We start from the raw sequence: 124611 nt of genomic DNA, 5'->3' as shown, positions 1-124611 counted from the left end.
ACTTGATCCCATGGTTAATTTGATCTCTCTTGGAAAATTACTCATAACTCTGTCAAAAATTAATTTTGACGATTGATGTTTCATTTTAAAGTGGAAAGACGGATCGTTCAAACCATAACTATATTATATATGTTGGTTACACATTCTACGTCTTGCATTCAGTTATATTTTGTTTGCTTTTTTTGATACACACTGTGTAGCGCCCTCAAACGTGTCTATCTGTTCGTTGTGTCGATCCCCATTGGGTGTGGCGGCCATGCCGTGCCGCGCTGCCACAAGGTCATAACATGTAATATAAAGTTCCACATAGCAACATTGTCGAATTCAGGCACTTACTCTTTTCAAATCTTCAAATCGTAGCACCAGAACGTTGGGTTGGTGCCTTCTCTTCCAAAAGTACAAGTAGTGGTCCCACCAAGATCCGTAGCTTGCTTCAAACAACCAAACAAGGATCGGACTCGTTAAAGGTGATTAGTGGACCCCATTTGAAAACGCTGAGAAATAAAACTATTAAAAATCACAAAATATCTTACTTGATTGTATTACAAAGTAAATAATGATGTCAAGTGAAATCATTGCGCCATAATAAGCTGTCATTTTCGGGAGTAGTTGCATTACCATCATTTCCACGTGGTGGCTAGGACCAACCCTGGCGCTGTCTGCGGAAACCTATGCTTTGCGTCGAGAAAAATGATGCATTTTTGCAGTTTTCTCAAAAAGTATATCTATACTGATCTGAACATTCGACAGGCTATGTTTTGACAAGTTGCTTAAGATTTATGGGTTACAATGATCTAGACAAATGTCATTTCTGACCCGGAAAAGTCCAGACAAATGTCATTTCTGACCCGGAAAGGTGTCAAAGTGTAGATTCAGATTTTTGGTCAATCTGACCCAGGAGTTTTTAGAGTGTCTCCTCTCTACAGGTTTCTAACGGCCTTATAGAGCTACCAACGATTGGAAAGGCCTTCTTTTTGATTTCTTCAAAATGACGAATATTTTCACAGGGAGGTAAGTCCCATTGCTATCTTTAAATCAGGTTAGCTTTATTCACAATAGATGCAAATGATGTGCTGTACCTAAAATGCAGGCTGTCAACTGAAATGTCTTCTCATTGTCTCCTCTCTACAGGTTTCTGTCTGCCTTAGAGTTACCGCGTCTATAACTCACTTGTTAGGAATCCTTGGTTTCATTGCCATAAAGAAAACAAAATATCTAAATCAAATAAACACTATAAAGAATTACCTTTCTTTGAGTTTCTGTACCCTAAATACTCCTCAAACGATAGTCCTGCGCCCTTCAAATTCAACATCTGTTCGAAGTGGAAAAAAGATACCATCAAGTCCTTTGGGTTGCGGATGACGTAGACGATCTTGGCTTTCTTGGTCCAGATTTGTGGAGGCAGGAGCTGGCCGGGAAGGTGGGACTTGATGACCCGAGGGGAAGGCATCTCGTCCGCTATTCTGTGCGTCGTTGGAAGCTGTGAAGAATAATGGACATATGAAAGTCTTTCTGGCAAGTGCATGGGTTACTGCACCATGTTGAGGTTATAACTGTTTTCGTTTAGAAAGTTGCACAATAGCTACACATTCTTAATTTCGTATTCAGAGCACGAATTACAATCTGACACTATATCACCAGCATGTTATGCAGACACAGGGATACACATTCGTGCTCGCGTCATGTATTTTATAAACAATACTTTTATAAATCAACGCATTAAAACATTAACCAACAATCCAAATTAGCGGTAAAACGTATATTCATACACTTACGTTTTTGAGCCGCCTTACTTCTTCGGGGAAAGTCTGCTCAAAATATGGCACGCGGAGCATAGAGTGGCTTTTGTTGACCTCTTCAAGGTTCCCATCATGCATCACGGCCGACATGATCTCCTGAACCCACGTTGTGCCTGTGAAAAAAAAAAGAAAATTGATCACGGTCAAAGTCGCTCAAAACGAACACTTAAAACAACCTTCATTCCGTTCATTACCTGAGCAGCACAATTTCATCATTTGTTTTCAAGTGCCTAAATAGAATCCGTGGTTAACTTTTTGCACACAACCACGGCTCAAAATGTATGTTCTTGTGACAGCCTTAACAAATGGCGTTTGCTGTTTACAAACAAAAGAAAAGGTCTTTACTTATAGGCTGTTAAACAAATAGAATAGCTACACGCCGTCCAAATAACGTGCCACGTGGAGTGCGCATTAACTGTATTCTTACCTGCTTTTGGATAGGTGACGATCCAACAGTCGTCGGCTCTGACCTCAAATGATCTCAGCTCGTCCATGATTTCGCAAACCTCTGAGGCAAGTGGGATTCCTTCGTACTCGCCCAGCGTGTACGGTTGCTGATCCGTGTACATTACCCTCATCATCTCTCGAACTGCGCAGGCCAATACCATAATAGTTTGCGCAAATTAAACCCGTTAAAAGTCACAAGCAACAGCAGAGCATGGGCAGAACAGGCAAACACTGTGTAAACTACTTCATGGGCCAATTTATCTTCTTAAGTTACAAATAGAGCGACCAACCATACTGGAACATATAAGTTGAGTATCATATTCCTTCCAACAAATTTCCACATGGTATCAAAAACGACTGGCGCTCTAAAATCTAAATAATTAGGAGGTTTAATACTGCACTGGTAACTTTAATGATGATTCAATGTAATTATGACACGTACATGGACTAATTATTAGATAGTCACTTGCCTATGGCTATCAAAGAATTGCCGATGAGAATCAAAACACACACACTGGATATAATATGCCATGATGCTGACTATAAAAACTTGTGGCGAAGAAAAACTTTATTAATAAACTGACATGTCATGATGGCAGCACTTACAGTCCCAGCATGCATACTTACAATCTTCGGTGGTTAGGTACATGTCCATATTGTGATGCGAACGTGTGGGTCAGGCTACATGCATAATACTCCAGCAAATAAAACATGAATAGATTGAACACAACTCTCTGCTCAACAACAATACGTGTACATGTACATGTACATTGTACTGTGACTTGAACTGTACACATGTACAGTAACTGAGAGTGTGCAGTGATGGCTCTGACCTCACATGGCGTTACGGTGCAATACCCGACCTTTATCACTTAGCGACCTTGATATCCCGTTCTGATTGCCATTTCAACGGGCCTAATCAATACGGTGTGTAGACTAGCCTTTAGTCAAGTCCCACGCGATTACCCGGACACGTGACGCACCCCGGATGCTGACACGTACATGGCTAGCCTAGGACGAGCGGCGTAGCGCTCGTGCTAGTCTTTTACGTGCCAGCATCCAGGGTGCGTTACGTGTCCGGATGGTCCGGGTATAGGCGCGTGGGACTTGATTAAAGGCTATGCGTAGACCTACACCGTGGCAGGAGAGCCAGCGAACTACTAGGTTAAACCACGGAGCTATTAAACACATAGCGTTTAATAGCTGCACGGTTAAAACCTATATGGGATGCATATACATGCATTTGCAAAGGGGGTGGACAATGATTCTGTACAACACGCGTCAGGGTCGGCCGAACAAAACCGTGACCCCGGTCAATTACCGACTATAGTACGTGTTGTAGAGTCGGGGGGGGGGGGGGGGGAATCCCGGGACATACCGTTATTTCGTTTTACCGTTTTGCATTTCCTCAAAACAAAAACAGTGAACAAACCATTGACCGTTTTGTCGTTTTACAGTTTTGTAAAACGGTCAAACGGTATTAAGATAAATACGGTTTCTCTGTTTTATAAGTTTAATAAAATTTATTACAGATCAATGATTTTTGTTTTACAGTTTTACACAAATAACTTTGAAAAGCAGCAAAACGGTCAGTATTGAATACAGACTGTTTTTTATTTCAGTGTCATAGTGACAGTCCGTGGTGCATTTTGTGGTGCTGGGTAAGGGGGATGGAGGGGGACCATGCTTTACATGAAAAAGTGTTACCTCGGCATAATGCGTGGTGTGATTACTGGCGTGACCATATGGTCATATGACCCCCTTCTCAGTCACGCGATTCAGTTGGGCTTAAGAGTTGCAAGCAACTTAAAAATGGCGCTGGAAAACTTCAAGGGGGGACATTACTTTTTACAATGGATACAGAGTGGTAATACGTTTGAAGAAGTTGCAGATATTTGAAGGAAATTGGAGTTCGGCGCGGCTCTTTAATAGCCAGTTCGAAAACTATGTCGTGAGAACGAAATGTGAGGAGGGTAATTTGGGTCCCAGGCAATGACTCGATCCCATGAGGACGCATTAATATTCCGAGGTGCATTGCTTAATTGCCTAACCTAAATCAAAAAAATGGTCGACAGTACCGTTTGACCGTTTTTCATTGTCATGTTCTTGTAAAACAAAACTCTGTGAAATGAAGCAACTAACCGTTTATCGCTTTCAACAATTAAGAAAAACAACTAAAAGGTCATTGTTTTTTGTGACCTAATACCGTTTGACCGTTTTACAAAACTGTAAAACGAAAAAAACGGTCAACGGTGCGTTTACTGTTTTTGTTTTTGAGGAAATCCAAAACGGTAAAACGAAATAACGGTATGTCCCGGGATTGGGGGGACACTTTGCCTCCGGAAATCAATAGGTTGGGGGGGGGGGAAATCCCGGTATATACCGTTATTTCGTTTTACTGTTTTGGATTTCATTAAAAACAAAAACAGTAAACGAACCATTGACCGTTTTACGGTTTCTGCTTTTTATCAGTTTAATAAAACCCATTACAGCATCATACGCGATCAATGATTTGAAAAACGAAATAACGGTATGTACCGGAATTGAGGGGGCGCTCGTACCATACGTTCAATTGGGGGGGGGGGGGGGGTCGCTGATAAAATCCTAGATGAGGGTGTGACAAAATTAAGGCCACCCTCTTGGAATCCGCGCATGGCCGGCTATATCAAAATATTGTAAGCAGGATACACCGTTCGCATGTCACGTCAGTGTACGTGATGTCACGTACCATCTAACATTTTGGGGTTTTTTTTTGGGGGGGGGGCTAATTAAAGGTAAAGCCCCCCCCCCCCCCCCCAGCCCCTTGAGTGAAATCTTGATCCACCGTGATATGAATTAGCATATTTCACATAATTTCTTTGAAAGTGAGGGTATCTGTGGTGTCAATGGTGTAAATGGTAAATGATGTGGATGGCTCCCTCATAATGTCGCAAGATTCGTTCCCGCATGACAAAAATAAGTGTATAATCACAACATATTACTAATTGTCGTGAAATTTGGTACCTTGATCCTTTTTTCTTTAAATTACGGGGCTTGCGGTCGCTGCCGAAGTTATTTGAACGTGATGGGCGTTAATAAATAACCGTCTATTTTCTACACGAACCGGCCCCCGGTGTAGGGGGTTTTGCATAGAAAGTTTCGGATACCTACTTTTACAACAATATGTTAGCAATAAACGAGGGGCCAGTGGTTTTTTTAGTTTAAAAAAACCAATATGCACGTCGCTCGTGACAACTTTTATACTGTATCTTCATATAGTCATCTACATAATAATAATCGGCATTTAAAAACGCCCTTTATAGTAAACTAAATCACGGCGCTTACATTATTATTATTAATACTCCTGATCATTGGGCCAATTAAACATTCCAAATACCATCTCAGCTCCCTGGGGAGTATACAGCTCGATGCTGCCTGTTAGGCGCAAGCAAGCTAAATCAATCACATAACCATCTCCCCTTACAGGTACCCATTTACTCCTGGGTGGAGAGAAGCAATGAGTGACAAAGCGCCTTGCCCAAGGGAGCACGCACCATGACCCCGCCAGGACTCGAACCAACAACCTGCAGCTTTACCCGCAGACCATGAATCAGTGCCCTTAACCAAGTAGCCTTGACCAAGGCTATCAGCTTGTTCCCATATGAGCTTGTTCCCGCTACCGCACACCGCGCGCGCAGCGACACAATGTTGTACTATACCTTTAGCCCCAACGACCCTTGCGTGTGCTTTGTGTGCATGTACATGTACATGTACGTACGCCCCATGCACACTCACTTCCGCACACAGCCGTACAGTAAGTCGAGGCGGAAGATAGCCTTGACGCAACCGTGTATGCTGAATATGATAATTAGTACGCGCTATGGTAAATAGTCTTCTCTCATTGGATAACGGCTGACAAAAAAAATGAATATTTATTAAATTGCATAATACGACCAAAGGTTTATAAACCAGACGGCCTGTGGAAACAATAATTATTGTAAAACACCCCCTTAAAATCTTAAATAATAGTAGAATAATATTTATAAAGTTACACATAGTTTGGGTCGAAAATGAAATGAAAAGGATGAAAAATTAGACCCTCAAAAAACGGCAAACGGTACAAAACCGCACGCCGGCAAAAACGATGTCACCATGCACAGAGGCCACGTTGGGGCCGTCCACTGTAGGCACCGGCCCGGCTGGCGCCATGCAGTGAGACACGCTGCGCTTTCACGTTCAGCGGCAAAAAAAAGCGCTCACACTATTGAGTATATCTACCGTTGACTTTGGGGGGCGGGGCTGGGGGTATTTCTTCTAAGCTGTCAAGGGGATATGGGAAAAAATTTCTCTCCTTCAGCAAACTTATTCTGTTAGACTGATTTTAACTTGTATGAACAACTTATAAGTTGACATATTTCGACAGGGTACGACTAATATCATCGACAGGGTACGACATATATGTCGACAGGGTATGACATATCAAACATATGACATCATGTCGACAGGAGCCGGTACGACATATATGTCGTGCATAAGTCGAGTCGACAGGGTACGATATATGTCGCATACGACAAAGTCGTATGTAAGTACGACTTAATATCTCGTGTGTACAAAATATGAATTGTAACTCGTATGTTCGACTTGTTTGTCGATTATGTCGTACATACAGCATATCTTGTGAGAACGACTTGTATCTCGTGCGATTTACATCTACGACTTACATGTCGTACGTATTTCGTAGGTACGACATACGATTCATACGTACGCGTTAAAATACATGTGTCGTACGTATGAGATGTATGTTGCACATGGTACGAATTCAGGGAGAGTTTTTTTTCACCATGTACCTGACAGTTTCGTATATTTCCATCCCAAAGTCAATAGCTCGTTTCTTGCAGTTAATTCATACGGGTGCTTATAGATACGAGTTAACCTGCATACGATTAAATGGGTACGATTTGAACTGGGTCCGAGTTGACCTGTTCCCTACATTCGCTGTCAGAATAGCACGGGCAGGTAGCGGCGTGATAATGTACGCTGTTGCACCGACAAAACGTCGGCGGACTGTCTTGAACTGTCCAATTCGCAATACATTGGAAATAGTATCATTTTGAACAATTGTTCACTCATATCGTCGCTTTGCTCACGAAGTGACAAAAACCTAAAAATTTGACAAAAGTTCATTCTGAGATAATCGCATTTGAAGTTATTCATTTTTTCAAAAGACATTTTCGACCACTTTGCAGTAACAGAATTCGGAAATTTTTGCATTGTCCGATAGGATATGATTTGCTCTTTGTTAATTCATAGTTGTTTGTTAAAAATAGTTCGTAATTAAACAGTAATTCATTAATGAAACTTTTTTGCACTTCGTGAGAACATCAAAACTTTGGGTCCCATATTTTGCTAATTACTTTGTACACAGTTTTTGTCACTTCGTGGGATTTTTTTCGACGCAACAAACTTGTTACTTTTGCGCGTCACGACAGTTGCGCGCGCGCGCGTCTGTTCTTTTTCAACATCGTTCGCCGCGCGCGTGTATGCTCCCATCCTTCCGCGTGTAGACCATTGTATAATTTCTGGCCCTGCTCACGAAGTGACTTTTTGTCACTTCGTGAGAACATTTTACACATTTTTACACTTGGTGAAAATGAAAATCACCGATTTCAGGCTTTTTGTCAATTGTTTGTTTACAATAATTAAGAAAGTAAACAATATTTTGCCTTGAAACTTGGTCAAATTGTTCATTGACACAACTATAATAAAATGGCTAGTAAAACTCAAAATCGAATAATTATCGATTTTCGAGGTTTTTGTCACTTCGTGAGCAAAGCGACGATATAGCGGCATATTTCATTTGTTTGTAATAAAACTGGAGAAATGGTTTAAAATGAGATTGAAATACCTGGGCATACCATGGTTTGAGTGAACATACAATGCATGTACACCGTACATGTACATGTACATGTGCGTGGTGTATACAGTAATTTGCGGGATCATGAATATGTATGTAGCTGGTCAAAGTTTACGGGCTTTGATTGGATATCGTGTAATATATGCGCATCAGAAATTTTCGGCCGATTTCGGTCGAAACTATAAGGAAACACATAAGAATTCGCCACGGTTGCGTCAAGGCTATCTTCCGCCTCGAGTTACTGTACATACGGCTGTTTGCGTAAGTGTGTGTGGGGCGTACGTACATGCACACAAAGCACACGCAAGGGTCGTTGAGGCTAACGGTATAGTACAACTAGTGATTGTGTCGCGGCGCGCGTGGTGTGCGGTAGCGGGAACAAGCTCGTACGGGAACAAGCTGATAGCCTTGGTCAAGGCTATTAACCAAGAGGCCACAGCACTCCTACATATATATAAACTTTCCAGTATGGTAACAGTTGCTGCTGACACAATGATAAACTTAATTAAATTGTGATGGCCTCCCATTACTAAGGAAGCGTAGAAGGGCCAAAAGAAATTAAGAAAAGTTGGTTCATATCTCGGCGCGGCGAATTACTATCTCGCCGCGGCAAATTATTATCTCGCCGCGGCAAATTATTATCTCGCCGCGGCGAATTACTATCTCGCCGCGACGAGTTACTATTTCGCCGCGGCGAAATACTATCTTGCCGCGGCATGTTACTATTTCGCTGCGGCGAATTACCTTCTCGCCGCGGCGAGTTACTATCTCGCTCAATGACTTACTATCTCGCCGCGGCGACTTACTATTTTGCATCGGCGAGCGTCAGGCACGACGAATAGCGATACTCCTTGGGTCCTATGGAACGCCAAAGAAGCATTTATTGTGATCAACGAATTGGCGATGCACTTTATCGTGGGGTTTTGCAATCGATGATAGACTGTCACAATCGGTGATGGATTTTTGCGATCTTTGAACAACATTGGCAAAATTAACACCCTAATCACCCATACAGGGCTGGATTCTATATAATAACTCCTCTAGAACGTCCGATAAATGAAAAAAATTATGTAATAAAGTTGTCCTTTCTTGTTTGTTAAGAATAACTTAAGAAAGAAAACGAAGTTCAGTGGGCGGCAACAGGTGATTTATCCACTTGCATTGCCAGGTCCATTAGCGTACGGGATGAGGATGACCCAGCCAACTATTCAACATTATAATTGCATCACTCAGAGGGCGGAAAAGTAATTACTGTAACGTTCCGCCTTGCGATAGTTACGACCGATTTTGAATAAAACAAGCTCAAATAACCGTTACACAGACATTTTGATGTTCGCGGGCTAAAATCTTTTAACATCAATTTCTCCCGTTTTGAAGGTCGTATCTCAGAGACACTTTTGGAGTTTCAATCCCTATCATGATCATACTATTCAGTATTTTTCATTACAATAGAAAAATAGGCTTTGAATTCGTCATTTTTAGCGTCACGAATATTAATAAGGTTCTATCCATATGGAATGCAGTTACAAAGTTTACGACTTCCTCCTTCACGAGTTCTCTACCAATACAGTATTAACTTTTTTGGTTGGTTTACATTGGTCTATACAGAGCAGTGGCGTAGCCAGGAATTGTTCAGTGGGGGGGGGAGGGGGGGGGCGGCGCTGGGGGGGGGCTGGAACATTTCATGGGGGGCGTCATGGAGATCAATGATATTTTTTTTAGAAACTCAAAATCTCAGTGGGGGGGGGGGGGCGACTGGGGGGGCGACAAGTTTTCGGGGGCTGTCGCCCCCCCACGCCCCCCCCCCCCCGTTAATTAATATGCTAATAACGCGCATATCATGATACGTCAACGTTGCGGCAAAACCGGCCACTGACCATGTTTTTTTGCTCGGCAAAATCCGAGCTTGACCTCGGTGAAAGGAGATGTAACACAAGCGTCTGTAACATATTAAGCTTAAATTCGGAATATTATAATTGTTCAACTACTCGTAAAATAACAAGTTGTGAGGATTCCTAAAAAAAAACAGATTGGGGAATTACCTTTAGAACGATTTTCCCCACGTGCGCCTTTTAGGTCAGCTTAATCGGTGACCAGTATTGACGTTCTTGCATCGTGAAAGTTCATCAACGATTGGAAAGTTCATCACCGATCGCGAAAATCCATGACCGATTGCGATATTTCAACACCGATTTCAAAAGTCTATCACGCCCCGCCCCATAAAAAGTTCGCACGCCCAGTCGCCCCCGCCCCCCCCACTGAAAATTTGGCATCCGTAGAAAAACACCTCAATGTGAGTTACCATGACTACCTGGAAAAAATATAGGCCTAAGTCATTTTTTTTCCGGCGATTATCTGCAATTTTTTTTGCGAGTGGCTGTTTATTACGGTCCCTTGGAAATTGAATAGTGGTAGTTAGTTATCCCGCGAGCGCGAGTGGAACACGGATTAATGTAGTGCATCTATAGTGGCCCGGCCGAGTGGTATGTGGGACACTAGACTAGGGCGGGTATTGGGCGGATATCCGGTGAAGGAACCCTGTCTCACGGCCTTTCAGCTCGGATGAAATTTTGGGGCGCCCCTCCATTGTAACCTCAAGCCCCCCCCCCTCCAAGTCCCCTAGGATGAAAACCCTGGCTACGCCGATGCCTCTTGGGCGTTCCATAGGACCCGGAGGGATCGCCATTGTTGTGCCCGACGCTCACCGATACTAAATAGTAATTTGCCGCGGCGACATAGTAACTCGCCGCGGCGAGATAGTAACTCGCCGCGGCGAGATAGTAACTCGCCGCGGCGAGATAGGAGCTAATTGTTTTCTTAATTTCTTTTGGCCCTTCTATGCTTCCGTACATTACTTAGGGTCAACCTGTCTAAAGTCCGTGGAGGGCAACGTGCAACTTAATATTGCGAATGGAGCGAACTTGTCCAAGCTGGCAACAGTACTCTCCACTGTCCCATCGTTAATACTGCACTATAGTAACATGCACTCCGAAACGGGTTGACGTCAGTTGTCAATATTAAGATAGTAATCTCTTAAAGGCGAGGCCTCACCTATTGTAGGACACGTTAATGTGTAACTAATTAACTAACTAACTAACTATAACGTTTGTGGGTGTAGGCCTGAGACGGCTCGAGGAGACTCACACGTAAACCAGCAGGAATTAATCAACTTTCCAGGACGTTGTAACCCAGGTAGGTTTTACTTAACAAACAAATGCAACTAATGTTGAGTTGAAGGGAGGCTATAAATGTCATAACTTGCACATAACAGAACTTCACTTAATAATAATTAATCGTGATTGTGTTTAATTATAGCGCTTTCCAACGTACCAACAATCTCAAAGCGCTTTACAATTACTCATTAGGCCATGGCATGGGACCACGCGGCAGCCGATATCAGCGCTTAATCGGTCACCGACCCTCACAGGTATCCATTTATACTCCTGGGTGGAGAGAGGCAATTGTAGTTAAGTGTCTTGCCCAAGGGCACAAACACAATGTTCCTGGCAGGGTTCAAACCCACGCACCTTCGTACATGAGTCAAACACCTTCACCATTATGAGGGAGCTATCCACATCATTTACCATTACACCATTAAATTGTGATGGCCTCCTGTCACTTAGGGTCACGCCGTATAAAGTCCGTGGAGGGCAACGTGCAACTTCAATGGAGCGAACTTGTTCAAGCTGGCACCAGCACCACTCTTCACTGTCCCGTACTGCATAGCCATAGTAACATGTACACCGATGTCAATATAAAGATAGCAATTAAAGGCGAGGCCTCACCTATTGTAGGACACATTAATGTGTAACTAATTAACTAACTAACTAACTATAACGTTTGTGGGTGTAAGCCTGAGACGGCTCGAGGAGACTCACCCGTAAACCAGCAGGAATTAATCAACTTTCCAGGACGTTGTAACCCAGGTAGGTTTTACTTAACAAACAAATGCAACTAATGTTGAGTTGAAGGGAGGCTATAAATGTCATAACTTGCACATAACAGAACTTCACTTAATAATATTTAATAATGATTGTGCTTATAGCGGTTTCCAACGTATCAACAATCTCAAAGCGCTTTACAATTACTCATTAGGCCATGGGACCACGCGGCAGCCGATATCAGCGCTCAATCGGTCCTCGACCCTCACAGGTACCCATTTATACTCCTGGATGGAGAGAGATAATTGTAGTTAAGTGTCTTGCCCAAGGGCACAAACACCATGTTCCTGGCAGGGTTCAAACCCACGCACCTTCGTACATGAGTCAAACACCTTTACCACTGGACCATGGCGTTCTACGGACCATGGCGTTCTATGGACCATGGCGTTCTACACTTGACAATACTGCATGAAAAGTAAGGCCGACTATCATGACAAATAGTTCCATCGTGCGCGGTTGAACATTGTATTCAAATTACACTACATTTGGACCACTAAGGGTTGGTGCAGTAGATCATAATATAATGCCAAATTGTGTGATAGCCCTAAAATGTATTTAATGGTCCATGCAATGTAATTGTTTTAATGTTATTCTTGAAAATGTCCCATTTAACCTTATATTCAAATTTCATTTTGCCATCGACGGGTTCCTTGCTTTTTTCCTTTTATGATAATACAAATGTCCATATTCATGTGCAAAACTGTGATATCGTTCCGGGCAGAAAAACTCAATGTCACAGCTATTTCAGCACAAGAGGTTGCTAGAAATTTTGGATATTTTGTTGCCGTAAATTTTCTGTTCTTTGGTGATTCGTTGTTAGCTCTGTATGTGGCAGAAAGCCAATGAACAAAGATTTCTCACAAATATTTTTAATAAGCCAATTGTTTTGGTTCGCAATTTGAACACAAAACCCTTAAACTGAACAGTGTTTTCCTGAAGTGACATCACAGCAACATCGCCCTCGGTTGTCCGGAAAAGCATGGACTTTTAAAAGGTAGTTTTAAGAAGTGCACTTTTTAATCATATAAACCAAAAAGGATGTCAAATATTGTTCGTACTTAAAGAAGAGTAGAAAGTTGCACAAACTGTGTTCCTAAGAAAACGTCACTTCATGCACCCATTTAACCCGGGCGAACAGATCATTTAGTAAAACGTGCATAACCCTGGCAAGTTCAGTGAACTCATCAACATGCCGTGTGTTTTCATTTCTGCTCAGGTGCTCAGTGTTCCGACGTAGTCATGGACAAGGTGATACCAGCTGATCTGTGTAAGTTGTATTATAACTCCAACCACTATGACAAAAATATAACGCCATGATTACTAGATACGATGAGATGTTTGCTCGAATAGACTCGAGTATAAGAACGTGATCCAACTCTGTTTTCCAATTTTGTGATCCAATTTTGTTATTCGACCTGCATCGATGCGACTATCAAACCTTGTTGACTCTGTGACGCTACTCGAGTATATGCCTCAGAATGACCCAACTTGACTCGAGTAAATGACTATAAGGGGCCATTCAGAATTTTCAATGTTTTAAAATTTCGACTTTTTTTCCAAATTATTTTGACCCACCCACCCACCCCTAATTTCGATTAATAAAAAACTGAACATGTACATGTACATGCACTTGCATGTACATGTACTTGAACACCATGTACATGTGTGTCTAGTTCAGTGACGGCGTGAAGTTGTCGGTCTTCCTCTTTTATGTGATAAAATATGTGATACCTCACCAACAAGTATCTTTTAACGAAATTCAATCAGAATATTTATCAATTTTTAAAAAAATGTTTAGTTGTGTTACTTGTTGGTGTCCCTGCCACACTGTACGATGGTGTAGCCGTGCGTTATGCACGTGGATTGTTTACTTTCGTTTACTTGTTACTTTCGTGGATTGTTTACTTTCTGGTGACTGTACATAGAAATTTCTTTGAATAAAAGTCGAATCGTTCATTCATGTGCACTTGTTATGCAAAGCAGGGGCAGTGGTTCAAGGATATCTATGTCGACTTGCAAAAAGTGTGCAAGAACGCGACTTGAATGCTTTTATGTGTTCACAATACAACGACGCTGTTTAGATATTTCACTGTGTGACACAGTGAGAAATTTGGAATCATAATGGCGTCAGCGATACTTGCTGGGGAGCTCTTGCGTGCGACTTTCTGTACTTTGGTACTGTTGTTTCCAGGACAATTGTGTGTACGGTAACCCGACGTACCCAGATTTTTAAAGACGAAATTGCCGACCTCAAACTTGTTAGTGCCATATTTGGCAACTATATGTGCGTTATTAGTTTGATTAAACAAATGAACAGGTTAATTAAACATAGTACCATTGAAGGTACCTAAAAGTAAACATAACAGCATAACGTATAGAAGACCGACAGACGAACATAAAATGTTACAAAATAAACATATTTGTCTGGATAATTTTTTAGGGCGTTACCAGCAAGTTAACACAAACTTGGTGTCAAATAGATCATGGGAGTTACTTTTCTTTGACTTTTCATACAAGTGTACATAAACTTTAACTGTATGACATGCAGTGGCGTAGCCACAGGGGGGGGGGGGGGAGGGGGCGTGGGGGGGGGGGCGACAGCCCCCCCCCCCCCATGAAACCTTGTCGCCCCCCCCAGTCGCCTCCCCCACTGAGATTTTGAGTTTCTAAAAAAGTTATCATTGATCTACATGACGCCCCCCCATGAAATGTTCCAGCCCCCCCCCCCACCGCCCCCCCCCCCCCCCCCCCCACTGAAAAATTCCTGGCTACGCCACTGACAGTACATACAGGGGACGAAGTTGGAAAAGAAACACGCATCGCGATATCGGAACGTTTGCGCGTAGTTCAGGCAAGTCAAAAGATCTATCTTTTTTTGTTTTTTTTTCTTTTTTCTATGGAAAGTGAATTTCGATTTTCAATTATTTAGCTTGACCCACCCACCCACAATTTGGAAAAAAGATCGAAATTTTAAAACATTGAAAATTCTGAATGGCCCCTAAGAACATCAATTCGACTAGAGTTACTGCCTTTATAGTTGGAAAGACTCGATTTGACTACTATAAGAGCGACGTTCTAGTTACTCGCGAAAAAGTGGGCCGACTCTACTTGCCTCGAGTCGAAAATTCAATGACTCGTTAAACGTAGCACACATAAGCTACAAAATTGTGGCCTGACCCCGCGACCTTCGACCTGATCCCGTGAACTGAAACGTGTTTCTTCTTTAATTAAGATTCTTTTGGATAGGAAACTCAAACCTTTTTTACCCTTGCCCCGAAAAGTACAGCTTTCGAAAATGGCTGCAAAAAGAAGAAGTATCACTTACAATGAGCAGATGGACATTTACTTTGGTTCAGTCTGAAAATTAAAGATTGTAAAAAGTTGCATTCTAGCAATTTAAACGTGTGTCAAAACGTGAAATAGTATTTATATCAAGCTTTCAGTGAAAAAAAGAAATCGGCGTATTGCATGCTTTCATAAAAAAGGTACCCGGATGACAGCAATATTGTCGGTAAAAGTACCTGGATTGCGGACAATATTACTTTTGATATTGCCCGGCACCCCCTCATCCAGGCATTTTTGCTGGTTCCCGCACGATCAAGAGCGTCATCCAGTCAGAGCGCAAAGCGCGAGGTACCTTCGAGCGCGCAGCAGGCCAGGTGTACGCGCACTGTTGTCAACATCACAATGACAGCGTCGCTTGTACCCGGGCCCCCCAGCGCAACAATTTGAAGCTGTCATTTTCGCTCGTACCCCCAGGGTACGAGCGAAAATGACAGCTTCAAATTGTTTGACGAAATGGACCTGAGACGTAATGACGTAACGGCTTTGCTTACATAAGCGTTTTCCTACGGGCGCGAAGTGGGGACCGTCTACTGGAATGCGCACATGTTAATAAAGCGTGACGTCATTACGTCTCAGGCTTATTGGAGAAATGAAGACTGCAGTGTCTTGAAATGTATTTCTTGCGAATCAAGTCAGCATGACATGAATAATAATAATATAACTAATGTCGTAGCTCTCGCAATATTCTTGTATTCACCTCAAAGCCATCCATTAGTATATAATTGTTAATAACTTTTTTGCTCCCCAAAATGGCTACGTCTTACTTATTGATTGCTGGAAAAAATGGCCCCTTCCAGAATCCACCGCGTGTGCTTTGGTGGCATATACTACGGTATCCCGTATTGAACCGCAACAATATTGAAGGCAGTAGTGCATGCATAACATTGAGACAAAGTGACGTCAGGCTTTGTTTACATGTACGCTTACCTATGACGGGCAGGTGGAAACGTGCTCGCATAATGTAAACAAAGATGTCATTACGTCTCAGGTCTTCTATCTATTCCCTATAGACCAGAAACTGTTGTCGCAGCCCCTCCATTTTGGTTACGTGGAGCATGAAGGCATCATACTTTACGAGGAAGGAGATGATGTGGTCAAGGCACTGAAGACATTTGAAGTCAGAGATGACGATAGCTGGATCGTGACCTATCCCAAAGCAGGTAGAGTACGAAAAGAGCACTATTCATGGAGCTTGCTAAGCACGTTAAAGGGCTCCCGCTGCCCGGAATGAGCCCAATTGGGCTACAAAACGCACTTTGAACGAATAATCAGAACGAACATTTAATAGTAGGATATCACATCCACACAACTATACTTTAAAAATTCGGCGTTTTTCTTTTATTCTTGTGTTAGGCCAAAAGTCTTTGGTTTCCGGTATGGAGCTCGCCTCCGCCTCAAAAATGGTGCAAAAAAGGCCGAATTTCAGCAATAACCACTTAACTTCCGGTTCAATTTTAATAATAATAATTAGTATAGGCATTTATAACGCGTACTTTCTCTGGAATGTATTCAAAGGCAAACTTTTCTTTAGGACCAGGGGTCGAGAAACCAGCCATCATTTCGAATACCACAGCTGGTGCGAGACAGTAACTGGCACATAATGGCAGACATGAGTACTTTATTCGGTTTGGATAAATTTGAGAGTTTACCCACTACAATAGCGCCCTCCCATTGTGTCCATCATCAAACAAAGTTACCAGGATCAAATGTGTGTTTCCAGGAACCACTTGGGTGCAGGAGATCATGTCGTGCGTGATGCATGACGGGAAGCTGGAGGAAGTCAACAAGCGACATACCGCGTTCCGGGTGCCGTTCATAGAGTTTAACTTACCAAAGACTATTCGGCAAGAAAATAAGGTAAGCCTGATTGGTCATTTTTATCGAGAAAATTGTCTTCTTTTCCAGACAAATCGTGTCACTGTCGCCAATGTCACCATTTTTTGGCACCGCTGCCAACAATTTCTTGACTGGTTTATTGTAGCTTCCCTGTCTTAAGTACTAGCCTTTTGCGGTCATAGTTTTGTCCTCAAAAGAATTCGTGACAAAAGTTAATTCTTTTTGCATAATAATCACCGAGAATGCGACATTCTCATAGATTTGTGCACAAGTAAATAAAATCTCTCCCATAACCACTGCGTTTCTAAATACTCTCCCATCCCCAGATTTTTTAACTATTATATATACTTTTTCGACCCAATGAATAATGTTGAATAAATTGTGGGGTGCTGTGGTCCAATGATTATGGTGTTCGACCCGTATGCCGCGATACATGGGTTCGAATCCTGACCGTGGGAACATATGGTGCTTGTGCTCTTGAGCAAGGCACTTTACCATTATTGCTTCGTCCTTCTGATGGGACGTGAAGCCGTAGGTCCCGTGTGTTGTGTCATGCACGTTAAATAACCCAGTAACACTTTTCGCTAAGAGAAGGGGTTTGCCCCGGTGTTTCTGGCAGTGGCAGCAATATGCACCGCAGCACCTTGTAACACTTATTGGTGCTACGTAATTGGTCTCGTGTTTCTCATATTAACCCTAAAAGGGCCGGGGGCAGAATCCGCCCCCCCCCCCCGACTTTTTCGCGATAGCCTTTAAAAAAAGTTTTTCGCGACCCGAGCTTTTATGACTTTTTAGCCTCGAGCCTTGCGCATCTTTTGACACCAGAAACATAAAAATCGGACTAGGGGTTGTCGCGCAGCGAAAATTTTCCGGCACTATGCGCCGTGAAAACTGAATTTTCCTATATACGTCGTGTACACAGACCAGAATTGCCATTCATATATATGAATAATTAATTAGCCGTAATTCCAAAACCCTTTGACCTTTGGTCATGAAATTTCTTGGGTGTGTTTATGAAGAGTTGCTCGATGCACGTACCGAGTTTCAAAATTTTTTCGTCGCTCGATGGCCGAGACTCCCCCCCCCCGGCTGACAGATGGTCAAAATAACCCGGCCCCTTTAGGGTTAAGGGCCTCCATGGAAAGCAGTGCCTTGCATTGATCGGAGTTTACCCTCATTAAAGATGTCGTATAAATAAAACTTTGGATAAGAAACATCCCTCAAGAATTGGTATTTCTGCATTACGCAGACTCTTGAAGTAATATCAATACTACTCCTTGATGACCAGTGTCTCCCTTATGTCAAATAATTTACTCCTTCAACAACGTGTCTCCTATAAGGTGGTTTCCTTGTATGGGCGGGGGGATCGACTCAGTGGATTTAACTTAAACAATCACTATGTGTATAGACCTTGATCATGCTGCCACCATTTGAGTCATGTTCCCTGTATCTAATATAGTACTGAATGATAAGGGGGTTTGGTGCAAAAAGGAACCAGACTATTTTCCTTCCAGCATCGCTTTGGTTACGTTGATTTGAATGGGAAAAACTCAAGATGGCCGCAACATGATAATGTTCTATAATTGGTCCTTTGTGGGGTGACACCATTATGACTCTAATTGTTTCTTTTTGTTAGCTGCCTCTGACCTACCAGGCGGTTGAGCAGATTCCATCTCCCCGCGTCATCAAGTCCCATCTCCCCGGTCAGTTGCTGCCCCCTAACATCTGGGACAAGTCCAAGGTCGTCTACGTCATCCGTAACCCAAAAGACGTGGTGGTGTCGTACTTCTACTTCCTCAAGCTAATCAATCCTAACGACAGGAGCGGCCAGACATTCAGCGAGTTTTTCGACGAGATGATGTCAGGAAAAAGTGAGGAACATTGTCTTCTCCAATCTCATCCTCATGGCTAGGCTTAGCACTTTATTTTCAATCCCACTTCCAATGGTAACCCGCCCCTTGGTGGGAAACCTGCTTCCTGTATCCTGATAAGTAATGTCACGTACTTCCAGTGTAGTAATCAAGTCCCTGCAAGTCCCTGCAAGTTCATCACAATTCCATCTCAAGTTAAATCACTAGCTATTCAAAGGAACTTACAAAAACATTTCTTTGTTCAGCCCATTAATTAAACCCCAACAAACAAACAGACAAACAAACAAACACGATCCTCCCTTTCCATTTTCCTTACAATTATGTTTTAAGCTTACTGAATATAAAAAGTCATCGTGTTTTCCGATTTTACGCCAAAACGGATAGATTCTGTCTTTACCCATTAACAGTCAATGCCAATAATGCATGAAACACTAATTTAAAGCACGGCCACTGCAGACACCTGACCACTCCGTTAACTAATTTGCATGTGCAAGAGCACAGAGGCACATACAAGATCTTGCACACTGGTCTCCTCAAACTACGGTCCTGTAGGTCTTATTTTTGTGTAAATGAGGGCGCTACAACCACTTGGTCTTACAAATAAATATGAATCCGAATGTCATACCAACCTACATTAACAGAATTAGTTCACATTCAGAAATAGACATCATTTGCCGACTGAGATAACAATGGCTAAATTGGTTCAATAAACTGATTGTGCCTTTTTTGATACCCAGGGAAAGGCGTTGAGAATGACATCGAAGTCAGCACCTTCATGGCTCAGAAATATGTCTTAAATCCCAAATTATAAGATTAGGCCTACGTATGGGTTCCGATTGTGGCCTATTTGTTTCCGATCCCTGTTCCATCCGCAGCCCACTACCATCTATAGCGTTTGAGTAAACACATTTGTAGATACTTATGTAATAATGAGTTCAGCTACTTCTTTCTGGACCTATATAAATTTAGTAACGACTTGGTCTCTTTTTTATTCGCAAAGTTCTTTACGGTCCATGGTGGGATCACTACCTGTCCTTCTGGAAAATGAGACACCATCCAAACGTCCTCCTGCTGAGATTTGAAGACCTGAAAAGGGTAAGTGATCATTTTTGACTGAAGGCAAGCACTATGCATGCATGCGATATTTACATGTGAGCTTTACAATAAGCAACAATTCAAGAGTAGGCTTTGCCCTTCACCGATGTATAGTTACTGTATGCTCGGTGTGTAACCTCCGGAGTGAATTTTAGAAAAAAATCACTGAGTGGGACTCCAACCCACGACCTCATGCTTGTTATAGAATAGAGTGTGTTGTTTCAAGATGTAGCCAAGTAGTTGGGACACAGCCCAGTATAGTTTCCTTATCCTCCTCACTTCAGGATCTGAGGGGCAATGTTGAAAAGGTCAGCAAGTTCCTAGGCAAGGACATGCCCGCCGAGACACTGGACGCCATCACCGACCACTGCACCTTCGCCAACATGAAGAAGAACCCCATGGCCAACCCGGACTCCATCTTAGCCGACACCGCCCCGCGAGAAGGGTCCTTCATGAGAAAAGGTAGACATCCTCATCGGTTGACGGAATCTGAATAATTAGAGCAGGTTTCTTTTCCCACTTGATGCACTTTGTTCTTCCTAGGGATTTATTTGACTGATAGTGCATTTTGGTTTGCTACAATATGTCTCAGCAGCTTTATTGTACAAGCATTACATTCACTATGTGGACTTCCGAACAAAAGATGTCCACATAAACCAGTTTCCAGATACGTTGTGTGGACTTGCCAACGTCCACACAAGGTTTCCCTTTCTCTTGAAAACAGGTTTAGAGGCATTTTGGGGCTAGGTTTATCAGTGGAAAAATGGAGAAAAAAACACTAAAGGGATCATAGAAAAAAATGTTTTTGAAAATTATTTTCACAGTTTGAGTAAAACTGAGTTTTTTTTTCACGTTTTTTCTTAACTACACGAAAACAAAGAATGTCCACATTAGGTATGTATAAAAACAAAAGTGTGGAGGTGCGTGTGCTTTCGTTCAACAGAGTAGGCATTATGTTAGCCTTAACACCAGTCATAGACAATTAAAGTCCTTGAAGTTATTCGCTCAGTTGTGTTTGTCCTATTTCAGGCAAAGTTGGCGATTGGAAGTCTCACTTCACTGTGGCTCAGAACGAGGCTATGGACGCCCTCATTCGAGACAAGTGTTACGGGACCGGATTGACGTTCGACCAATAGCCATCCGCAAGTTGTGGAATGGAGAGCTTGTCCAAGCGATTCAAATATTATGTATCAGATACATTTTTAAGACATAAACATTCTGATTACTATGCAAGCATCTTAATTTAATTACAAAGTTGTTGTAAATTTCATAGTAGAGGAGTTTATGTGTACCGTAGTGACGATAGAGGGCGCTACCGGTACGTCTCCTGTATAGTCATTTGCGATTATATGCACCTACCGATTTAACGAAAGAACCCTAGTTCAAAAATGAAGATTGCAGCTCTATTGCAAACAGCTTTATTTCAGACTTGTTGCAAATTTCATTGTAGAGGACTTTATGTATACCGTAGTGACGATAGAGGGCGCTACGTCTCCTGTGTAGCTATTTGCTAATAACTGCTATAACCAGGAAATGCACCGATTTAACGAGATAATCCTCGCTCAAAGTGAAGAGAGAACTGGTACAAAATACGCAGTGACATTTAATACGCCTGAATTGATATCATAGGCATAATGACCTTTAAACATTTAAAACGAGGGGCTGAGTGCTGTCATCGGCGATTAAAACAGGAAAAGGTCCAAATGTCTTTTATTGGTTTAAGTATCAATGAGAGTCTCTGCATGGCAGTTAACTTGAAGTGCGAACATTTTTGACAAATTCGTGGGAGTCAATGGGCCATCTTTTCCAGCGAATGGGGCGCTTTAATCTTTTAATCACCGTAGCGCCCGAAACCACTGAGCATTTTCAATGATGCCATTTTGAGTGATAATTAACAGACTAGAACAATCAAACTTGACGATGCAAATTTGCAATCCGAAAATTTTACCATATGTTTTATTTAGATTTAAGTAGAGATACTAAAGTGCTACAATAATTGGGATTTTTCCACGGCTTTTTTTTATATTCATAGTTAAATTACGGCCAAAATTTAGCGACAACCTTCCTTTTCGAAGGCAAAACCCACTGAACGTTTACAGCATGTTCAAATAAAAGTACGAGGTAGGCCTACTTTGATGAAACAGTTGTCTTTTTTTTTTTCGTTTTCAATGTCTAAGTTTGGTAAATTTAATCATAACGTGAGATGAAGCTCAATGGTTGTGCAGTGACAAAGGTCAAGGATATCAACCGATTATTCCGTCAGGAATTGTTCCCAATTGTTGGTCAGAATTTATCCCAACCACAGTTATTCCAATTTAGTGGAAGGCAATTGATCCAAATGAAATATGAAATGTGTAACTTTCAAAGGAACGTAGCAATGAATTATTATCTGGACCCACTCCATAACCCCCGTAGATCCGCCACTATTACACAAGCGCCGGACCTGAACGCATATCATTGGTGTTCGTTTATGTCTATATTTTAAAAAGGATGTCTACAGAGACATATACATTTTTTGCGTCTTCCAACGAAGTACACGACAGTTGTTCTTTCAACATACAAATGCAAACACTCACTCTTTTCAGATCTTCAAATCGTAGCACCATAACGTTAGGTTCATGCCTCCTCTTCCAAAAGTACAAGTAGTGGTCCCACAAAGATCCGTAACAACCAAACAAGGCACACGATCTCAGTAAAGGTAATGGACCCGATTTGCAAACATTCACAAATGAATTTGTCAAAACATCATGAAATGAGACCAAGCATCCTGTGAATCATTGCGATGCAGCAGGCTGTCATTCTCGAGAAACGAGGCATGAATATCGTGGTGGTTAGGACCAACCCATCGCGCTGCCAACGGAAACCCATGCTTTGTGATGAGCAGAAAGAGGCACTTTGGCAAAACGTACCTCTAACAAGCAGAAAGTTCAGATTTACTGTATTGTTCCCTGAATTGGTAAAAACACAGCAAATGATATCCATTACTTTTAAGATATATCTGTCAATTGGCGTGATGGTGATAATTTCCTCACGTCCTAACATTGCGACCTGGGTTCAAATCCCACCGTGGCAATCTGGGACGAGTCTCTAAATCGTATCAGCAATACGTACACCAAGCAGCCCTCTCCCTCCGCTAAGACGTAGCTTGTCTGTTCAATTCTCAGTTCCTTTCTTTCATTATGAATGGTTGCATCAAACCTTGAATAGGCATAAATAATAACTACCTGAAAGCAATCATTGATTTGTCAAATAATCGAGAGAATACCTTTCTTTGAGTTTCTGTATCCTAAATACTCCTCAAATGGCAGCCCTGCGCTCTTTAAATTCATCATGTTCTCGAAGTGGAAATAAGACACCATCAAGTCCTTTGGATTACGGATGACGTAGACGATCTTGGCTTTCTTGGTCCAGATTTGTGGAGGCAGGAGCTGGCCGGGAAGGTGGGACTTGATGACCCGAGGGGAAGGCATCTCGTCCGCTATTCTGTGAGTTGAAGGGAGCTGTAGAGAATGAAATAATGGACATATGAAAGTCTTTCTGGCAATGGGAGGCTTTTGAGACGTTGGTGGCAGTAAACAAACCGGCCCTTTTCAATTGTTTACGTCCATGTTTAAAGATATAGTCCATCATTTGCAGCTATCCGAAAAGTAACTGGCGTAATTATTGTTGAAAAACATTCTTGAAAGATAGTAAGGGGACTAAACTCCCTGTGAAATTATTCTTTCTGGCAAGCTCTCATTTTGAAGAAATCAACAAAAGAAAGCCTTTCCAACGGTGCTTCTTAAGACGCACCGTAAGAAATTTAAATAAGTAGTTCGTTTTGTTATTCGGCGAAGCGCACGCAAGGATTGGCACGACGCACACGCGCGCGCGGTTGCTGTAATTAGTCGGATCCGTGCACGAAAATTCATACAAGTGTTAAAATAGCCGGGAAAACCTATACTATGTAGATATACAGTACAAACGTTGTCACGAGCGACGTGCATATTGGTTCAAACTTAAAAAAGAAAAGAAAAAACGCTGGCCCCTCGTTCATTACTAACACATTAAAGTAGTGTTAAGTCAGAATGCTCTTTTATTGATAAACTAATTATTTGTTATATTTCATCAATAGAGGGCGCTGTTAAATTGGACCGTAATCTAGAACTTTCCGCAGTCACGCTTTTGCAGTCGCCATATTTCATGTTTAGTTAGCACGTCATCCCAAAGTCGTAAGTGAAATATACATAACTCATCATTTATAATCCCTTTATTTGGTTATTATGGACATGCTTTGGGTTCTGGGATAAGTTTAAGGTATTTAATTTGGGGAAAATCACACACAAGTATAAAATAGAGACAGTTTTTAATGTACATGTATGTTCATTGTTGTTAATTACATGTGACAATAGGGTTTTTGCGTGTAATGGTACAAAATGTACATGTAGACCCACAGACAAGGCTGGTGTCATCGATCATGTTAATTGCCTGATATTATGTGATTAGTTATGATTGCTTAACTTCAATTATAAACACATTTTTTGTTGATTCATACTAACAATTTACAACTGTTTAAAGTAAATTTTGTATTTGTTATGGACAGATTAAATCGTGTTCACCCGATTACAAGCCTGTCAAGTCTGAAGTTGAGATTTAATACCCGACACCCCGTCACAAGTAGGTATCTGAAACTTTCTATCCAAAACCCCCTACACCGGGGGTTCGAGTAGAAAATATCACACGGTTACTTATTAACTCCCATCACTTTCAAATAACTTCGGCAGCGACCGAATTTAAAGAAAACATTACTACAGGATCAAGGCAATGTTGTAGGCAAGTACGTTTTTTTCGAATACCGAGTACTTAGTTGCCGAGTACAGGTACGAGTACGAGTACTTCAGAGTACGAGTACGAGTACGAGTACCGTACTTCCGAGTACGAGTACGAGTACTTGTATTTCCGAACACGGCCATACGGCAAATTGTTCATTATGTGTAATTGGCCCAGGCCCCGTCATACCGATAAACAGACCCAATCACGGCTAGCTGTTAAATGTATTTGTCCGGACTTGCCCAGAAGAAAATCGGGAAACTTCGACTTCTCCACAAAGCCAATCAACCATTTCAAACTGAAAGTATCGATAAAATAAGGCTCTGGTGTAAAGTCAAGCTATACCACCCCCCCCCCTCCCAGTACTGTTATTCGAGTACGAGTACTTTGCTGCCCGAGTACGTACGAGTACCGTCATTTCGGGTACGAGTACTTTGACGTTCGAGTACGAGTACGAGTATAACCAAAAAGTACTCGAGTAGTACTTGAGTACTAGTACCGAGTACGAGTACTACAACACTGGATCAAGGTACCAAATTTCACGACAATTAGTATATAATATGTTGTGATTATACACTTATTTTTGTCATGCGGGAACGAATCTGGCGACACTATGAGGGAGCTATCCACATCATTTACCATTACACCATTAAATTGTGATGGCCTCCTGTCACTTAGGGTCACGCCGTATAAAGTCCGTGGAGGGCAACGTGCAACTTCAATGGAGCGAACTTGTTCAAGCTGGCACCAGCACCACTCTTCACTGTCCCGTACTGCATAGCCATAGTAACATGAACACCGATGTCAATATAAAGATAGCAATTAAAGGCGAGGCCTCACCTATTGTAGGACACATTAATGTGTAACTAATTAACTAACTAACTAACTATAACGTTTGTGGGTGTAGGCCTGAGACGGCTCGAGGAGACTCACCCGTAAACCAGCAGGAATTAATCAACTTTCCAGGACGTTGTAACCCAGGTAGGTTTTACTTAATCAACAAATGCAACTAATGTTGAGTTGAAGGGAGGCTATAAATGTCATAACTTGCACATAACAGAACTTCACTTAATAATATTTAATAATGATTGTGCTTATAGCGCTTTCCAACGTATCAACAATCTCAAAGCGCTTTACAATTACTCATTAGGCCATGGGACCACGCGGCAGCCGATATCATCGCTCAATCGGTCCTCGACTCTCACAGGTACCCATTTATACTCCTGGGTGGAGAGAGATAATTGTAGTTAAGTGTCTTGCCCAAGGGCACAAACACAATGTTTCTGGCAGGGTTCGAACCCACGCACCTTCGTACATGAGTCAAACACCGTAACCACTGGACCATGGCGTTCTACACTTGACAATACTGCATGAAAAAGTAAGGCCGACTATCATGACAAATAGTTTCATTGTGCTTGGTTGAACATTGTATTCAAATTACACTACATTTGGACCACTGAGGGTTGGTGCAGTAGATCATAAAATAATGCCAAATTGTGTGATAGCCCTTTAATGGCCCATGCAATGTAACTGTTTTTAATGTTATTCTTGAAAGTGTCCCATTTCAAATTTCATTTTGCCATCGACGGGTATTTTGGTGTTTTTTTCCTTGTATGCTAATACAAATTTCCATATTCATGAGCAAAACTGTGATGTCGTTCCGGGCAGAAAAAACTCAATGTCACAGCTATTTCAGCACAAGAGGTTGCTAGAAATTTTGGATATTTTGCTGTCGTAAATTTTCTGTTCTTTGGTGATTCGTTGTTGTGTCATTTTGGCAGAAAGCCAATGAATAAACATTTCTCACAAACATTTTCAATAAGCCAATTTGAAAACAAAAACCCTAAACTAACAGTGTTTTCCTGAAGTGACATCACAGCAACATCGGTTGTCAGGAAAAGCATGGACTTTTAAAAGGTAGTTTAAAGAAGTGCACTTTTCAATCATATCAACCAAAAAGGGTGTCAAGTATTGTTCGTAAATTAAAGAAGAGTAGAAAGTTGCACAAACTGTGTTCCTAAGAAAACGTCACTTCATGAACCCATTAAACCCGGGCGAACAGATCATTTAGTAAAACGTGCATCACCCTGGCAAGTGCAGTGAACTCATCAACATGCCGTGTGTTTTCATTTCTGCACAGGTTCTCAGTGTTCTGACGTAGTCATGGACAAGTTGATACCAGATGAAGTGTGTAAGTTGTATTATAACTCCAACCACTATGACAAAAATATAACGCCATGATTACTAGATACATTGACGTTGAGATGTTTACTCGAATAGACTCGAGTAAGAACGTGATCCAACTCGGTTTTGAACGCTACTCGAGTATCTGCAGCAGAATGACCCAACTTGACTCGAGTAAATGACCATAAGAACATCGATTCGACTAGAGTTACTGCCTTAGTTGGAAAGACTCGATTTGACTACTATAAGAGCGACGTTCTAGTTACTCGCGAAAAAGGGGGTCGACTCTACTTGCCTCGAGTCGAAAATTCAATGACTCGTTAAACGTAGCACACATAAGCTACAAAATTGTGGCCTGATCCCGCGACCTTCGACCTGATCCCGTGAGCTGAAACGTGTTTCTTCTTTAATTAAGATGCTTTCGGATAGAAACCTCAAACCTTTTTTACCCTTCCCCGAAAAGTACAGCTTTCGAAAATGGCTGCAAAAAGAAGAAACATCACTTATAATGAGCAGTTGGACATTTACTTCGGTTCAGTCTGGAAATTAAAGTTTGTAAAAAGTTGAATTCTGGCAATTTAAACGTGCGTCAAAACATAAGATATTATTATTTATATCAAGCTAATTCCAGTGAAAAAAATAATAAAAAAATCAGCGTATTACATGCTTTCGTAAAAAGTACCCGGATGACAGCAATATTGTCAGTAAAAGTACCCGGATTGCGGACAATATTACTCTTGATATTGCCCGGCGCACCCTCATCCATGCATTTTCGCTGGTTCCCGCACGATCAAGAGCGTCAACCAGTCAACAGATCGCAATTAAAGCGCAAGGTACCTTCGAACACGGACGCCCACAACAGTGCGCGTACACCTTGCGCGCAGCGCGCAGCAGGCAAGGTGTACGCGCACTGTTGTCAACAATCACAATGACAGCTTCAAATAGTTTGATGAAATTGGAGAAATGCAGACTGCAGTGTCTTGAAATGTATTTCTTGCGAATCAAGTCAGCGTGATATATATGATAAAAATATTGGGTTTTTTTTCGGCGGATACAAGAATATATATTGCACTCGCTATAACAATATTGCACTCGTCTTCGACTCGCGCACTAATGTCGTAGCCCGCGCAATATTCTTGTATTCACCTCAAAGCCATCCATTAGTATTTAATTGTTAAAGACTTTTTTTGCTCCCCAAAGTGGCACCATTTTACGCTGTCATTGATTGCTGGGGAAAAATGGTCCCTTCCAGGATCCACTGCGTGTGCTTTGGACTAGCTAGTGGCATATACTACAATATATCTCGTATTGAACCGCAACAATATTGCAGACCAGACAGTAATGCATGCCATAACATCGAGACAAAATGACGTCAGGCTTTGTTTACATGTACGCTTATACCTATGACAGGTAGGTGAAAACGAGCTCGCATAATGTAAACAAAGATGTCATTACGTCTCAGGTCTTCTATCTATTCCCTATAGACCAGAAACTGACGACGAAGCCCCTCCCGTTTGGCTACGTGGAGCATGAAGGCATCACACTTTACGAGGAAGGAGATGATGTGGTCAAGGCACTGAAGACATTTAAAGTCAGAGATGACGATAGCTGGATCGTGACCTATCCCAAAGCAGGTAGAGTACGAGAAGAGCACTATTCATGGAGCTTGCTAAGCACGTTAAAGGGCTCCCGCTGCCCGGAATGAGCCCAATTGGGCTATAAAACGCACTTTGAACGAATAATCAGAACGAACATCTAATAGTAGGATATAAACATCCACACGACTTTACTCAAAAAACTTGGCGTTTTCTTTTATTCTTGTGTTAGGCCAAAAAAGTCTTCAGTTTATGGTATGGAGCTCGCTTAAAAATGGTGCGGCGACGCCATTTGTTTTGTTTGTTTACTTTTTCCCCATCAAATGTCTGCTGCTGACTGCCAATGGTGCCCAACTAAATTTAGTGCAATATATATCGGAGCCCAGAGAGGCCACATAGTATAAGAGGCCGCTATAATTAGTATAAGTATTTATAACGCGTATTTTCTCTGGAATCTATTCAAGGGCAAACTTTTCGTTATGACCAGAGAAACTAGCCATCATTTCGAATGCTACAGCAGTGCGAGAGAGTAACTGGCCTATAATGGCAGACATGAGTACTTTATTCGGTTTGGATAAATTTGAGAGTTTACCCACTACAATAGCGCCCTCCCATTGTGTCCATCATCAAACAAAGTTACCAGGATCAAATGTATGTTTCCAGGAACAACTTGGGTGCAGGAGATCATGTCGTGCGTGATGCATGACGGGAACTTGGAGGAAGTCAACAAGCGACATACTGCGTCCCCGATGCCGTTCATAGAGTTTAATTTGCCAAAGACTATTCGGCAACTAAATAGGGTAAGCCCGATTAGTCATTTTTATCGGGGAAATCGTCTTCTTTTCCAGACAAATCGTGTCACTTTCGCCAAATATCACCATATTTTGGCACCGTTGCCAACAATTCCTTGACTGGTGTATTCTAGCTTCCCTTTCTTAAGTACTAGCCTTTTGCGGTCATTGTTTTGTCTTCAAAAGAATTCGTGACAAAAGTTAATTATTTTTGCATAATAATCACCGAGAATGCGACTTTCTCATAGATTTGTGCACAAGTAAAAGCAAATAAAATCTCTCCCATAACCACTGCGTTTCTAAATACTCTCCCATCCCCAGACTTTTTAATTATTATACTTTTCTCGATCCAATGAATCATGTTGAATACATTTTGGGGTACTGTGGTCCAATGGTTACGGTGTTCGACCCGTGTGCCGCGATACCTGGGAACATATGGTGCTTATGGTCTTGAGCAAGGCACTTTACCATTATTGTTTTGTCCTTCTGAAGGGACGTAAAGCCTAGGTCCCGTGTGTTGTGTAAAGCACGTTAAAGAACCCATTTACTTTTATCGCTAGGAGAAGGGGTTTGCCACAGTGTTTCTGGCAGTGGCAGCAATATGCGCCGCAGCACCTTGTAACCCTTAAAGGTGTTACATAATGGGTCTCGTGTTTCTCATATTGAGGGCCTCCATGGAAAGCAGTGCCTTGCATTGATCGGAGTTTACCCTCATTAAAGATGTCGTAAAATAAAACTTTGGACAAGAAACTTCCCTCAAGAATTGGTAGTTTCCACATTACCCAGACTCTTGAAGTAATATCGATATTACTCCTTGATGACCAGTGTCTCCCTAATATCAAATAATTTACTCCTTCAACAACGTGTCTCCTATAAGGTGGTGTCCTTGTATGGGCGGGGGATCGACTCAGTGGATTTAACTTAAACAATCACTATGTTTATAGACCTTGATCATGCTGCCACCATTTGAGTCATGTTCCCTGTATCTAATATAGTACTGAATGATAAGGGGGTTTGGTGCAAAAAGGAACCAGACTATTTTTCCTTCCAGCATCGCCTTGGTTACGTTGATTTGAATGGGAAAAACTCAAGAGGGCCGCAACATGATAATGTTCTATAGTTGGTCCTTTGTGTGGTGACACCATTATGACTCTAATTGTTTCTTTTTGTTAGCTACCACTGACCTACCAGGTGGTTGAGCTGATTCAATCTCCCCGCGTCATCAAGTCCCATCTCCCCGGTCAGTTGCTGCCCCCTAACATCTGGGACAAGTCCAAGGTCGTCTACGTCATCCGTAACCCAAAAGACGTGATGGTGTCGTACTTCTACTTCCTCAAGCGAGTCAGTCCTACCGGCAGGAGCGGCCAGACATTCAGCGAGTATTTCGACGAAATGATGTCAGGAAAAAGTGAGGAACATTGTCTCCTCCAATCTCATCCTCATGGCTAGGCTTAGCACTTTATTTTCAACCCCACTTCCAATAGTTACCCCTTGGTGGGAAACTTGTATCCTGATAAGTGATGTTGTGTACTTCCAGTGTAGTATTCAAGTCAATCACAAGTCCCTGCAAGTTCATTGCAAGTTCATTGCAAGTTCATCACAAGTCCGTCTCAAGTCAAATAGCTAGCTATTCAATCAAATGAACTATTGCAAAAAACATTTCTCTTTGTCACATTGTTCAGCCCGTTACTTGGAACTGAACTCATGAAAGGACATGTGATTCAACTTGTAGCACTTGTGATAGGACTTGACTACACCACTGGTACCTGGCGATTCCTGTTACGGCTACTAAAAAAACCCCACAATCCTCCTTTTCCATTTTCCTTGTTATGTAACTTTCTGCATAAAAAGTCATCATGTTTTCAGATTTCACACCAAAACGGATAGATAACGCCCGTACCATAAACAGTCACCGCAGATAAACATAAACACTATTTTAAAACATGTGCACTGCAGACACCAGACCATTCCGTGAACTAATTTGCATGTGCAAGAGGCACAAGATCTTGCACACGGGTCTCCTCTAACAACGGCCCTGTACGTCTCATTTTCGTGCAAATGAGGGCGCTGCAACCACTTTGGTGCTACAAATAGATATGAATCCGAAGTTAATACTATAAATCTACATTAACGTAATTAGTTTACATTCAGAAATAGATTTACAATCATCAAGTTCAGACTGAGATATTATTGCTAAATTACTTAAATAAACGCATTGTGCCGTTGTTGATACCCAGGGAATGGCATTGAGAATGACAACGAAGTCAGCGCCTTCATTGCTCAGAAACATGTCTTATAATCCCAAATCATAAGATACAGGCCTACATATGGGTTCCAATTGTAGCCTATTTGTTTCCGTTTAGAACCACGAATCCCTGTTCCATCCGCAACCCACTACCATCTATAGCATTAGAGTAAACACATATGTAGATACTTATGTAATAATGAGTTCAGCTACTTCGTTCTGGACCTATAGATCTAGTAAAGACATGGTCTTTTTTATTCGCAAAGTTCTTTACGGTCCATGGTGGGATCACTACCTGTTCTTCTGGAAATTGAGACACCATCCAAACGTCCTCCTGCTGAGATTTGAAGACCTGAAAAGGGTAAGTGATCATTTTTGACAGGCAAGCATAATGCACTCGCACCTGTTTTTACAACTTTGACTCTGGGAGGTTACGCACTGAGCATACAGTGTTAAATACATCGGTGAGGGGCAAAACTAATTTACATCACCACGACGAAAATTCCATCAGTCTGAATGTGCAAGAAGGAGGTATATTTTGCGGACATCGTCAAACACAGGGCCATGGGCTACTACTACTCTCCCCCCCCCCCAAAAAAAGGGGGGGGGGGTAATTAGACGCAAGTTCAAGAGGAAGAAGTCTGTTGATGTTTCGCTCGAACTGTGATAAGGTACAAGGAGCAAAGCAGGAACCTGGCAAGAGTTCCACTGTAAGGCCGTACAAAGAAAGAACTCGATGATTACATCACCGCACTGACCATTTGAACACAAAAGGTATATGGGAGAGAGGAGGCAGCAAACATGTCATCGATCGCATACAAACAATAATCGTAGTCTTTTCCGTATTGAATGACTGTTAACAGTCACTTTCTTAGAATTAGAGAAATCAATGGAATTGGTTGTCAATTGTAGTCAATTGTATTGGCAATCTTTACTTTTTTCGATTCAATCAATCTACTAAATTGTTTCAATTGAGGTGATATTTTGTTTACTGTTCATATCCGGAAAATGGCGTCGTTGTGAACAGCGCTCAAGGCATACGCTCATCATAGAAATGGCATGTTAGCCGTGTCAGAACTTAGCTGCGGCTGCAAATGAAAACCTTTGGAAGCGACCAAATCAGTAGCGTATCCAGCTTGGATGTCGGGGGGGGGGGGGCAACCGGACATCCGCGCCGAAATGTACACATTTTTTCTCCGGAATTTTTGCCTCTGTACAGTCAAAAAGCGCGGGGGGGGGGGGGGCTGGTCCCCACCTTCCTAATAGGGGCGCTCTTCTAAACTGCCATTATTATCCAAACTGCAAAGTATATACCCATTTTCACGGCTCATTGTAATGGATTTTGAGCGGGCTTTGTTTTGGTGGATGGATGATAAAACTCTCTTAATACCATTTATTGAAGTAATTGCTGGGGGAGGGCAGAGTGCCCCTCTGCCTCCCCCCCCCCCCCCCCCCCGCTACGCCACTCAGCCACATCCACTTCCCAAGTGCATGTAGCCAAGTTGTTGAGACACGGCCTTTAGTTTCCATCTATATCCTCCTCGCTTCAGGATCTAAGGGGCAATGTTGAAAGGGTCAGCAAGTTCCTGGGCAAGGACCTGCCCGCCGAGACACTGGACGCCATCACCGACCACTGCACCTTCGCCAACATGAAGAAGAACCCCATGGCCAACCCGGACTCCATCTTAGCACCACCGGAACAGGCCGCCGACACCGCTCCGCGGGAAGGGTCCTTCATGGGAAAAGGTAGACATCCTCATCGGTTGAAGCAGGCCGCCGACACCGCCCCGCAGGAAGGGTCCTTCATGAGAAAAGGTAGACATCCTCATCGGTTGACGGAATCAAAATAATTAGAGCAGGTTTCTTTTCCCACTTGATTCCCAGGGATTTATTTGACTCATAGTGCATTTTGGTATGCTACAATATGTCTCAGCAGCTTTATTGTACAAGCATTACATTCACTATGAGGACTTCCGAACAAAAGATGTCCACATAAACCAGTTCCAAGATACGTTGTGTGGACTTGCCCACGTACGTCCACACAAGGTTTCCCTTTCTCTTGAAAACAGGTTTAGAGGCATTTTGGGGCTAGGTTTATCAGTGGCAAAATGAAGAGAAACACTAAAGAGATCATAGAAAAAAATGTGGTTGAAAAAAATGTCATAGTTTGAGTAAAAATGAGTTTTTTTCACTGACAAAGAATGTCCACATTAGGTATGTATAAAAACAAACGTGTGGAGGTGCGTGTGCTTTCGTTTAACAGAGTCGGCGTTATGTTAGCCTTTACACCAGTCATAGACAATTCAAGTCCTTGAGATTATTCGCTCGGTTGTGTTTGTCCTATTTCAGGCAAAGTTGGAGATTGGAAGTCTCACTTCACTGTGGCTCAGAACGAGGCTATGGACGCCCTCATTCGAGACAAGTGTTACGGGACCGGATTGACGTTCGACCAATAGCCATCCGCAAGTTGTGGAATGGAGAGCTTGTCCAGGCGATTCAGATACTATGTATCAGATACGTTTTTAAGACATAAACATTCTGATTACTATGCAAGCATCTTAATTACAAAGTTGTTGTAAATTTCATAGTAGAGGAGTTGATGTGTACCGTAGTGACGATAGAGGGCGCTACCGGTACGTCTCCTGTATAGTCATTTGCGATTGTATGCACCTACCGATTTAACGAAAGAGCCCTTGTTCAAAAGTAAAGATTGCAGCTTTATTGCAAACAGCTTTATTTCATACTTGTTGCAAATTTCATTGTAGAGGACTTTATGTGTACTGTAGTAACGATAGAGGGCGCTACGTCTCCTGTGTAGTTATTTGCTAATAATTGCTATTACCAGGAAATGCACCGATTTAACGAGATAATCGTCGCTCAAAGTGAAGATAGAACTGGTACAAAATACGCAGTGACATTTAATACGCCTGAATTGATATCATAGGCATAATGACCTTCAAACATTTGATACGAGGGGCTGGGTGCTGTCATCGGCGATTAAAACAGGAAAAGGTCCAAATGTCTTTTATTGGTTTAGGTATCAATGAGAGTCTCTGCATGGCAGTTATTTGAAGTGCGGTAATTTTTGACAAACTCGTGGGAGTCAATGGGCCATCTTTTCCAGCGAATGGGGCGCTTTAAACTTTTAATCACTGTAGCGCCCGAAACCACTGTGCCTTTTCAATGACGCCATTGTGGGTGATAATTAACAGACTAGAATAATCAAACTTGAGGATGCAAATTTGCAATCCGAACATTTTACCATCTGTTATATTTAGATTTAAGTAAAGATACTACAGTGCTTCAATAATTGAGATTTTTCTACGGCTTTTTTTTTTATCTTCATAGTTAAATTACAGCCAAAATTTAGCAACAACCTTCCTTTTCGAAGGCAAAACGCACTGTACGTTTACAGCATGTTCAAATAAAAGTACGCGGTAGGCCTACTTTGGTGAAACAGTTGTCTTTTTTTCGTTTACAATGTCAACATTTGGTAAATTTATTCATAACGTGAGATGAAGCTCAATGGTTGGGCAGTGACAAAGGTCAAGGATATCAACCGATTATTCCGTCGGAATTGTTCCCAATTGTTGGTCAGAATATATCCCAACCACAGCTATTCCAATTTAGTGGAAGGCAATTGATCCCAATGCAATATGAAATGTGTAACTTTCAAAGGAACGTAGCCATAAATAATTATCTGTTTCATCTCTTTACTGTTTCAATGCCTGATTGGCTAGCTCTAACAAAGTTGCTGCAATCTGATTGGTCAGTGATCGAAGGTGAGTCCGGTACCGTGCAGCTTCTCCTTAATGAGGGCGTCCATGGATTCATTCTGCGCCACAGTGAAGTGGGTCTTCCAATTCCCACTTTTACCTGAAATGGAAAAAGAAAATTACAAATGAAAAACAAAAATAAAAAAATAAACACAGTTTATTGTAATTCGGACGAATGGGAAGTTCTGATTAACGTTAATGTTCGAAGGGAGGTGGGTGCGTCCTTCCTGTCTAGCCTTGACTACTTCATTTTAAATTGGAATTTTTTTTAAGTAAACATTTTTTTTTCATCATGTGTACATTAATCGTCTAAATATACTATTTTTTAGATAAGATAAGATTTTACACTAATTTTAATTGAGATAAGGACATGTTGTTTGTGATTGATGTATTTATTTTTACTCGACTTGGAATTTATTAAGTGTCTTTAATGAGCTGTCCAACCATATGTAATTGCCTTTTTTTAAGGATAAATAAAGTATTTTGAATTGAATTGAATTGAATTGTGTGCCCGTCTGGTTCGCTTTTTTTAAGTGAGAAATAATCTTTAAAAAAACATCATATTTACCTTTCCGCATAAAGGAATAGCCTGGTCTCTCGTCGGATGCATATAAGTAGTCAGGGTTGGTCATGGGGTTGCTCTTCATGTTGTAGAATGAGCAGTGCTTCGTGATGTCATCCAGTGTCTTGGCAGACAGGGCTTTGCCCAGAAACCGACTGATTATCTCCACGTTTCGTCTCAGATCCTGGATTAAAAATGGACATTACACGTCCGTTGATCGGTCGCAATGTGGATGTCGAGTGGTGGTAGTCTAGCGAAGGGCTGGATCCTAGTCGAATCAGGAGGGAGGGTGCGTAGTTTTCAATCGACCTATCGCCGTATGCGAGTTAGCCACGCCCCTTAGACAACATATTGAGTTTTTGTACACTAAGTTTTGTTTGTCTCAGATTTTGCGCGTTCGGCGTCCACTCGTTTATCATGTAATTGGACAATTTTTCACAAACTGCGTTGATGCGATTCTAACGCGATTCTACCGCGATAGGTCAATATGAGAGGGAAGCATGGGCAGCGACCCCCGGGGAAGGGAGAAAGGTCCCTCTGTACTTTTCTGTTTTTTTTTTTTTTTGAGGGGACGCCAATGGTGAAGTCCCAGCAATATTTTCCCATGCCAATAGATTGTAACCCAATGTATCTTAACTGCAATGTATCTCCTATTTTTGGCTGCAAGGGTTATGGATAGGGTGAGGGGGTGGGGGGGGGGGGAGGTAGGGATGGACCCACTCCACAACCTCCCCGTAGATCCGCCACTTTTATACAAGCGCCGGACCTGAACGCATATCATTGGTGTTCGTTTATGTCTATATTTTAAAAAGGATGTCTACAGGGACATATACATTTTTTGCGTCTACCAACGAAGTACACGACAGTTGTTATTTCAACATATAAATGCAAACACTCACTCTTTTCAGATCTTCAAATCGTAGCACCATAACATTAGGTTCATGCCTCCTCTTCCAAAAGTACAAGTAGTGGTCCCACCAAGATCCGTAACTTGCTTAAAACAACCAAACAAGGCACACGATCTCAGTAAAGGTAATGGACCCGATTTGCAAACATTCACAAATGAATTTGTCAAAACATCATGAAATGAGATCAATCATCCTGTGAAATCATTGCGATGCAGCAGGCTGTCATTCTCGAGAAACGAGGCATGACTATCGTGGTGGTTTGGACCAACCCATCGCGCTGCCAACGGAAACCCATGCTATGTGCTGAGCAGAAAGAGGCACTTTGGCAAAACGTACCTCTAACAAGCAGAAAGTTCAGATTTACTGTATTGTTCCCTGAATCGTTAAAAATACCTTTTTTTTCTGACAAACACTTTTTTTTCAGCAAATGAGATCCATTACTTTTAAGGCGGATATATCTGTCAATTGGCGTGGTGGTAACTTCTTTACCTCCTAACATTGCGACCTGGGTTCAAATCCCACCGTGCCAATCTGGGATGAGTCTCTAAGTCATATCACCAACACTCCATTCAATTCTCATTTCCTTTCTTTCATTATAAATGGTTGCATCAAAACTTGTATAGGCATAAATAATAACCACCTGAAAGCATTAATTGATTTGTCAAATAATCGAGAGAATACCTTTCTTTGAGTTTCTGTACCCTAAATACTCCTCAAATGGCAGCCCTGCGCTCTTTAAATTCATCATGTTCTCGAAGTGGAAATAAGACACCATCAAGTCCTTTGGATTACGGATGACGTAGACGATCTTGGCTTTCTTGGTCCAGATTTGTGGAGGCAGGAGCTGGCCGGGGAGGTGGGACTTGATGACACGAGGGGAAGGCATCTCGTCCGCTATTCTGTGAGTTGAAGGGAGCTGTAGAGAATGAAATAATGGACATATGAATGTCTTTCTGGCAATGGGAGGCTTTTGAGACGTTGGTGACAGTGAACAGACCGGCCCTTTTCAATTGTTTACGTCCATGTTTAAAGATATAGTCCATCATTTGCAGCTATCCGAAAAGTAACTGGCGTAATTATTGTTGAAAAACATTCTTGAAAGATAGTAAGGGGACTAAACTCCCTGTGAAATTATTCTTTCTGGCAAGCTCTCATTTTGAAGAAATCAACACAAGAAAGCCTTTCCAACGGTGCTTCTTAAGACGCACAGTAAGAAATTTGAATAGGTAGTTCGTTTTGTTATTTGGCGAAGCGCGCGCAAGGATTGGCACGACGCACACGCGCGCGCGGTTGCCGTAATTCGTCAGATCCGTGCACGAATCGCGTAGCTGCAATCGGCTCAGTGAGGACGCTGAATTTAGGCCCCATTCAAAACATGATTCAGCAACTTTTGATTTGAAATCGAGATCCTAGAATGCTGGTTTTCCCGGAATATCCAGCTGAAGCTGAGCTGAAACTTCATCAGGTTAGTTGTACAGTACCCTTCTTTAGGTTTTGAGCACTTTTGTTGCTTCAAAGTAACAAAATGCACAAATTACAAATGATGGACTCTACCTTTAAGCTAAAGGACGCATGTTCAATATGACGCAAACAATGGAGAAAGGACTGGTATGTTTGCTGCCACCAACGTCTCAAAAGTCTCCAATTGCATAGGTTGTTGCAGCATGCATTCTTCGTAGATTAACTACTGTCAGTTAGTTTCAATTAGAACGTTGCACTAACTGCACATTCGTATGCAGAACACACTAATTTGAAGAAATGTGACCAGCATGTTGTCAAGAGAAACATAGATGGAAATTCGTGCTCGCGTCCTGCATTTTATAAACAATACATCAACGCATTAAAACAGTAACCAACAATCTCCTATTGCGGTGAAACGCACGCTCCTAAAATTGTGTTGGCATAAATACAATTCTACTATCATTTTGTAATTATGTTTAGAAGCTAAACATTGCGAATCCAATTCTTAAATATCAATGTTCTATTTTTAAACACTATCCATCAATACTCTAATCACGTTTTGTATTTAAACATGTTTACAAACTAAGTGCACGAAATGTGTGTTTAAACAAGTGTTCAATTGCTAAACACAGTTTTTGCAGGTACAATCATACACTTACGTTTTTGAGCCGCCTTACTTCCTCGGGGAAAGTCTGCTCAAAATATGGCACACGGAGCATAAAGTGGCTTTTGTTGACCTCTTCAAGGTTCCCATCATGCATCACGGCCGACATGATCTCCTGAAGCCAAGTTGTGCCTGTGAAAAGGAAAACAAAATCATGTCAATAGTTGCAGGTTAAGATACCTTTCTTTTGTCCCTTCCCTAGAATCATTTGATAGCCAGTGTTCCGTTATTTCTGCCTTTAATTGTACTGTTTTTAGCAGAATCTTGAAAAAGATACTAGCTGAGCTTTCAAAAAGTCATTTGAAATCGCTTGCTCAGCACGTAGCTCACAAAATATCCCTGCGCAGTCTAGTGGCTGCGAAGGGTTACGGTGTCCAAAGTATAACTCTCTTCATTTTATTATGTTCAATGAAACCCAACTTTTCAATGAAGAAACCGGAATTCATCTTTTCTTTCCCTGGCTCTTGGTGTTCTAAAGGAAGTCAATCGTCCCTTCACTCCGTTTTACAACTGTCGGACACATTTCATTGACCGTTTGCTTGCTTACCCGTGGTTGGCTAACTATTGAAGATGAACATTGCAAAAGAATATTCTTGTTTCCAATGATATCATTGGATTGCTGGAAGTACGAGATATTCGACAATCGCTGTGTACCAAAAATGCAACGTAAAACTGTTGGTATTATCTGTTAATTGCCAACCACGGCATAAAAGTTTGCCCTTATGGGCAGCCCTACAAAATGCCGCTCATGGTATACATATAAATATATGTCTACGCTACTTAAATATACGAAAAATATGTAGGCCTAATAGCTGCACCCTGCCCAAATAGCATGTCCGAAAAATGTGCAGCCATAGTGTTCTCACCTGCTTTTGGGTAGGTAACGATCCAACAGTCGTCGGCTCTGACCTCAAATGACCTCAGCTCGTCCATGATTTTGCAAATGTTTGAATTAAGCGGGACTCCTTCGTACTCGCCCAGCGTGTACGGTTTCTGAGCCGTGTACATTTCCCTCCTCATATCTCGAACTGCAAGCCAAAACAAACGTGCTAGACTTATTAAAAATACGTTCAAAAAGTAACAGGTCCGTCTTTGATTCGCAAGGATTAACAAGGAACATGCAGCACTCTTATTCTTCATGTAGCAAAAACACGGATGTGCATTCAAAATATATCAAAATCTTCTTACTTAGGCAACAGGCAGAACAAGTAAGTGAAGTATATCATTAACGATATTGTTTATAATAGGGTTTTTGACACATGTCAATGGGAAATTATTAAACATATGATTTCATTAATTATAACACGTATACGTGGAGTCTGGGGTAAATTATGAGACAGTAAATGGGCCAAGATTCTCAGGGTATTGACAATTGAGATACTGCTGACGAAACAAACTTTAATCGTCCGTTGATGTATACACAATTAAAGTGTACTTACAATCTTCGACGGTTAGGTACATGTCCATGGCGATGGAAGCGTATACGTCAGGTTAAAGACCTATGCATAGAGCAAGGTATATATGTACCATAGAAGAATATTATTCCTGTGGCAAAACATGAACATGATGAATACAACCCTCAACTCAACAATATGTATGCACATGTAAGCCTACATCATGCACATATTCGAATGTGCATGCAGTAACAAGGTACGTTCCGTGATAGCTTGTACACAGCAACACTGCCGGCGGTACAATGCTCGACCTTAATAAATATGTGACCTAATTGTGGTGTGCTCCGACATAATGTTAGAGTTGTCGGTTTGTACGGACATCTAGCTCTGGAGTTGCCATAATTTACTCTGAAAAAGTCTCTTGTCAGATTCACCCGCAATCTGGTGCCACGTACGGTCTCAGGTATTCCGAAAGGCAAGCATGAGCATCGGTCTTGCGCAGTGTGACGTTATCATGACTCCCATGAGCTGTGCCCATGCTGAGTTCCTGTGTTGCCATGTACACTACACGTAGGCGTGTTATTGTATACAAGATCAGAGCGAAACACAGACTTGGCCAGGTCTAATATCCTACTCTGTTTACGGACGCGATACGGCAAGGCTACACAGTGCGATCGTGCATGGTTCAAGGTCGAGTTCAGCGATTTGCTGGGTACTTATTCCTATTCCAGTATTCGACATACATTTAAACAGCTTCAATGCCTCTTGTGTTTGGTATTATTACGGAAGTGTATTTTAGGACATGACCAAAATTTCCGGCCCTCTATTTCGCCCGGGGCGGATTACTATTTCGCCCGGGCGGATTACTAATTCGCCCGGGCAAATAAGTAGTCTGCCCGGCCGGGAGAATTAGTAATTAATCTGCCCGGGCGAATTAGTAATCGATCCGCCCGGGCGGAATAGTAATCCGCCCGGGCGAAATGCTAATCCGCCCGGGCGAAATAGTAATCCGCCCTGGCGAAATAGTAATCCGCCCGGGCGAAATAGTAATCCGCCCGGGCGAAATAGTAATCCACGTACCCGGGCGAAGCAGTGGGCCTAAACAATATTTTCGGTCATGTCTTAAATACGCTTCCGTATATTATTGAGTATAGGCCGTGATCGACGATCGTTAGGCATGGGAGCATTTGCTCACTTGCCACTAGTGCAGCTCTGTTTACATGGGAAGACTGGCTCAAGTCTAGGCGCTCTGAGCAAACTTTTGTCAATATGCGGAACGTGTGTTGGTTAATTACTCCCTCGCATCGCATCACAAAATATAGATATTCCTCTTTCACAATGAATATAATTTCTTCATGATTAAAGGCGAATAATTATGTGCACTTTTCCATTGAAAAAGCGGGCAACTAAGTGATGTTTTCTATGGAGGTCACGGCACATTTCCCCGATTTTTGAGGGTGAGGGTTTACTTCTTCGAACGGCACACGTGTGAACGTGGTCGCATACAATTACCTCGCACAGTTTCTGAAAGGGAACACAATAAGCTTTCCTTTCATGTTACAACCGTTTTGATTGGTAGAGAAGAAAAAGGGGCACTTTTCTTGTCAAATCAGACATCGCCTTTGTTCTGAGGATCGACCTGCTGTTTATGTATAGTCCGGTCTACGCAGTGGGGCTGTGAAGGTCGCCGGGTCAATGCACCGTACGTTGTGTGTGACAGCAGAGCATGCAGGGCTTTGATTTTCTGCAAAGGGTCAGTTGTATGGAACGCCAAAGAGGCATTTAATGTGATCCACCCATCAATCATCAGGTGCAAAAAACTTTTTACCATTTATTGGATAAAAACAAATTATTGTGTTTATGCCACATCCACAGAGGAGTGTTTTTATTCCGGATACCATCGATTGGGCATTTACCGGTTGCAATATGGGCAGCACCAAAGCCCAAAGCCACAGCGGCATACACTAACAAAAAACATCTTACGCACATAAATCTTTAAAAAAAATGCAGTTCACATATGAGGAAGACACTTTCAAACACAAAAACACCGTAAACAAATATCACCGTCAGGGGCAACACGAGAAACCCTAAGCCACAGCGGCATGCACGTTCAATAACTGATGCACTTTGGCGATCGATGATGGATTTTGCAATCGGTGATGGGTCGTTGATCATCGGTCGCAAAAGTCCATCACCGATTGCAAAGTTGATCACCGGTCGCGAAAGTCCATCACCGATCGTTAATTTGCATCACCAGTAAAAATCCATCACCGATTGCGAAAGTCCATCGCCACTCGTGAATATGCATCACCAGTAAAAGTCCATCACCGATTGCGAAAGTTCATCACCGATCGTGAAAATGCATCACCAGTAAAAGTCAATCACTGATCGCGTAAGTCCATCACCGATCGTGAATATGCATCACCAGTAAAAGTCCATCACCGATTGCGAAAGTCCATCACTGATCGTGATCGAATATACATCACCAGTAAAAGTCCATCACCGATTGCGAAAGTCCATCACCGATCGTGAATATGCATCACCAGTAAAAGTCCATCACCGATTGCGAAAGTCCATCACCGATCATGAATATGCATCACCAGTAAAAGTCCATCACCGATTGCGAAAGTCCATCACCGATCGTGAATATACATCACCAGTAAAAGTCCATCACCGATTGCGAAAGTCCATCACCGATCGTGAATATGCATCACCAGTAAAAGTCCATCACCGATTGCGAAAGTCCATCACCGAACATGAATATGCATCACCAGTAAAAGTCCATCACCGATCGCGAAAGTCCATCACCGATCGTGAATATGCATCACCGATTGCAAAAGTGTATCACCGATTCGATGATCACATTAAATGCCTCTTTGGCGTTCCATACAGTTGATCTGCTGGGTCATTCCTGATTGACATCAAAGCTTCAATGCTTTTTGTGCTCAGTATTATTATATTGGCCCCTATATTGGCATTAGCACTGAGCTCGTCTGAATGGGACCATCGGTCTGCATAATTGGCCATCGTTACACAAGCGCGGGCTGTTTTTAACGGATAGTGTACATCAGATTGTTTTCTTTCATCGCCAGACACACGTTTATTGAACCAACCATGGACAAGTACGTTACCATCGAAGAATGTAAGTGCATGCACGTCAGTATATAGACCCGTGAACGTGGCGTTGTAGTTTACAAGCCACGTTCACGGGTCTAGTCAGTATAAAGACCTTTAATAATTGTTCTGATATCGTAACAGCAATCTACACAGTTTTCTTCACACAGAAATCTCCATAATTTCTCTGCAGCACAGAAGTATTCATATTTATTTTCAATGATAATATTGTTGTGTTCCCAGAATTTGCGTAGTTTACTTCTTTCCCCACCCATCATTCAAATCCATGCACGCGCACACTTGCAGCGATCACACAGCGCGAACAGTGGCGAAGCTCACCACGATCAGTCTCAGACATACGCACAAGTGTGCAGCACATTGTACAGTACGCTATTGTATAGCGCGCAATGCATGTAGCACTCACTGCTATTCAACAGTACTGCCGGCCATGGGACATGCACTATAAGACTTCGCCATTTTCCCTCCACCTTTCCCGGGAGTCAATGCGAATTCAATCCCGGTACATACTGTTATTTCGTTTTACCGTTTTGGATTTCCTCAAAAACGAAAAACAGTAAACAAACCATTGACCGTTTTGTCGTTTTACAGTTTTGTAGTATGGTCAAACGGTATTAAGTCACAAAAAAACAATTACCTTTATGTTGTTTTGTTTAATTGTAAAAAGCGATAAACAGTTAGTTGCTTTAGAATGTTGTTTTACAAAAACATGACAAGGACAACACGGTCAATAGTCTTGTCGACCTTTTTTTCAGGTTTGGCAATTAAGCAATGCACCTTGGAATATTAATGTGTCCTTGGGATCGTGTCACTGCCTGGGAACATGCTGGGAATTTGCCCTCCTTACATTTATTTATGTTGTTCTCAGTCACGACAAAATTTGCGAATAGTGGCTATTGAAGAGCTGCGCGGAACTCCTATTTCCTTCAACATATCTGCAACTTCTACATACGTCTTACAATTTCCTCCTTGAAAGTTCCCAGCGCAAACATTTTTGCTTGCAATTCTGTAAGTCCCACCAACTGAATCGCAGTGAATGGGGCAGGGTCACTCCAAGAATCACGCATTACCTAAACCACTGTAACGCTTCTTCGTGCATGGCCGGTCCCCCTCCACCCCCCTGCCCACCGCCAAAAAATGCCCCACGGACTGTTAACTATGACTACACTGAAATAAATAAGACAGTCTGTATCTGACCGTTTTGCTGTTTTTCAAAGTTATTTGTGTAAAACTGTAAAACAAAAATCATTGAAACCCAAAGAATCAGGTAAGGACTGTTCCCAAATCCACGTGGTCTGGGCAGGAATCGAACCCGGGCCATATCGCTGGAAGGAGAGGAAAGCGTAACCACTGCGCCAACCTACATTATATTGTATCCGCGTCGCTAGTGTATGCCATGCAGCTTATCTATAGACCTCGATTAGTGTTGACATGAATCATTAGTCCAGTACGATGTGTTACCGTGCGGCGTATGGCTTCATAATAACAAGTAGTTGTCTTTGCTTTGTGATTTGCTTTATCATAGACAATTTATGAGGAAAAAACGCGGTAATCTTTAATGAAATCTTTTATTATCTGTTCATGCATTTTGTCTGTTATTTAATTAGTTGTTATTATCAGTCTGTCTGTCCTTCAGCTTTGTATTGATGCAAAACTATGGTGTGTTTAATGCCAGGCACGTAGCAAGGTGATTTTGATTGTGGGGTAGACGTAAAGGACACATTGAGCGTCAATGGGGGAGGGGGGGGGGGGATTATGCAGTCAGTCCGCAGCGCACTAAAAGCCGTTCATTTTATGTTCGCTGTATGCATGGCACTTCGGTGCGTGACCTCGTTTTGAAAAATGCGGACTGCGCTGGCGACGAGGCATGGAATTTGATCCGAAATATCCGTTTCATTCGTCAAATCTCAATATTATGTACATTTTCCTTTATACGGGTATTTTTCCACCAGTCACCAGGCCGCCGTAAAATCAAGGCGGGGGGGGGGGGGGCTAAAATTCATCTTAGTGGATTTTGTAATGTTGTTTCTGGCTTGTAGATCGAGAGTTGAGGAAGAACGAGTTCACGGACAAGTATCCGCACACGTTGGGCGAGTATGAAGGAGTGCAGCTAAACTTCAGTGTTTGTGAAATGATGGATGAACTCAGGTCATTTGAGGTCAGAGCCGACGACTGTTGGATCGTCACCTACCCAAAAGCAGGTGGGTTATCTAATTCTACCTCCATTTGCTATGAATAGTCTTGGTCCAAAACTGGTTGTGAACGTTATTCCCCAAATGCAGCCGACCCGGACCAATAGCAAGGCAAGCCGCCGAGGTGGAAGAGGACACTATCAAGAAGACGAATTAGGTCCATTTGGGGGAATGTATGCCCTCAGACCCACGAATTTCCGAGCATAGGCCTATGAGCTCCGTGCGCTACCAAAAGAGGGCGCCCTTTTACCTAACAACGACGTCCCATGGGCGGGACATTTCGCTGGTTGACGCGCACCGTTCCTTGTGTGTGACGTACGTACACCAGGGGATTTGTTCTATTTACACGCAGTGGCCGCGCTTCATGGCAAGTGAATTGCAGTCAGGCAAGATGGCGTCAGTTGGTCACCCCCAAGGGTGCACACCGATAAATCGATCCGCCAAGCTCATGAATAAAAGTTATACCCTCAAAATATTCTATATTAGAGAGTTCTGAGCGCCGTAAAATTGGGGAATTGAAGAGATATGGTAAAGAACCTTTGGCCCGGACTTGGGGCTTCCAATTCTGAGCATTTTGGATGCTATTTGGCTCGAAAGTGGTGCTATTTTGCCATGTTGTGGAGGGATCGTTTTTCAAGATGGCTACTTTTCCGCTTTGGGGAAAATAGGGGTCGTCTTCTTTGGGTGAAACCATCTCGAAAAGTCAATGGTCAACCCACCAAAAATTGGAAAGAAAACGAAAGATGACATGTTGATTATCATTTTTCTGTGCAGCTTGAATACCTGTGAGAGTTTTGAGTATTTTTAAAAGAATTTTGAAGTATGGGCATTTAGCACTAGTGTCTATGGGAGTTTATTTGCAGGTATGCATCCCATAAAGAATAACGAAGATGGCAGTTTCGCGCATGCGCTGTGCCGCGGCAGTGGTCTTTTCAGTGGGCGGAACCTACGGGGAGGGGGAAAAAGTGTTTTAAAGGTATCAACAAGGTTTTTTTTTTCCGTAACGGATGCTTTCAAATCATAAGGGAACAGTAGGCTATCAACCGATTACAACAATTGCTAGTTGAAAGGGGGGGGGGGGCATTTTGAGCTTTTAAGTAGCTGAAACTCAATCAACCGATTACAACAATTGCTAGTTGAAAGGGGGGGGGGCATTTTGAGCTTTTAAGTAGCTGAAACTCAATTTGTTGTCGCTGGGGGCGCTCTACAGCTTAGCAGGGGCAAACAAATCACTATTTTCGGGCTTAATATCGACCTCGGATAATATTTTTCTTTCATTTTTTTTCTTCAAAATATTGACTTTGGAGATATTCTGCTTGTCCTGAATGTGGTTTTGTGTTAAAATTTACAAGTTGCCTGCTATTATAGGGTGCACACCGGTAAATCCATCTGCCAAGCTCATGAATAAAAGTTATATCCTCAAAATATTCTATATTAGAGAGTTCTGAGCGCTAGCGCCGTAAAGTTGGGGAATTGAAGAGACATGGTAATGAACCTCTGGCCCGGACTTGGGGCTTCCAATTCTGAGCATTTTGGATGCTATTGGGCTCGAAAATGGCGCTATTTTGCCATGTTGTGGAGGGATCGTTTTTCAAGATGGCTACTTTTCCGCTTTGGGGAAAATAGGGGTCGTCTTCTTTGAGTGAAACTATCTCGAAAAGTCAATGGTCAACCCACCAAAAATTGGAAAGAAAACGAAAGATGACATGTTGATTATCATTTTTCTGTGCAGCTTGAATACCTGTGAGAGTTTTGAGTATTTTTAAAAGAATTTTGAAGTATGGGCATTTAGCACTAGTGTCTATGGGAGTTTATTTGCAGGTATGCATCCCATAAAGAATAACGAAGATGGCAGTTTCGCGCATGCGCTGTGCCGCGGCAGTGGTCTTTTCAGTGGGCGGAACCTACGGGGAGGGGGAAAAAGTGTTTTAAAGGTATCAACAAGGGTTTTTTTTTCCGTAACGGATGCTTTCAAATCATAAGGGAACAGTAGGCTATCAACCGATTACAACAATTGCTAGTTGAAAGGGGGGGGGGGCATTTTGAGCTTTTAAGTAGCTGAAACTCAATCAACCGATTACAACAATTGCTAGTTGAAAGGGGGGGGGCATTTTGAGCTTTTAAGTAGCTGAAACTCAATTTGTTGTCGCTGGGGGCGCTCTACAGCTTAGCAGGGGCAAACAAATCACTATTTTCGGGCTTAATATCGACCTCGGATAATATTTTTCTTTCATTTTTTTTCTTCAAAATATTGACTTTGGAGATATTCTGCTTGTCCTGAATGTGGTTTTGTGTTAAAATTTACAAGTTGCCTGCTATTATAGGGTGCACACCGGTAAATCCATCTGCCAAGCTCATGAATAAAAGTTATATCCTCAAAATATTCTATATTAGAGAGTTCTGAGCGCCGTATAAGTTGGGGAATTGAAGAGACATGGTAATGAACCTCTGGCCCGGACTTGGGGCTTCCAATTCTGAGCATTTTGGATGCTATTGGGCTCGAAAATGGCGCTATTTTGCCATGTTGTGGAGGGATCGTTTTTCAAGATGGCTACTTTTCCGCTTTGGGGAAAATAGGGGTCGTCTTCTTTGAGTGAAACTATCTCGAAAAGTCAATGGTCAACCCACCAAAAATTAAAAAGAAAACGAAAGATGACATGTTGATTATCATTTTTCTGTGCAGCTTGAATACCTGTGAGAGTTTTGAGTATTTTTAAAAGAATTTTGAAGTATGGGCATTTAGCACTAGTGTCTATGGGAGTTTATTTGCAGGTATGCATCCCCAACTGTACTTCCTTTGCCGGTGAGGGGTGCTTGTGAATGGAGCGGATACCACACCCAGCGTCACGCGCAATCCAAATGTATGGGCCTTATGGATGCACGCCTGTAAATAGGCCAAAAATCCGTCCGCCGAGCTCATGAATAAAAGTTATACCCTCAAAATATTCTATATTAGAGAGTTCTGAGAGCCATAAAATTGGGGAATTGAAGAGATATGGCAATGAACCTTTGTCCCGGACTTGGGGCTTCCAATCCTGAGCATTTTGGATGCGATTGGACTCGAAAGTGGCACTATTTTGCCATGTTGTGGAAGGATCATTTTTCAAGATGGCTACTTTTCCGCTTTGGGAAAAATGTGGGTTGTCTTCTTCGGGTGAGAATTCATCGAAAAGTCAAGGTCAACCCACCAAAAAATGAAAAGAAAATGAAAGATGACATGTTGATCATCAATTTTGTCTGTGCAGCTTAAATACCTGTGGGAGTTCTGAGTATGTTTAAAAGTATTTTGAAGTATGGGAATAGCACTAGCGTCCATGGGAATTTGAATACAGGGGTGCACCCTTATGCACGTGTCGGCCATATTGAATTGAAAGTGAGGTAAAATCTTAATTTTTGAACTTGCGAAGATGAAAGCAACTTAATTACTAATTCCAGTCTACTTCAATGAATAATTACAATGTTTAAAGCCAGATTTAAAAAAAATGACAGTGAAATAAGGCTCCATTTTGCCTGCGTAAATAGTCTGAGGCCATCCCATTCAACAGTTAACAATTAATGAAACCATTCAGGGAACTCGACAAAAAGGGCCAACTCGTGCATTAGGCCCATGGCGAATGGATTCATCGTATCACCATCCACCGCCGTGACGCGTGACAGCTTGGCCGGCTGGCAGTTACCCTTTCTGCAACCAAGTATCCGGTTCGGTCAGTGACTTCGGCATACGCGCGCGCGCACCACAGATTACTAGCACTGTGCCCATTGGATAAACACTAAAAGTGCGTTAATTTCCATTTCCAATGGTTCCCTTGCTACTTGTGGGCGTGGTTTAAACCGAATGGACGTCGCACTTACGAACCGGATAGTCAGTGAGCATAATGCGCTTGCGTCAATTATGGTAACGGAGTTGTTCTCGGACAATAACTTCCTTTGAAAGAAATAGTACAGAGCCATTAATAATGGAGACAAAAACACGTGAATTCTGTTCACTTTTGTAGAAAAAAAAATGAAAAGGTAAAATTTCTTGATTTGAACCCGCAACCTGCTGCACTTGCACCACTGGATTAGCGTTGCCACGGTAAAGTCACGCTATACCCCGTTCAATATAAACCATAACAACTTATTTCAAATCATGTCAAATATTCATTCTCGTGATAAATATTATGTTTCACGCATTTGCGACTGGCTGCGCACTTTTTAACAAGTGCGAGTGCACAATAAGCTCTGGCCGCCTTGCATGGAAGTCTTGCATGATAAATGGTTGTACGTACCACGCGAAAATCACGCGCTGATAATTGACCAAAATAAGCTCCCCTATAAGTTTCCCATAAAAATAGACATAGGTTTCCCATGAAAATATAATATTACTGCACATTATCTTGCCTCCATTTACAAAATGTTCAAAAACAACTTTTCGAATTGTTACAAACACTTTTTGTTTGGTATTCCGTTTCTTTTGTTTGCTTTTGTCTTTAAATTAAAATTTGGTAGTCATATTTAAAAGAAAACTTAGGGGGCTCGTTTTGGGTCAATTTCCGAGGACATTACGCAAAATAGACAAAACCCGTTTTCCAATAATTTTCGTCAAGAGTGCATTCACTGACGACGGCATGGAATTATGTCAATTTTTGATCAAATATTTTTGGTCAAATATTTTTTGGTCAGTTTTCGGGGACAGACGTCTGACCAACCGACCAACCACCAAGTGATAGAAGCTCCTGCCAGAGATTAAAAACCACCTTCGATCGATATCAATTCAGGCCAAATAAATCCACGATTTCCCAGGGCATTTAAAACCATCCTGAGGTTCAGTTTGAAAAAAAAAGTTTTCTTTAAATTGAATCAGTAGGCACGTTTCCATGTTCAGTTGGATTATTTTTGAAGTCATCCTTTAAGAGAAAAAGACAGGTAAATGAAAATCTATTATAAAAAAGGGTGCGTTCGTTTAGCTCATCCGACACGGGTGAGCCCATGCCGTTCGATTACCTCTGACGTAATTCTCGGGGCTCACCCGGGTCAGCCACAGACCCTGCTCGTGAGCAGAGTCACTGGTGGAAGTACTTCACGCATGCGTTGTTCATTCCCTAGAATCAAACAAATATGGCGGCCGGACAGCGGAAATCATTTATTGAGTTCATGGCGACTTTTGAGGCTATAATTTCAGCCCAATTTTTTTGAGTTTTGCAATTGACTAAAAAGCAGTAAATCTCAAACTAAGACCCAAACCGAAACGGGCGTTCGTCAGTGGCTACGGCCACTGCTTAGGGCGTCACATGCGGATCGTGATGGCCCGCGGTTGAGCGTTCGATTAGCTCGACTGTCGTGGCTGACCCGTCTGCCTTTACCCGTGTCTACCCGGGTGAGCTAAACGAACGCACCCAAAGAGAGGTAGCTTGGGATAACGAAAGATTTCAGAAAAGTGGAAGGACAAACAAAGGTATTGTTTTTCAAATGGGGATTCAGAAATAATTATCATGAAATAGTGCTCATTGGTGAACTGGTTACGATGTTCAGTTCCTTTTTCAGCTTTGGCAATGATATGGATTGTTTATTTGTCTCGTTTTATATTTCGCAGGCACAACGTGGGTCCAGGAGATCGTGTTGTGCGCAAAGCATGATGGGAACCTGCAGGAAGTCAACAAGACACACACTAAGTTCCAGGTGCCGTTTCTGGAGCAGAGTATGCCCCAGGAAATAAGGCGCCTCAAAAACGTAGGTGTATGGCTCCAACCCAATCCATAGATTGCTGCTTTCATAGTGTGTTGTTGTTTCGGGGCTTTGCATAACATTGACAAAATGCCAAATACTGACACTCTTATTATGTCCGATTTTAAGTTAACTTCGTTGCAAATGTTATTAGGTGCGAATAATGTAGGTTTCCCCGCAGATGAATTGCATGCCAATCAATATTATGTGAAGAATATTAAATTTGCCCTCATCCATTCATCCATCCTGCCACAGTAGCTTAATTAATGTGCCATCGACAGGAAGACTTTCAATGGATTTCTATTCTCCACAGCTTCCGCCGACTCACAGAATAGCGGCCGAGATACCTTCTCCCCGGGTTATCAAGTCCCACCTTCCCGGCCAGCTCCTGCCTCCACAAATCTGGACCAAGAAAGCCAAGATCGTCTACGTCATCCGTAATCCAAAGGACTTGATGGTGTCTTATTTCTACTTCGAGAACCTGTTAAATTTGAAGGGCGCAGGGCTACCGTTTGAGGAGTATTTAGAATACAGAAACTCAAACAAAGGTAAAATATTATCTCGGTCATTTGATGAAACAATGTTGCGTCCATAATATTTCATGGTTTACACGTAGCAGATGATTTTGTTGCCCTAAAATAACATCATTGATTGCTCCCGACACCTTACGTGTCATGATGTAATAACGATCCGAATAAACCTGCAGTATAGGTTGCACAGGGAACTGAATAAAACGCTCTCTTGGCAGATAAAAAAAAAACCTTTACGACATCGCATTGTTTGGTTGTTTGTTCAAAGCAAGTTACGGATCTTGGTGGGACCACTACTTGTACTTTTGGAAGAGAAGGCACCAACCCAACGTTCTGTTGCTACGGTTTGAAGATTTGAAAAGAGTGAGTGTTTGCTTTTACATGTTCAAGGAATAACTGACGTTTACTTTATTAGTGCACCATACGAGAAATTATTCGACGATGTTTTCACGAAGTGACAAAAACCAAAAAAATTTCGATTTTGAGTTTTGCCGGCCAATGTATTGCATTTGACAAAAGGAAGAATATAACTGAGTTTCAAAGTCAAATATTGTAATAATCGTAAACAAACATTTGACAAAATGCCTAAAATCTGTGTTTTTCTGTTTTTACGAAGTGACACAAACTTACCTCCTTAGCAGGGCCAGAGGCATAAAGCATTTTTCTACACACACGTTAGGATGGGATTGGTACCCTTCATTAATAGCATCTGGTTTGTAATATATCTATTCCATGATATGCGTTCAGACCTGGCGTTTGCACAACATTTGCGGATCTATACGGGGAAGAGGCAGCGGTGACCACTCCAGGCCCAGCAGCCAGAAACAAAATCTCCACATGAGCAAATCCTTAGTCTGCCACTTGTGCAAGACAACCACCTCTCGACGTCCAAACTGTGACTAATCAACGAACGTGTAATGTCCATTTTGAATGCAGGATCTGCGAGGAAACGTGGAGACAATCAGTCGGTTTCTGGGCAAGGCTCTGTCTGCCAAGACACTGGATGACATCACGGAGCATTGCTCATTCGACAACATGAAGAGCAACCCCATGATCAACCCTGACTACTTACTTTCAACCGACGAGAGACCTGGCCGTTCCTTTATGCGGAAAGGTGAATTTTCCAAAAGTTTTCCCTAGCCCCCCTAAAAAGCGATCAAAACAGTCACACAGAGTAGAAAGGTCCAAACAAAAACAACCAAGCCCCTCAGTCATGAACATTAATTTATTTAAAAACAGAGAGGTTGGGGTACCAACATGGTAATTTTTATTCTTCGCCAAAAATATCAAATACAATGTGTTAAAAATATAAGGTTTTCGAAAAGTGAAATTATTCAGGTTTCCTCAAACACTAAACAGGAACAAGAACATCTATTGATGCGATCGAAGGAACCGAATTTAATATTTTTTTCTTTTCAATTTGATACGACAAAACGTAAAAAGCAACCATTGGACAATAATTTAAAAGAATAATAACCTAGTGCATGCGTAACAAAAGAGGTTGTGTATCGCTAATGTTAACATGCCAGAACCAGTGAACACAGTGGTTTTGCTAAAGCTGTTGTGAATCCGTTTCAAAATTGGTTTGATTCTCCTCTGTGAATTGAAAATAAGCACCACTGTGGTTGTAAATGGTGTGGTGACAATCTGCTGAAAGGTATAGTGAACCATTTTCAGGTGCCAAGTTGTTCAAAGTAGGATGTGCACTACACCGTTCGTGTAATGTATCGTTTAGGAATGCACGTGAACTGATATAGGAAGTGAGCCTGACCCAGAAAGGATGTGACGTCACCGTTTCTCAGCATATAGCTCTACTTTTGTTGACCTTTTTTAATTTTAGGTAAAAGTGGGAGTTGGAAGACCCACTTCACTGTGGCGCAGAACGAAGCCATGGACGCCCTCATTAAGGAGAAGCTGCACGGTACCGGACTCACCTTCGATCACTGACCAATCAGATTGCATTGATTTGTTAGAGCTAGCCAATCAGGCATTGGAACAGTACAGCGATGAAACAGAAAAGGCGTTATGCCTACTTACTCTGAACGTTACTAATTTTACTGATAGAAGTGAAGCCAGATAACCTTTCATTTGAGTAAAAGTGTATAGGACCTACCCCATTAAATTATGACATAAATCGGCAACAATTCTCGAATAAATGGTTGATAATTATTTTACCTTTGACATATAAATTGTCCCCGGCTCAGAATTTGATCTTTTGGTCTTTGGAACCAATGGAGTGCCCGACTTCAAAACGAGACCTGCATTCTCTCCCCAATGCTGCAAAATGTTACCATACCTACGCCATTGTACGAGTCATGTAGTAGAACACTTGTAATTTGTTTCTCATATTTGCTCTTTCACGGGACAGTAAATAGTGTTTATATGTTTACATGTGACTTTTAGCCTTCGAAAGGTAAATACAATTTGCGAATTTCAATCACAATAATATGGAATTTAAAATCCAGTGCAACCTTTTTTTTCTCAACGTCCTCTAAGTGAGCTGCTGTTTATTGATGTTCAAATACAAGAAACTATTCCGGTAATTACAAGCTCGCTGACCTCAAATTCACATTCAAATGACTCTTTAATATTTTTTTTCGATTTACCCAAAAGTTTATTTACACCAGCAGCCCGTAACATAACAAAATATAACTTTCGTATTAACTTTTACCTATAGGCATGTACGTGATATAATTTACCAATATACAAATAATGAATGTTTATGAGTGCACTGGTAAGAATAATGTCATGAGGTGACAGATGGATGTTCCACACCACGAGGCTAAGAAGAGTGTAATGGAACATTCCATCTGTCACCGAATGAAATTATTCTTTCCATTGCACGAATGTGAAACATTATTTGTTTTATACAACACTTAAATAGATTTCGTCATCTGATTGGTCAGAGCCGCCACCAATAGTGTGAGCGTTTTATTTATCTTTTATTTATCGTTGAATAGAACTTCTATATTTGCAGTGAGGCCGGGTCGTGGGTTGGTACGAATAATCCAGTGACATGTGATCAAGGTCCTACCAATCAGATGACGGGGATTTATCAGGCATTGTACAGGTGGATAAAAAAACGAAACCGATATATTATTGCTAATTGGAATAGAAGTAGGGCACATGAGAACTAAAAGGAGATATCCTCTGTTAGGGTTGACTCTCCTCTTAAAAATGACACCCTGATCATGCCATTACATTCACGGTTGACTGAGCAGTGACCAATTTAATGAAAGGATCTATTTAGAGAATTGCGCCACCTGCCTTGATTGGCAACCATTGCCTAATTTCACTCTGTGACAAAGGACACCACAAAAACCACAATCGAAAAGTGATTTCACCAAGAAGAGTGGCGCAACTCTCTAAATAGACCCTTTCATAAAATTGATCACTGCTCAGTCAACCGTGAATGTAATAACATGATCTAGGTGTCATTTTAAAGAGGAGATTCAACCCTAACAGAGGACATCTCCCTTTGATTCACATATATGTCCTACTTCAGTTCTAATTAGCAATAACATCTCGGTTTCGCTTTTTTTATCCACCCTGTATAATAACATTAGTGTGAATGAATATACAGAACGATACAATACAATGCTGAGCCTAAACTGTATGACTGATAATACATCTAGCTCTTCAACAGGAAAGGGATAACACTTTATAAGCTACACGTATTTCTATACCAATCGGCTTAAATCGTATACAGTGAAATGTACAACGAAGGAATGCTACAGTTTACTGAGTTAATACAAATGACAATGGGAATTCCTGATATGTTCTGCATAGCATTAAAACCTATACTTATATCATTACCAAAAACTTGCAATTTTAGTGTTGTAATATGGTGTATAAGCTCAACTATACGAAGCTGTCTCATACCAGTTTAATACTTCAACGCATATGAGGTATCTGAAAACTAAAGTCAAACCAATAGCGAGTTGTAAGCGGATGGCTAATAGTTCCTCTTCAACCTCACAGAAAATAAATATTCATCCTTAAGATATTAATCAAATCGGCAAGGATAGACTTATATATTGAGGCATAGTATTAAATGGGCCTGATGAAGTTTTCCTATTTGTATTATTATTGTCGTTTTTTAAACATTTATTTCATCCACCATCCAACAGCGCAAGCATCAGAAACGGATGGATACAGTGATTAATTTACAATAAAATGACAACATTTCATTTAAACACAACCAATTACGTGACACCTATAGATTATTGCAAAGATGGATTTGGCATACAGCATTTGAAGAACTTTTCTTTGGGGTCTGAAGTAGCGTAGCTACAGGGTTAAAAATGCTGAAGGAAAATGGAGTGCACATTTTTTTTATCAGGGGGACACTTAAAAGCAAGTGATATATACTTTTTTGTTCAATTCAAGATTTCAATTGGGGGTGAGGGGGGGGGGGGGGCATCCGGGGGCACGGACATCCGCTGGCGGCACTTGCCCCGTGTGCCCCCCCCCCCAAAAAAGTGACGTCGCTGCTGCTCTGACGGTTCTTCTAATTTGCGATTAAGTAAAACAAATACAGCAATATATATCAATGAGCCGCCTTACTTCCTCGGGGAAATTCTGCTCAAAATATGGCACGCGAAGCATAGAGTGGCTTTTGCTGACCTCTTCAAGGTTCCCATCATGCATCACGGCCGACATGATCTCCTGAACCCAAGTTGTGCCTGTGAAAAGGAGAACAAAATCATGTCAATGTTAGAGCTCAAAATGTCACCGTCCTAATTAGTTTTCGAGTGCCTGGTTGCAAGTTAAGATACCTTTCTTTTGTCCCTTCTCATACCTTTCTTTTGTCCCTTCCTAGAATCATTTGATAGCAAGTGTACCGCTATTTCTGCCTTTAAATGTACTGTTTTTAGCAGAATCTTGAAAAAGATACGTGCTGCATGAGCATGCAAAAAGTCATCCGAGACCGTTTGCTCAGCACGTAGCTCACAAAATATCCCTGCGCAGTCTAGTGGTTGCGAAGGGCGATTTCTAAAGGTTACGTAACACTTTATTTTGAATTAAACTACATGTGCACATACACGTTCGCGTAGGCGGGTGAAATCTTTGAAAATGTATTTCTCCAGTTTGGAAGACCGTATCTTAATGCAACTTTCAGGATTGATTTCCCTACTAATGATCCAAGTATGTGCTGAAAATCGTTGTGATATGTTTTTACTTTTCGTTGAAATTGGAAAAATAGGCCTGGCTACGTGCATTTTTGAAAGTTTTGACACTGACGTTTGCCATATCTGTCAATCTTTTCAAGCCTCACGAATATTAATAAGTCCCTATCCATTATGGTGTCCAGTAAAACATTTGAAAAAAGCGCCTTCACGAGTTATTAATTGATAAATGTCACCCTTTTTGCCGGCTTCCATTGGTCGATACCGAGACCCACGCCAAAACACGCTGAGTGACACTAATGAATATGTTATTATACAATACGTTATTGTGTGGCTTGGCCGAAATCGGTCGACCATACCGCCTAAGACGCTTTGCTGAACAATGCATGTGGGTTGGGCCGGCAGAAATCGTCGTCGAAATTTTCCATGGAGACGGTTCAAAGTGTAACACTAGCGTTTGCAACAACTATATTTAGCTAAAATTCGAAATATACTTAGTATGATATAATTAAGTGTTCAACTACTCGTGAAATAACATTTTGAGAAATTCCTAGACACGATATATTACAGAGATTTGGGGAAGTTTTCGAACGATTTCCTCCAGACTTGAAGGTCAGCTATACCAGTAACCAGTACTGCCGTTTCGGAACGGATGACGGCGATTTTTTTTCACTGACATAAAGTTTAGAATTTCTTCGTTCGTTATAATTTAACATTTAAATCATTCTCTACATATTTTCTGAGAAACACAACGTTCAAAAGGCTATGTTTTTGTGGTGCATGAATTTCACTGCTCTGCTATAGCGTCTAAGTACGTAATTGGATAAGCTTTGCTTAACAATGGCAGACGCTTTGCCTTAGCAACCACATGACTGTGTGCACGGTGAATTTTTGCTGAGATTTCTGCTTTGTGTGGCCGTGAAGTAAATATCTATCCTGTTTGATTTCTTTCGCCTATAGCGAGGTGAAAAACCCACCATGTGCGGTCAACTCGAGCTACGTGCTGAGCAAACGGCCTCGAATAACGTTTTGCTCAGCACGTAGCTCTCATCATTTTATTGTGTTCAATGAAACCCAACTTTTCAATGAAGTAGACGGAATTCATCTTTTCTTTCCCTGGCTCTGGTTTTTTTCAAAGGAAGTAAATCCGACCATTCACTCCGTTTGACACATTTTATTGACTGTTTGCTTGCTTACCCGTGGTTGGCAAACTATTGAAGATCAACGTTGCCAAAACAAATAATATTCTTGTTTCCAATGATACCATTGGATTGCTGGAAGTACAAAATATTCAACAATCGCTGTGTAGCAAAGACGTAACGTAAAACTGCTGGTATTATCTGTTAATTGCCAACTACGGCATAAATGTTTGCCCTTGTGGCAGCCCTAGAAAATGTCGCTCATGGTATACAATATAAATAAATGTTTAAGCTACATAAGTAGTGTAGTCTAAGCATTTGACCCCGTTTTCTCAAGGAGGATCATGATCCTCATCGAGGATCATATCGGTAACCCCGACGAGGATCATAAAACGGGGTGTGTCTATGGCGAGGTGACGTCATGGATCGATGGACAAATCGATCGTGGGGATTAGAGCTGAATTAATATAATTGCTTGAAGATAATAGTACAACCAAAGGGGGAAAAGGCAAACGACGATGCAGACAACGCCAGCGTAAGTGAATAATTTTCTATATACATATTTATTCTTTTTTTTTCTTTTTTCTTTTTTTTCTTTAGTAACTTGAAGCGTCAGTAAAAAAACATCAACAATAGATTCACCCAAATTTTTGATGAAGGTGGTTATCGATGCCTAATAATGGGTACTCTCGTAAATAAAACTGTGTTTTCTTTTAGTTATTAATATTATAAAATTGTTAATTAAGCGCGCGACACGTAACCAGATGTTGATGGGACCAAATACATAAATATTTATATATATTTTTGTGGCAAAACATAACAAAAACATGGTAAGTCAGAACCTTACTTAACAATCACCCAACTGCAAACACAAAGGACTGAAACAAAAAAACATTAAAAGCCAAGTGCATTAATATTATATCCTTAAACAATAAAAACACACACAACTTAATAAAAGACGACTCGGGGTGCCTAAAACCAACCGGAACTCACCAGAACATTCCTTGAGTGGTCAACGGGCGATATACAGTTTTCAAGTATTTTATTCATAACCACATCAAACATACAATATAAAATTAAAAGCAAGCTAAACATACAATGTACATATTATTAAACAAAATAATACATGTAATAATAAAACATATGTAAAAATGAAATAATTGACCACACAATGCACTCGCCTTGGCAGATTAATTCGGTTCACAGTTCGCAGTATAACACATGATGAAAGATTTATTATTCAGTCTGCTCTCAGAAATTTACTTTTTTTCGTATATGAACGAACAAAGATATTAAATACAAATGTAACAAAAAAAGAAAAAAAAAAAAGAGGGTACTTTACCGTCCTGCCCGAACACATTTCAACGACTTGCATAAAAAGAATTATTCACAATATGTATTTTGACTTACCACATCCGATTTATAGTTTCGTATTTTTAACGATTCATTACAATTACATGTACATGTAGTGTAATAATTATTGTGCGGTCCTCCGTCCGTATTTTACCAATTTCAAGAAAATAATAATTCAAAAATTGTTTGAAAATGCGCACAAACGCGTGTTTATTATCTCCTTTTTTTTTTGAGCAACACAAGTTCCAGTTAACTTATTGTAATAACAGACAGGTAGCCCAAATGTATACACTTCCGGCATCACTTCAAATTAGACGTTTCGTAATAATATTGAGCGTTTCATATGAGCTTATCCTGAAATAATGGGACGCTTATACAATACTCATACTCAAAACATCCTCGTGTTTGTTCATTACATTACTTTAAAATACAAAATAGGCTACTTTAGTTCTTATAGATCTTCCGTGTAAGTTAGGACCATAGCATATATGGGGACGAAATAATACCGTCAAAATTCAAGTTGCCGATTGCCGTCGTATTCGTGCATCATCCACCCACAAAACGGGTCCGAGCTAGTAGTATCACAAGGGCCTTTGTATTTGGATGGGGAATCCCTATGACGTCACAGTGATGAGTCATCGATGGACGGCAAACAGAATGACCAGTCCAGACTTGTCCGGTCGTCAAGTCCGAATTCGCGGTGTTTTTAAATATCTCCATGTACACGGCCGCCAGTGCCAGTGACGTCACAGTGATGATTCAGAGATGGACGACAAACAGGCTGACCAGTCCAGACTTGTCCGGTCGTCAAGTCCGAATTCGCGGAGTTTTTAAATACATGTACATGTACATGTATCTCCATGCACACACGATCAGCGGTGTGAACCATTTCAACGTTAGGTAAACGTTTGGTGTGCATCGGCAAGGTGAATGAATGCAGTTTATATGTGCAGTTGGTTTTGATTTCATCACGACGATCGAATTAATCTCCTACACAAATTCAAGGTAAGTTTATGTCTCACGATATAATTATTATCATCAACATTTTTTTCTCTTTGTTTTTTTTTTTGGGGGGGGGGCAGTCCTTTGTTAATGATTTTGCAAAGTCGGCGTGATACATTGCGTGCACATGATAACATTTTGTTGGAAACCGTTTCGGATTTTGAATAATCTTCATCGAAATCTTCGTCTTCATCCTGCGTAGATTCAGTTCTACAGTTTTCTATTTCCGAATCTTCAAATCTACGCTTTTTAAAATCAGGTTCAGATTAATCCACATCAAGGTCCTCCACTTTAATTTTCTCTTCAGCATGTACATTTTCTATATGCCTCCGTAGGTTATATCTCCGTCCAAAGCTCTTGTCACACTTGTGACAAGCATTGGATTTGACTGCAGAAATAGTATTCATGTTGAGTCTTTGAAGGTAAATCACTGAATGGCAAGAAACGGATGAAAACATTTGATATGTAGCTCCTTTGTTTCATGTCTTACTTTCCTCTTGCTCGTTTGCTCTTTTCTTGCTCATTACTTGCTCTTTTCTTGCTCTTTCCTTGCTCCTTTGCTCTTTTCTTGCTCTTGCCTTGCTCATTTCTTGCTCTTTTCTTGCTCTTTTGCTCTTTTCTTGCTCTTTTCTTGCTCTTTTCTTGCTCTTTTGCTCTTTTCTTGCTCTTTTGCACTTTTCTTGCTCTTTTCTTGCTCTTTTCTTGCTTCTTCTTTGCTCCTAGCTGTCTTGCTCATTATCAAGACATTATCATTATCGGCAACTTGAATTTTGACGGTATTATTTCGTCCCCATATATGCTATGGTCCTAACTTACACGGAAGATCTATAAGAACTAAAGTAGCCTATTTTGTATTTTAAAGTAATGTAATGAACAAACACGAGGATGTTTTGAGTATGAGTATTGTATAAGCGTCCCATTATTTCAGGATAAGCTCATATGAAACGCTCAATATTATTACGAAACGTCTAATTTGAAGTGATGCCGGAAGTGTATACATTTGGGCTACCTGTCTGTTATTACAATAAGTTAACTGGAACTTGTGTTGCTCAAAAAAAAAAAGGAGATAATAAACATGCGTTTGTGCGCATTTTCAAACAATTTTTGAATTATTATTTTCTTGAAATTGGTAAAATATGGACGGAGGACCGCATAATAATTATTACAATACATGTACATGTAATTGTAATGAATCGTTAAAAATACGAAACTATAAATCGGATGTGGTAAGTCAAAATACATATTGTAAATAATTCTTTTTATGCAAGTCGTTGAAATGTGTTCGGGCAGGACGGTAAAGTACCCTCTTTTTTTTTTCTTTTTTTGTTACATTTGTATTTAATATCTTTGTTCGTTCATATACGAAAAAAAGTAAATTTCTGAGAGCAGACTGAATAATAAATCTTTCATCATGTGTTATACTGCGAACTGTGAACCGAATTAATCTGCCAAGGCGAGTGCATTGTGTGGTCAATTATTTCATTTTTACATATTTTTTATTATTACATGTATTATTTTGTTTAATAATATGTACATTGTATGTTTAGCTTGCTTTTAATTTTATATTGTATGTTTGATGTGGTTATGAATAAAATACTTGAAAACTGTATATCGCCCGTTGACCACTCAAGGAATGTTCTGGTGAGTTCCGGTTGGTTTTAGGCACCCCGAGTCGTCTTTTATTAAGTTGTGTGTGTTTTTATTGTTTAAGGATATAATTTTAATGCACTTGGCTTTTAATGTTTTTTTGTTTCAGTCCTTTGTGTTTGCAGTTGGGTAATTGTTAAGTAAGGTTCTGACTTACCATGTTTTAGTTATGTTTTGCCACAAAAATATATATAAATATTTATGTATTTGGTCCCATCAACATCTGGTTACGTGTCGCGTGCTTAATTAAACATTTTATAACATTAATAACTAAAAGAAAACACAGTTTTATTTACGAGAGTACCCATTATTAGGCATCGATAACCACCTTCATCAACAATTAGGGTGAATCTATTGTTGATGTTTTTTTACTGACGCTTCAAGTTACTAAAGAAAAAAAAGAAAAAAGAAAAAAAAAGAATAAATATGTATATAGAAAATTATTCACTTACGCTGGCGTTGTCTGCATCGTCGTTTGCCTTTTCCCCCTTTGGTTGTACTATTATCTTCAAGCAATAATATTAATTCAGCTCTAATCCCCACGATCGATTTGTCCATCGATCCATGACGTCACCTCGCCATAGACACACCCCGTTTTATGATCCTCGTCGGGGTTACCGATATGATCCTCGATGAGGATCATGATCCTCCTTGAGAAAACGGGGTCAAATGCTTAGACTACACTACTACTTACATATATACGAACAATATATAATAGCTGCACCCTGCCCAAATAGCATGTCCGAAAAATGTGCACCCATAGTGTTCTCACCTGCTTTTGGGTAGGTAACGATCCAACAGTCGTCGGCTCTGACCTCAAATGACCTCAGCTCGTCCATGATTTTGTGAATGTTTGAATTAAGTGGGCCTCCTTCGTACTCGCCCAGCGTGTACGGTTGCTGGGCCGTGTACATTTCCCTCATCATTTCTCGAACTGCAAGCCAAAACAAACGTGCTAGACTATTAAAAATACGTTAAATCTCCGTCTTTGATCCGCAAGGATTATCGAAGAACATGCAGCACTCTTATTCTTCATAGCAAAAACACGGAAGTGCATTCAAAATATATCAAAATCTTAGGCAACAGACAGAATTAACGATATTGTATATAATAGGGTTTTGACACATGTCATTGGGAAATTATTAAAAATATGATTTCATTAATTATGACACGTAAACGTGGAATCTGGAGTAAATTATGAGACAGTAAAACGGGCCAAGATTTTCAGGGAAATGACAATTAAGATACTGCTTACGAAACAAACCTCTGTGGATGTATATACACAATTAAAGTGTATTACAATCTTCGACAGTTCATGTCCATGGCGATGGAAGCATACGTCAGGTTAAAGCCTATGCATAAAGTAAGGTATATATACATGTATATGTATAGAGAAATATTAATCCTGTGGCAAAACATGAACACAACCCTCAACTCAATGATATACAGGTACACATGTGCATGTAGGCCTGCATGCACACTTTCGAGTGTGCATGCAGTAACAAGGGTTCCGTGATAGCTTATACACAACACTGCCGGCGGTACAATGCTCGACCTTAATAAATATGCGACCTATATTGTGGTGTGCTCCGACATAATGTTAGAGTTGTTGGTTGGTACACTCTGGAGGTGCCACACTGAAAAATTGCCTGGGTTAATTTTACCAAAGAAGGGGGGAAAACTGGAACTACCCAAACTTGGGTTGTTCTATAACCAATTGTTTTGGTTATAATTAATGTTAAATTCAACCAAAAGTTGTAGTCATACAAGATCAAATTAAATTTGGTCTTGAATGACAACAAGTTTTGTTGAATTTAGCAGAAATTCTAACCCAAACAATTAGTTATAGAACAACCCAAGTTTGGGTACGGTAGTTCCAGTTTTCACACTTTCTTTGGTAAAATTAACCCAGGCAATTTCTCAGTGCATAGTTCACTCTGAAAAAAGTCTCTTGTCAGATTCACCCGCAATCCAGTGCAATTGAACGGTCTCGTTATTCCGGTAGAAAGGCAAGCTTTGTGATATTATTATGCCCTCCCTTGAGCTGTGCCCATTATGCCGTGTGCTGAGTTCCTGTGTTGTCATGTACATGTACACTACACGTAGAGGTGTTATTGTATACAAGATCACAGCGAAACACATTTGGCAGACAGAGCGATTTGCTGGGTTATTCCTATTCCAGTATTCGACATACATGTAAACAGCTTCAATGCCTCTTGTGTTTGGTATTATTGAGAATAGGCCGTGATCGACGATCGTTAGGCATAAGCTTATGACAGCATTACGCATTTGGTTTAGCTTTCGTTCACCAAAATGAACAGTTTATATTTTACAGGCACTTTTACCGTGGTCTGTGCTGAATGAAACACCAATAAAGCATGAGTATTGCTCTGCCAGTGCAATTCCGCTGTTTTGTATAGCGCACGGATGAGCATATGTGATCAACCCTATTGTGGCTATCGTTGCACAAGCGGGCTGCCTTTGACGAATATTGTGCTTACGCTCATCTTTCATCGCCACACGTCCATACGTTCAGTTTGAACCATAATGGACAAGTACGTTACCATCGAAGAATGTAAGTACAGTCGATCTTGTTCCCATCGTAACGAGCTATTTTCTACACTCTATTCATGTTTTTCTACAGCACATGCAGAAATTATTCTTCATTATAATTATATCCGATCGACAGCTGTGCTCGAGTCAGAGATTTATGATCCATCTAGAATTATAGTAGGCCTATTGACAACAATCAGCCACAAATATACGATTGGATTTGGTTTTCATTGCAGATATGTTTTTGGTTTTCTTAAATATAAACATAATTTATGAAAATAAAACAAACTGAATCTTGGCTGAGAAATTGTCTGTTCATTTTGTTTTGGTCTATTTACGTACTTTAGTTAATAGTTGACTTTTTCGGTCAGTCAGTCTGGTTTGTCGAGGTAGAACCATAATGGTAGCAAGGTCATTTTTGATTGTGGGGTCGACTCGTTAAGCGGCACACTGAGCGTCGCTAGACCATTTTTGATTGGTGGGGGGGGGGGAGGTTTAACAATTAATAATACATTGCCGACAAAATCATCTAGCTGTACTGAAATGTAGATATGGTATTTTCCACCGGTCACCAAGCCTCCATAAAATCACAGGGGGGAGGGCTTTCAACTACATAATTTACAGCGTAACTATTTCCCACGTAAATTGCTTGTAGTTCGAGAGTTGAGAAAAAAACTGTTCACAGACGAGCATCCGCACACGTTGGGCGAGTACGAAGGAGTGCAACTAGATTCCGGCATTTGTGAAATGATGGATGAGCTCAAGTCATTCAAGGTCAGAGCCGACGACTGTTGGATCGTCTCTTACCCAAAAGCAGGTGGGTAACTAGGCCTATACAGTCTTGGTCCAAGAACTGGTAGTTTGTACGTTAATTGCTCCCCAAATGCCGGATGTCGACCGATAGCATGCAATGCAAGCCGCCGCTGTGGTAGAGAACACTATCAACAATCATAGACCAATCCATTTTTCGGGTATGTTTGCCCTGAGACCCAAGGAATTCCGAGCATAGTCTTATACAGGGTGCCCCCCCCCCCCAAAAAAAAGGCTATACAAACAGACTATACCAATGTAATTCTGTTAAACGAAAATTAGTGATACCAAGATAGCCCAATTCGGTCCAGTAGTTTTTGTTCTATAGCTTATTTTGTGAACATGATCAGTTGTATGCTTCACAAAAAAAGGCTCTGGAGCAAAAACACTGTACCGAATGGGATATCTTCGTATCAATTTTCTTCTGAAAAGATTCTCCGTCCATTGGTATAGGTGGTTTGAGTCTCAAGGTAGTGGAAGTATGCAGTTCCGCTTTTGTGTGGTGCCACTCTGTATATGCCTCACCGGCTCCGTGCGCAATCCGGCCGGAAAACTTGTGAGATATATGCTCGGAATATTGGGCCGGTGCGAAGTTCCTATAAGACAGTCGATTCATCTTGTCACTATCCACCAATGTGACAGCTTGGCTGCGCTTGTATATCTAATGGCCACTGCGTCAGTTGGTAACGGAATTGTTCTCGGACTTAGCTTGGCCTTGAAACAAATCATCTAGAGCCATTGAAGAAAAAAAAAAACACCGTTGATTTTATTTTATCTATCAGACGGACTTGATTAAACACAATAGAAAATTTACTTTTGCAGAAAAAAAAAATGAAAACGTGAAATTCCGGATTAAGAAGTTATTTCAAATCGTTTGAAATATTTATTCATTTTCTTGATATGTGCCACGCATGCGTATTATAGTAATTGACTACTGGTTGCAGAAAAAAAAGAATATTTGCGATCAGCTGCACACTTTTTAAAAACCATCTCCGATCGATACCATATGAAGTCAAATAAATCCACCAGTTCCGAGGGCATTTAAAACCATCCTTTTATTCACTTTGAATTTTTTTTTTCAAATTGAATCAGTAGGCACGTATCTATGTTCAGTTGGATTATTTTTGAAGTCATCCTCTAAGAGAACAAACAGGTAAAACAAAATCTAAAATAAGAAAGAGAGGTAACCTTGGATAAAGGATGATTTTAGGGAAGGATGATTTCCAAAAAAAATGTGGGTTTTTTTCGGCTGGAGATTCAGAAAACAATTGTGAAATAGTGCTCATTGGTGGAGAGGTTAGGCCAAAAAAATACTCGGTCTCGGCTTTTTTTTCAAGCTTGGATTGTACAGACAAGGTGAGGTACTATTTTGCTTGTTTAGTGTCCTCATGTACGTTGGTGTCCTCTATAATTTGCCTCGGTGCCTTCAATCATTTGCCTCGGTGCAATTTCCTATTCCTTGGTGCTCCTTGGTAAAAAAAATTGAGGAGGTGCGGCAGTAGAGGGCGCTGTTGGAGCTACCGCGGAACATTTTGGAAAAACAAAGGTTGACACGCATGATTAAAATCGACGCGCGCGCTGACCAGAGACCGACTATTTCTTTTGTCCTTACACTGTTAATTTCCTGGCCTTTTCAGCTTTACCAAAGACATGGATTGTTTATTCGCCTTGTTTTATATTTCACAGGTACAACGTGGGTCCAGGAGATCGTGTTTTGCGCAATGCATGATGGGAACCTGCAGGAAGTCAACAAGACACACACTAAGTTGCAGGTGCCGTTTCTGGAGCACAGTATGCCCGAGGAAGTAAGGCGGCTCAAAAACGTAGGTGTATGGCTACAACCCAATCCATAGATTGCTGCTTTCATAGTGTGTTGTTGTTTCGGGACTTTGCATAACACGGACAAAATGCCAAATACTGACACCTCTAATTACGTCAGATTTTAAGTTAACTTCGTTGCAGATGTTATTAGGTGCAAATAATGTAGGTTTCCACGCAGATTAACTGCATGCCAATCAGTATTATGTGAAGAATATTAAATTTTGCTCTTATCCAAGCAGCCACCCTGCCACAGTAGCTTAATTAATGTGCCATCGACAGAAAGACTTTCAATGGATTTCTATTCTCCACAGCTTCCACCGACTCACAGAATAGCGGACGAGATGCCTTCTCCCAGAGTCATCAAGTCCCACCTTCCTGGCCAGCTCCTGCCTCCACAAATCTGGACCAAGAAAGCCAAGATCGTCTACGTCATCCGCAACCCAAAGGACTTGATGGTGTCTTATTTCTACTTCGAGAACCTGTTAAATTTGAAGGGCGCAGGGCTACCGTTTGAGGAGTATTTAGAATACAGAAACTCAAACAAAGGTAAAATATTATCTCGGTTATTTGATGAAACAATGTTGCTTCCATAATAGTTTACACGTAGCAGATGATTTCGTTGCCCTAAAATAACATCATTGATTGCTCCCGACACCTTACGTGTCATGATGTAATAACGATCCGAATGAACCTGCAGTATAGGTTGCACATGGAACTGAATAAAGCGCTCTCTTGGCAGATTAAAAAAAACCTTTACGACATCGCATTGGTTGGTTGTTTGTTCAAAGCAAGTGAAGGATCATGGTGGGACCACTACTTGTACTTTTGGAAGAGAAGGCACCAACCCAACGTTCTGTTGCTACGGTTTGAAGATTTGAAAAGAGTGAGTGTTTGCTCTGATATGTTTAAGGAATAGCTGACGTTTACTTTATTAGTGCTCCATACGAGAAATTATTCCACGATGTTTTCACGAAGTGACAAAAACCTCCAAAATCGAAAATTTTTCATTTTCGAGTTTTGCCGGCCAATTTATTGCATTTGACAAAAGGAAGAATATCGCTGAGTTTCAAAGCGAATTATTGTTTACTTTTGTAATTATCATAAACAAACATTTGACAGAATGCCTAAAATCCGTGTTTTTCTGTTTTCACGAAGTGACACAAACTTACCTCCTTAGCAGGGCCAGAGGAATAAAGCATTTTTCTACACACACGTTAGGATGGGATTGGTACCCTTCATTAATAGCATCTGGTTTGTAATATATCTATTCCATGATATGCGTTCAGACCTGGCGTTTGCACAACATTTGCGGATCTATACGGGGAAGAGGCAGCGGTGACCACTCCAGGCCCAGCAGCCAGAAACAAAATCTCCTCATGAGCAAATCCTTAGTCTGCCACTTGTGCAAGACAACCACCTCTCGACGTCCAAACTGTGACTAATCAACGAACGTGTAATGTCCATTTTGAATGCAGGATCTGCGAGGAAACGTGGAGACAATCAGTCGGTTTCTGGGCAAGGCTCTGTCTGCCAAGACACTGGATGACATCACGGAGCATTGCTCATTCGACAACATGAAGAGCAACCCCATGATCAACCCTGACTACTTACTTTCAACCGACGAGAGACCTGGCCGTTCCTTTATGCGGAAAGGTGAATTTTCTTAAAGTTTTCCCTAGCCCCCAAAAAAGCGATCAAAACAGTCACACAGAGTAGAAAGGTACAAACAAAAACAACCAAGCCCCTCAGTCATGAACATTAATTTATTTAAAAACAGAGGGGTTGGGGTACCAACATGGTAATTTTTATTCTTCGCCAAAAATATCAAATACAATGTGTTAAAAATATAAGGTTTTCGAAAAGTGAAATTATTCAGGTTTCCTTAAACACTAAACAGGAAGAACATCTATTGATGCGATCGAAGGAACCGAATATTATATTTTTTTCTTTTCAATTTGATACGACAAAACGTAAAAAGCAACCATTGGACAATAATTTAAAAGAATAATAACCTAGTGCATGCGTAACAAAAGAGGTTGTGTATCGCTAATGTTAACATGCCAGAACCAGTGAACACAGTGGTTTTGCTAAAGCTGTTGTGAATCCGTTTCATAATTGGTTTGATTCTCCTCTGTGAATTGAAAATAAGCTCCACTGTGGTTGTAAATGGTGTGGTGACAATCTGCTGAAAGGTATAGTGAACCATTTTCAGGTGACAAGTTGTTCAAAGTAGGATGTGTACTACACCGTTCGTGTAATGTATCGTTTAGGAATGCACGTGAACTGATGTAGGAAGTGAGCCTGACCCGGGGAGGATGTGACGTCACCGTTTCTCAGCATATAGCTCTACTTTTGTTGTCCTTTTTTAATTTTAGGTAAAAGTGGGAGTTGGAAGACCCACTTCACTGTGGCGCAGAACGAAGCCATGGACGCCCTCATTAAGGAGAAGCTGCACGGTACCGGACTCACCTTCGATCACTGACCAATCAGATTGCATTGATTTGTTAGAGCTAGCCAATCAGGCATTGGAACAGTACAGCGATGAAACAGAAAAGGCGTTATGCCTACTTACTCTGAACGTTACTAATTTTACTGATAGAAGTGAAGCCAGATAACCTTTCATTTGAGTAAAAGTGTATAGGACCTACCCCATTAAATTATGACATAAATCGGCAACAATTCTCGAATAAATGGTTGATAATTATTTTACCTTTGACATATAAATTGTCCCCGGCTCAGAATTTGATCTTTTTGTCTTTGGAACCAATGGAGTGCCCGACTTCAAAACGAGACCTGCATTCTCTCCCCAATGCTGCAAAATGTTACCATACCTACGCCATTGTACGAGTCATGTAGTAGAACACTTGTAATTTGTTTCTCATATTTGCTCTTTCACGGGACAGTAAATAGTGTTTATATGTTTACATGTGACTTTTAGCCTTCGAAAGGTAAATACAATTTGCGAATTTCAATCACAATAATATGGAATTTAAAATCCAGTGCAACCTTTTTTTTCTCAACGTCCTCTAAGTGAGCTGCTGTTTATTGATGTTCAAATACAAGAAACTGTTCCGGTAATTACAAGCTCGCTGACCTCAAAATCACATTCAAATGACTCTTCAACATTTTTTTTTCGATTTACCCAAAAGTTTATTTACACCAGAAACCCATAACATAACAAAATATAACTTTCGTATTAACTTTTACCTATAGGCATGTACATGTACGTGATATAATTTACCAATATACAAATAATGAATGTTCATGAGTGCACTGGTAAGAATAATTTCATGAGGTGACAGATGGATGTTCCACACCACGAGGCTAAGCAGAGTGTAATGGAACATTCCACCTGTCACCGAATGAAATTATTCTTTCCATTGCACGAATGTGAAACATTATTTGTTTTTTACAACACCTGAATACATTTCGTCATCTGATTGGTCAGAGCCGCCACCAATAGTGTGAGCCTTTTTTATCTTTTATTTATCGTGGAATAGAACTTCTATTTCTGCAGTGCGGCCGGGTCGTGGGTTGGTACGAATAATTAAATGACATGTGATCAAGGTCCAACCAATCAGATGACGGGGATTCATCAGGCATTGTACAGGTGGATAAAAAAACGAAACCGAGATATTATTGCTAATTGGAATAAAAATAGGGCACATGAGAACTAAAAGGAGATATCCTCTGTTAGGGTTGACTCTCCTCTTTAAAATGACACCCTGATCATGTCATTACATTCACGGTCGACTGAGCAGTGACCAATTTAATGAAAGGATCTATTTAGAGAATTGCGCCACCTGCCTTGATTTGCAACCATTGCCTAATTTCACTCTGTAACAAAGGACACCACAAAAACCACAATCGAAAAGTGATTTCACCAAGAAGAGTGGCGCAACTCTCTAAATAGACCCTTTCATAAAATTGGTCACTGCTCAGTCAACCGTGAATGTAATAACATGATCTACTAGGTGTCATTTTAAAGGGGAGATTCAACCCTAACAGAAGACATCTCCCTTTGATTCACATATATGTCCTACTTCAGTTCTAATTAGCAATAATATCTCGGTTTCGCTTTTTTATCCCCCTGTATAATAACATTAGTGTGAATGAATATACAGAACGATACAATACAATGCTGAGCCTAAACTGTATGAATGATAATACATCTAGCTCTTCAACAGGACAGGGATAACACTTTTTAAGCTACACGTATATCTATACCAACCAGCTTAAATCGTATACAGTGAAATGTATAACGCAGGAGTGCTACAGTTTACTGAGTTAATACAAATGACAATGGGAATTCCTGATATGTTCTGCATAGCATTAAAACCTAAACTTATATCATTACCAAAAACTTGCGATTTTAGTGTTGTAATATGGTGTTTAAGCTCAACTATACGAAGCTGTTTCATACCAGTTTAATACTTCAACGCATATGAGGTATCTGAAAACTAAAGTCAAACCAATAGCGAGTTGTAAGCGGATGGCTAATGGTTCCTCTTCAACCTCACAGAAAATAAATATTCATCCTTAAGATATTAATCAAATCGGCAAGGATAGACTTATATATTGAGGCTAGTATTAAATGGGCCTGATGAAATTATCCTATTTTTATTATTATTGTCGTTTTTTTTACATTTATTTCATCCACCATCCAACAGCGCAAGCATCAGAAACGGATGGATACATTGATTAATTTACAATAAAATGACAACATTTCATTTAAACACAACCAATTACGTGACACCTATAGATTATTGCAAAGATGGATTTGGCATACAACATTTGAAGAACTTTTCTTTGGGGTCTGAAGTAGCGTAGCTACAGGGTTAAAAATGCTGAAGGAACATGGAGTGCACATTTTTTTTTCAGGGGGACACTTAAAAGCAAGTGATATATACATTTTTTTGTTCAAGATTTCAATTTTTGCAGGTATACACTCACGTTTTTGAACCGCCTTACTTCCTCGGGGAAATTCTGCTCAAAATATGGCACACGGAGCATAGAGTGGCTTTTGTTGACCTCTTCAAGGTTCCCATCATGCATCACGGCCGACATGATCTCCTGAACCCAAGTTGTGCCTGTGAAAAGGAGAACAAAATCATGTCAATGTTAGAGCTCAAAATGTCACCGTCCTAATTAGTTTTCGAGTGCCTGGTTGCAAGTTAAGATACCTTTCTTTTGTCCCTTCTCATACCTTTCTTTTGTCCCTTCCTAGAATCATTTGATAGCAAGTGTACCGCTATTTCTGCCTTTAAATGTACTGTTTTTAGCAGAATCTTGAAAAAGATACGTGCTGCATGAGCATGCAAAAAGTCATCCGAGACCGTTTGTTCAGCACGTAACTCACAAAATATCCCTGCGCAGTCTAGTGGTTGCGAAGGGCGATTTCTAAAGGTTACGTAACACTTTATTTTGAATGAAACTACATGTGCACAGACACGTTCGCGTAGGCGGGTGAAATCTTTGAAAATGTATTTCTCCAGTTTGGAAGACCGTATCTTAATGCAACTTTCAGGATTGATTTCGCTACTAATGATCCAAGTATGTGCTGAAAATCGTTGTGATATGTTTTTCACTTTTCGTTGAAATTGGAAAAATAGGAGTGGCTACGCGTGCATTTTTGAAAGTTTTGACACTGACGTTTGCAATATCTGTCCATCTTTTCAAGCCTCATCGAATATTAATAAGTCCCTTTCCATTATGGTGTGCAGTAAAAAATTTGAAAAAAACCTCCTTCACGAGTTATTTATTGATAAATGTCACCCTTTTTGCCGTCTTCCATTGGTCGATACCGAGACCCACGCCAAAACACGCTGAGTGACACTAATGAATATGTTACTATACAATACGTTATTGTGTGGCTTGGCCGAAATCGGTCGACCATACCGCCAAAGACGCTTTGCTGAACAATGCATGTGGGTTGGGACGGCAGAAATCGTCGTCGAAATTTTCCATGGAGACGGTTCAAAGTGTAACACTAGCGTTTACAACAACTATATTTAGCTAAAATTCGAAATATACTTAGTATGATATAAGTGTTCAACTACTCGTGAAATAACAATTTTGAGAAATTCCTAGAAACGATATAAATACAGAGATTTGGGGAAGTTTTCGGACGATTTCCTCCAGACTTGAAGGTCAGCTATACCAGTAACCAGTACTGCCGTTTCGGAATGGATGACGGCGATTTTTTTTCACTGACATAAAGTTTAGAATTTCTTCGTTCGTTATAATTTAAAATTTAAATCATTCTCTACATATTTTCTGAGAAACACAACGTTCAAAAGGCTATGTTTTTGTGGTGCATGAATTTCACTGCTCTGCTATAGCGTCTAAGTACGTAATTGGATTAGCCTTGCTTAACAATGGCAGACGCTTTGCCTTAGCAACCACATGACTGTGTGCACGGTGAATTTTTGCTGAGATTTCTGCCTCGCGTAGCCGTGAAGTAAATATGTATCCTGTTTGATTTCTTTCGCCTAGCGAGGTGAAAAACCCACCGTGTGCGGTCAACCCGAGCTACGTGCTGAGCAAACGGCCTCGAATGACGTTTTGCTCAGCACGTAGCTCTCATCATTTTATTGTGTTCAATGAAACCCAACTTTTCAATGAAGAAGACGGAATTCATCTTTTCTTTCCCTGGCTCTGGGTTTTCCAAAGGAAGTAAATCCGCCCATTCACTCCGTTTGACACATTTTATTGACTGTTTGCTTGCTTACCCGTGGTTGGCCAAATTATTGAAGATCAACGTTGCAAAAACAAATAATATTCTTGTTTCCAATGATATCATTGGATTGCTGGAAGTACAAAATATTCAACAATCGCTGTGTAGCAAAGACGTAACGTAAAACTGCTGGTATTATCTGTTAATTGCCAACTACGGCATAAATGTTTGCCCTTGTGGCAGCCCTAGAAAATGTCGCTCATGGTATACAATATAAATAAATGTTAACGCTACATAAATATACGAAAAATATATCATAGCTGCACCCTACCCAAATAGCATGTCCGAAAAATGTGCACCCATGGTGTTCTCACTTGCTTTTGGGTAGGTAACGATCCAACAGTCGTCGGCTCTGACCTCAAATGACCTCAGCTCGTCCATGATTTTGTAAATGTTTGAATTAATGGGACTCCTTCGTACTCACCCAGCGTGTACGGTTGCTGGGCCGTGTACATTTCCCTCATCATTTCTCGAACTGCAAGCCAAAACAAACGTGCTAGACTATTAAAAATACGTTAAATCTCCGTCTTTGATCCGCAAGGATTATCGAAGAACATGCAGCACTCTTATTCTTCATAGCAAAAACACGGAAGTGCATTCAAAATATATCAAAATCTTAGGCAACAGACAGAATTAACGATATTGTATATAATAGGGTTTTGACACAGAATAAGATTTCATTAATTATGACACGTAAACGTGGAATCTGGAGTAAATTATGAGACAGTAAAACGGGCCAAGATTTTCAGGGAATTGACAATTAAGATACTGCTTTCGAAACAAACCTCTGTGGATGTATATACACAATTAAAGTGTACTTACAATCTTCGACAGTTCATGTCCATGGCGATGGAAGCATACGTCAGTTTAAAGCCTGTGCATAAAGTAAGGTATATATGTATAGAGAAATATTAATCCTGTGGCAAAACATGAACACAACCCTCAACTCAATGATATAGCCTACATGTACACATGTGCATGTACATGTAGGCCTGCATGCACATTCGAGTGTGCATGCAGTAACAAGGGTTGCGTGATAGCTTATACACAACACTCAGTGCTGGCGGTACAATGCTCGACCTTAATAAATATGCGACCTATATTGTGGTGTGCTCCGACATAATGTTAGAGTTGTTGGTTGGTACACTCTGGAGGTGCCACACTGAAAAATTGACTGGGTTAATTTTACCAAAAAAGGGTGAAAACTGGAACTACCCAAACTTGGGTTGTTCTATAACCAATTGTTTGGGTTATAATAAATGTTAAATTCAACCAAAAGTTGTAGTCATACAAAATCAAATTAAATTTGGTCTTGAATGACAACAAGTTTTGTTGAATTTAGCAGAAATTCTAACCCAAACAATATTAGTTATAGAACAACCCAAGTTTGGGTACGGTAGTTCCAGTTTTCACACTTTCTTTGGTAAAATTAACCCAGGCAATTTCTCAGTGCATAGTTCACTCTGAAAAAAAGTCTATTGTCAGATTCACCCTCAAACCAGTGCAATTGAACGGTCTCGTTATTCCGTAGAAAGGCAAGCTTCGTGTTATTATTATGCCCTCCCATGAGCTGTGCCCATTAAATTATGCTGTGTGCTGAGTTCCTGTGTTGTCATGTACACTACACGTATAGGCGTGTTATTGTATACAAGATCAGAGCGAAACACATTTGGCAGACAGAGCGATTTGCTGGGTTATTCCTATTCCAGTATTCGACATACATGTAAACAGCTTCAATGCCTCTTGTGTTTGGTATTATTGAGTATAGGCCGTGATCGACGATCGTTAGGCATAAGCTTATGACAGCATAACGCATTTGTTTTAGCTTTCGTTCACCAAAATGAACAGTTTATATTTTACTGGCACTTTCACCGTGGTCTGTGCTGAATGAAACACCAATAAAGCATGAGTATTGCTCTGCCAGTGCAATTCCGCTGTTTTGTATAGCGCACGGATGAGCATATGTGATCAACCCTATTGTGGCTATCGTTGCACAAGTGGGCTGCCTTTGACGAATATTGTGCTTACGCTCATCTTTCATCGCCACACGTCCATACGTTCAGTTTGAGCCATAATGGACAAGTATGTCACCATGGAAGAATGTAAGTACAGTCGATCTTGTTCCCATCGTAACGAGCAATTTTCTACACTCTATTCATGTTTTTTTTACAGCACATGCAGAAATTATTCTTCATTATAATTATATCCGATCGACAGCTGTGCTCGAGTCAGAGATTTATGATCCATCTAGAATTATAGTGTGGACAACAATCATCCACAAATATACGATTGGATTTGGTTTTCACTGCAGATATGTTTTTGGTGTGTTTTTTTTTTAAAAATATATACATAATTTATGAAAATTAAACAAACTGAATCTTGGCTGAGATATCTTTCATTGTCCGTTCATTTTGTTTTTTTCTATTTACGTACTTACCCAGTTTAATAGTTGACTTTTTCGGTCAGTCAGTCTGGTTTGTCAAGGTAGAACCATAATGGTAGCAAGGTCATTTTTGATTGTGGGGTCGACTCGTTAAGCGGCACACTGAGCGTCGCTAGACCATTTTTGAATGGGGGGGGGGGGGGAGGTGTAACAATTAATAATACATTGCCGACAAAATCATCTAGCTGTACTGAAAGGTAGATATGGTATTTTCCACCGGTCACCAAGCCTCCATAAAATCACAGGGAGGAGGGCTTTCAACTACATAATTTACATCGTAATTATTTCCCACGTTGCTTGTAGATCGAGAGTTGAGAAAGAAAGTGTTCACAGACGAGCATCCGCACACGTTGGGCGAGTACGAAGGAGTGCAGCTAGATTCCGGCATTTGTGAAATGATGGATGAGCTCAGGTCATTCGAGGTCAGAGCCGACGACTGTTGGATCATCTCTTACCCAAAAGCAGGTGGGTAACTAGGCCTATACAGTCTTGGTCCAAAAACTGGTAGTTTGTACGTTAATTGCTCCCCAAATGCCGGATGTCGACCGATAGCATGCAAGGCAAGCCGCCGCTGTGGTAGAGAACACTATCAACAATCATAGACCAATCCATTTTTCGGGTATGTTTGCCCTGAGACCCAAGGAATTCCGAGCATAGTCTTATACAGGGTGCCCCCCCCCCCCAAAAGGCTATACAAACAGACTATACCAATGTAATTCTGTTAAACGAAAATTAGTGATACCAAGATAGCCCAATTCGGTCCAGTAGTTTTGCTCTGGAGCAAAAACACTGTACCGAATGGGATATCTTCGTATCAATTTTCTTCTGAAAAGATTCTCCGTCCGTTGGTATGGGTGGTTTGAGTCTCAAGGTAGTGGAAGTATGCAGTTCCGCTTTTGTGTGGTGCCACTCTGTATATGCCTCACCGGCTCCGTGCGCAATCCGGCCGGAAAGCTTGTGAGATATATGCTCGGAATATTGGGCCGGTGCGAAGTTCCTATAAGACAGTCGATTTATCTTGTCACTATCCACCAATGTGACAGCTTGGCCGCGCTTGTATATCTAATGGCCACTGCGTCAGTTGGTAACGGAATTATTCTCGGACTTAGCTTGGCCTTGAAACAAATCATCTAGAGCCATTGGAGAAAAAAACACCGTTGATTTTATTTTATCTGTCAAACGGACTTGATTAAACACAATAGAAAATTTCATTTTGCAGAAAAAAAAATGAAAACGTGAAATTCCGGATTAAGAAGTTATTTCAAATCATGTGAAATATTTATTCATGACTCTTGATATGTGCCACGCATGAGTATTATAGTAATTGACTACTGGTTGCGGAAAAAAAGAATATTTGCGATCAGCTGCACACTTTTTAAAAACCATCTCCGATCGATACCATATGAAGTCAAATAAATCCACCAGTTCCGAGGGCATTTAAAACCATCCTTTTATTCACTTTGAAAATGTTTTGTTTTTTTCAAATTGAATCAGTAGGCACGTATCCATGTTCAGTTGGATTATTTTTGAAGTCATCCTTTAAGAGAACAAACAGGTAAAACAAAATCTAAAATAAGAAAGCGAGGTAACCTTGGATAAAGGATGATTTTAGGGAAGGATGATTTCCAAAAAAAAGTGGGTTTTTTTTCGGCTGGAGATTCAGAAAACAATTGTGAAATAGTGCTCATTGGTGGAGAGGTTAGGTCAAAAAAATACTCGGTCTCTGGTCAGACCAAAGTTCCGGAATTAATGCCACGACGCGGCTTTTTTTTTCAAGCTTGGATTGTACAGACAAGGTGAGGTACTATTTTGCTTTTTTGGTGTCCTCATGTACATTGGTGTCCTCTATAATTAGCCTCGGTACCTTCGATCATTTGCCTTGGTGCAATTTCCCATTCTTTGGTGCTCCTTGGTAAAAAAAATTGAGGAGGTGCGGCAATAGAGGGCGCTGTTGGAGCTACCGCGGAACATTTTGGGAAAAAAAGGTTGACGCGCATGGTTCAAATCGACGCGCGCCCTGACCAGAGACCGACTTTTTTTTTTTGGCCTTATACTGTTAATTTCCTGGCCTTTTCATCTTTACCAAAGACATGGATTGTTTATTCGCCTTGTTTTATATTTCACAGGTACAACGTGGGTCCAGGAGATCGTGTTTTGCGCAATGCATGATGGGAACTTGCAGGAAGTCAACAAGACACACACTAAGATGCAGGTGCCGTTTCTGGAGCACAGTATGCCCGAGGAAATAAGGCGCCTCAAAAACGTAGGTGTATGGCTCCAACCCAATCCATAGATTGCTGCTTTCATAGTGTGTTGTTGTTTCGGGACTTTGCATAACACGGACAAAATGCCAAATACTGACACCTCTAATTACGTCAGATTTTAAGTTAACTTCGTTGCAGATGTTATTAGGTGCAAATAATGTAGGTTTCCACGCAGATTAACTGCATGCCAATCAGTATTATGTGAAGAATATTAAATTTTGCTCTTATCCAAGCAGCCACCCTGCCTCAGTAGCTTAATTAATGTGCCATCGACAAAAAGACTTTCAATGGATTTCTATTCTCCACAGCTTCCACCGACTCACAGAATAGCGGACGAGATGCCTTCTCCCAGAGTCATCAAGTCCCACCTTCCTGGCCAGCTCCTGCCTCTACAAATCTGGACCAAGAAAGCCAAGATCGTCTACGTCATCCGCAACCCAAAGGACTTAATGGTGTCTTATTTCTACTTCGAGAACCTGTTGAATTTGAACGGAGCAGGACTACCTTTTGAGGAGTATTTAGAATACAGAAACTCAAACAAAGGTAAAATATTATCTCAGTTATTTGGTGAAACAATAAGGCTTCCATAATGTTTCATGGTTAACACGTAGCTGATGATGTTGTTGACCTAAAATAATATCATTGATTGCTCCCGACACCTTACGTGTCATGATATAATAACAATCCGAATAAACCTGCAGTAGGATGCACATGGAACTGAATACGCTCTCTTGGCAGATACAAAAAAACGACATTTACGACATTGCATTGTTTGGTTGTTTGTTCAAAGCAAGTGAAGGATCATGGTGGGACCACTACTTGTACTTTTGGAAGAGAAGGCACCAACCCAACGTTCTGTTGCTACGGTTTGAAGATTTGAAAAGAGTGAGTGTTTGCTTTTACATGTTTAAGGAATAACTAACGTTTACTTTAATAGTGCACCATACGAGAAATTATTCGACGATGTTTTCACGAAGTGACAAAAACCTCCACAATCGAAAATGAGTTTTGCCGACCAATTTATTGCATTTGAAAAAGGACGAATATAACTGAGTTTCAAAGCGAAATATTGTTTACTTTTGTAATTATCGTAAACAAACATTTGACAAAATGCCTAAAATCTGTGTTTTTCTGTTTTCACGAAGTGACACAAACTTACCTCCTTAGCAGGGCCAGAGGCATAAAGCATTTTTCTACACACACGTTAGGATGGGATTGGTACCCTTCATTAATAGCATCTGGTTTGTAATATATCTATTCCATGATATGCGTTCAGACCTGGCGTTTGCACAACATTTGCGGATCTATACGGGGAAGAGACAGTGGTGACCACTCCAGGCCTAGCAGCCAGAAACAAATCTTCTCATGAGCAAATCCTTGATCTGCCACTTGTGCAAGACAACCACCTCTCGACTTCCAAACTGTGACTAATCAACGGACGTGTAATATCCATTTTGAATGCAGGATCTGCGAGGAAACGTGGAGATAATCAGTCGGTTTCTGGGCAAGGCTCTGTCTGCCAAGACACTGGATGACATCACGGAGCATTGCTCATTCGACAACATGAAGAGCAACCCTATGACCAATCCTGACTACTTACTTTCAACCGACGAGAGACCTGGCTGTTCCTTTATGCGGAAAGGTGAATTTTCCAAAAGTTCTCCCTAGCCCCAAAAAGCGATCAAAACAGTCACACAAAGTAGAAAGGTCCAAACAAAAACAACCAAGCCCCTCAGTCATAAACATTAATTTATTTTAAAATAGAGAGGTCGGGGTACCAACATGGTAATTTTTATTCTTCGCCAAAAATATCAAATAAAATGTGTTAAAAATATAGGGTTTTCGAAAAGTGAAATTATTCAGGTTTCCTCAAACACTAAACAGGAACAAAAACATCTATTGATGCGATCGAAGGAACCGAATATTATATTTTTTTCTTTTCAATTTGATACGACAAAACGTAAAAAGCAACCATTGGACAATAATTTAAAAGAATAATAACCTAGTGCATGCGTAACAAAAGAGGTTGTGTATCGCTAATGTTAACATGCCAGAACCAGTGAACACAGTGGTTTTGCTAAAGCTGTTGTGAATCCGTTTCAAAATTGGTTTGATTCTCCTCTGTGAATTGAAAATAAGCACCACTGTGGTTGTAAATGGTGTGGTGACAATCTGCTGAAAGGTATAGTGAACCATTTTCAGGTGCCAAGTTGTTCAAAGTAGGATGTGCACTACACCGTTCGTGTAATGTATCGTTTAGGAATGCACGTGAACTGATGTAGGAAGTGAGCCTGACCCGGGGAGGATGTGACGTCACCGTTTCTCAGCATATAGCTCTACTTTTGTTGTCCTTTTTTAATTTTAGGTAAAAGTGGGAGTTGGAAGACCCACTTCACTGTGGCGCAGAACGAAGCCATGGACGCCCTCATTAAGGAGAAGCTGCACGGTACCGGACTCACCTTCGATCACTGACCAATCAGATTGCATTGATTTGTTAGAGCTAGCCAATCAGGCATTGGAACAGTAAAGCGATGAAACAGAAAAGGCGTTATGCCTACTTACACTGAACGTTACTAATTTTACTGATAGAAGTGAAGCCAGATAACCTTTCACTTGAGTAAAAGTGTATAGGACCTATCCCTATTAAATTATGACATAAATCGGCAACAATTCTCGAATAAATGGTTGATAATTATTTGACCTTTGACATATAAATTGTCCCCGGCTCAGAATTTGATGTTTTGGTCTTTGCAACCAATGGAGTGCCCGCCTTCAAAATGAGACCTGCATTCTCTCCCCAGTGCTGCCAAATGTTACCATACCTACGCCATTGTTCGAGCCCCGTAGTAGAACACTTGTAATTTGTTTCTCATATTTGCTCTTCCATGGGACAGTAAATAGGGTTTATATATTTACATGTGACTTTTAGCCTTCGAAAGGTAAATACAATTTGCGAATTTCAATCACAATAATATGGATTTTAAAATCCAGTGCAAACTCTTTTTTCTCAACGTCCTCTTAGTGAGCTGCTGTTTATTGATGTTCAAATACAAGAAACTATTCCGGTAATTACAAGCTCGCTGACCTCAAAATCACATTCAAATGACTCTTTAATATTTTTTTTCGATTTACCCAAAAGTTTATTTACACCAGCAGCCCATAACATAACAAAATATAACTTTCGTATTATCTTTTACGTATAGGCATGTACGTGATATAATTTACCAATATACAAATAATGAATGTTTATGAGTGCACTGGTAAGAATAATGTCATGAGGTGACAGATGGATGTTCCACACCACGAGGCTAAGCAGAGTGTAATGGAACATTCCACCTGTCACCGAATGAAATTATTCTTTCCATTGCACGAATGTGAAACATTATTTGTTTTATACAACACTTAAATAGATTTCGTCACCTGATTGGTCAGAGCCGCAACCAATAGTGTGAGCGTGCAAATGGAACTTTTTTTTATCGTGGAATAGAACTTCTATTTTTGCAGTGCGACCGGGTCGTGGGTTGGTACGATTTATTCAATGACATGTGATCAAGGTCCCACCAATCAGATGACGGGGATTTATCAGGCATTGGATAATAACATATGTCGTAAATAAATATGCAGAGCGATACAATACAATGGTGAGCCTCAAAGTTATGACTGATAAGACATCTAGCTCTTCAACAGGACAGGGATAACACTTTATAAGCTACACGTATATCTATACCAACCGGCTTAAATCGTATACAGTGAAATGTATAACGCAGGAGTGCTACAGTTTACCGAGTTAATACAAATGACAATGGGAATTCCTGATGTGTTCTGCATAGCATTAAAACCTATACTTATATCATTACCAATAACTTGCGATTTTAGTGTTGTAATATGGTGTATAAGCTCAACTATACGAAGCTGTTTCATACCAGTTTAATACTTCAACGCATATGAGGTATCTAAAAACTAAAGTCAAACCAATAGCGAGTTGTAAGCGGGTGGCTAATGGTTCCTCTTCAACCTCACAGAAAATAAATATTCATCCTTAAGATATTAATCAAGTCGACAAGTATAGACTTATATATTGAGGCATAGTATCAAATGGACCTTTTGGAGTTTTCCTATTATTATATATTATTATGATTTTCTTGTTCACATTTATTTTATACATCATCAATAACGCAAGCGCCAGAAATGAATGGATAAATTGTTAAATTTACAATAAAAATTAAGTTTACATTAAAACACAACCAAGTACGTGACAACTAAAGACTGTTGCAAAGATTGATTTGGTATAAGCAATCGAGGAACTTTTCTTAGTGCCCTTAAGTGGCATAATTAACTACGAGGTTAAAAGTCTGAGGGGAACCTGGGGGTGCGATTTTTTTCGAGGGAATACTTGAAAGCAAGTAATACATATTTTTTGTTAAATTCAAGATTCCAGTTGGAGGAGGGGGGCATCCGGGGGCATGGACATCCGCTGGCGGCACTTGTCCCGTGCCCTCCTCCCCTCCCCGGTAGCAATGCCACTGCTGCCCTGACGTTTTTTTTCTGCATTGCAATTTACTAAAACAAATAAAGCATATAAATATGGCAGGCTCGATTCAAAACAAACTTCGACAGCTCGTAGCATTAACAAAAATTTAATGTAAGTACAGCGTAAAAGAAAATCATTTTTTTCTAGAAGCGCTGCTTTAATAAAGCTGATCATTTGGAAAGGTTATACAAAATTAAAAAGAGTTTTCGCAATGTAATAAAACCGGTACTAGTTTTCCTCACCAACAGCAAAAGGTATTTTCATTTTAAAGTAGAATAAAGGAATTGACTAAGGGGGTTTCAAACCTGCAACCTTCGGATTGCCGTTCCGCTGCGCCACCAGTTATCTAGCCCTAAGCTGGCGGTTCCAATCTTCGTTCAAGGGGCGTTGTTTTATTGTGAAAAAAAAGTCGAATGCGATACTTCGAAGGGGGGGGGCCTTCCATGTCTCCGGCTGTAACAAGGTTAGGGTTGTCTTGATTTTGCTTGAAACTGGACACAAAAAGAATCGTCTTCGCCCACTGCCCACCAATGTGTGGAGGGAACTTATAGGCAACAGCGTTTTCTTTTGCTACTTAGTCTTGGTCTTCAGTTCTTCTCTCAGCTTCAAGTTGGCTTCGGCCTTAGCGCGCAGTTCCTTGCCGATTTCGTTGGCTTCTTTCTGTCGTCTGCTCTGCTGCGCTATCAACTGCTTCTTAGTCATTGTCTTTTGCTTGAAAAAAAAATGGAATACACACATTGAAGAACATCACCAACTGATCCAACGGGGTATTAAGGTTTGCGGTCCATGGGCAAAACGTGTGTAATTTTTCTGGGGGAAAAATCGTTCCTATAAAGAGTTAGAAGGTGCTGGCGCTTTGATTTCCTAAAAAAAAAGATGAGAAGAAAAATAACCAGTTGGCAAATTGTCGCTGCATGGTGATTGGGAGAAGTTGTCCCTTTCTCCCCGCCCCCAAGAAAAGAAAAAACCGCTTGATGCGCAACTGAAACACTCTATTGGTCTCAGACGAGCAACTTTTTTTCACTTCAAATTGAGGTGACACAATGCAACAGTGAAAATCAGCAATGAGTTGTTTTTATCTGTTCCCCTTGCAACGTCTTTTTTGTCAAAAAAACCCTCTTAAAGCCTGCAAAAAATTGCCTCTCGGGTGGTTGCCCTTACAAGTGATTACTTAAGCGTCACAAACATACCTTTTGGATGACAAAAGCGGGCGCCTTTTTAGGTTTTTGCCTGATGGGTTGGCCCTGGAATGGAAGAACAGAAAACGTTTCTTTATGTTATTTTCGATTTGTCGTTGGGAGGTCCGGAATATTAGTATAAGCACATTGAACTTTGAATGGATAGGTATCAATTTTCGAAAAGGCAAAACTTTCTTATTCTCAGCAGCTCCCGAGATTGACATTGTCACACTTTTGTGCCCTTGTACAGCAATCATGAAATCTATATTTGAATTTCATTTTCCAAAAACCCGGGACTCGATTCCAGTTTGAGTTTCGACCTAGTATCTGTTACCTAAAAAAGATTGTAGTATTCCAAACCAAAAAAAGTATGTCCCACCCGAAACAGTGTCCGTCTGACTATTTTGCAGGATTTTATGCAGCTTATAACACAGCACTGAAATTGATTAATACAAGGAACTTGGTTACTGTGTCAAAACTGTTGTTGTGATCAATCAACATTGTGTATAGTAATGCGTGACTGAAATTAAATGAATTTCATAGGGGCCAAGGATATTTAAGAAGTATCTGCACGATCAAAAAATTCAAAATTGACTTCATGGTTTTGTAGTTATTTTCAAAACAGTCAGACGGACACTTTTTTGGGAAATTTTGTCTTTTAGCGAGCCTTTTAGCTCGAATTCCTCAAAGATTTGGGTACTGAAATCTACCGAGGTTGAACCCCAGGTTTCAACGAATCTCGCTATATGACAGTTTTATCTTGTTTACCTTCTCTGACGATGAGACAAACCCGCTGGAACATTTTTCGCCTTCGCCATCAGCCGCTGCTGTGTCGCTCTCCGCTGCACTCCTGTCGGGTCGGCTTTCGCTTTTTGGCCGAGTGCCTTGCTTCTCCTGTGAAGGTGGTTAAGACTTAAAAGTTTGACGAAATGGAACTTACAAATGAACGTAAAAATGAGCATTAAATTAACATAAAAACCTTAATTTTTTGGTGTTACAACAGCGCAAGCGGTTTATCGGGCCAATTTTTCAATTAATCGACCGAAAATAAACGAATAGCAATTTGTTCCGGAAAAAATAAAACTCAAGACACACAATCATGTGGTTTAATGGTAAAAGTATTATGACGCCTGCATGACGATCTCCAGCGAAATACAACGCAAGTTTAGAATGGACATTAGCAGTTTTAATCCAAAGATGAGGTAGAAGCAGCATACCACCACTATAGCTTATGGACAATTTTTTTTTTCAATTGAAAGAGGCTGTTGACTTTCTCTTAAAACTGTACATAAAAATATTATTACCGTGACACGATGTTCCATCAAATTCATATAATACAGCACAGCTTACTTCGGCGTGTACCAACACAATAGTATAGACAGCGCCCTCTATCAGTCCACTTTGTTTGGGTAATTATAGTCGTGGAATACATACCTGGTCTGATTTGAAGGCTCGGGATGAGAAGTCGTTACGCTTCCCAGGATTTCCGCCGTCCTTTCTCGGCGTGTCTCGGCTTGCTGCTCCGGTTTGGCCCCAGTCTGATCCAGGTTTGTGATCCGACCTCCCCCTGGACGAGGTCTCCTGTGACTGATAGCGGGGTCGCTGGGGCGTATATGACGCGGCGGAAGCGCTCTGTGGACGATCCCGTCTTTGGCGACCACCCGACTGGATATGAAAGAAGCATTCGATTCAGGAACAAACCAAGCTTGTCGATCCCATCCATCATATCCATCGCGCGGTGCAGGCCAGTAAATAGGCCCAAAATTGACAACGCCAGGAAAATCACGATTTGCATGCCCTGAAATCCTCCGGTATTAGACCATTTTGGGGGCATGAACTTGAGGGTTTGTGAACGAAAGGAAAACAGAGGGGTGAAAGCCATGCAGGGGACTGTGAGATCGTATTTCTGTGAATTCGGATGAAATTAAGCCCTAAAATTGCTTTATTTTGCAATGGAGCGTAGGCGTCCTTTTTCAGGACTACTTTTAATGGTTATCATCTTTGGACGGATTTTTCCCCCCAAAATATTATTTAACTACAACAAATTTAACAGAAAATGAAACATGATGAAATAACCTTTAATTTTATTTGTGTCTCAAAACACCTTGGAGAGTTGTGAGCATTTATAATGATTTTTTGGAAGTGCTCGTAATTATCACTGAGGTCTATGGCAGTATATTTACTGGTCTGCAACCCAATTGAAAGGAGCTGGCGGACTATTGTTGATGTCTATAACTTCCAATGAGACAGAGTTGGTCTCAAAGTGTACGTGCGGTAAACAGTTCCACCCGAAACTGTGAATACAGTTACCTTTAATCACGAGGTTTGTGAAAGCAATATTATTGTGAGTCTGGGTACCACACTCAAAGAATAAAGGCCGGCCGGCAGGTCGTAAGTATAAAGGCGAACCTTTTGTGGCGCAAAGAAACGTACATTTCTTCTTAAAGGTAGTTATTATTTCGTGCTGGTCCCAGTGGGCCAGCCTAATATCATTTTTGTACCTATCTCAATGAGTGACTAACTTAATGTCTCGTGTGAGCTGTGGGCAGTGTTATCGTATAGGATTAATTTTCATGTAATTTTGAGCATGACAATAAAGAAATCTAACCTAATCTAATCTAATCATATACGTGTAGACTGGATGTACGACTTCCAGAATAGTGACTTTTTTTATGGCATTGCCTTTTTAGGTCCTGCAATGTCCAAATGCCACTGAAAAATTTGCCTGGGTTAATTTTACCCCAGCAAGGGTGATGCAACTACCCAAAATTGGGCTGTCCTTTACCGAATTGTTTTGGGTTAGAATTTCTGTTAAACTCAACAAAAACATGTGGTCATACAAGACCAAATTACATCTAGTCTGGTATAACCACAAGTTTTGGTTGAATGTAAGAGAAATTCTAACCCACGCAATTGGGTAAAGGACAACCCAATTTTGGGTAGTTGCACTTTTCACCTTGCTTTGGTAAAATTAACCCAGGCAATTTTTCAGTGTGATGGCTTAAGTTTCTAATGGGTCTTTAAAATTTACATACAATTCCGTAAGAAATAAGAAAAATGCTATGCATGTACAGGTTTCCGTGGCCAAGTTGAAAGATTTTGTCCAGTGGATTTTATTTCTGGGATTCTTACCGGAGTGTGTACTTGGGGACGAGTCTGTTGGTAGCGCCCTCCTGTGGTACCGCGGTTGCTCGCAGGCTGTGCCCGCTCGCTGTATCGTTCCCGATTGTCAGAACTGCGATACCTCTGAGAAAAAAAAATCATCAGATCATTAAGACCTCAGTCGAGGTAGCTATCACCACTTTTGATGCAAGACACTCGCATGGTAAAATATCGATTAAGTAAGTATCGAGGCCTGTTACGTTTTGTGACAGTTCGCTATACCAATGTCATTTGGCTCATGTGAATTGGAAGCGACCTTGACACCACATGGATAAAAAATGATCAACCTTCAGTTTCCATAATTACTCATATTGCTCAATCTCGAATTGCTATTAGGCCATACAATATCCCTGAAGTCATTTATTTGGTGAAACAATAAGGCTTCCATAATGTTTCATGGTTAACACGTAGCTGATGATGTTGTTGACCTAAAATAATATCATTGATTGCTCCCGACACCTTACGTGTCATGATATAATAACAATCCGAATAAACCTGCAGTAGGATGCACATGGAACTGAATACGCTCTCTTGGCAGATACAAAAAAACGACATTTACGACATTGCATTGTTTGGTTGTTTGTTCAAAGCAAGTGAAGGATCATGGTGGGACCACTACTTGTACTTTTGGAAGAGAAGGCACCAACCCAACGTTCTGTTGCTACGGTTTGAAGATTTGAAAAGAGTGAGTGTTTGCTTTTACATGTTTAAGGAATAACTAACGTTTACTTTAATAGTGCACCATACGAGAAATTATTCGACGATGTTTTCACGAAGTGACAAAAACCTCCACAATCGAAAATGAGTTTTGCCGACCAATTTATTGCATTTGAAAAAGGACGAATATAACTGAGTTTCAAAGCGAAATATTGTTTACTTTTGTAATTATCGTAAACAAACATTTGACAAAATGCCTAAAATCTGTGTTTTTCTGTTTTCACGAAGTGACACAAACTTACCTCCTTAGCAGGGCCAGAGGCATAAAGCATTTTTCTACACACACGTTAGGATGGGATTGGTACCCTTCATTAATAGCATCTGGTTTGTAATATATCTATTCCATGATATGCGTTCAGACCTGGCGTTTGCACAACATTTGCGGATCTATACGGGGAAGAGACAGTGGTGACCACTCCAGGCCTAGCAGCCAGAAACAAATCTTCTCATGAGCAAATCCTTGATCTGCCACTTGTGCAAGACAACCACCTCTCGACTTCCAAACTGTGACTAATCAACGGACGTGTAATATCCATTTTGAATGCAGGATCTGCGAGGAAACGTGGAGATAATCAGTCGGTTTCTGGGCAAGGCTCTGTCTGCCAAGACACTGGATGACATCACGGAGCATTGCTCATTCGACAACATGAAGAGCAACCCTATGACCAATCCTGACTACTTACTTTCAACCGACGAGAGACCTGGCTGTTCCTTTATGCGGAAAGGTGAATTTTCCAAAAGTTCTCCCTAGCCCCAAAAAGCGATCAAAACAGTCACACAAAGTAGAAAGGTCCAAACAAAAACAACCAAGCCCCTCAGTCATAAACATTAATTTATTTTAAAATAGAGAGGTCGGGGTACCAACATGGTAATTTTTATTCTTCGCCAAAAATATCAAATAAAATGTGTTAAAAATATAGGGTTTTCGAAAAGTGAAATTATTCAGGTTTCCTCAAACACTAAACAGGAACAAAAACATCTATTGATGCGATCGAAGGAACCGAATATTATATTTTTTTCTTTTCAATTTGATACGACAAAACGTAAAAAGCAACCATTGGACAATAATTTAAAAGAATAATAACCTAGTGCATGCGTAACAAAAGAGGTTGTGTATCGCTAATGTTAACATGCCAGAACCAGTGAACACAGTGGTTTTGCTAAAGCTGTTGTGAATCCGTTTCAAAATTGGTTTGATTCTCCTCTGTGAATTGAAAATAAGCACCACTGTGGTTGTAAATGGTGTGGTGACAATCTGCTGAAAGGTATAGTGAACCATTTTCAGGTGCCAAGTTGTTCAAAGTAGGATGTGCACTACACCGTTCGTGTAATGTATCGTTTAGGAATGCACGTGAACTGATGTAGGAAGTGAGCCTGACCCGGGGAGGATGTGACGTCACCGTTTCTCAGCATATAGCTCTACTTTTGTTGTCCTTTTTTAATTTTAGGTAAAAGTGGGAGTTGGAAGACCCACTTCACTGTGGCGCAGAACGAAGCCATGGACGCCCTCATTAAGGAGAAGCTGCACGGTACCGGACTCACCTTCGATCACTGACCAATCAGATTGCATTGATTTGTTAGAGCTAGCCAATCAGGCATTGGAACAGTAAAGCGATGAAACAGAAAAGGCGTTATGCCTACTTACACTGAACGTTACTAATTTTACTGATAGAAGTGAAGCCAGATAACCTTTCACTTGAGTAAAAGTGTATAGGACCTATCCCTATTAAATTATGACATAAATCGGCAACAATTCTCGAATAAATGGTTGATAATTATTTGACCTTTGACATATAAATTGTCCCCGGCTCAGAATTTGATGTTTTGGTCTTTGCAACCAATGGAGTGCCCGCCTTCAAAATGAGACCTGCATTCTCTCCCCAGTGCTGCCAAATGTTACCATACCTACGCCATTGTTCGAGCCCCGTAGTAGAACACTTGTAATTTGTTTCTCATATTTGCTCTTCCATGGGACAGTAAATAGGGTTTATATATTTACATGTGACTTTTAGCCTTCGAAAGGTAAATACAATTTGCGAATTTCAATCACAATAATATGGATTTTAAAATCCAGTGCAAACTCTTTTTTCTCAACGTCCTCTTAGTGAGCTGCTGTTTATTGATGTTCAAATACAAGAAACTATTCCGGTAATTACAAGCTCGCTGACCTCAAAATCACATTCAAATGACTCTTTAATATTTTTTTTCGATTTACCCAAAAGTTTATTTACACCAGCAGCCCATAACATAACAAAATATAACTTTCGTATTATCTTTTACGTATAGGCATGTACGTGATATAATTTACCAATATACAAATAATGAATGTTTATGAGTGCACTGGTAAGAATAATGTCATGAGGTGACAGATGGATGTTCCACACCACGAGGCTAAGCAGAGTGTAATGGAACATTCCACCTGTCACCGAATGAAATTATTCTTTCCATTGCACGAATGTGAAACATTATTTGTTTTATACAACACTTAAATAGATTTCGTCACCTGATTGGTCAGAGCCGCAACCAATAGTGTGAGCGTGCAAATGGAACTTTTTTTTATCGTGGAATAGAACTTCTATTTTTGCAGTGCGACCGGGTCGTGGGTTGGTACGATTTATTCAATGACATGTGATCAAGGTCCCACCAATCAGATGACGGGGATTTATCAGGCATTGGATAATAACATATGTCGTAAATAAATATGCAGAGCGATACAATACAATGGTGAGCCTCAAAGTTATGACTGATAAGACATCTAGCTCTTCAACAGGACAGGGATAACACTTTATAAGCTACACGTATATCTATACCAACCGGCTTAAATCGTATACAGTGAAATGTATAACGCAGGAGTGCTACAGTTTACCGAGTTAATACAAATGACAATGGGAATTCCTGATGTGTTCTGCATAGCATTAAAACCTATACTTATATCATTACCAATAACTTGCGATTTTAGTGTTGTAATATGGTGTATAAGCTCAACTATACGAAGCTGTTTCATACCAGTTTAATACTTCAACGCATATGAGGTATCTAAAAACTAAAGTCAAACCAATAGCGAGTTGTAAGCGGGTGGCTAATGGTTCCTCTTCAACCTCACAGAAAATAAATATTCATCCTTAAGATATTAATCAAGTCGACAAGTATAGACTTATATATTGAGGCATAGTATCAAATGGACCTTTTGGAGTTTTCCTATTATTATATATTATTATGATTTTCTTGTTCACATTTATTTTATACATCATCAATAACGCAAGCGCCAGAAATGAATGGATAAATTGTTAAATTTACAATAAAAATTAAGTTTACATTAAAACACAACCAAGTACGTGACAACTAAAGACTGTTGCAAAGATTGATTTGGTATAAGCAATCGAGGAACTTTTCTTAGTGCCCTTAAGTGGCATAATTAACTACGAGGTTAAAAGTCTGAGGGGAACCTGGGGGTGCGATTTTTTTCGAGGGAATACTTGAAAGCAAGTAATACATATTTTTTGTTAAATTCAAGATTCCAGTTGGAGGAGGGGGGCATCCGGGGGCATGGACATCCGCTGGCGGCACTTGTCCCGTGCCCTCCTCCCCTCCCCGGTAGCAATGCCACTGCTGCCCTGACGTTTTTTTTCTGCATTGCAATTTACTAAAACAAATAAAGCATATAAATATGGCAGGCTCGATTCAAAACAAACTTCGACAGCTCGTAGCATTAACAAAAATTTAATGTAAGTACAGCGTAAAAGAAAATCATTTTTTTCTAGAAGCGCTGCTTTAATAAAGCTGATCATTTGGAAAGGTTATACAAAATTAAAAAGAGTTTTCGCAATGTAATAAAACCGGTACTAGTTTTCCTCACCAACAGCAAAAGGTATTTTCATTTTAAAGTAGAATAAAGGAATTGACTAAGGGGGTTTCAAACCTGCAACCTTCGGATTGCCGTTCCGCTGCGCCACCAGTTATCTAGCCCTAAGCTGGCGGTTCCAATCTTCGTTCAAGGGGCGTTGTTTTATTGTGAAAAAAAAGTCGAATGCGATACTTCGAAGGGGGGGGCCTTCCATGTCTCCGGCTGTAACAAGGTTAGGGTTGTCTTGATTTTGCTTGAAACTGGACACAAAAAGAATCGTCTTCGCCCACTGCCCACCAATGTGTGGAGGGAACTTATAGGCAACAGCGTTTTCTTTTGCTACTTAGTCTTGGTCTTCAGTTCTTCTCTCAGCTTCAAGTTGGCTTCGGCCTTAGCGCGCAGTTCCTTGCCGATTTCGTTGGCTTCTTTCTGTCGTCTGCTCTGCTGCGCTATCAACTGCTTCTTAGTCATTGTCTTTTGCTTGAAAAAAAAATGGAATACACACATTGAAGAACATCACCAACTGATCCAACGGGGTATTAAGGTTTGCGGTCCATGGGCAAAACGTGTGTAATTTTTCTGGGGGAAAAATCGTTCCTATAAAGAGTTAGAAGGTGCTGGCGCTTTGATTTCCTAAAAAAAAAGATGAGAAGAAAAATAACCAGTTGGCAAATTGTCGCTGCATGGTGATTGGGAGAAGTTGTCCCTTTCTCCCCGCCCCCAAGAAAAGAAAAAACCGCTTGATGCGCAACTGAAACACTCTATTGGTCTCAGACGAGCAACTTTTTTTCACTTCAAATTGAGGTGACACAATGCAACAGTGAAAATCAGCAATGAGTTGTTTTTATCTGTTCCCCTTGCAACGTCTTTTTTGTCAAAAAAACCCTCTTAAAGCCTGCAAAAAATTGCCTCTCGGGTGGTTGCCCTTACAAGTGATTACTTAAGCGTCACAAACATACCTTTTGGATGACAAAAGCGGGCGCCTTTTTAGGTTTTTGCCTGATGGGTTGGCCCTGGAATGGAAGAACAGAAAACGTTTCTTTATGTTATTTTCGATTTGTCGTTGGGAGGTCCGGAATATTAGTATAAGCACATTGAACTTTGAATGGATAGGTATCAATTTTCGAAAAGGCAAAACTTTCTTATTCTCAGCAGCTCCCGAGATTGACATTGTCACACTTTTGTGCCCTTGTACAGCAATCATGAAATCTATATTTGAATTTCATTTTCCAAAAACCCGGGACTCGATTCCAGTTTGAGTTTCGACCTAGTATCTGTTACCTAAAAAAGATTGTAGTATTCCAAACCAAAAAAAGTATGTCCCACCCGAAACAGTGTCCGTCTGACTATTTTGCAGGATTTTATGCAGCTTATAACACAGCACTGAAATTGATTAATACAAGGAACTTGGTTACTGTGTCAAAACTGTTGTTGTGATCAATCAACATTGTGTATAGTAATGCGTGACTGAAATTAAATGAATTTCATAGGGGCCAAGGATATTTAAGAAGTATCTGCACGATCAAAAAATTCAAAATTGACTTCATGGTTTTGTAGTTATTTTCAAAACAGTCAGACGGACACTTTTTTGGGAAATTTTGTCTTTTAGCGAGCCTTTTAGCTCGAATTCCTCAAAGATTTGGGTACTGAAATCTACCGAGGTTGAACCCCAGGTTTCAACGAATCTCGCTATATGACAGTTTTATCTTGTTTACCTTCTCTGACGATGAGACAAACCCGCTGGAACATTTTTCGCCTTCGCCATCAGCCGCTGCTGTGTCGCTCTCCGCTGCACTCCTGTCGGGTCGGCTTTCGCTTTTTGGCCGAGTGCCTTGCTTCTCCTGTGAAGGTGGTTAAGACTTAAAAGTTTGACGAAATGGAACTTACAAATGAACGTAAAAATGAGCATTAAATTAACATAAAAACCTTAATTTTTTGGTGTTACAACAGCGCAAGCGGTTTATCGGGCCAATTTTTCAATTAATCGACCGAAAATAAACGAATAGCAATTTGTTCCGGAAAAAATAAAACTCAAGACACACAATCATGTGGTTTAATGGTAAAAGTATTATGACGCCTGCATGACGATCTCCAGCGAAATACAACGCAAGTTTAGAATGGACATTAGCAGTTTTAATCCAAAGATGAGGTAGAAGCAGCATACCACCACTATAGCTTATGGACAATTTTTTTTTTCAATTGAAAGAGGCTGTTGACTTTCTCTTAAAACTGTACATAAAAATATTATTACCGTGACACGATGTTCCATCAAATTCATATAATACAGCACAGCTTACTTCGGCGTGTACCAACACAATAGTATAGACAGCGCCCTCTATCAGTCCACTTTGTTTGGGTAATTATAGTCGTGGAATACATACCTGGTCTGATTTGAAGGCTCGGGATGAGAAGTCGTTACGCTTCCCAGGATTTCCGCCGTCCTTTCTCGGCGTGTCTCGGCTTGCTGCTCCGGTTTGGCCCCAGTCTGATCCAGGTTTGTGATCCGACCTCCCCCTGGACGAGGTCTCCTGTGACTGATAGCGGGGTCGCTGGGGCGTATATGACGCGGCGGAAGCGCTCTGTGGACGATCCCGTCTTTGGCGACCACCCGACTGGATATGAAAGAAGCATTCGATTCAGGAACAAACCAAGCTTGTCGATCCCATCCATCATATCCATCGCGCGGTGCAGGCCAGTAAATAGGCCCAAAATTGACAACGCCAGGAAAATCACGATTTGCATGCCCTGAAATCCTCCGGTATTAGACCATTTTGGGGGCATGAACTTGAGGGTTTGTGAACGAAAGGAAAACAGAGGGGTGAAAGCCATGCAGGGGACTGTGAGATCGTATTTCTGTGAATTCGGATGAAATTAAGCCCTAAAATTGCTTTATTTTGCAATGGAGCGTAGGCGTCCTTTTTCAGGACTACTTTTAATGGTTATCATCTTTGGACGGATTTTTCCCCCCAAAATATTATTTAACTACAACAAATTTAACAGAAAATGAAACATGATGAAATAACCTTTAATTTTATTTGTGTCTCAAAACACCTTGGAGAGTTGTGAGCATTTATAATGATTTTTTGGAAGTGCTCGTAATTATCACTGAGGTCTATGGCAGTATATTTACTGGTCTGCAACCCAATTGAAAGGAGCTGGCGGACTATTGTTGATGTCTATAACTTCCAATGAGACAGAGTTGGTCTCAAAGTGTACGTGCGGTAAACAGTTCCACCCGAAACTGTGAATACAGTTACCTTTAATCACGAGGTTTGTGAAAGCAATATTATTGTGAGTCTGGGTACCACACTCAAAGAATAAAGGCCGGCCGGCAGGTCGTAAGTATAAAGGCGAACCTTTTGTGGCGCAAAGAAACGTACATTTCTTCTTAAAGGTAGTTATTATTTCGTGCTGGTCCCAGTGGGCCAGCCTAATATCATTTTTGTACCTATCTCAATGAGTGACTAACTTAATGTCTCGTGTGAGCTGTGGGCAGTGTTATCGTATAGGATTAATTTTCATGTAATTTTGAGCATGACAATAAAGAAATCTAACCTAATCTAATCTAATCATATACGTGTAGACTGGATGTACGACTTCCAGAATAGTGACTTTTTTTATGGCATTGCCTTTTTAGGTCCTGCAATGTCCAAATGCCACTGAAAAATTTGCCTGGGTTAATTTTACCCCAGCAAGGGTGATGCAACTACCCAAAATTGGGCTGTCCTTTACCGAATTGTTTTGGGTTAGAATTTCTGTTAAACTCAACAAAAACATGTGGTCATACAAGACCAAATTACATCTAGTCTGGTATAACCACAAGTTTTGGTTGAATGTAAGAGAAATTCTAACCCACGCAATTGGGTAAAGGACAACCCAATTTTGGGTAGTTGCACTTTTCACCTTGCTTTGGTAAAATTAACCCAGGCAATTTTTCAGTGTGATGGCTTAAGTTTCTAATGGGTCTTTAAAATTTACATACAATTCCGTAAGAAATAAGAAAAATGCTATGCATGTACAGGTTTCCGTGGCCAAGTTGAAAGATTTTGTCCAGTGGATTTTATTTCTGGGATTCTTACCGGAGTGTGTACTTGGGGACGAGTCTGTTGGTAGCGCCCTCCTGTGGTACCGCGGTTGCTCGCAGGCTGTGCCCGCTCGCTGTATCGTTCCCGATTGTCAGAACTGCGATACCTCTGAGAAAAAAAAATCATCAGATCATTAAGACCTCAGTCGAGGTAGCTATCACCACTTTTGATGCAAGACACTCGCATGGTAAAATATCGATTAAGTAAGTATCGAGGCCTGTTACGTTTTGTGACAGTTCGCTATACCAATGTCATTTGGCTCATGTGAATTGGAAGCGACCTTGACACCACATGGATAAAAAATGATCAACCTTCAGTTTCCATAATTACTCATATTGCTCAATCTCGAATTGCTATTAGGCCATACAATATCCCTGAAGTCATTTATATTACAATATATCTCAGAAATAAAACTGCACATTGTTTGCATTATTCCCAATTTAATATGAAGGCTTAGAGCGTTCGTCATTACTACGATGGGCAACTGAATTGATAATATGAGTTCGTTGCTGGTTTTTCGGCGCTAACGGCCTTTTTAAAACACAGTAGCCACATCGATACATATACCCTTGGGCTGGGAAAATGCATAGTGACAAATCGTCTTTCTCGAGGACACAATGTGCTACAGGCTGGATTCGAACCCATAGTCCGCTGAATGACCCCAACATCATCGATGCAACAAACCTTATTACTCTATACATATTACGCAAAACATTTGTAAGGAGATGTATGTAAAGTGTCAACGATATTTGTAACGATATAAATTCAATAATTTTGTGGAGTTTCAATTGTCGCAACCATTAATCGCTATTTTCACAACATCTGCTGATCAATCTTAATGTTTAATTTGTGATTATTCCCAAACTTCCAACGTGATCATTGAAGACAAACAAATCAAAACGACCCAAGAACCCAACAAACAATCCTACCTGTCTGAATTCGTAATCGAACAAGAAATCATCGTCATCATCATCGAAGCGGCGCATGTGCGGTGAAACAAATGGGCCAAAAACCACTGTAAATAAAAAGCGCCAGTTATAATTCAAATAAACGATTCAAATAATTCAAAGAGCAACAACTGGGAAGTGGTATTTTAACACGAAATTCTCTTCCCAAGCAATCTAAATCTGATTTTGTCGTTCGCTAGCAGAGATAATGGTAGTCTTGTTCCAAGAGACGATTTTTATTCCCCACTTTAGCAGCAAGTCGCGGATAAGTTGCCGCGGCAGTGCGCGGTGGAGGTCTCTACCAACACGATCAATTAAATCCAGAGATGGCAATATTGGCAGTGCTACCCATGAAACACACCTCGCACGCATGCATTAGCTTGAATACCGCTCGTGTGAGGTATACTGGGAATTTCCTGGTTAGCGCTGCCAATATTGTCAACACTGGATTTTATTCATCCTGTTGCTAGCCACCTCGCCTGTAACGGATCGGCTGGAGTATAAGGGAAACAATCCAATTCTAATCTTGGACCAAGAATAAGATTCTCAGTGGCCTATCCTTTTGAACAGGTGCCCAGGCTCTTGGTGCTACCGCAAACTTATCTTGTCTTATCTTATCTTGTCTTAGGTGCCCTTTTATCATGACCGCCCTTTTTTTAACGAGATCCCTTTTAGATCATTGCGCTAACGTGGGCAATTGTGCCGCCATGAAAAGGGCCACCTATTGCCCGATAGTGCCCATGATCGTCGGGTGACCGGCCAACAATTTTTTGTGTACCAAGGCGAATGCACTTTTTCATTTCAAACACCTCCCCCGTAAAAATGAGCTTGCTACACGACTAAACTGAATATATTCGCAGCTAAACATTCTGAAAGTCCTGCAAGGGTAGACCTACTATTGTAGAATACATCGCGCCTCCTCATAGCCTCCCGTCTTCGTAATTCTTCACGCATCATCTGCAGAGAAGCAAAATTGTGAAAATTAAAAAAACAAAGAAAGTGCAGCAGTAGTAAAAAAAAAAAGGGTCGTGCGTTTTATTCTCGAGTCACGGAATCACACAAAATTCCATAAAATGATTTATCTATGTATTTTGCAACGTCTAATTACTACTTATAGACCATGTTTTGAAGTATACTGGAATACCCACTGAGCAACTATCAATGGGTTAGATTTAACCATTTCTAAAAAAAAAAAAACCAAATCGACATCTTGTGTGAGCACTGAATTGTGAGACAGCAAGAACAAATCCACGTGCTGCTGTGAGCTTGCCATCTAGTGGACTAGGACTTCAGTCACTGACGGTGACGTATTTTGTGTAAGCAAGAAATGGATAGATAGAAACTGTGCAAGGGACATTTTGATCGTGCTTATTCTGCTTGATTTAGCTAACAAAACGCATGCATCTAAGGCCAGGGGTCGACTTTCGGATTCGAGCCAGCCAGCCGACGCCTGCAAGTTCGGTGGTCGAATAGGAAGACGCAAGAACTAGTTAGAAGGAGGTCGTGGGTTCGAGTCCCACACGAGTGACTTTTTCTCACAATCATTCGGGACTACACTGAGTATACGGTGTTTATAACACTACGTCAGTAAAGGGAAACACTCAATAAAGCGATGCCCCCTAAGACATCCTCTGTATTATTTTGAGATAGAATCTGAATTATACTGTATGTATAAGTTATACTTTTTTTTTCTTGACAAAAAAAATGACAAGTTTAAAAATGTGTGAAATGCGTTCTGACCTCTCGTTGGAAAATTAAGAGGAAATCAAAAAACGAGAAGCCGGCACCATCATCGCTGTCGCTATCATCGTTGAAAGAAGAAGATTCACGAAAATCTGAAGAAAAGAAAAGCATTATTTTTGTGGGTACTACTCTGCAAAATGACATCAGTGGCATTGTTATGTACATTAGATAAATGCCTGACTACAATTACAATCACTCTTAAAATACGGGGTAGAATTTTTTTTTGTAGATGGATGTCCTGCAGATGTATCGACACCAATTTTACATATTTATAAAAAAAAAGGATGAATGATTCTCGCGATATGCCTTATTTTTGACGCAGGGTGCCAAAATATGTTTCGTTTTTCATCAACCGTATGGGAAAACGCGTTTATGTACGGATGGAAGCATGTGATTTTAATGACCACACTTGCACGCTTTCGCTTTTATTCCGCGAAAGTTTCTACCATATCATGAACTTTTGAAACGAATCGGTTTTGCATAATGTTTCAAATCCGCCCAGCTATAATGATGGCAAAAACGGCCCTTTACAACTTAATCTGGGTAATCCCAGACCCTTTATAGGCCCGAATCCTGACAATTACAATTACTCTCAACCGAAACAATTGACCAACCAGACTCCATTCCACACAAACCCAACCCAGCCCAACCTAATCCAACCCAAAATCAATTCAATACACCGGAACCCACACAAACACACCAGCCTTACATATACCTACTGTGGACGTTCCTTTGTATTCGCGCAATTAAGAAAAACCGGAGGAAAAAAAATGATTTTAATTGCACTGTGAACACTTTTTCAACCCAATATTTTTTGTAATGATTTCCTTGACTGTTCCCCTTCATTTTGCGACGAATAAACCTAACCCCCAAATGCCTCTAAACCTGTTTTCCAGAGTGGAAGTGTGCAAGTCCACACAACGTCGCTGCAACCTGGCTATGTGGACATATTTTGTTCGGAAGTCCGCACAGTGAATGTAATGCTTGTACACACACCCAGCCCAACTCTCCCAACCTTACTCAATCCGACTAACGCAGCCCACACCAACCAAACCAAATCAAACCCAGCTCAACCCACACAGTTTTACCTTACATACCTACTGTGGAATATTCCTTTGTATTTGTGAAGTTAAGAAAAACCGGAGAAAAAAACCCTCATATTACTTGCACTGTGAACCAAATCACTCTTTCAACCCAATTGTGTATCATGATTTCCTTCAGTGTTTCACTTCATTTTGCGACGGATAAACCTAACCCCAAAATGCCTCTAACTTGTTTTCCAGAGAGGGGGATTAAACCTGTATAAGTGTGAACATGTGCGAGTCCACAAAACGGCCACGCTTCCTACATCTTGTGGACCTCTTTTGTTCACAGGTCCACCAAGAGTATGTAAGATTAGAGAAACGTAACCAACACAAGCCCATCGAAACATCAGCAAGAATGTTCGAAGAGTAGCGCTCCACTCAATAGAAAGAAGCTCTTTCAATCGCTGTACCTAAATTAGTTGTAAGTTTGATACAAATTGAAAGTTTTAAATACCTTCGCATGTCTTTTATAATCGATCAGAATTTGGAACACAATTACCATGTGTACGTGTCCTCAGTGTTTTAAGGACTTTTACTCGACTGCAAAAGGTAATTCCCGCGAACTAAATCCAACTATAATTTAGTAGGATACAAAAAGTTATTATCGAAGTGATTGTCGTTATCCGAATTGTTCATTACATATATTTTTTTCCGCAGTTTACGAGAATGTCACAGTATTCTACCTTTTTGTAGTATTTGATATGCTTGGCTTATCTTCTGAAATCTCGCCGTGGCCTCGGGGTCGTCTGGGTTCTTGTCCGGGTGACAGTCCTTTGCTTTTGTTCGGTAGGCCTGCTTGATATCCTCTTCGAAAAAATAATAATAATAAAATCTACATTGATCGATAATTGAAGTTATCAAATGCACCCGTGTTATTTTCAATACATGCCTTGTTTTTCAACAAGGTTTCAGAGAAAATGTACCAATATTTAACTGGAGGACATGTTGGGATTGCTATTAAGTTTGGTGACAATACGTATGGTATGGCTCTCTGAACCCAAGGGGTATGATGAGTACCTGTGAGGGTAGAGGACCGAATGTGCGCTGATATCGGCTGCCGCGATTCTCGAAGTCTGAGGAACGGGAGAATAATTGTAAAGCGCCATGGGCGTCGCCAGGATTTTTCCAGAGGGGGCAAAGCACAATTTGTCCCTGTACTTTTCCAGCGTGTTATTATTTCGAGGAAGGGCAGGGACATTAGCCCCACCCCCCACACCCATTAAATTAACAGTTGTATGACTTTGCGCCTCTTTTTCTTTTTTTATCCCCTGTTTTTTAAAAATATATTTTGCAACGCCTATGTAAATCGCTTTGAAACTGTTGATATGATGGAAAGTGCTTTATAGCCATAGTATTACTATTCATTTTATTAGAAAATTATTGACTGATTTCGATGCACGGCAATCTTTGCAAAAAAGAAGTATTTAATACGAGTCATTGGTCATATCTGACCCTGAATTCGGGTCATATTTGACCTGATACTTTCTGGTTCAAAACGACCCAGAAAATGATCAAAAAAAAGTGTCGTTTTGACCCGGAACATACCATTTTGACCCGGAAAAGTACCCGGTATCCGGGTCACCTCTGACCCGAGACTTTCTAGTGTGTATCCATGCAAGCATGCCTCTTCCTCGACTGGAGAGCTGACCCAGTCTCATACTTTACATGTTGCATATGAGGACGTACAGTCAAGATGGCTCAAAGCATACTTTTGGCTTAGCTAGTACCACGCGCAGCGCAACCCCTTTGCGCATGCGTGCGGATCTTTAAGTAGACCGGTGTCGTATGAAAATCGGACTTGTATGAAAATCGGACTATTTTGCCCCTTTATTGGATAAACCCTCTCACGTGACCGGTCCCTCTCCTAATTATCTATGCATGAGCATGCGCAAAACCACCAATGAGTCCGTATTTCATAAAACCTAAATTCATGCTACACCGGTTCCCACTTGCACTCCAAATCTAAAATATAGAGATCGGTGGCTATCTCGCATTGTAATATTTCCGACTGAATACCATTTCGACCGCGCGCGTAAACACGAAGTTTTATTTTTAGGGGTGACGTACATTTGTCATGCAATTGTATTAAAGCGTATTAGCTAGTCACACTAAATGTGAAGACCGTGCGGGAGTTTGGGCCACGTGATGCCGGCTTGTGCTGCCACTTTAAAATGTAAATGATGTGCAATATTCCTTTGATTTACACCCAAGGAATTAGAAAATACAGCAATTTTGGAGGTTGGAATGATCCAACGGTCCCTACCCCAATCATCCCGGCAAGAGACCGAGAGGACACACAAGGCTCATTACATTGTAGGAATACGAATATGCTAATAGCTAATGAGCATACCCCGGGAGGAGGCCTATGTTAATTCTATAGGGCAGTACCGTTCGCTACATTCAAAGTAAGAATGACGGAGGGACTGTGAACCAGTTTATGTATTACGTTGACCTTTCTCAATCGCTAATGATATGACGTGAGAGATGTTGCGCTACTGTAATAATGTGTACAGACGAGCTTCATGCAGCGTCTACGAAACGCCCCAAATTAACAATAAATGTTACCAGTGATTATAGACTTACTTTGCGTGGAGGCGATTTCATCGGCTCTTCAAACTCTGAGGGGACACCCCTTACAGGCTTAATGTTGCCCCCAGTCGGTGCAATCAAGATTTTGGGTCTAGTTGGCGGAGGAAGGGTGTGTAAAACCGTACACGTATCTAACCCCTCCCCTGCCGCCCCCCCCCCCCCCTCCCTAAAGAAACTTCAGCCGAATTGTGTACAATATTAATCAACGGTCTGACAGAAAGTAAATGGAGCGAAAGTCCATCTTACCTGAACTAGATTCGAGAGGTAAACCCAGGATATGGAAGCATTCCCGGCGACTCATCGATGAAGACATAACGGTGAATAAGGCAGTGCGACCGACCGTAAGACCACGGCGACAAAAATCGAAATACTGAAACACTTTGTAAAAAATGCAGGGATTTACCCGGTATAGAAATGCAAGTCTTTGGTTGCCTGTCGAAGTACGGACTAAACCAGTGTTTTGTTACGTAGACGTGTTGTGATTATGCTGTGTGTGTCATATATACGTGTCATATTGCATGCATGCAATGTAGGCAATACACTATCGTGAATGTGTGTGCTGTATGTTATTGCACACTTCCGGGATTTCACAGCAATGAGAAAATGGCGAGCTTTTCACAGTCGTTGCAAAGCTCGGGGAATCCCCATTTCATCATGCGCTACAGAGGGCACATTCTGCGCATGCTCTTTCCTAGCTATAGGCCTTTCTTTTGTTTGTAAACATTGGCGCCATTTTGTATGGGCTGCCGTAAGCGCATAAATTGAAGCCGTGGTTGGCAACATATTTTTCCAAAAAAGTCCTCATAACGCCATCAACACATAGTAAAAAGGCATATGTAGGAATTGTTTTGTAGCTTTGCTGAAAATGTTGTATTTTCAAGTATCAAATAAAATTTTGGTGATGTGTAATAACTTTTCTTCATTTTTGCAGTGTTGGACCTTCCATACTTTTGCAGGCCGTGGTTGGCAAAAATGCAGTTTGCCAACCAAGCGCAGAAAGGTATATTGCGAAATCGGCCGGTTTGCACTGTCGCTCGTATTTTCATGTGCACAACAACTACGGAGCTCTGGAAGTGCCATCCGACTTGTTGAGATCCTGACATATTTTATCAGGATGACGACATTATAGGCAAGCTTCCCTTGATAATTTGTTTTTGTCAGGACGTCGATCGTCATCTTACTTTCAAGAAGAAGTCTTCATCCCGTGATAATTTATCTCAGGATATCGTCATTCCACAGAATTCAGGCATGGATTGAAAAATTAGCGGAGACTTGTGTCACAAAGTGTGGGGTGGGGGGGGGGGGGGGGGGTGATCACAATTTTAATTGAAATCCCCCAAAAAGTGACCCTGAAAAATGTGCGTCTGCAAAAAAAATGAAAAACGGGGGGGGGGGGGGCTAATCGCATATTGAGGGCGCTATTTATTAAAGGGTGTTGGAAATTCAGGGGAGGATGATTGTATACACCATCCCCCCTGCCCAAAAAGAGGGGGGGGGGATATATCCCCATCCCCCGGGATCTCCGCATATCCACATATTGACCCAGGCGGGATTTGAACACGGGTCACAGCGGTGGAAGGCGAGGAAGGTACGTACCACTATACGCCAACCTGATTCACCATTTCGCCAAGCTTTTGTCTTCAAAGCAGGTTGGGCTCTTTTATTTCAAATTTAAAGGATTACAAGGATTACAATGATTATATGGATGATCACAAGGATCATCATGAACCCTGAAAACCTCCCGCAAATCTCTTCACGAGAAGCAGTCAATAATGATCTTATGAACAACGAAAGCCCGTAAGAGCCACAGAAACTGCAAGTATTATGTTAGTAATTCTTCGTTATTACGGATTACTAATTCGTTATTATGCATTATTTATTCGTTATTACGGATTACATAATTCGTTATTACGGATTATTAATTCGTTATTACGAATTATTCGCTCGTTAATTACGAATTAAATCTGATATTCAAATGCGGAGAGCACGTGATCAGAATGCACTGAGAGTTGGATAGGGTTTTAATCACAATTTTGGGAACAAATCCCCTTATTGTCTTAAATCATAGTATCATCGACCCTGATCAAAGAATGGCAAGTCTTAAGTTTCGCTAGATCAGACCAAGGCTCATTTGCGCCATGCCAACTGGGTCAAATTTTACATTTTATCACATTTTGAGAACAAGATCAAAACCAGTATCATTTGAAAACTTGGAACTTGTAGATTATGGAAATAACTTAAGAGTGATTTTAGATCGGACTAGTTAGCTTAAGAGCGACGCGAAAAGCGCGGAGGGGCGTGGTCGACACCCCTCCTTTTCCTTTTCGCTCATACTGTACCGCTGCAACGCAACGGTAGAGGAGAAAATGAAACCAGTTTGTATTGATGCCTTGGCACTTGTGGTACATGAAAATATGACTTAAGAGTGATTTTAGGTAAGACTAATTGTTATCAATTCGACATTTATTTTCACATTGACATCCTCGGTAACAATTCAGACAGAAAACAGTATATATATGTATAAACAAAACATTCTTCACAGACAGTATGTAATTAAGTGTAAATATTAAATGATGTCAACATAAAGGAAAAAGGTGAAGCACTGTTGTTGTACCTTTCCCTGGGACAGGACAAAACTTAAACAACTAACCACACACGGACTAAGACAGGACAATAGGTTTAAGAGTGAGACCCGGTACAATATATAAAATAATGACTAAGCAAAGCAGAGAAGAAAATGTTTTTTAAGTAAAAGTATAAGTATTGATGATCGATTTTTTCAATTTTTTAGCAAATGAAACTACAGTAGTACACTCTTTTAAACCAATGTTGAGTTCGTTCCAGTATATGACACCACGTTGAAATGGACTGTTTCTAAAAAAGGAAGTTCTATTTTTTTCTCACAAACAGATCACCTTTCGATGAACTACGTGTTTCATATGAATGAAACACTTCAGAAGAAGTAAATGAGAATAGATGATTAAAAATTGGAGGGAGCATGTTGTGAGTATATTTAAACATAAGTATACCCAGTCGGTGGTGGTAGAGATCATTCAGTTTCAGAATATTAAGTTTGGCAAATAAAGGAGTGGTATGATCAAGGTAACCTGCATTATTTACCGTACGAACAGCTTTCTTCTGCAACTTAAAAAGTTTGTTGGAGCCATGTACAGTTGAAGATCCTCCAAAAGAAAGTAGGCCATAATTCAAGTATGAAAGAATAAAGGAATTATATAATGTTAAAAGAATATTTGTAGGTACAAAATTCTTCAGACGATTCATAACCCCAACATTTTTAGAAATTTTACTACATAAAACATCAATGTGGCGATTCCAAGTGAGATTTTCGTCTATACAAAGTCCAAGAAATTTAGTAGTCTTGACTTGATTGATTACAGTACCATCAAAACTAAGAGAAACTGTGGCGTGGTATTTATGTTGGCGTGGACAAAAAATAATGTAATTAGTCTTAAGCAAATTAATTGATAATTTGTTCGAAATGAGCCATCTACTTATTTTAACAAGTTCAACATTAACAGTTTGGATGGCTGTATCCACATTATGGTGATTGTAAATTAAATTAGTATCATCTGCAAATAAACAGAAAGACATGACATCAGAAGATCTACAAATATCATTGATATAAATAATAAATAGTAATGGACCTAACACACTTCCTTGAGGGACTCCACAAGTGATGGACTGTTCTAAAGAGTGATGTAAATTATAAGAAACAAACTGCCTTCTATTTGATACATAACTTCTGAACCAGTCCAAGGCCAACCCTCGGACACCAAAATGCTCCAATTTATTTAAAAGGATGTCATGGTTAACAGTGTCGAAGGCCTTGGACAGGTCCAGGAAAATACCGACAGAAAACTGCTTGTTCTCAAAGGCATCGATGATTTTACTTAACACATCAAGTTTAGCCAACTCTGTAGAGCGGTTTGCTCTAAAGCCGTATTGAGATTGAGACAAAAGGCCATACTTATTAATAAATGCAATCATGCGACTGAACACAAGTTTTTCAAATAATTTGGAAAAAACAGGTAAAATAGAAATAGGTCTATAATTAGTGAACTCGTGTCTACTACCGCCTTTGTGTATGGGAACCACTTTACCAATTTTCAATTCGTCAGGAAAGACTCCCTTAGAGATGGACTGATTAAAGAGCAGAGCAAGTGGTATAGCTAAAGCATTCCTGGCCTTTTTAACAACAAAGGAACTCAAACCATCCCAGCCTGGGGCTTTACCATTAGGAAATTTGTTAATCACATTCACAATTTCTGCTTGCGTAACAGGATTCAAAAATATAGAATGAGAACACCTGTCTTCAAGAAAGGAATGATAAGAACGATGGTTAGCAATACTATATGCATCGTTTCGGTTTTGCGGTAACACCATGTGGTAATAACTACTGCTTAGAAGATATTAGTTCTGAGAAGAACTTGTCCTGCTTATTATCAACTTGCTAAGTAGTTTTTGTTCTGTTTAAGCCTCAAATCTTATATCAGTATGCTCTACGGGGAGCGCACGAGAACCCTTTTCAAGTTATACCAACGCTCTTGTACAAGACGTTGCAAAATGATCAATAACCTGACATTTCTGAAGAGATGTAGAGATGCGAACGTAGTCCCAAAGAGTCTCCGCCTACGAGACCCTATCAAAGGAAACAATTCTGCTCGAATCATACATACTGCCAATAAAGCCCTACTTCGATCACAAATTGCCTCCACCCGATGCTGCCTATACCGAACCGATCAAGAAATAAAGAGTAGCAAGGATAGTCTCCGCACGACTATGCAGCCCCCAGATTATGACAAGATATCCGCTCTCACGGATAAATCTGTATCCCCCACTTTTCATGCCACCCAAAGAAAACAGATCCGAAAATTCCAACGCCTCATTTCTTTTGGCAAGAAGAGAATGGACAGAGCCTCACGTAACACGTCCACAAACAAAGGGAACAATGATGACATGAAAAAAGCGAACTCAGTCGTAAACCTCAGCCAACGCCAGCTATCTAAAACGGAATCGAATGTCCTAGCCTTGGGTATGAATTTTGCCACTACCCCTAGCAAGATCCCGGTGGAAGAGTTCATACAATCGATTGAACCTTCTATCCACAAGATGGATAAAGAAAAGGCAGACAACATCCGTATCCAAATACACCAAGTCTTGAAGCACTCAAAGCCACCCAAATCCAATATAACAAGACTTGAACACCAGGCTATCAACAGCCTCCGCAATGATTCTTCGATACACATCCTAAAGGCAGACAAGGGTAATGCAATTGTCATAATGGACCGCACGGAGTATGACCATAAGGTTCAGGATATCCTCAACACAGATACCTATACCTGCCTCAAGAAAAATCCCATTCCAGCAGTCGAAAGGAAAGTTGCTGCCAAACTACTCTCCTTAAATCGTAGCTCAGCCTTACCGACTCCATTATACAGGCATCTTCGTCCATCCAGCTCGAAATGCCCAAGATTCTTTGGCTAACCGAAGATTCACAAACCGGACAAACCGCTCCGACCTATTGTGTCGTCAAGAGGTTCCCCAACCTACAACCTCGCACAACACTTAACAAAGCTCCTACACCCACTCGTGGGAAAAACGCCTCACCATGTACCCAATTCAGCAGGGTTCATCAACACCATAAAGGGAATTAAATTACAATCCGCAGACATGCTAGTGAGTTTTGATGTCAAATCTGTATTCACTAATGTACCGACTGAAGAAGCATGCCTCGTAACCAAGTCGATACTCGAACAAGATGGCACACTCACGGAAAGAACCACCTTAACGCCAGATCAAATCTATGATCTTCTCCTGACTTGCGTAAAGTCTACGTACTTCCAATGGAGAGACAATTACTACCAACAGGCTTCAGGCACTCCTATGGGGTCTCCAATTTCCCCAGTCCTGGCTAACATCTTCATGGAAGATTTCGAGCAAAAAGCTTTGGCAACAGCTCAATTCCAACCTAAGTTATGGCTTCGATACGTAGATGATACATTCATCATATGGCCACATGGCCCGGACAAGCTTGATGGTTTCCTCCGCCATCTCAACCAACAACACCCGAGTATACAATTCACCATGGAAACTGAGACATCCGATTCATTGCCTTTCCTTGATGTACTCATTTCCAAACGGGTCGATGGTTCACTTGGACACTCTGTGTACAGGAAACCTACACATACAGACCGATACCTCAATGCTCGTTCATTCCACCCACCATCAGGGAAAACCTCGGTGAACCGCACCCTACTTCGAAGGGCACATATCATCAGTGATGATGAACACCTACAATCCGAACTGAAGCACCTCAATAAAGTGCTAAGAGACAATGGGTACAGACCTAAGAATCACAGCCTCGCACCGGATTCGAGCATGTCTCAGACCCTGAACACACCCGATATGCCGGTTGCAGTCCTTCCGTATATTGGCCATGCATCACACAAGATCCAGCGAATCCTCCGTGAAGCCAATATTAAGGTCTACTACCGAACTCGCAATAAACTCGAAACTAAATTGTACACCCACAAAGACAAGCACAACCCGAGAAGTCAAGCAGGAGTTTACCGAATTCCTTGCTCATGTGGCAAAGTGTACATTGGCGAGACTGGCAGAGACCTCACTACCAGGCTTAACGAACACATAGCTCACGGCCGCAGAGGGGAACTTGACAAATCGGCAATTGTCAAACACTCTGCTGATCTGGATCATGTTGTTGATTGGGAACAAGCGGAAATCATAGCCCCAGAGAAACACTGGTACACCCGTCGTATCAGAGAAGCTATTGAGATCCACAAACATGACACTGTCCCACAAGATATCGGCTACTTCATAAGCCACATATGGCATTCAGTTATTCCAAGTTGCAACACCCGTGGCTCACAGCCAACTGACACACCTGAGCGAGCAGGACGCTCAGCGGGCATCCCTCAACACAATGCCCAAGGCTCACAGCCAACTGACACAGTCGAGCGAGCAGGACGCTCAGCGGGCATCCCTCAACACAATGCCCAAGGCTCACAGCCAACCGACACAGTCGAGCGAGCAGGACGCTCAGCGGGCATCCCTCAACACAATGCCCATGGCTCACAACCAACTGACACACCCGAGCGAGCAGGGCATGCCCAGCAAGCACTCCTAATCCTAACAAATCCTACTTAAGGAGTAGCATCTCCAACTATCTTCAGTCTCCTGACGATGACTAGAGCAGGCTAGTCGAAACGTTGAGACCAAAGACAAGTTCTTTTAGAACTTACAGCAGGACTGTTCTAAACAGAACAAAAACTACTTAGCAAGTTGATAATAAGCAGGACAAGTTCTTCTCAGAACTAATATCTTCTAAGCAGTAGTTATTACCACATGGTGTTACCGCAAAACCGAAACGATACCGATACCCCACCATGCAAAGCCTCAAATCTTATAATACTATATGCATCATCAATATTTTCACCATTATGCACAAAATAAGATGGATTAGTGTTGGACTTAGATTTATTCAATAAAGAATTAATAAGTCTCCATGTGCCTTTGATATTATTCCTTTCACTATTAGATTTGTGGTGCAAATAATTCTTCTTAGCACGTTTTATCAAACCATACACTTAAGAGCGGCGCGAAGAGCACGGAGGCGCCGGGGCCGCAACCCCCTCCATGTACATTTTCCCCTATATCGTCGCAATGCACTTCTTAAACAGAAGCAACAGCTCGGGTATCTACATTGCAATGGACACAGACAAACTCAACACTGGTCACATTCACCAGTATATGACTGCACAGGTCAGTGTGTCTGCTGTGTGGCGCATGATCCCCTCGCTCCCCGTGGAATCGAATTCACGGCAAACGGGCAGCAGCTGACAGTGGCTGACCAATAGGCCTACTCAGTTAAGATATATCACAAGCTGTGATGTCATCCAGCATAACGCTGACTGGCATAACCCTTCCCAGCTCCAAGTATCATACCGTCGACGACTCCGTGTGCCAGTATTCGTTATGTTTGTTCTTCAATAATCACTTGCATATGCAGCAACAATTTTATACACAAACTACACTGATTATGGTGCGCTGCATAATAGGCTATAGCGCGGTAATCTGAAACACACGAGTGTGAACAAACAAGACAAAACGAAACAAACATTCAAACACCCCAACATCAAAAATCACGCATTGTCGTCAACGGTTACTGGCAGACGACCCTAACTATAGTTGGGACGATCCCAACTACGGTTGGGACGATCCCAACTTTATAATCGGGACGATCCCAACTATATCTGGGACGATGTTACTGTGTGGGCGTGACGTACTCACTTCAATCAGTACTGTGAAATGCTGAAGTTGTCAAGCGGTATTCGCTAAAACATGAATTCATGTTAATGGGCAATTACATAATGTTGCCAGTTAAAAAATCAGTGTATCGAAAGAATGCAGTAATTGTTTATCTCACATTGTTGCTGATGTTTAAACTGCTGTACAAATTCCAATTATTTTATGGTTAAGTTTCACTTTGCATTTGAAAACAAGGAACATGAGCTTATTTGATGAATTGAATTAAATGTATTTTTTCTATTTCTGTCATCAATTTTCAAGAAAGAAACGGCTTGCGATAAACATTGCCGCAAAATTTTATGCTTAAATATCTTTCGAACTTCATTCACTGTAGAAAGCGATGTTTAATTTAACACCAGCGTTTTCTATATAGAACCACTACTGCGAAAGTGTTACACTAAGGCCTAAGATACAACATTTGTTAAAAAATTAATGTACACAGCAGTGTTGTATAAAGAAAATTATAAGTACAAACTTCAGATATCGAACAACCCAAAAACGTAACTGCACAAAGCGGCGTATGTGTGGTTGCCTTAAGACATTTCAATTTTATAATATTGTTCGAGTTTTAGGACGATCCATACTGTAGTTTTGGAGGCAGTTATGAAGAAAAACGAAACTACTGGTGTCCATATAACGTATGTTTAAATTTTGTTTTAATGTACAGCACACTGTCTTTAAAACGCACTGGGTTCATTAACTTTTAAAGCAGCAATTTGCTTGTATAAAGCATGTTTATTTTAAGAATTTCTTAATTATTGTTTCTGTATCCTTTTGTTTGCTACGCGGTTGTACGGACATGTACACACATCCTACTACTTCATGCACACTTTGCTAGCCTACCTGAGCCCAATTTCAAGATGCTGCTTAACAGTAAGCAGAAAAGTTTTGCTTACTTTATCAGAAAATTGTGCTAACCTTTTTCATGGCGTGCTAACAGTTGCGCGCGTATGGAGATTTTGTTATCGTTACGTCACTGATTTAAGCAAAGTTTCCTCAGGGGTTAGCGTGCCTTTTGCTGTGCTTTCTGCTTACAGTTTCCATGAAATAGGCAGAGTCTCTGTTCACAGAAACTCGTGTGCCTAGCAGTGCTATGAAATTGGGCCCTATGGCTCAAGACATCTTAATACTAAGAAATGGTTTAATTCACTACGCTGAATGAAGGTGTCGCGATGACATCGAAAGCGTCGCTTCAATCTTTCTTATCAACTTGGTGTAATCCAACATGCTGCTAACTTAACACTAGTTATAAACGGCTTGTGTCAGCGGTTAAGTAAGTGATTATGATTCATTAAAGTTAAAAGGCAGTCCATAATTATACAAATATTGACTGCTTCAAAAAGGGTAGTCTTTTATAGCCTCTCGAGGTAAATGAAACCCTCCAAAGATCACCGATTTAAAGCAGTCAATATTTGTGACCTGCTATGTCAAAATGAGGAATAACCGCCATCCTTGACTTTTTGAGTTTTATTTACCATGTAAAGGGACAACTCTTTAGCTTCGTAATGATACCAGTGATATGATACGGGAAGTCGGTAGTGCGTTGCCAAACTCCTGCGACCTCACTTCGAGAAAAACACTTATGAAATAAAGTTGATTGTTGCACAATGTGAATCTTAGATACCCTGGGTACTCAAAAATTTGGAAAATTCCAAAATCGATTTTGACATGATTTTCCACAAATAGGCAAATTCAGACGCCGATAACTCAAAACAAAGTTTTTGGGGACATTCCTCATTTAGCCTTAGCAGGTCACATTTGTTTTATAACGTCTCACTCACAGAAACAACATAATTCTGTCGAGTATATTACATGTAGCCCACTAAACTAATACATGAGTACATGTATACATTTGTTTGTATCTAGCTGGCTAAAAATCAGAGAGAATGTTCATAAATGGCGTACGATTAAATGTCTTAATTTAAGCATAAAGATAACAATCTCTCTTTCTTAATTAAAATCTTAACAACAGATTAATCGGTACCTTGTTAAACTTGTCCATTACTGACCACAAAATAATTGCTGGAATAAAGCAACAATTTCAGTGTGGATTGCTGTGTAATTCGTTGACAATCTCTTGTGTTTTTTTGCTTCCATTTTGCAGATATATATGGATATATGGAAACACTAGACTTGATTTCAAGTCGTATAATTTTGTTTGGGTTCTGTTTGTTTGTCACGGACTACCATTATATACTCCATATACGGCATTACACACTTAAGTTATGCGGGAACGCTCTGTGCGCATCCTTAAAATGAAGATACAACATTTGCAAACATCAAAAAACGAAATGATCAAATTATCACGAAATATCTTACGGGATTGTTAGGGAATGACAATTTAAAGCATTCATAAAGTTGTGGCTCCTGGTGCCCTGACATTTTCAAGAAAAACTGTATTTTTCCAACTCTGGTTTGCCGACCAGCGTTGGAGAAAGCTGGATTTTTTTCTTCCAAAAGTGCTCCTAATTTTTCATATTTAGTTCGTCTGCATTTTCTTTGCAATGGATTACACACCTGTGAAGACTACAAGCCTGCTAGACTGATTCTCTGATCTTATAATTCCCCCAAAATCTGTAAATTGCACCGTTTTATCTTAAGTGGGGTCAGGGAACCAGACTATAAGCATATGATTGGTTTTGTTTGTTTTTCCAGCATCTACGAGCCCAAAACGTGAAACAAGTCCGTGTAACAATATTTGCTATAACATACTTATCCTCCAAATTCATTTATTTCTGAAAATTGCAGCAAAAGCAAATGTTGTACATTCCCTTTAGGGCCCTGTCACACTTCTGCGTATCCTACTTCCTTATGAGTTGCGCATTGAAATTTTTTTCATACGCAGTCGTACGCACAATACGCACCTCATAAGCATCTCTATCGTTTTGTGTAGGTTTTATGTACGCAGATATACGCATGGTACGGCCCAGTTCGCAGGATAGTTTTGGGCATGCACAAAACTACGCTGCGTACGCTGTTACGCAGGTCATAAGTTATAAATACGCAGCACATCGGTCCCGCATCGGTCGAGTGCGTTACGAGTACGCTATGTGTTCGTAACGCACCCCGTGACGCACCCACATCTAGCGTACAAGTAACGAATTCAGCGCATCCATTGCGAATGAGATGCGTATGAGTTGCGTATGCAGTGTATAACATTATTTTTCGGGCTGCGAATAGGTCAGTATGCAGTGCGCATGCCGAGCGTATTCCGGATGCACCCGACTTATGCCGACCGCAGGCTTGACGCACTTCTGGGCGTATTCCCGCCGCATTCCCGCCGCTCGCCGTTCAGCGTGCGTTGCATCTGCGCTGCAAGTACGCTATGTATACGTCCAATACAGGCGGCTCACATGCTGACGGGGTGCATCACGAACACATAGCGTACTCGTAACGCACTCGACCGATGCGGGACCGATGCGCTGCGTATTTATAACTTATGACCTGCGTAACAGCGTACGCAGCGTAGTTTTGTGCATGCCCAAAACTATCCTGCGTACTGGGCCGTACCATGCGTATATCTGCGTACATAAAACCCACACAAAACGATCGAGATACATATGAGGTGCGTATTGTGCGTACGACTGCGTATGAAAAAAATGTCAATGCGCAACTCATAAGGAATTAGGATACGCAGAAGTGTGACAGGGCCCTTACTTGGAAATTAATGATGTTTTGCTTACAAAAACATGTCAAAATGGTTAAGTACATTGTTTTAAAGCAAAATATTGCAAAAAATCAAAATCGAAAAAAATTGTGATTTTTGACATATGTGGCGCTTCGTGAAAACGGGAATTTATCAGAGTAACCAAACTTTGTCTGCAGTATAGGCTCAAATACTGCTTTGCTTGTATTTCACAACTCGAACACAAACACACGCATTAGCTCCATGGATACGTGCCAGTACAATAGATATGATGACCTTTTCGTGATCTCTGCGTTCTAAAATCGGCATCAATCTTTTGTTGAGCATCGCCATGTAATCGGTAGCCCGTGACCAAAGAGTTGGATTCCAGAAGGAAGTATTAATACACTATTGCAGCAAAGGTAGCTTATATCTGAACATCTGAGTACCATTTAGAATTTTGTTTACGATTTCAGTCGAGCCATTGTTGTTCTTAATAGTTTTGCATCGGTGGTGGATCTGTACGGGGAGCCCCCCCCCCCTTGTAAGGTTAACCCTCTATCTCAGGCCTTAAAAAATAGATTCAGGAATAAAAAGTAGGAGATGCCTTATAACCATCCCCTTGAGAGCTACCCCCCCCCCAAACCTGAGTCCCCCTCCTCCTCCCTCCTTGAGCCACATCTGGATTTTGCATTAAGCATTCATAAGTCCGGCATAGAGAAAATAATGAAAACAAAATGTGTGTTAATCTTACATTTTTGGCTCATTTTCATGACCTTTGGATTAAATTTGAAACAAGCCTTTCATCTCCTCAGGTAAGTCTTGTGTAAATTTGTAAGATTTCAATTTTACTGGCGTCACAATTAGTTTGATAGGCCTACTGAATTATGCGCACCACGCAGGAACTCACGAGTTTAAGGTTTTCAATTAGTGAATTTCTGGATAGGCAGAGCTAATTCTCATTTTTTTTAAACTTATGATCACTTGGGTTTAACGAAATATAGAAAGGCAAATTACACAGTTATATAAAGTCCAATCATATTAGAATAGAAAACAACAGCCAAACATGACTAGCATTAAGTGCTAGATCAGTGCTTCGGGAATGAAAGTCCAAGTCAACCATTTATTTCCCTGTCACAATTATTATGTGCACTGACTGCAAAAATGTCTACCACGAAAAGGGTATATTTTAGGCAGCGACTCTGTTTTTCAGTTATACCCAAGGGAGAGAGAAATCGGTGTTATATTTGAGCATTCAGTTAGGTTTTTGTTGTTGCTTTGTCTAACAAGTAAGATTTAACAAACGTTGTTGGTCACACACACCCACTATGATGCATGTGTGTCCCCACCAAAAAAAAGTGTTTTTTTAGCCCTCAGCCCCTTTTGGACTAGTATAGGCTTTTGTTAAACGTTGTGCTGTGCGTAATGAGTCGTGACCGAAGTCTCTTTTCGAGACGTTTTTGCTGCACTTTCGAAATTTTGAACCAAGACTATCGTGACCGTTGAACTTGGCTTTTTTTATGATTGAAGGAAGTACTTAGTTACAGCGTCCTAGCTACATGTACGTCATATAGGGTGCGGTTGGTACAATAGTCAGTAGTTCGCGTATCAGACGATTGAATTTCTGTTCGAGCTCTTGCGTAGCTTTGAGATCCCCGTGTATTTTCGCCCTTCATTTCTTGGAGGGAAAGTTTGTGTTCTTGGGAACTTAGGCCACTGCACATTTACGGTCTGTACGTCAGGAATTGCGGTAATTTGTCTGAATGTAAAATGATTATCCAATTTATCGGCAAGAGAACATTCAACTGAGCAACCTTGCGACTTGCAGTTCCAGCACTCCAAAGGTGAGCTTAATCTAATGTGTGTAACAATTTTTACTTGTACTTTATTGAATATTTAAGGGTAATTTCGTGTAAATACTTCCTATAAGTGTCCATGCTCAAAAATCGATTTTTTTTTAAACTTTGTGGGATGAAAGGACTTAGGGAGCAAGTTACCAAACTAGACTTTTTAAACTTTTATTTTGCCCGTTGCCATGGTTACGGGCCATTATGTGTTTTGGCAATTTTTGGGCAATTTTGAGGCTGCACAAATTCATTTTTTGCGTTATTTTCAAAGATCATCAAGCCAAACTGCAAAGTAATGTCACAAAAGTAACTATATCACGACAAAGTATCATCCTAAGCCTAACAAAAAAAAATAGAAACGCTTCTGAAAAATCTCCTTTATATAATTTTTAGACCCTATAATACAGCATGTTTTTACAAATAGCAAAATTGCATTTCCCCCCCATTTTTATCCCTCCAAAATGGCACTTGCCAGGGCACTCAGAATAATTTCCCTTCGGCTATGGTTAGTTCGGACATTGGTCTTTTCATATCTGGTAAGAACACTTTGGGTTATTGTATAGCCTTTGTGCAGTAGCGCTCCAAAAATGGTAAATTTCACAAAAACCTTAAAAAGTGTATTTTCAGTGTTTTCCCTTGTTTTGAGTAATAACTTGTATAATTGGCATTGTTCATGAATCTAGCACATTTTCACAAACAGAATCAGACTGTGTATCAATTTTAGACCATTGGATGAATAGTTGGTCGTGTACTCCCCCCCCCCCCCTCCACACACCTGGCTAGGCTCCGCCCGCTCCCCCTGTGCCACCGAATTTTGAACTTGTACGTTGCATAACGAAACAAATGTCAATAAATAATATGCAAGTGAACACTTTAGAAATAACATAGAGTTCCTTTTCACAGCCTCCCCTTCCCCCACCCGGGGGAATTGCTTGGGGTTGAGGGTGGGGTGTAACCACCCACCAATAACTTGGCATTGTCGGTAAAATCATTGTCACATGGGCAAAGCTCATGTGTTTGCAAGCCGCAACGAATAATAATGGCCATATCCATTGTCCTCTGATTGAAGTGCACCATTATTCAAATGATGTCCAGTCCTCCTCTTCCAGCTAGGACCCGCCCCTTCCCATACCACCAAATTCAGATTTTGATTTCTGCATGTATTTGCCTAAATTAATATTGTAAATAGATATCAATTTGCAAGTGAAGCTTTTATAATCTACACTAACAGGCGTACCCGTCTCACAGCCAACCCCCTGCCATCCTTCTTCCTACTCCAGTGCTCATTATGAGCAACTACCCCTCCCCCTCCCAAAGAATTGTACAGAACATGTATTATTGTTAAGGTTATGCGAAAGTCCACATATTTATATGCACTATGTAGGTTTGCCTATTTTTTTGTCAACTTGGGAGTGGTTAGGAATATCTGAAAAGCGCGCGGGGGGGGGGGAGGGTTGGTTGTAATATCGATACATGTACTTGGTACATGTACATAATGCTGTAATGTTTGAAACAAAATTGCATTTATTTTTTTTATTTTCAATACAGAGAAGTGATATGGCTATTACAAGAGCAAATAACTCATATTTTTATATTACAATACATGTACTCTAAATTAAAACAACTATCACTCTAGTGAAAACTCAAAATGGCCTCTATTTTGATTGATTGAATTGTCTTGGCCCTACGTGTCTGATCAAGCACATATGAAGTCGAATAAAGTAAAATTGTGGGTGCTGCTATGCTAAATCGTAATTTCGTAATCAGCATGACATTTTGAGTCTCTTCCAAACTGTCATCAGTAGTCAACATAGCCACACTTCTGTGGTGCATCCATTGTTGCATGGCAAGCAATTTAAATGTATTGATGCTTATAAATCCGTATAGGGAATGTTTTGTTAATGTGTCAATTAAAAAAATAGCAACTTCCCCATCGAACCACAAGTGCTTACAGATTTTAACCCTTTCTGGCGGGTATTTGGGGGTATTTTCTGGAAGGGAGGGGTACAGCACACTGTGATCCAATGTTGATTTTCATTTTTGACCGATTTTCCTACAACCGATTTGGCAGGGAAATATTTGTTGTCCATTACTCTATAATATGACATTCTTGGTTCTATTGCTGTTACCTCTAGAAGTGTTTTTTATATATTTTTCCAAACTCTTGTCTAGATAACATTTTGGGCATAATTTCTGTATTTTTGTGCAAACATTCATCCCAGTCAAGCAATTGTATGCATCCATTGTCACTGCCATAGGGACTTATACTTACTGATTTTATTCCAAAAATGTGTGGGTTTTCCACCCGAATGGGCAAAACTCAAGGGCGGATCCGGGGGGGGGGGGCCAAAGGGGGCCATGCCCCCCCCCCCAAGAAAAAAAAACGAAACCAATTTTTTATTATTTTTTTTCATGAGACATCGCATTAAAGGCAGGCAATGAGTACACCACCATCTTTTCCTCAAAAAAACATTGGTTAAAGTGGTAAGAAATTGCCTCAGATCGCACAACAGAGCATCTAGAATCCAAAAAATTGTCGGGACCCTTAAGCGGGCCCCGAACCCCACGCCGTAATTTTTTTTACCCACTTTTTGGGGGGACCAAATTTTTTTTGGGCCCCCCAAAAAATTGTGTTCTGGATCCGCCCTTGGCAAAACTAAAGTAAATTTACACAATTGTGGTGATGTTATTTAATGTTCTGCAATTGATTCATGAAATAACTATCAGAAACGTACATCAAAACAAAAGATATGTTACAGATTGAAAGGTGAAAATTACATGCGCTTCTTGCACCAATAGCGGCCACGTTACAAACTGAGCATGTATTGTTGTTAATTATATAGCCATGAATTTCAGTCTTAAGATAATACACTTCCGTGATAGGTTTTGAAAATGGAAGTATTTTTGACTTTAGTTTATGAGCACCGATGTCTTTACAATGGTTGTCATGGTAATAATGAACACATTACAGAAGTGTATTTGGTGCCACGGTGACTACTGCTAAGTCACAAAATTTCATGATGATTAGGCAAATACAAATGTGGAGGACACTTCCACTAAAAAAATACTTTCGACCCTAAGTACATGTATATAGCCAAGTCAAGTCAGAGTGAAATTCATGCAATCAAATTGATGTTGTGTTCTCTCGGAGCTTTCACTGGAGTGATCGTTGTTTTAAAGTACATGTATTTCAATATAAACAAATAAAAGTTAGTTGCTCTCTAAATGGCCAGATCTTTTCCGTTTTGAAAATAATAAAACAAACGTCATTTTGTTAACCACACCTTTTAACAGTAATTCTAAAGTAACTTGCAATATAGCCTTGGTCAATGCACTCGTCGTTATTCGTCCCGTACGCGGTCAATCGTCGGCAATTATATCCTCACGAGCTAGCGCTATGCACATGCATGTAAAAATACAGCGCGAACAGCGACCTCATGCGGCCACTATTTTTTTATTCAAATCAGTTGGGGACGACGATGTCCCCAACTGATTTGCATATAAAAATAGTGGCCGCGTGAGGTCGCTGTTCGCGCTGTATTTTTACATGCATGTACATAGCGCGTGAGGATATACTGTACATTACGATTGACCGCGTACGGGACGAATAACGACGAGAGCTTTGACCAAGGCTACTTGCAATATAAACAAATGTGTACAACGTACATGCGTGTGTCCAGATCACCCTTCCCACCCCCCACCCACCCCCGCGACATACACACCCCTTCTTCTCCTCGCTTTTCGGATATTTCAAGCTGCCCAGTTTGGTAAGAATGCCACCTTACATAATTCAGACTTTCCCCAAGGCCATATGCATGTATGTAATCTGAACAAAATTGTACTTGTTGACTTGTTGGGGAGGGCGTGGTTCTCTTTGAGCTTTGGGAGTGGGGGGTAGCAGGGGAAGGGGCTAGCCGTGAGACGGCTGTTGGTGTAGATCGTAAAAGGTTCACTTGCAAATTGATATCTAGTATTTACAATTTAATTTAGGCAAATACATGCAGAAATCAAAATTTGAATTTGGTGGCAAGGGAAGGGGCGGGACCTAGCTGGGAGGGGAGGTTTGGACATCATTTGAATAATGGTGCACTTCAATCAGAGGACAATAAATATGGCCATTATTATTCATTGCGCGCGGCTTGCAATCACATGAGTTTTACACATGTGACAATTATTGTACCGACAATGCCAAGTTATTGGTGGGTGGTCACACCCCACCCTCAACCCCAAGCAATGCCCCTGGGGTGGGGGAAGGGGAGGCTGTGAAAAGGAACTCTATGTTATTTCTAAGGTGTTCACTTGTATATTATTTATTTACATTTGTTTCGTTATCAAATTAGGTTTTGCCCTTCAACGGCGTTTAAACACTGTATACTCAGTTTGTTACCTCCCCAGTGAAAGTTGGAAAAAAATCACTCGGGTGGGACTCGAACCCACTACCTCCTGCTTTCTAGTGCAGACGTCTTACCACTCTACCACCGAGCTAACGGGATCGGTTGGCTGGTTCGAATCTGATGTACATAGCAGCGGGTACCGCATAAACTATTATAAGATGGAATTTTGCGTCGGGGTGATTTAAATCAAATTAGGTTTTGCCCTTCAACGACGTTTAAACACTGTATACTCAGTTTGTTACCTCCCCAGTGAAAGTTGGAAAAAATCACTCGGGTGGGAGTCGAACCCACGACCTCCTGCTTTCTAGTGCAGACGTCTAGTGCAGAAAGCTTTCTAGTGCAGAAAGCAGGAGGTCGTGGGTTCGAGTCCCACCCGAGTGATTTTTTTCCAACTTTCACTGGGGAGGTAACAAACTGAGTATACAGTGTTTAAACGTCGTTGAAGGGCAAAACCTAATTTGATTTAAATCACCCCGACGCAAAATTCCATCTTATAATTGTTTCGTTATGCAACATACAAGTTCAAAATTCAGTGCCACAGGGGGAGTGGGCGGGGCCTAACTAGGTGTGTGTGTGTGGGGGGGGGGGGGGAGTACACGACCTACTGTTCATCCAATGGTCTAAAAATGATAAACAGTCTGATTCTGTTTGTGAAAATTTGCTAGATTCATGAACAATACCGATTATACAAGTTATTACTCAAAACAAAGGAAAACACTGAAAATACACTTTTTAAGGTTTTTGTGAAATTTACCATTTTTGGAGTGCTTCTGCACAAAGTCAATACAATAACCGACAATTTTCTTACCAGATATGAAAAGACCAATGTCTTAACTAACCATATCCGAAGGAAAATTATTCTGAGTGCCTTGGCAAGTTCCATTTTGGAGGGATAAAAATGGGGTAAAACATGCAATTTTGCTAGTTGTAAAAACATACTGTATTATAGGGCCTAAAAAAATATAAAGGAGATTTTTCAGAAGTGTTTCTATTTTTTTCTTGTTAGGGTAAGGATGATACTTTGTCGTGATATAGTTACTTCTGTGACATTACTTTGCAGTTTGGCTTGATGACCTTTGAAAATAACGCAAAAAATGACTTTGTGCAGCCTCAAAATTGCCCCAAAATGGCCAAAACACATAATGGCCCGTAACCATGGCAACGGGCAAAATATCGATTTTTTGAGCATGGACACTTATATGAATTGAATATTTAGGTGGCTGTGGCATATTTACGGGGGCCACGAGGGGTGGGGGGGGAGGGGCAACGGATGTCCATGGGCCTCGCGTGTGACCCTCATTTGAAATCTTGGATCGAAAAGGTGCCCCTTGAAAAATGTGTGATCGCCAGGTGCATCGGAACAAACACGTTTGCTCTTTGCTTGAATTTGCTTGAACTGAATTTAAAATTGTCGGACAAATGACATAATTAAACATTGGAAGTGCACTAAATCGATGTTGATGGACGGATTTAAGTACTAGAGACGATGAATTCGTTGATAAACGTTTTAAAGTAGCCGGGAAAACCTAATATATGATCTAATATATCAAAAGTGATTTAAAAATATGCCCGATCGTCTGCCATATCAAACCTAAAGAAATCCCACAAAGAAATATCTCAGACAGTTGCGAAAAAGCTCAATTAATTTCTACCAGAAAACAGGAACGTGACATATTGTGGCGGAATTCTCCTGAACCCAGTTACTTCCTCGGACCGGATACTTAAAGTTATAGTCCATCAGTTGCAGCCATCCGAGAAGTAACTGGCGTAATTATTGTTGAAAAACATACTTGGTTGAAAGATAGTAAGGGGACTAAACTCCCTGTGAAATTATTCTTTCTGGCAAGCTGTCATTTTGAAGTAATCAACGAAAGAAGGCCTTTCCAACGGTGCGTCTTATGCCGCACCGCAGGAAAATTTAAATTAGTAGTTCAATTTGTTATTCGGTGAAGCGCGCGGAAGCATTGGCACGACGCACACGCGCGCGCAGTTGCTATAATAGGGACCATTAGAAAACCGTGCAGGTACGGGATCACTGATCTCTATATAAAGACTGAATAGCGAATATGCATACAACATTCACACAGAAGACTTTGCATATTGACCAATTCGCCCCCGGTCTCACGAAGATGGCTGCGTATAGTACGGACGTTTTCCGCGTAAATACGCGCGCGTTGTATTAACTATTGACGCGCATTTTGGTCACGTACACATATTATGATGTTCTAAAAGGGACACATTTCCGTAGTGATTATTATTTCAAAAACGCCAAAAAAGTGATCTGCAGCATTATAAAAGTAACCACGACGTTAGAAAATTGTAGTAAACCTTGGTCAGTGGTGGTGGTCAAAATATAAGTCAAGTGAACCGCGATGTTACAAAAGAAATCATGCTGTCTATAAATACGGCACTTTGTCCTTTGTAGATCACCAGCCGGTCTCACCGGTCTCACCAATATGGCGTCAAATTCATTCATTGTGCGGCTCTTTATTAGCTATCCAGTCTTTATATAGAGATCAGTGTACGGGATGCGTGTGCGTATTATGACGTCATGCGACGTTTACGTATCGCGTACGTGCATCGTTGCTGAGAGGATTAGATTTTTGTGACGAACGGACATACAGGAGGGCGTCCTCCTCTGTTGATGACGAACAGCTGTGGTGCGTTTCATAAAACTTCCCGAATAATCTTATCCTGCCAAAATCAATCTTATCTTCAAAGCAAACCCTGAAATTTACAATAAAACTTATGTCCCTTGCAAAAAGAAATTTTAGTCCGAATCAAACTTAACTTTACACTTGATCCGAATCAATTGTAGCAGTAAAACAATCAATCTTAAATGTAATTTTTGGTGGGGAAAATGTTTTAAAAATTAACATTCTGCCAGAATGAGTTAAATCGCTGCGACTTATCATGGATTTTTCTGCTGCTTTTGATGCAGAATCCTTGTGCTTTGCAAAGGGAGAGAGTCTTTAAGGACAGGAAGAACTATTTTGATGCATAGGATGACAATGAAGGTGAAAATGATGCTACTGAAGCACTTCACGGGGGCGCTGCCAGGGGCCAAAATAATTCATCACATTTCAGTGAACGTTTGACCTCATGTATGGATGAGACCTCTGCAATTTTATTATTTAAAACATGAAAATAATCTACACAACTAAAAATACAATGACATGTATATTTCACGAAGACAACACTTCAATACTCATTGAACTGAACTGATGCAAAAAGGTATTTTTTTTTTAAAATAAACATTTCATACACTTACAGGTACTTGATTTTTGGTAAAATGTTGCCGAATTTGAGTTTTGCAGACAATGTGGGCCTTATTTACGAGTTGGCAACTATTGTCGAGTTCCCTGATTGTATTTCATCAATTGTTAACAGTTGAATGGGATGGCGCCAGACTAATTATGCAGGCACAAAATATGACTTTAAATATAGG

The 124611-nt window shown here is 40.8% G+C and overlaps 12 protein-coding genes across 16 annotated transcripts in view; 7 read left to right on the top strand and 5 right to left on the bottom strand.

Moving 5' to 3' along the window:
- LOC119736139 (sulfotransferase 1C2-like) overlaps positions 1–3179 on the bottom strand; it is a 5575-nt gene extending 2396 nt beyond the window's left edge. The window contains exons 1-5 of one of the 2 annotated variants that reach the window (XM_038210152.1): positions 2874–3179; positions 2227–2388; positions 1794–1912; positions 1246–1480; positions 337–431 (exon numbers count right to left, since the gene is read on the bottom strand). In XM_038210152.1, coding sequence (XP_038066080.1) covers positions 337–431; positions 1246–1480; positions 1794–1912; positions 2227–2388; positions 2874–2901 — 639 coding nt within the window. In that variant the 5' untranslated portion in view covers positions 2902–3179. Of the gene's footprint in view, positions 1–336; positions 432–1245; positions 1481–1775; positions 1913–2226; positions 2389–2873 lie in introns of both variants that reach the window. The other variant, XM_038210151.1, reaches the window with a different exon arrangement.
- Positions 3180–11985: 8806 nt separating this feature from the next.
- On the top strand, positions 11986–22387 carry LOC119735370 (sulfotransferase 1A1-like). Its single transcript, XM_038209068.1, has 8 exons — positions 11986–12065; positions 13297–13347; positions 16436–16585; positions 17146–17282; positions 18898–19132; positions 20133–20227; positions 20512–20689; positions 21257–22387. The coding sequence occupies exons 2-8, from the start codon at positions 13320–13322 to the stop codon at positions 21361–21363; spliced, it is 930 nt and encodes a 309-aa protein (XP_038064996.1). The 5' UTR covers positions 11986–12065; positions 13297–13319; the 3' UTR covers positions 21364–22387.
- A 4801-nt stretch (positions 22388–27188) lies between these two features.
- LOC119736264 (sulfotransferase 1C2-like) lies at positions 27189–34326 on the top strand. The gene is made up of 7 exons (XM_038210306.1): positions 27189–27227; positions 28705–28854; positions 29479–29615; positions 30780–31014; positions 32118–32212; positions 33402–33666; positions 34201–34326. The coding sequence occupies exons 1-7, from the start codon at positions 27200–27202 to the stop codon at positions 34305–34307; spliced, it is 1017 nt and encodes a 338-aa protein (XP_038066234.1). The 5' UTR covers positions 27189–27199; the 3' UTR covers positions 34308–34326.
- Positions 34327–35607: 1281 nt separating this feature from the next.
- LOC119736265 (sulfotransferase 1C2-like) lies at positions 35608–41200 on the bottom strand. Of its 3 annotated transcripts, none has more exons than XM_038210307.1 (8): positions 41024–41200; positions 40662–40721; positions 40089–40250; positions 39218–39354; positions 37779–38013; positions 37089–37183; positions 36196–36373; positions 35608–35727 (listed from the first exon to the last, which is right to left on the bottom strand). In XM_038210307.1, the coding sequence occupies exons 2-8, from the start codon at positions 40687–40689 to the stop codon at positions 35621–35623; spliced, it is 942 nt and encodes a 313-aa protein (XP_038066235.1). In that variant the 5' UTR covers positions 40690–40721; positions 41024–41200; the 3' UTR covers positions 35608–35620. The 3 variants fall into 3 exon arrangements, with proteins under 3 accessions (XP_038066235.1, XP_038066236.1, XP_038066237.1); XM_038210308.1 differs by having other exon boundaries at positions 41051–41200; XM_038210309.1 differs by having other exon boundaries at positions 41072–41200.
- Positions 41201–43511: 2311 nt separating this feature from the next.
- On the top strand, positions 43512–54619 carry LOC119735635 (sulfotransferase 1C2-like). The gene is made up of 7 exons (XM_038209422.1): positions 43512–43758; positions 45788–45949; positions 51513–51649; positions 51957–52191; positions 52442–52536; positions 53110–53287; positions 54014–54619. The coding sequence occupies exons 1-7, from the start codon at positions 43731–43733 to the stop codon at positions 54118–54120; spliced, it is 942 nt and encodes a 313-aa protein (XP_038065350.1). The 5' UTR covers positions 43512–43730; the 3' UTR covers positions 54121–54619.
- A 2045-nt stretch (positions 54620–56664) lies between these two features.
- LOC119735634 (sulfotransferase 1A3-like) lies at positions 56665–63371 on the bottom strand. Its single transcript, XM_038209421.1, has 2 exons — positions 63216–63371; positions 56665–56858 (listed from the first exon to the last, which is right to left on the bottom strand). The coding sequence occupies exons 1-2, from the start codon at positions 63367–63369 to the stop codon at positions 56695–56697; spliced, it is 318 nt and encodes a 105-aa protein (XP_038065349.1). The 5' UTR covers positions 63370–63371; the 3' UTR covers positions 56665–56694.
- A 1303-nt stretch (positions 63372–64674) lies between these two features.
- LOC119735633 (sulfotransferase 1C2-like) lies at positions 64675–72368 on the top strand. Its single transcript, XM_038209420.1, has 7 exons — positions 64675–65018; positions 65652–65813; positions 67493–67629; positions 67939–68173; positions 68416–68510; positions 69103–69280; positions 70003–72368. Exons 1-7 carry the CDS (start codon positions 64991–64993, stop codon positions 70107–70109), a joined length of 942 nt encoding a protein of 313 aa, XP_038065348.1. The 5' UTR covers positions 64675–64990; the 3' UTR covers positions 70110–72368.
- A 3874-nt stretch (positions 72369–76242) lies between these two features.
- LOC119735632 (sulfotransferase 1C2-like) lies at positions 76243–82042 on the top strand. Its single transcript, XM_038209419.1, has 7 exons — positions 76243–76465; positions 77110–77271; positions 78933–79069; positions 79379–79613; positions 79861–79955; positions 80535–80712; positions 81436–82042. Exons 1-7 carry the CDS (start codon positions 76438–76440, stop codon positions 81540–81542), a joined length of 942 nt encoding a protein of 313 aa, XP_038065347.1. The 5' UTR covers positions 76243–76437; the 3' UTR covers positions 81543–82042.
- Positions 82043–82083: 41 nt separating this feature from the next.
- Positions 82084–88172, bottom strand: LOC119735296. Its single transcript, XM_038208994.1, has 6 exons — positions 88164–88172; positions 87912–88025; positions 86214–86444; positions 85548–85673; positions 84792–84845; positions 82084–84312 (listed from the first exon to the last, which is right to left on the bottom strand). Exons 1-6 carry the CDS (start codon positions 88170–88172, stop codon positions 84172–84174), a joined length of 675 nt encoding a protein of 224 aa, XP_038064922.1. The 3' UTR covers positions 82084–84171.
- Positions 88173–88452: 280 nt separating this feature from the next.
- On the top strand, positions 88453–90713 carry LOC119735295 (sulfotransferase 1C2-like). Its single transcript, XM_038208993.1, has 3 exons — positions 88453–88626; positions 89206–89383; positions 90107–90713. The coding sequence occupies exons 1-3, from the start codon at positions 88453–88455 to the stop codon at positions 90211–90213; spliced, it is 459 nt and encodes a 152-aa protein (XP_038064921.1). The 3' UTR covers positions 90214–90713.
- A 1993-nt stretch (positions 90714–92706) lies between these two features.
- LOC119735631 lies at positions 92707–103529 on the bottom strand. Of its 2 annotated transcripts, none has more exons than XM_038209416.1 (10): positions 103198–103529; positions 101046–101168; positions 99275–99369; positions 98431–98491; positions 97517–97602; positions 96582–96695; positions 94884–95114; positions 94218–94343; positions 93462–93515; positions 92707–92982 (listed from the first exon to the last, which is right to left on the bottom strand). In XM_038209416.1, exons 1-10 carry the CDS (start codon positions 103262–103264, stop codon positions 92842–92844), a joined length of 1098 nt encoding a protein of 365 aa, XP_038065344.1. In that variant the 5' UTR covers positions 103265–103529; the 3' UTR covers positions 92707–92841. The 2 variants fall into 2 exon arrangements, with proteins under 2 accessions (XP_038065344.1, XP_038065346.1); XM_038209418.1 differs by having other exon boundaries at positions 92707–92979.
- A 4222-nt stretch (positions 103530–107751) lies between these two features.
- LOC119735294 lies at positions 107752–108456 on the top strand. The gene has a single exon (XM_038208992.1). The coding sequence runs from the start codon at positions 107752–107754 to the stop codon at positions 108454–108456; it is 705 nt and encodes a 234-aa protein (XP_038064920.1).
- Positions 108457–124611: the final 16155 nt, after the last annotated feature.

Source organism: Patiria miniata, unplaced genomic scaffold (genome assembly GCF_015706575.1).
Source record: "Patiria miniata isolate m_02_andy unplaced genomic scaffold, ASM1570657v1 HiC_scaffold_29, whole genome shotgun sequence".
Classification (NCBI taxonomy): Eukaryota; Metazoa; Echinodermata; class Asteroidea; order Valvatida; family Asterinidae; genus Patiria; species Patiria miniata.
Note: the sequence above shows the minus strand (reverse complement) of the source record. Positions and strands in the feature narration are given on the sequence as shown.

Coding starts and splice junctions, on each gene's coding strand:
- LOC119735632 (XM_038209419.1), top strand. CDS start 76,438: ATGGACAAGTATGTCACCATGGAAGAAT. Junction 79,614..79,860: donor ATACAGAAACTCAAACAAAG/GTAAAATATTAT, acceptor GTTTGTTCAAAG/CAAGTGAAGGATCATGGTGG. Junction 79,956..80,534: donor GGTTTGAAGATTTGAAAAGA/GTGAGTGTTTGC, acceptor TTTTGAATGCAG/GATCTGCGAGGAAACGTGGA.
- LOC119736265 (XM_038210307.1), bottom strand. CDS start 40,689: ATGGACATGTACCTAACCGTCGAAGATT. Junction 40,251..40,661: donor GTACCTAACCGTCGAAGATT/GTAAGTACACTT, acceptor TTTGGCTTGCAG/TTCGAGATATGAGGAGGGAA. Junction 36,374..37,088: donor GATTTGAAGATCTGAAAAGA/GTGAGTGTTTGC, acceptor TTTTTAATCCAG/GATCTGAGACGAAACGTGGA.
- LOC119735635 (XM_038209422.1), top strand. CDS start 43,731: ATGGACAAGTACGTTACCATCGAAGAAT. Junction 52,537..53,109: donor GGTTTGAAGATTTGAAAAGA/GTGAGTGTTTGC, acceptor TTTTGAATGCAG/GATCTGCGAGGAAACGTGGA. Junction 53,288..54,013: donor CCGTTCCTTTATGCGGAAAG/GTGAATTTTCCA, acceptor TTTTAATTTTAG/GTAAAAGTGGGAGTTGGAAG.
- LOC119735294 (XM_038208992.1), top strand. CDS start 107,752: ATGCAGCCCCCAGATTATGACAAGATATCCGCTCTCACGGATAAATCT.
- LOC119735631 (XM_038209416.1), bottom strand. CDS start 103,264: ATGTCTTCATCGATGAGTCGCCGGGAATGCTTCCATATCCTGGGTTTA. Junction 94,344..94,883: donor GAGCCTTCAAATCAGACCAG/GTATGTATTCCA, acceptor CCACCTTCACAG/GAGAAGCAAGGCACTCGGCC. Junction 93,516..94,217: donor TTGTCTCATCGTCAGAGAAG/GTAAACAAGATA, acceptor CTTCCATTCCAG/GGCCAACCCATCAGGCAAAA.
- LOC119735296 (XM_038208994.1), bottom strand. Junction 85,674..86,213: donor GAGCCTTCAAATCAGACCAG/GTATGTATTCCA, acceptor CCACCTTCACAG/GAGAAGCAAGGCACTCGGCC. Junction 84,313..84,791: donor CCGCTTTTGTCATCCAAAAG/GTATGTTTGTGA, acceptor TTTTTTTTCAAG/CAAAAGACAATGACTAAGAA.
- LOC119735295 (XM_038208993.1), top strand. CDS start 88,453: ATGGAACTGAATACGCTCTCTTGGCAGATACAAAAAAACGACATTTAC. Junction 88,627..89,205: donor GGTTTGAAGATTTGAAAAGA/GTGAGTGTTTGC, acceptor TTTTGAATGCAG/GATCTGCGAGGAAACGTGGA. Junction 89,384..90,106: donor CTGTTCCTTTATGCGGAAAG/GTGAATTTTCCA, acceptor TTTTAATTTTAG/GTAAAAGTGGGAGTTGGAAG.
- LOC119735634 (XM_038209421.1), bottom strand. CDS start 63,369: ATGATGAGGGAAATGTACACGGCCCAGCAACCGTACACGCTGGGCGAG. Junction 56,859..63,215: donor CGTTACCTACCCAAAAGCAG/GTGAGAACACTA, acceptor TCCTTTTCACAG/GCACAACTTGGGTTCAGGAG.
- LOC119735370 (XM_038209068.1), top strand. CDS start 13,320: ATGGACAAGGTGATACCAGCTGATCTGT. Junction 17,283..18,897: donor CTATTCGGCAAGAAAATAAG/GTAAGCCTGATT, acceptor TCTTTTTGTTAG/CTGCCTCTGACCTACCAGGC. Junction 20,228..20,511: donor GATTTGAAGACCTGAAAAGG/GTAAGTGATCAT, acceptor TCCTCACTTCAG/GATCTGAGGGGCAATGTTGA.
- LOC119736264 (XM_038210306.1), top strand. CDS start 27,200: ATGGACAAGTTGATACCAGATGAAGTGT. Junction 32,213..33,401: donor GATTTGAAGACCTGAAAAGG/GTAAGTGATCAT, acceptor TCCTCGCTTCAG/GATCTAAGGGGCAATGTTGA. Junction 33,667..34,200: donor AGGGTCCTTCATGAGAAAAG/GTAGACATCCTC, acceptor GTCCTATTTCAG/GCAAAGTTGGAGATTGGAAG.
- LOC119735633 (XM_038209420.1), top strand. CDS start 64,991: ATGGACAAGTACGTTACCATCGAAGAAT. Junction 65,019..65,651: donor GTACGTTACCATCGAAGAAT/GTAAGTACAGTC, acceptor AATTGCTTGTAG/TTCGAGAGTTGAGAAAAAAA. Junction 67,630..67,938: donor AAGTAAGGCGGCTCAAAAAC/GTAGGTGTATGG, acceptor TATTCTCCACAG/CTTCCACCGACTCACAGAAT.